The 144,179-nt window shown below is 41.0% G+C and overlaps 7 protein-coding genes and 1 long non-coding RNA gene across 9 annotated transcripts; 2 read left to right on the top strand and 6 right to left on the bottom strand.

Moving 5' to 3' along the window:
• Positions 1 to 94,703: 94,703 nt before the first annotated feature.
• LOC141619514 (serine/threonine-protein phosphatase PP2A catalytic subunit) lies at positions 94,704 to 100,679 on the bottom strand. Its single transcript, XM_074436528.1, has 11 exons — positions 100,262 to 100,679; positions 99,366 to 99,422; positions 98,541 to 98,624; positions 98,281 to 98,352; positions 97,341 to 97,412; positions 96,947 to 96,987; positions 96,130 to 96,196; positions 95,850 to 96,041; positions 95,510 to 95,599; positions 95,307 to 95,414; positions 94,704 to 95,218 (listed from the first exon to the last, which is right to left on the bottom strand). Exons 1-11 carry the CDS (start codon positions 100,355 to 100,357, stop codon positions 95,153 to 95,155), a joined length of 945 nt encoding a protein of 314 aa, XP_074292629.1. The 5' UTR covers positions 100,358 to 100,679; the 3' UTR covers positions 94,704 to 95,152.
• A 2,673-nt stretch (positions 100,680 to 103,352) lies between these two features.
• Positions 103,353 to 104,693, top strand: LOC141619513 (uncharacterized). Its single transcript, XR_012531727.1, has 2 exons — positions 103,353 to 103,812; positions 104,429 to 104,693. It is a non-coding gene; the product is annotated as an uncharacterized LOC141619513 (long non-coding RNA).
• On the bottom strand, positions 104,671 to 108,029 carry LOC141619512 (uncharacterized). Of its 2 annotated transcripts, none has more exons than XR_012531726.1 (2): positions 105,946 to 108,028; positions 104,671 to 105,869 (listed from the first exon to the last, which is right to left on the bottom strand). XR_012531726.1 is itself a non-coding variant. In XM_074436527.1 (2 exons), the coding sequence occupies exons 1-2, from the start codon at positions 107,946 to 107,948 to the stop codon at positions 104,990 to 104,992; spliced, it is 558 nt and encodes a 185-aa protein (XP_074292628.1). In that variant the 5' UTR covers positions 107,949 to 108,029; the 3' UTR covers positions 104,671 to 104,989. The 2 variants fall into 2 exon arrangements, 1 of the variants encoding a protein (XP_074292628.1); XM_074436527.1 differs by having other exon boundaries at positions 104,671 to 105,037; positions 107,439 to 108,029.
• Positions 108,030 to 115,502: 7,473 nt separating this feature from the next.
• On the bottom strand, positions 115,503 to 117,242 carry LOC141619511 (non-specific lipid transfer protein GPI-anchored 14-like). The gene is made up of 3 exons (XM_074436526.1): positions 116,830 to 117,242; positions 115,871 to 115,960; positions 115,503 to 115,731 (listed from the first exon to the last, which is right to left on the bottom strand). Exons 1-3 carry the CDS (start codon positions 117,152 to 117,154, stop codon positions 115,598 to 115,600), a joined length of 549 nt encoding a protein of 182 aa, XP_074292627.1. The 5' UTR covers positions 117,155 to 117,242; the 3' UTR covers positions 115,503 to 115,597.
• A 4,531-nt stretch (positions 117,243 to 121,773) lies between these two features.
• Positions 121,774 to 123,586, top strand: LOC141622681 (uncharacterized). Its single transcript, XM_074438684.1, has 6 exons — positions 121,774 to 122,165; positions 122,281 to 122,313; positions 122,415 to 122,495; positions 122,598 to 122,724; positions 122,827 to 123,031; positions 123,386 to 123,586. Exons 1-6 carry the CDS (start codon positions 121,852 to 121,854, stop codon positions 123,505 to 123,507), a joined length of 882 nt encoding a protein of 293 aa, XP_074294785.1. The 5' UTR covers positions 121,774 to 121,851; the 3' UTR covers positions 123,508 to 123,586.
• A 2,357-nt stretch (positions 123,587 to 125,943) lies between these two features.
• LOC141619509 (non-specific lipid transfer protein GPI-anchored 14-like) lies at positions 125,944 to 127,241 on the bottom strand. The gene is made up of 3 exons (XM_074436525.1): positions 126,823 to 127,241; positions 126,291 to 126,383; positions 125,944 to 126,145 (listed from the first exon to the last, which is right to left on the bottom strand). The coding sequence occupies exons 1-3, from the start codon at positions 127,145 to 127,147 to the stop codon at positions 126,000 to 126,002; spliced, it is 564 nt and encodes a 187-aa protein (XP_074292626.1). The 5' UTR covers positions 127,148 to 127,241; the 3' UTR covers positions 125,944 to 125,999.
• Positions 127,242 to 131,185: 3,944 nt separating this feature from the next.
• LOC141619507 (non-specific lipid transfer protein GPI-anchored 14-like) lies at positions 131,186 to 132,810 on the bottom strand. The gene is made up of 3 exons (XM_074436524.1): positions 132,441 to 132,810; positions 131,723 to 131,809; positions 131,186 to 131,556 (listed from the first exon to the last, which is right to left on the bottom strand). The coding sequence occupies exons 1-3, from the start codon at positions 132,766 to 132,768 to the stop codon at positions 131,420 to 131,422; spliced, it is 552 nt and encodes a 183-aa protein (XP_074292625.1). The 5' UTR covers positions 132,769 to 132,810; the 3' UTR covers positions 131,186 to 131,419.
• Positions 132,811 to 139,534: 6,724 nt separating this feature from the next.
• LOC141619506 (uncharacterized) lies at positions 139,535 to 141,383 on the bottom strand. Its single transcript, XM_074436523.1, has 6 exons — positions 141,246 to 141,383; positions 141,047 to 141,164; positions 140,603 to 140,695; positions 140,184 to 140,267; positions 139,910 to 139,992; positions 139,535 to 139,792 (listed from the first exon to the last, which is right to left on the bottom strand). The coding sequence occupies exons 1-6, from the start codon at positions 141,329 to 141,331 to the stop codon at positions 139,726 to 139,728; spliced, it is 531 nt and encodes a 176-aa protein (XP_074292624.1). The 5' UTR covers positions 141,332 to 141,383; the 3' UTR covers positions 139,535 to 139,725.
• Positions 141,384 to 144,179: the final 2,796 nt, after the last annotated feature.

Here is a 144,179-nt window from a genome sequence, read left to right as displayed (position 1 = left end):
TGATGAAAGGCCTCCCAAGAGGAGACTTAAAAAACGAGCTCATCAAGTGCGGAGGCCTGAACTTAGACTCCGCCAGGAAGATGGCCGACCAAGCCATTAAGGTGGAGGACTACCACAAAACCTGGGTAGGCCCCAGCGAGACCGGGCACTCAGAGAGTAAGAGCCGCCGGGAGGACAACCCGGATGAAAGACGCCGTGACAATAATAGGTCACGGTCTGACAGGTCCGCCAGGAAACAGAACTCGGCGGGCGCCGGAGGGAGTTCGGGACCGTACTACCAAAAGCGGTACAATGATCACACCCCCCTGGTTGTATCTGCTGCCGAGGTCTTCGCCCTGAGCAAGAACGAGGGTCAGAAGTGGGAAAGGCCTCCCAGGCCGAGGGGAGACGTGACACGAGCCAAGATCTTGTGAGTACCATGGCCACACCGGCCGCTTAACTGACAACTGCCGGCATCTGAATAATGCCATTGAAGAGCTGATCCGGAAGAGGAGCCTCGGCAAATATGTTGCCAAAGGCCAAAAGACTGATGCCGGCGGCTCAAATAAGAACTACGTCTTTGAACGGATAGGAGTAATCCATGTTGTCCTCGGGGCAACGAGAACGGTGGGTCCGCTCATGGGCACAAACAGCACCTGAACGAGCTATATCAGGCCATAAACTTTGTGCCCAAAACAGCGATCCCCGCTTCCAACATCCCCGATATGACTATCGGAAAGAAGGACTACGAGGGAGTCATCGCCCCTCACAGCTACCCACTTGTAGTCCACTTGGACATATCCAACCACCTGGTCAAGAGGTGTCTGATTGACACAGGCGCCTACACGAACATCATGTTCAGGGAGTGCTTTCTCAACCTCGGTCTCAAGGTGGAAGACTTGAGCCCCCGCACCAATTCGGCTGTCTTTTTCCGGGGCCGGCTGGTACCCCCAGGGTCAATCGGACATTTGGGGGTGCTTGGTGTGCCACAAACCAGCATTCGCCGAAACTCGGATTATCGTGAAAAATGTGTTAAAGCTCGTTAATTGAGGCTGAAATCGAATATGTTGATTCCTGAAATGAGCTCGGACGCGTGATTGAAAAACAGGGAGACAAAAGAAACAGGGTCCGGTACGACCTTCCGAACGGCTGAAATTGAAGTGTATAATACACGGTTTTTCGGGATTCCGGGTTCCCGGAACAAAATTCTCGAGAAATCACATAGATAGTTACTCGGGTCGATAAAGCGGCCACGCAAAGTTTGAGCACCAACGGAAGACATTTGGGGGTGCCGGTGTGCCACAAACCAAAATTCGCCGAAACTCGGATTATCTTGAAAAATGTGTTAAATCTCGTTATTTAAAAAATTTGAAATCGAACAGTTGATTCCTGAAATCGAACACGTTGATTCCTGAAATGAGCTCGGACACGTGATTCAAAAACAGGAGAAAAAGAAACAGGTCCGTTTACCTTCCGAACGGCTGAAATTGAAGTCTATAATACACGGTTTTTCGGGATTCTGGGGTCCCGGAACAAAATTCTCCGGAAATCACATAGAAAGTTTCTCGGGTCAGATAAAGCGGTCACGCAAAGTTTGAACACCAACGGAAGATATTTGGGGTGCTTGGTGTGCCTGAAACCAAAGATTCATTAAAAACTTGGATTATCGTGAAAAATGTGTTAAAGCTCGTTATTTGAGGCTGAAATCGAACAGGTTGATTCCTGAAATCGAACAGGTTGATTCCTTAAATGAGCTCGGACGCGTGATTGAAAAACAGGGAGAAAAAGAAACAGGCTCCGGTACGACCTTCCGAACGGCTGAAATTGAAGTGTATAATACACGGTTTTTCGGGATTCCGGGGTCCTGGAACAAAATTCCCCGGAAATCACATAGATAGTTACTCGGGTCAGATAAAGCGGCCACGCAATGTTTGAGCAACAACGGAAGACATTTGGGGGTGTCGGTGTGCCACAAACCAGGATTCGCCGAAACTCGGATTATCTTGAAAAATGTGATAAAGCTCGTTATTTAAGGCTGAAATCGAACAGGTTGATTCCTGAAATCGAACACGTTGATTCCTGAAATGAGCTCGGCCACGTGATTCAAAAACAGGGAGAAAAAGAAACAGGGTCCGGTACGACCTTCCGAACGGCTGAAATTGAAGTGTATAATACACGGTTTTTCGGGATTCTGGAGTCCCGGAACAAAATTCTCCGGAAATCACATAGAAAGTTTCTCGGGTCAGATAAAGCGGTCACGCAAAGTTTGAACACCAACGGAAGACATTTGGGGGTGCCGGTGTGACACAAACCAGCATTCGCCGAAACTCGGATTATCGTGAAAATTGTGTTAAAACTCGTTATTTGAGGCTGAAATCGAACAGGTTGATTCCTGAAATCGAACAGGTTGATTCCTTAAATGAGCTCGGACGCGTGATTGAAAAACAGGGAGAAAAGAAACAGGTCCTCACGACCTTCCGAACGGCTGAAATTGAAGTGTATAATACACGGTTTTTCGGGATTCCGGGGTCCCGGAACAAAATTCTCCGGAAATCACATAGAAAGTTCCGCGGGTCAAATAAAGCGGTCACGTAAAGTTTGAGCACCAACGGAAGTCATTTGGGGGTGCCGGTGTGCCTGAAAACCAAAGATTCGCCAAAACTCGGATTATCGTGAAAAATGTTTTAAAGCTCGTTATTTGAGGCTGAAATCGTACAGGTTGATTCCTGAAATTGAATAGGTTGATTCCTGAAATTCGCTCGGGCGCGTAATTGAAAACCAGGGGGAAAAAGAAATTGGGTCCCGTACGACCTTCCGAACAGCTGAAATTGAAGTGTATTATACACGGTTTTTCGGGATTCCGGGGTTCCGGAACAAAATTCTCCGGAAATCACATAGAAATTTTCTCGGTTCAGATAAATCGGCCACGCAAAGTTTGAGCACCAACGGAAGATATTTGGGGGTGCCGGTGTGCCACAAACCAGCATTCGCCGAAATTCGGATTATCGTGAAAAATGTGTTAAAGCTCAATATTTGAGGCTGAAATCGAATATGTTGATTACTGAAATGAGCCCGGACGCGTGATTGAAAAACAGAGAGAAAAAGAAACAGGGTCCGGTACAACCTTCCGAACGGCTGAAATTGAAGTGTATATACACGGTTTTTCGGGATTCCGGGGTCCCGGAACAAAATTCTCCGGAAATCACATAGATAGTTACTCGGGTCAGATTAAGCGGCCACGCAAAGTTTGAGCACCAACGGAAGACATTTGGGGGTGCCGGTGTGCCTGAAACCAAAGATTCGCAAAACTCGGATTATCGTGAAAAATGTGTTAAAGCTCGTTATTTGAGGCTGAAATCGAATATGTTGATTCCTGAAATGAGCTCGGACGCGTGATTGAAAAACAGAGAGAAAAAGAAACAGGGTCCTCGACCTTCCGAACGGCTGAAATTGAAGTGTATAATACACGGTTTTTCGGGATTTCGGGGTCCCGGAACAAAATTCTCCGGAAATCACATAGATAGTTACTCGGGTCAGATAAAGCGGCCACGCAAAGTTTGAGCACCAACGGAAGACATTTGGGGGTGTCGGTGTGCCACAAACCAGCATTCGACGAAACTCGGATTATCGTGAAAAATGTGTTAAAGCTCGTTATTTGAGGCTGAAATCGAACAGGTTGATTCCTTAAATGAGCTCGCACGCGTGATTGAAAAACAGGGAGAAAAAAAAACAAGGTCCGGTACGACCTTCCGAACGGCTGAAATTGAAGTGTATAATACACGGTTTTTCGGGATTCCGGAGTCCCGGAACTAAATTCTCCGGAAATCACATAGAAAGTTCCCCGGGTCAGATAAAGCGGTCACGCAAAGTTTGAGCACCAACGGAAGTCATTTGGGGGTGCCGGTGTGCCACAAACCAGCATTCGCCGAAACTCGGATTATCGTGAAAAATGTTTTAAAGCTCGTTATTTGAGGCTGAAATCGAACAGGTTGATTCCTAAAATTGAATAGGTTGATTCCTGAAATTCGCTCGGGCGCGTAATTGAAAACCAGGGGGAAAAATAAACGGGGGTCCCGTACGACCTTCCGAGCAATTTGAAATTGAAGTGTATTATACATGGTTTTTCGGGATTCCGGGATCCCGGAACAAAATTCTCCGGAAATCACATAGAAATTTTCTCGGGTCAGATAAATCGGCCACGCAAAGTTTGAGCACCAACGGAAGATATTTGGGGGTACCGGTGTGCCACAAACCAGCATTCGCCGAAACTCGGATTATCTTGAAAAATGTGTTAAATCTCGTTATTTGAGGCTGAAATCGAACAGGTTGATTCCTAAAATTGAATAGGTTGATTCCTGAAATTCGCTCGGGCGCGTAATTGAAAACCGGGGGAAAAAGAAACGGGGTCCGTTTACCTTCCGAATGTGAAATTGAATTGTATAATACACGGTTTTTCGGGATTTCGGGGTCCGGAACAAAATTCTCCGGAAATCACATAGAAATTTTCTCGGGTCAGATAAGTCGGCCACGCAAAGTTTGAGCACCAACGGAAGATATTTGGGGTGCGGTGTGCGAAACCGAAGATTCGCCGAAACTCGGATTATCTTGAAAAATGTGTTAAAGCTCGTTATTTAAAAAATGAAATCGAACACGTTGATTCCTGAAATGAGCTCGGACACGTGATTGAAAAACGAGGAGAAAAAGAAACAGGTCCTATTCGACCTTCCGAACGGCCGAAATTGAAGTGTATAATACACGGTTTTTCGGGATTTCGGGGTCCCGAACAAAATTCTCCGGAAATCACATAGATAGTTACTCGGGTCGAGATAAAGCGGCCACGCAAAGTTTGAGCACCAACGGAAGACATTTGGGGGTGTCGGTGTGCCACAAACCAAAGATTCGACGAAACTCGGATTATCGTGAAAAATGTGTTAAAGCTCGTTATTTGAGGCTAAAATCGAACAGGTTGATTCCTGAAATGAGCTCGGACGCGTGATTGAAAAACAGGGAGAAAAAAAAAACAAGGTCCTGTACGACCTTCCGAAATCTGAAATTGAAGTGTATAATACACGGTTTTTCGCGGGATTCGGAGTCCGGAACTAAATTCTCCGGAAATCACATAGAAAGTTCCCCGGGTCAGATAAAGCGGTCACGCAAAGTTTGAGCACCAACGGAAGTCATTTGGGGGTGCCGGTGTGCCACAAACCAAAGATTCGCGAAACTCGGATTATCGTGAAAAATGTTTTAAAGCTCGTTATTTGAGGTCAAATCGAACAGTTGATTCCTAAAATTGAATAGGTTGATTCCTGAAATTCGCTCGGGCGCGTAATTGAAAACCAGGGGGAAAAATAAACAGGGTCCCGTACGACCTTCCGAACAGCTGAAATTGAAGTGTATTATACATGGTTTTTCGGGATTACGGGATCCCGGAACAAAATTCTCCGGAAATCACATAGAAATTTTCTCGGGTCAGATAAATCGGCCACGCAAAGTTTGAGCACCAACGGAAGATATTTGGGGGTACCGGTGTGCCACAAACCAGCATTCGCCGAAACTCGGATTATCTTGAAAAATGTGTTAAATCTCGTTATTTGAGGTTTGAAATCGAACAGTTGATTCCTAAAATTGAATAGGTTGATTCCTGAAATTCGCTCGGGCGCGTAATTGAAAACCGGGGGAAAAAGAAACAGGGTCCCGTCGACCTTCCGAACAAATTTGAAATTGAATTGTATTATACACGGTTTTTCGGGATTCTGGGGTCCCGGAACAAAATTCTCCGGAAATCACATAGAAATTTTCTCGGGTCAGATAAGTCGGCCACGCAAAGTTTGAGCACCAACGGAAGATATTTGGGGGTGCCGGTGTGCCACAAACCAGCATTCGCCGAAACTCGGATTATCTTGAAAAATGTGTTAAAGCTCGTTATTTAAGGCTGAAATCGAACACGTTGATTCCTGAAATGAGCTCGGACACGTGATTGAAAAACAGGGAGAAAAAGAAACAGGTCCTCCGCGACCTTCCGAACGGCTGAAATTGAAGTGTATAATACACGGTTTTTCGGGATTTCGGGGTCCCGGAACAAAATTCTCCGGAAATCACATAGATAGTTACTCGGGTCAGATAAAGCGGCCACGCAAAGTTTGAGCACCAACGGAAGACATTTGGGGGTGTCGGTGTGCCACAAACCAGCATTCGACGAAACTCGGATTATCGTGAAAAATGTGTTAAAGCTCGTTATTTGAGGCTGAAATCGAACAGGTTGATTCCTTAAATGAGCTCGCACGCGTGATTGAAAAACAGGGAGAAAAAAAAACAAGGTCCGGTACGACCTTCCGAACGGCTGAAATTGAAGTGTATAATACACGGTTTTTCGGGATTCCGAGTCCGGAACTAAATTTTCCGAAATCACATAGAAAGTTCCCGGGTCGATATAAGCGGTCACGCAAAGTTTGAGCACCAACGGAAGTCATTTGGGGGTGCCGGTGTGCCACAAACCAAAGATTCGCAAAACTCGGATTATCGTGAAAAATGTTTTAAAGCTCGTTATTTGAGGCTGAAATCGAACAGGTTGATTCCTAAAATTGAATAGGTTGATTCCTGAAATTCGCTCGGGCGCGTAATTGAAAACCAGGGGGAAAAATAAACAGGGTCCCGTTTACCTTCCGAGCAATGAAATTGAAGTGTATTATACATGGTTTTTCGGGATTCCGGATCCGGAAAAAAATTCTCCGAAATCACATAGAAATTTTCTCGGGTCGGATAAATCGGCCACGCAAAGTTTGAGCACCAACGGAAGATATTTGGGGTACCGGTGTGCCACAAACCAAAGATTCGCCGAAACTCGGATTATCTTGAAAAATGTGTTAAATCTCGTTATTTGAGGAAATCGAAATCAATGGTTGATTCCTAAAATTGAATAGGTTGATTCCTGAAATTCGCTCGGGCGCGTAATTGAAAACCAGGGGGAAAAAGAAACAGGGTCCCGTACGACCTTCCGAACAGCTGAAATTGAATTGTATTATACACGGTTTTTCGGGATTTCGGGGTCCCGGAACAAAATTCTCCGGAAATCACATAGAAATTTTCTCGGGTCAGATAAGTCGGCCACGCAAAGTTTGAGCACCAACGGAAGATATTTGGGGGTGCCGGTGTGCCACAAACCAGCATTCGCCGAAACTCGGATTATCTTGAAAAATGTGTTAAAGCTCGTTATTTAAGGCTGAAATCGAACACGTTGATTCCTGAAATGAGCTCGGACACGTGATTGAAAAACAGGGAGAAAAAGAAACAGGGTCCGGTACGACCTTCCGAACGGCTGAAATTGAAGTGTATAATACACGGTTTTTCGGGATTTCGGGGTCCCGGAACAAAATTCTCCGGAAATCACATAGATAGTTACTCGGGTCAGATAAAGCGGCCACGCAAAGTTTGAGCACCAACGGAAGACATTTGGGGGTGTCGGTGTGCCACAAACCAGCATTCGACGAAACTCGGATTATCGTGAAAAATGTGTTAAAGCTCGTTATTTGAGGCTGAAATCGAACAGGTTGATTCCTTAAATGAGCTCGCACGCGTGATTGAAAAACAGGGAGAAAAAAAAACAAGGTCCGGTCGACCTTCCGAACGCAGTTGAAATTGAAGTGTATAATACACGGTTTTTAGATTCCGGAGTCCGGAACTAAATTCTCCGGAAATCACATAGAAAGTTCCCGGGTCGAGATAAAGCGGTCACGCAAAGTTTGAGCACCAACGGAAGTCATTTGGGGGTGCCGGTGTGCCACAAACCAAAGATTCGCGAAACTCGGATTATCGTGAAAAATGTTTTAAAGCTCGTTATTTGAGGTTTGAAATCGAACAGTTGATTCCTAAAATTGAATAGGTTGATTCTGAAATTCGCTCGGCGCGTAATTGAAAACCGGGGGAAAAATAAACGGGGTCCCGTCACGACCTTCCGAACAAATTTGAAATTGAAGTGTATTATACATGGTTTTTCGGGATTCGGGATCCCTAACAAAATTCTCCGGAAATCACATAGAAATTTTCTCGGTCGGATAAATCGGCCACGCAAAGTTTGAGCACCAACGGAAGATATTTGGGGGTACCGGTGTGCCACAAACCAAAGATTCGCCAAAACTCGGATTATCGTGAAAAATGTGTTAAATCTCGTTATTTGAGGTTGAAATCGAACAGGTTGATTCCTAAAATTGAATAGGTTGATTCCTGAAATTCGCTCGGGCGCGTAATTGAAAACCAGGGGGAAAAAGAAACAGGGTCCGTCGACCTTCCGAGCAAATTGAAATTGAATTGTATTATACACGGTTTTTCGGGATTCTGGGGTCCCGGAACAAAATTCTCCGGAAATCACATAGAAATTTTCTCGGGTCAGATAAGTCGGCCACGCAAAGTTTGAGCACCAACGGAAGATATTTGGGGGTGCTTGGTGTGCCTAAACCAAAGATTCGCCGAAACTCGGATTATCTTGAAAAATGTGTTAAAGCTCGTTATTTAAAAATTTGAAATCGAACACGTTGATTCCTGAAATGAGCTCGGACACGTGATTGAAAAACAGGGAGAAAAAGAAACAGGTCCTGTACGACCTTCCGAACGGTTTGAAATTGAAGTGTATAATACACGTTTTTCGGTGATACGGGCCCCGAACAAAATTCTCCGGAAATCACATAGAAAGTTTCTCGGGTCAGATAAAGCGGTCACGCAAAGTTTGAACACCAACGGAAGACATTTGGGGTGCCGGTGTGCCACAAACCAATCGCAAAAACTCGGATTATCGTGAAAAATGTGTTAAAGCTCGTTATTTGAGCTGAAATCGAACAGGTTGATTCCTTAAATGAGCTAGGACGCGTGATTGAAAAACAAGGAGAAAAAGAAACAGGGTCCGGCACGACCTTCCGAACAAATTTGAAATTGAAGTGTATAATACACGGTTTTTCGGGATTCCGGTCCCGGAACAAAATTCTCCGAAATCACATAGAAAGTTCCCGGGTCGAGATAAAGCGGTCACGCAAAGTTTGAGCACCAACGGAAGTCATTTGGGGGTGCCGGTGTGCCACAAACCAACATTCGCCGAAACTCGGATTATCGTGAAAAATGTTTTAAAGCTCGTTATTTGAGGTTTGAAATCGAACAGTTGATTCCAAAATTGAATAGGTTGATTCCAAAAATTCGATCGGGCGCGTGATTGAAAACTAGGGGAAAAAAGAAACAGGTCCCGTACGACCTTCCGAACGAGTGAAATTAAAGTGTATTATACACGGTTTTTCGGGATTCCGGAACAAAATTCTCCGGAAATCAAATAGAAAGTTTCTCGGTTCAGATAAAGCGGCCACGCAAAGTTTGAGCACCAACGGAAGACATTTGGGGTGCCGGTGTGCCTGAAACCAAAGATTCGCCGAAACTCGGATTATCGTGAAAAATGTGTTAAAGCTCGTTATTTGAGGTGAAATCGAACAGGTTGATTCCTGAAATGAGCTCGGACGCGTGATTGAAAAACAGGAAAAAAAAGAAACAGGTCCTAGACCTTCCGAATGGTCAAATTGAAGTGTATAATACACGGTTTTTTCGGATTCGGTCCCTAACAAAATTCTCCGGAAATCACATAGAAAGTTACTCGGGTCAGATAAAGCGGCCACGCAAAGTTTGAGCACCAACGGAAGACATTTGGGGTGCGGTGTGCCCTGAAACCAAAGATTCGCCGAAACTAGGATTATCTTGAAAAATGTTTTTAAGCTCGTTATTTAAGGCTGAAATCGAACAGGTTGATTCCTGAAATCGAACAGGTTGATTCCTGAAATGAGCTCGGACACGTGATTGAAAAATAGGGAGAAAAAGAAACAGGGTCCTGTCGACCTTCCGAACAGGCATGAAAATTGAAGTGTATAATTCACGGTTTTCGGGATTAAGGGGTCCGGAACAAAATTCTCCGGAAATCACATAGAAAGTTTCTCGGGTCAGATAAAACGGCCACACAAAGTTTGAACACTAACGGAAGACATTTGGGGGTGCCGGTGTGCCATAAACCAAAGATTCGCCAAACTCGGGTTATCGTGAAAAATGTGTTAAAGCTCGTTATTTGAGGCTGAAATCGAACAGGTTGATTCATGAAATCGAACAGGTTGATTCCTTAAATGAGCTCGGACGCGTGATTGAAAAACAAGGAGAAAAAGAAACAGGGTCCGATTTACCTTCCGAACAGTTTGAAATTGAAGTGTATAATACACGGTTTTTCGGGATTCCCGAACAAAATTCTCCGAAAATCACATAGAAAGTTCCTCGGGTCGATAAAGCGGCCACGCAAAGTTTGAGCACCAACGGAAGACATTTGGGCGTGCCGGTGTGCCACAAACCAAGATTCGCCGAAACTCGGATTATCGTGAAAAATGTGTTAAAGCTCGTTATTTGAGGTTTGAAATCGAAATCGAGCAGTCGATTCCTGAAATTGAATAGGTTGATTCTTAAATTCGCTCGGGCGCGTGATTGAAAACCATGGGGAAAAAAAACGGGGACCCGTTTACCTTCCGAACGGCTAAAATTGAAGTTTATTATACACGGTTTTGGATTAAGGGTCCCTAACAAAATTCTCCGGAAATCACATAGAAAGTCTCTCGGTTCAGATAAAGCGGGCACGCAAAGTTTGAGCACCAACGGAAGACATTTGGGGGTGCCGGTGTGCCACAAACCAAAGATTTGCAAAACTCGGATTATCGTGAAAAATGTGTTAAAGCTCGTTATTTAATGTCAATCGAACAGGTTGATTCCTGAAATCGAATAGGTTGACTCCTGAAATGAGCTCGGACGCGTGATTGAAAAACAGGAGAAAAAGAAACAGTGCAGTACGACCTTCCGAACTACCGAAATTGAAGTGTAATACACGTTTTTTCGGGATTCCGGGTCCCGGAACAAAATTTCTTCGGAAATCACATAGAAAGTTCCTCGGGTCAGATAAAGCGGCCACGCAAAATTTGAGCACCAATGTAAGACATTTGGGGATGCCGGTGTACCACAAACCAGCATTCGCCGGAATTCGGATTATCGTGAAAAATTTGTTAAAGCTTGTTATTTGAGGCTGAAATTGAACAGGTTGATTCCTGAAATTGAACAGGTTGATTCCTAAAATGAGCTCGGACGCGTGATTCAAAAACAGGGAGAAAAAAAAGGGTCCGGTACGACCTTCCGAACGGTGAAATTGAAGTGTATAAATACACGGTTTTTCGGGATTCCGGTCCCGAACAAAATTCTCAAAATCACATATAAAGATCCCCAGTCGGATAAAGCGGCCACGCAAAGTTTGAGCACCAACGGAAGACATTTGGGGGTGCCGGTGTGCCTGAAACCAAAGATTCGCAAAAACTCCTGGATTATCGTGAAAAATGTGTTAAAACTCGTAATTTGAGGTTTGAAATCGAACAGTTGATTCCTAAAATCGAACAGGTTGATTCCTGAAATGAGCTCGGACGCGTGATTGAAAAACAGGAGAAAAAGAAACAGGTCCTGATCGACCTTCCGAACGCAGTGAAATTGAAGTGTATAATACACGGTTTTTGGTTAAAGTCCCGAACAAAATTCTCCGGAAATTACATAGAAAGTTCCTCGGGTCAGATAAAGCGGCCACGCAAAGTTTGAGCACCAACGGAAGACATTTGGGGGTGCCGGTGTGCCAAAAACCAGCATTCGCCGAAACCCGGATTATCGTGAAAATGTGTTAAAGCTCGTCATTTGAGGCTGAAATCGAACAGGTTCATTCCTGAAATCGAATACTTGATTCCTGAAATGAGCTCGAACGCGTGATTGAAAAACAGGGAGAAAAAGAAACAGGGTCCGTTACGACCTTCCGAACGACTAAAATTGAAGTGTATAATACTCGGTTTTTTGGGATTCCGAGGTCCCTAACAAAATTCTCCGAAATCACATATAAAGTTCCCGGGTCGAGATAAAGCGGCCACGCAAAGTTTGAGCACCAACGGAAGACATTTGGGGGTGCCGGTGTGCCACAAACCAAAGATTCACAAAACTCGGATTATCGTGAAAAATGTGTTAAAGCTCGTTATTTGAGGTTGAAATCGAACAGGTCGATTCCTGAAATTGAATAGGTTGATTCTTAAATTCGCTCGGCGCGTGATTGAAAACCATGGGGAAAAAAACAGGGACCCGTTTACCTTCCGAACGGAAAAATTGAAGTTTATTATACACGGTTTTTCGGGATTAGGGGTCCGAACAAAATTCTCCGGAAATCACATAGAAAGTTTCTCGGTTCAAATAAAGCGGGCACGCAAAGTTTGAGCACCAACGGAAGACATTTGGGGGTGCCGGTGTGCCACAAACCAGCATTCGCCGAAACTCGGATTATCTTGAAAAATGTTTTTAAGCTCGTTATTTAAGGCTGAAATCGAACAGGTTGATTCCTGAAATCGAACAGGTTGATTCCTGAAATGAGCTCGGACACGTGATTGAAAATAGGGAGAAAAAGAAACAGGTCCTGTTTACCTTCCGAACAGTGAAATTGAAGTGTATAATTCACGGTTTTCGGGATTAGGGGTCCCTAACAAAATTCTCCTAAATCACATAGAAAGTTTCTCGGGTCGATATAAAACGGCCACACAAAGTTTGAACACTAACGGAAGACATTTGGGGGTGCCGGTGTGCCATAAACCGAAGATTCGCCAAACTCGGGTTATCGTGAAAAATGTGTTAAAGCTCGTTATTTGAGGCTGAAATCGAACAGGTTGATTCCTGAAATCGAACAGGTTGATTCCTTAAATGAGCTCGGACGCGTGATTGAAAAACAAGGAGAAAAAGAAACAGGTCCTGTCGACCTTCCGAACGGTAAAAATTGAAGTGTATAATACACGGTTTTTCGATTTCGGGGTCCCGAACAAAATTCTCCGAAAATCACATAGAAAGTTCCTCGGGTCGATAAAGCGGCCACGCAAAGTTTGAGCACCAACGGAAGACATTTGGGCGTGCCGTGTGCCACAAACCAAAGATTCGCCAAACTCGGATTATCGTGAAAAATGTGTTAAAGCTCGTTATTTGAGGCTGAAATCGAACAGGTCGATTCCTGAAATTGAATAGGTTGATTCTTAAATTCGCTCGGGCGCGTGATTGAAAACCATGGGGAAAAAAAGGGGACCCGTTTACCTTCCGAACGGCTAAAATTGAAGTTTATTATACACGGTTTCGGGATTCGGGGTCCCGGAACAAAATTCTCCGGAAATCACATAGAAAGTCTCTCGGTTCAGATAAAGCGGGCACGCAAAGTTTGAGCACCAACGGAAGACATTTGGGGGTGCCGGTGTGCCAAAAAAAGATTTGCCAAAACTCGGATTATCGTGAAAAATGTGTTAAAGCTCGTTATTTAATGCTGAAATCGAACAGGTTGATTCCTGAAATCGAATAGGTTGACTCCTGAAATGAGCTCGGACGCGTGATTGAAAAACAGGGAGAAAAAGAAACAGTGCAGTACGACCTTCCGAACTACAAATTGAAGTGTAATACACGGTTTTTCGGGATTACGGGTCCCGGAACAAAATTTCTTCGGAAATCACATAGAAAGTTCCTCGGGTCAGATAAAGCGGCCACGCAAAATTTGAGCACCAATGGAAGACATTTGGGGATGCCGGTGTACCACAAACCAGCATTCGCCGGAATTCGGATTATCGTGAAAAATTTGTTAAAGCTTGTTATTTGAGGCTGAAATTGAACAGGTTGATTCCTGAAATTGAACAGGTTGATTCCTAAAATGAGCTCGGACGCGTGATTCAAAAACAGGGAGAAAAAAAAGGGTCCGGTACGACCTTCCGAACGGTCGAATTGAAGTGTATAAATACACGGTTTTTTTCGGATTCCGGTCCCGGAACAAAATTCTCAAAATCACATATAAAGATCCCCAGGTCAGATAAAGCGGCCATGCAAAGTTTGAGCACCAACGGAAGACATTTGGGGGTGCCGGTGTGCCACAAACCAGCATTCGCCGAAACTCGGATTATCGTGAAAAATGTGTTAAAACTCGTAATTTGAGGCTGAAATCGAACAGGTTGATTCCTAAAATCGAACAGGTTGATTACTGAAATGAGCTCGGACGCGTGATTGAAAAACAGGAGAAAAAGAAACGGGCCGATTTACCTTCCGAACGGCTGAAATTGAAGTGTATAATACACGGTTTTTTCGGGATTCCGGTCCTTAACAAAATTCTCGGAAATTACATAGAAAGTTCCTCGGGTCGATAAAGCGGCCACGCAAAGTTTGAGCACCAACGGAAGACATTTGGGGGTGCCGGTGTGCCAAAAACCAGCATTCGCGAAACCCTGATTATCGTGAAAATGTGTTAAAGCTCGTCATTTGAGGTCAAATCGAACAGTTCATTCCTGAAATCGAATACTTGATTCCTGAAATGAGCTCGAACGCGTGATTGAAAAACAGGGAGAAAAAGAAACAGGGTCCGTTACGACCTTCCGAACGACTAAAATTGAAGTGTATAATACTCGGTTTTTCGGGATTCCGAGGTCCCGAACAAAATTCTCCGTAAAATCACATAGAAAGTTCCCGGGTCAGATAAAGCGGCCACGCAAAGTTTGAGCACCAACGGAAGACATTTGGGGGTGCCGGTGTGCCTGAAACCAGATTCGTTCGCCGAACTCGGATTATCGTGAAAAATGTGTTAAAGCTCGTTATTTGAGGCTTTGAAATCGAACAGTCGATTCCTGAAATTGAATAGGTTGATTCTTAAATTCGCTCGGGCGCGTGATTGAAAACCATGGGGGAAAAAACAGGACCCGTACGACCTTCCGAACAGTTGAAATTGAAGTTTATTATACACGGTTTTTCGGGATTCCTGGTCCCTAACAAAATTCTCCGGAAATCACATAGAAAGTTTCTCGGTTCAAATAAAGCGGGCACGCAAAGTTTGAGCACCAACGGAAGACATTTGGGGGTGCCAGCCGGTGCCACAAACCAAAGATTTGCCGAAACTCGGATTATCTTGAAAAATGTTTTTAAGCTCGTTATTTAAGGTTTGAAATCGAACAGGTTGATTCCTGAAATCGAACAGGTTGATTTCTGAAATGAGCTCGGACACGTGATTGAAAAATAGGGAGAAAAAGAAACAGGTCCTCAGACGACCTTCGAACAGTTTGAAATTGAAGTGTATAATTCACGGTTTTTCGGGATTCGGGTCCCTAACAAAATTCTCCGGAAATCACATAGAAAGTTTCTCGGGTCAGATAAAACGGCCACACAAAGTTTGAACACTAACGGAAGACATTTGGGGGTGCCGGTGTGCCATAAAACCAAGATTCGCCAAACTCGGATTATCGTGAAAAATGTGTTAAAGCTCGTTATTTGAGGTCAAATCGAACAGTTGATTCCAAAATCGAACAGGTTGATTCCTTAAATGAGCTCGGACGCGTGATTGAAAAACAAGGAGAAAAAGAAACAGGTCCCATCGACCTTCCGAGCGGCCGAATTGAAGTGTATAATACACGGTTTTGGGATTCCGGTCCCGAACAAAATTCTCAGAAATCACATAGAAAGTTCCCCGGTCGAGATAAAGCGGCCACGCAAAGTTTGAGCACCAACGGAAGACATTTGGACGTGCTTGGTGTGCCACAAACCAAGATTCGCCGAAACTCGGATTATCGTGAAAAATGTGTTAAAGCTCGTTATTTGAGGCTGAAATCGAACAGGTCGATTCCTGAAATTGAATAGGTTGATTCTTAAATTCGCTCGGGCGCGTGATTGAAAACCATGGGGAAAAAAAAGCAGGGACCCGTCGACCTTCCGAACGGCTAAAATTGAAGTTTATTATACACGGTTTTGGATTCCGGGTCCCGGAACAAAATTCTTCCGAAATCACATAGAAAGTTTCTCGGTTCAGATAAAGCGGCCACGCAAAGTTTGAGCACCAACGGAAGACATTTGGGGTGCTGGTGTGCCACAAACCAAAGATTTGCCAAACTTCGGATTATCGTGAAAAATGTGTTAAAGCTCGTTATTTAATCTTTGAAATCGAACAGGTTGATTCCTGAAATCGAATAGGTTGACTCCTGAAATGAGCTCGGACGCGTGATTGAAAAACAGGGAGAAAAAGAAACAGTGCAGTACGACCTTCCGAACAAATTGAAAATTGAAGTGTAATACACGGTTTTTTTCCGATTCCGGTCCCGAACAAAATTTCTTCGAAATCACATAGAAAGTTCCTCGGGTCAGATAAAGCGGCCACGCAAAGTTTGAGCGCCAATGGAAGACATTTGGGGATGCCGTACCACAAACCAAAGATTCAGGAATTCGGATTATCGTGAAAAATTTGTTAAAGCTTGTTATTTGAGGTGAAATTGAACAGTTGATTCCTGAAATTGAACAGGTTGATTCCTAAAATGAGCTCGGACGCGTGATTCAAAAACAGGAGAAAAAAAAAAGGGTCCGTCGACCTTCCGAACAGTAAATTGAAGTGTATAAATACACGGTTTTTTTCGGATTCCGGGTCCCTTAACAAAATTCTCCGAAATCACATATAAAGATCCCCAGTGTCGATAAAGCGGCCACGCAAAGTTTGAGCACCAACGGAAGACATTTGGGGTGCGGTGTGCCACAAACCAAAGATTCGCCGAAACTCGGATTATCGTGAAAAATGTTTTAAAACTCGTAATTTGAGGTTTGAAATCGAACAGGTTGATTCCTAAAATCGAACAGGTTGATTACTGAAATGAGCTCGGACGCGTGATTGAAAAACAGGAGAAAAAGAAACAGGGCCGTGCGACCTTCCGAACGGCTGAAATTGAAGTGTATAATACACGGTTTTTCGGGATTCCGGGGTCCCGGAACAAAATTCTCCGGAAATTACATAGAAAGTTCCTCGGGTCAGATAAAGCGGCCACGCAAAGTTTGAGCACCAACGGAAGACATTTGGGGGTGCTTGGTGTGCCAAAAAAAACCAAAGATTCGCCAAAACCCGATTATCGTGAAAATGTGTTAAAGTTCGTCATTTGAGGTGAAATCGAACAGTTCATTCCCGAAATCGAATACTTGATTCTGAAATGAGCTCGAACGCGTGATTGAAAAACAGGGAGAAAAAGAAACAGGGTCCGTTACGACCTTCCGAACGACTAAAATTGAAGTGTATAATACTCGGTTTTGGGATTCCGAGGTCCCTAACAAAATTCTCCGAAATCACATAAAAGTTCCCGGGTCGAGATAAAGCGGCCACGCAAAGTTTGAGCACCAACGGAAGACATTTGGGGTGCCGGTGTGCCACAAACCAGCATTCGCCAAACTCGGATTATCGTGAAAAATGTGTTAAAGCTCGTTATTTGAGGAAATCGAACAGTCGATTCTGAAATTGAATAGGTTGATTCTTAAATTCGCTCAAGGCGCGTGATTGAAAACCATGGGGGAAAAAAAACAGGGGACCCGTTTACCTTCCGAGCGCTGAAATTGAAGTTTATTATACACGGTTTTTCGATTCCGGTCCCTAACAAAATTCTCCGAAATCACATAGAAAGTTCCTCGGGTCAGATAAAGCGGCCACGCAAAGTTTGAGCACCAACGGAAGACATTTGGGGGTGCGGTGTGCCACAAACCAAAGATTTGCAAACTTCGGATTATCGTGAAAAATGTGTTAAAGCTCGTTATTTAATCTTGAAATCGAACAAAGTTGATTCCTGAAATCGAATAGGTTGACTCCTGAAATGAGCTCGGACGCGTGATTGAAAAACAGGAGAAAAATAAACAGTGCAGCACGACCTTCCGAACTACAAATTGAAGTGTATAATACACGGTTTTCGGGATTCCGGGGTCCTTTAACAAAATTTCTTCGAAATCACATAGAAAGTTCCTCGGGTCAGATAAAGCAGCCACGCAAAGTTTGAGCACCAACGGAAGACATTTGGGGGTGCTTGGGTGTACCACAAACCAAAGATTCGCCAATTCGGATTATCGTGAAAAATGTGTTAAAGCTTGTTATTTGAGGCTCAAATCGAACAGGTTGATTCCTGAAATTGAACAGGTTGATTCCTGAAATGAGCTCGGACGCGTGATTGAAAAACAGGAGAAAAAAGGGTCCGCACGACCTTCCGAACGGGGTGAAATTGAAGTGTATAAATACACGGTTTTTCGGATTCCGGTCCCGAAACAAAATTCTCCGTAAATCACATATAAAGATCCCCAGGTCGATAAAGCGGCCACGCAAAGTTTGAGCACCAACGGAAGACATTTGGGGTGACGGTGTGCCACAAACCAAAGATTCGGCGAAACTTCGGATTATCGTGAAAAATGTGTTAAAACTCGTAATTTGAGGTTTGAAATCGAACAGGTTGATTCCTAAAATCGAACAGGTTGATTACCGAAATGAGCTCGGACGCGTGATTGAAAAACAGGGAGAAAAAGAAACAGGGGCCGTGCGACCTTTCCGAACAATTTGAAATTGAAGTGTAATACACGGTTTTTCGATTAAAGTCCCGAACAAAATTCTCCGGAGATTACATAGAAAGTTCCTCGGGTCAGATAAAGCGGCCACGCAAAGTTTGAGCACCAACGGAAGACATTTGGGGTGCGGTGTGCCTACAAACCAAGATTCGCCAAACCCTGGATTATCGTGAAAATGTGTTAAAGCTCGTCATTTGAGGTCGAAATCGAACAAAGTTGATTCTGAAATCGAATACTTGATTCCTGAAATGAGCTCGAACGCGTGATTGAAAAACAGGAGAAAAAGAAACAGGGTCCCGTTTACCTTCCGAACGACTAAAATTGAAGTGTATAATACTCGGTTTTTCGGGATTCCGAGGTCCCGGAACAAAATTTTTCGGAATCACATAGAAAGTTCCTCGGGTCAGATAAAACGTCCACGCAAAGTTTGAGCACCAACGGAAGACATTTGGGGGTGCGGTGTGCCACAATCCGGATTCGCGAAACTCGGATTATCGTGACAAATGTGTTAAAGCTTGTTATTTGAGGTCAAATCGAACAGTTGAATCCTGAAATCGAACAGGTTGATTCCTTAAATGAGCTAGGACGCGTGATTGAAAAACAGGAGAAAAAGAAACAGGTCCGTCGACCTTTCGAACGGTGAAATTGAAGTGTATAATACACGGTTTTTGGGATTAAAGGTCCCTAACAAAATTCTCCGTAAATTACATAGAAAGTTCCTCAGGTCAGATAAAGCGGCCACGCAAAGTTTGAGCACCAACGGAAGACATTTGGGGGTGCGGTGTGCCACAAACCAAAGATTCGCCAAACCCGGATTATCGTGAAAATGTGTTAAAGCTCGTCATTTGAGGCCGAAATCGAACAGGTTGATTCCTGAAATCGAATACTTGATTCCTGAAATGAGCTCGAACGCGTGATTGAAAAACAGGAGAAAAAAGAAACGATCCTAGACGACCTTCCGAACGACTAAAATTGAAGTGTATAATACTCGGTTTTTTCGGGATTCCGAGGTCCCGAACAAAATTCTCCAAAGCACATAGAAAGTTCCCGGGTCAGATAAAGCGGCCACGCAAAGTTTGAGCACCAACGGAAGACATTTGGGGGTGCGGTGTGCCACAAACCAAAGATTCACCGAAACTCGGATTATCGTGAAAAATGTGTTAAAGCTCGTTATTTGAGGCTGAAATCGAACAGGTCGATTCCTGAAATTGAATAGGTTGATTCTTAAATTCGCTCGGGCGCGTGATTGAAAACCATGGGGGAAAAAAAACGAGGGACCCGTCATTTAACTTCCGAACTACAAATTGAAGTTTATTATACACGGTTTTTCTGGATTCCGGGTCCCGGAACAAAATTCTCCGGAAATCACATAGAAAGTTTCTCGGTTCAGATAAAGCGGGCACGCAAAGGTTGAGCACCAACGGAAGACATTTGGGGGTGCGGTGTGCCAAAACCAAAGATTTGCCAAACTCGGATTATCGTGAAAAATGTGTTAAAGCTCGTTATTTAATCTTTGAAATCGAACAGGTTGATTCCTGAAATCGAATAGGTTGACTCAAAATGAGCTCGGACGCGTGATTGAAAAACAGGGAGAAAAATAAACGAGTGGTCCGTACGACCTTCCGAACGGCTTGAAATTGAAGTGTATAATACACTTTTTGGGATTCCGTCCCGAATAAAATTTCTTCTAAATCACATAGAAAGTTCCTCGGGTCTGATAAAGCAGCCACGCAAAGTTTGAGCACCAACGGAAGACATTTGGGGGTGCTTGGTGTACCTGAAAACCAAAGATTCACGGAATTCGGATTATCGTGAAAAATATGTTAAAGCTCGTTATTTGAGGTGAAATCGAACAAGTTGATTCCTGAAATTGAACAGGTTGATTCCTGAAATGAGCTCGGACACGTGATTGAAAAACAGGAGAAAAAAAGGGTCCTACGACCTTCCGAACGGCTGAAATTGAAGTGTATAAATACACGGTTTTTCGGATTCCGGTCCCAAACAAAATTCTCCGAAATCACATATAAAGATCCCAGTCGATAAAGCGGCCACGCAAAGTTTGAGCACCAACGGAAGACATTTGGGGGTGACGGTGTGCCACAAACCAAAGATTCGCCAAACTTCGGATTATCGTGAAAAATGTGTTAAAACTCGTAATTTGAGGTTTGAAATCGAATGTGTTGATTCCTAAAATCGAACAGGTTGATTACCGAAATGAGCTCGGACGCGCGTGATTGAAAAAACAGGAGAAAAAGAAACAGGGCCCGATTTACCTTCCGAACGGCTGAAATTGAAGTGTAATACACGGTTTTGGGATTTCGGGTCCCGAACAAAATTCTCCTGAGATTACATAGAAAGTTCCTCGGGTCGAGAAAGCGGCCACGCAAAGTTTGAGCAGAACGGAAGACATTTGGGGGTGCGGTGTGCCACAAACCAAGATTCGCCGAAACCCGGATTATCGTGAAAATGTGTTAAAGCTCGTCATTCGAGGTCAAATCGAACAGGTTGATTCCTGAAATCGAATACTTGATTCCTGAAATGAGCTCGAACGCGTGATTGAAAAAAGGGAGAAAAAGAAACAGGTCCTGACGACCTTCCGAACGACTAAAATTGAAGTGTATAATACTCGGTTTTTCGGGATTAGAGGTCCCTAACAAAATTTTTCGAATCACATGGAAAGTTCCTCGGTCAGATAAAACGTCCACGCAAAGTTTGAGTACCAACGGAAGACATTTTGGGGTGCCGGTGTGCCACAATCCGGCATTCGCCGAAACTCGGATTATCGTGAAAAATGTGTTAAAGCTTGTTATTTGAGGTCAAAATCGAATGGGTTGATTCCTGAAATCGAACAGGTTGATTCCTTAAATGAGCTAGGACGCGTGATTGAAAAACAGGAGAAAAAGAAACAGGTCGATGACGACCTTTGAACGGGTGAAATTGAAGTGTATAATACACGGTTTTTCGGGATTCCGGGGTCCCGAACAAAATTCTCCGGAAATTACATAGAAAGTTCCTCGGGTCAGATAAAGCGGCCACGCAAAGTTTGAGCACCAACGGAAGACATTTGGGGGTGCGGTGTGCCTACAAACCAAAGATTCGCGAAACCCGGATTATCGTGAAAATGTGTTAAAGCTCGTCATTTGAGGTCAAATCGAACAGGTTGATTCCTGAAATCGAATACTTGATTCCTGAAATGAGCTCGAACGCGTGATTGAAAAACAGGAGAAAAAGAAACAGGGTCCGTTACGACCTTCCGAACGACTAAAATTGAAGTGTATAATACTCGGTTTTGGGATTAGAGGTCCCTAACAAAATTCTCAAAAGCACATAGAAAGTTCCCCGGGTCGGATAAAGCGGCCACGCAAAGTTTGAGCACCAACGGAAGACATTTGGGGTGCCTGTGTGCCACAAACCAGCATTCGCCAAACTCGGATTATCGTGAAAAATGTGTTAAAGCTCGTTATTTGAGGTTTGAAATCGAGCAGTCGATTCCTGAAATTGAATAGGTTGATTATTAAATTATCGGCGCGTGATTGAAAACCATGGGGGAAAAAAAACGGGGACCCGTTTAACTTCCGAACAATTTGAAATTGAAGTTTATTATACACGGTTTTTTCGGGATTAGGGTCCCGAACAAAATTCTCCGGAAATCACATAGAAAGTTTCTCGGTTCAGATAAAGCGGGCACGCAAAGTTTGAGCACCAACGGAAGACATTTGGGGTGTGGTGTGCCTGAAACCAAAGATTTGCCGAAACTTCGGATTATCGTGAAAAATGTGTTAAAGCTCGTTATTTAATCTTGAAATCGAACATGTTGATTCATGAAATCGAATAGGTTGATTCCTGAAATAAGCTCGGACGCGTGATTGAAAAACAGGAGAAAAATAAACAGTGGTCTGCACGACCTTCCGAACGGTGAAATTGAAGTGTATAATACACGGTTTTTCTGGGATTCCGGTCCCGAATAAAATTTCTTCGAAATCACATAGAAAGTTCCTCGGTCAGATAAAGCAGCCACGCAAAGTTTGAGCACCAACGGAAGACATTTGGGGTGCCGGTGTACCAAACCAACATTCGCGGAATTGGATTATCGTGAAAAATGTGTTAAAGCTTGTTATTTGAGGGTGAAATCGAACAGGTTGATTCCTGAAATTGAACAGGTTGATTCCTGAAATGAGCTCGGACGCGTGATTGAAAAAAACAGGGAGAAAAAAAGGGTCCGCATTGCGACCTTCCGAACGGTTTGAAATTGAAGTGTATAAATACACGGTTTTCGGGATTCCGGTCCCGAAACAAAATTCTCAAATCACATATAAAGATCCCCAGTGTCGATAAAGCGGCCACGCAAAGTTTGAGCACCAACGGAAGACATTTGAGGGTGCCGGTGTGCCACAAACCGGCATTCGCCGAAATTCGGATTATCGTGAAAAATGTGTTAAAACTCGTAATTTGAGGTCAAATCGAACAGGTTGATTCCTAAAATCGAACAGGTTGATTACTGAAATGAGCTCGGACGCGTGATTGAAAAACAGGAGAAAAAGAAACAGGGCCCGATGCGACCTTCCGAACAATGAAATTGAAGTGTAATACGGTTTTGGGATTTGGTCCCGAACAAAATTCTCCGGAGATTACATAGAAAGTTCCTCGGGTCAGATAAAGCGGCCACGCAAAGCTTGAGCAAGAACGGAAGACATTTGGGGGTGCCGGTGTGCCTGAGCCAAAGATTCGCCGAAACCCGGATTATCGTGAAAATGTGTTAAAGCTCGTCATTTGAGGCTGAAATCGAACAGGTTGATTCCTGAAATCGAATACTTGATTCTGAAATGAGCTCGAACGCGTGATTGAAAAAAAAAAACAGGAGAAAAAGAAACAGGGTCCTGACCTTCCGAACGACTAAAATTGAAGTGTATAATACTCGGTTTTTCGGGATTCCGAGGTCCGGAACAAAATTTCTTCGAAATCACATAGAAAGTTCCTCCGGTCAGATAAAGCAGCCACGCAAAGTTTGAGCACCAACGGAAGACATTTGGGGGTGCCGGTGTACAAACCAAAGATTCATTAATTCGGATTATCGTGAAAAATGTGTTAAAGCTTGTTATTTGAGGCTCAAATCGAACAGGTTGATTCCTGAAATTGAACAGGTTGATTCTGAAATGAGCTCGGACGCGTGATTGAAAAACAGGAGAAAAAAGGGTCCGATGCGACCTTCCGAACAATTTGAAATTGAAGTGTATAAATACACGGTTTTCGGGATTAAAGGGTCCCGAAACAAAATTCTCCGAAATCACATATAAAGATCCCCGGGTCGATAAAGCGGCCACGCAAAGTTTGAGCACCAACGGAAGACATTTGAGGGTGACGGTGTGCCACAAACAAGCATTCGCGAAACTCGGATTATCGTGAAAAATGTGTTAAAACTCGTAATTTGAGGTCAAAATCGAACAGTTGATTCCTAAAATCGAACAGGTTGATTACCAAATGAGCTCGGACGCGTGATTGAAAAACAGGAAAAAGAAACAGGGCCCGATTTACCTTCCGCAACGGTGAAATTGAAGTGTAATACACGGTTTTTCGGGATTCCGAGGTCCCTAACAAAATTTTTCGAATCAAATAGAAAGTTCCTCGGGTCGATAAAACGCGTCCACGCAAAGTTTGAGCACCAACGGAAGACATTTGGGGTGCGGTGTGCCACAATCCAAAGATTCGCCAAACTCGGATTATCGTGAAAAATGTGTTAAAGCTCGTTATTTGAGGTCAAATCGAATGTGTCGATTCCTGAAATTGAATAGGTTGATTATTAAATTCGCTCAAGGCGCGTGATTGAAAACCATGGGGAAAAAAAACAGGGACCTGCATTTAACTTCCGAACGGTGAAATTGAAGTTTATTATACACGGTTTTTCGGGATTAAAGTCCCGAACAAAATTCTCCGGAAATCACATAGAAAGTTTCTCGGTTCAGATAAAGCGGGCACGCAAAGTTTGAGCACCAACGGAAGACATTTGGGGTGCCGGTGTGCCTAAACCAAAGATTTGCCAAACTCGGATTATCGTGAAAAATGTGTTAAAGCTCGTTATTTAATGTTTGAAATCGAACATGTTGATTCCTGAAATCGAATAGGTTGACTCCTGAAATGAGCTCGGACGCGTGATTGAAAAACAGGAGAAAAATAAACAGTGCCGTACGACCTTCCGAACGAGTGAAATTGAAGTGTATAATACACGGTTTTTCGGGATTCCGGGTCCCTTAATAAAATTTCTTCGAAATCACATAGAAAGTTCCTCGGGTGAGATAAAGCAGCCACGCAAAGTTTGAGCACCAACGGAAGACATTTGGGGGTGCGGTGTACCACAAACCAAAGATTCGCCGAAATTCGGATTATCGTGAAAAATGTGTTAAAACTCGTAATTTGAGGTCGAAATCGAACAAAGTTGATTGATTCCTAAATCGAACAGGTTGATTTCTGAAATGAGCTCGGACGCGTGATGGAAAAACAGGGAAAAAGAAACAGGGCCGTTTACCTTCCGAACGGCAAATTGAAGTGTATAATACACGGTTTTTCTGGGATTCCGGTCCCTGAACAAAATTCTCCGGAAATTACATAGAAAGTTCCTCGGGTCGATAAAGCGTACGCAAAGTTTGAGCACCAACGGAAGACATTTGGGGTGCTTGGTGTGTACCTGAAACCAAAGATTCGCGAAACCCTGGATTATCGTGAAAATGTGTTAAAGCTCGTCATTTGAGGCTGAAATCGAACAGGTTGATTCCTGAAATCGAATACTTGATTCCTGAAATGAGCTCTAACGCGTGATTGAAAAACAGGAGAAAAAGAAACAGGTCCTATGACGACCTTCCGACGACTAAAATTGAAGTGTATAATACTCGGTTTTTCGGATTCCGAGGTCCCGTAACAAAATTTTTCGAATCACATAGAAAGTTCCTCGGGTCGAGATAAAACGCGTCCACGCAAAGTTTGAGCACCAACGGAAGACATTTGGGGGTGCTTAGGTGTGCCAATCCGGATTCGCCAAACTTCGGATTATTGTGAAAAATGTGTTAAAGCTTGTTATTTGAGGTCAAATCGAACAAAGTTGATTCCCGAAATCGAATGTTGATTCCTTAAATGAGCTAGGGCCGCGTGATTGAAAAACAGGAGAAAAAGAAACAGGGTCCGATACGACCTTCCGAACGGGTCAAATTGAAGTGTATAATACACGGTTTTGGGTTCCTGGGTCCGAACAAAATTCTCCGGAAATCACATAGAAAGTTCCCGGTCGATAAAGCGGTCACGCAAAGTTTGAGCACAAACGTAAGTCATTTGGGGGTGCCGTGTGCCCGACAAACCAAAGATTCGCCAAACTCGTATTATCGTGAAAAATGTTTTAAATCTCGTTATTTGAGGTCAAATCGAAAGTTGATTCCTGAAATTGAATAGGTTGATTCTGAAATTAACTTCGGTAGCGTAATTGAAAACCAGGGGGAAAAATAAACAGGTCCCGTCATTTACCTTCCGAACGATGAAATTGAAGTGTATTATACACTGTTTTGAGATTCCGGTCCCGGAACAAAATTCTCCTAAATCACATAGAAAATATCTCCGGTCAGATAAATTGGCCACGCAAAGTTTGAGCACCAACGGAAGATATTTGGGGGTGTCGGTGTGCCACAAACCAAAGATTCGCGAAACTCGGATTATCGTGAAAAATGTGTTAAAGCTCGTTATTTGAGGTGAAATCGAATATGTTGATTCCGAAATGAGCTCGGACGCGTGATTGAAAAACAGAGAGAAAAAGAAACGGTCCGGTCGACCTTTCGAACAGTGAAAATTGAAGTGTATAATACACGGTTTTTCTGGATTAAGGTCCCGAACAAAATTCTCCGGAAATCACATAGAAAGTTACTCGGGTCGGATAAAGCGGCCACGCAAAGTTTGAGCACCAACGAAAGACATTTGGGGGTGCGGTGTGCCAAAACCGGCGATTCGCCGAAACTCGGATTATCGTGAAAAATGTGTTAAAGCTCGTTATTTGAGGTCGAAATCGAATATGTTGATTCCTCAAATGAGCTCGACGCGTGATTGAAAAACAGAGAAAAAAAAAGAAACAGGGTCCTGATGCGACCTTCCGAACGGCTCAAATTGAAGTGTATAATACACGGTTTTTTCGGGATTCCGGTCCCTAACAAAATTTTCCGGAAATCACATAGATAGTTACTCGGGTCAGATAAAGCGGCCATGCAAAGTTTGAGCACCAACGGAAGACATTTGGGGGTGCGGTGTGCCACAAACCAGCATTCGCCTAAACTCGGATTATCTTGAAAAATGTGTTAAAGCTCGTTATTTAAAAATTTGAAATCGAACAGGTTGATTCCTGAAATCAAACACGTTGATTCCTGAAATGAGCTCGGACACGTGATTCAAAAACAGGGAGAAAAAGAAACAGGTCCTAGATGCGACCTTCCGAACTACCAAATTGAAGTGTATAATACACGGTTTTTGGATTAAAGGGGTCCCTGAACAAAATTCTCCGTAAATCACATAGAAAGTTTCTCGGGTCAGATAAAGCGGTCACGCAAAGTTTGAACACCAACGGAAGACATTTGGGGTGCGGTGTGACACAAACCAAAGATTCGCCAAACTTCGGATTATCGTGAAAAATGTGTTAAAGCTCGTTATTTGAGGCTGAAAATCGAACAGGTTGATTCCTGAAATCGAACAGGTTGATTCCTTAAATGAGCTCGGACGCATGATTGAAAAAAATGTGAGGAGAAAAACAAACAGGGTCCGTGCGACCTTCCGAACGTTGAAATTGAAGTGTATAATACACGGTTTTGATTCGGTCCCTGAACAAAATTCTTCTAAATCACGTAGAATGTTCCCCGGTCGAGATAAAGCGGCCACGCAAAGTTTGAGCACCAACGGAAGTCATTTGGGGTGCCCGGTGTGCCAAAACCAAAGATTCAAACTCGGATTATCGTGAAAAATGTTTTAAAGCTCGTTAATTGAGGCTGAAATCGAACAGTTGATTCCTGAAATTGAATAGGTTGATTCTGAAATTCGCTCGGCGCGTAATTGAAAACCAGGGGGAAAAGAAACAGGGTCCCGTCATTTACCTTCCGAATTTGAAATTGAATTGTATTATACATGGTTTTTCGGGATTTCGGGGTTCCGGATCAAAATTCTCCGGAAATCACATAGAAATTTTCTCGGTCGAGATAAATCGCCACGCAAAGTTTGAGCACCAACGGAAGATATTTGGGGGTGCCGGTGTGCCACAAACTAGCATTCGTCGAACTCGGATTATCGTGAAAAATGTGTTAAAGCTCGTTATTTGAGGCTGAAATCGAATATGTTGATTCCTGAAATGAGCTCGGACGCGTGATTGAAAAACAGAGAGAAAAAGAAATAGGGTCCTCGACCTTCCGAACGGTACCGAAATTGAAGTGTATAATACACGGTTTTTGGGATTCCGGGGTCCCGGAACAAAATTCTCCGGAAATCACATAGATAGTTACTTGGGTTAGATAAAGCGGCCACGCAAAGTTCGAAACCAACGGAAGACATTTGGGGTGCGGTGTGCCTGAAAACCAAAGATTCGCCAAACTCAAATTATCTTGAAAAATGTGTTAAAACTCGTTATTTAAGGTCGAAATCGAACAAAGGATTTGATTCTCAAATCGAACACGTTGATTCTGAAATGAGCTCGGACACGTGATTCAAAAACAGGAGAAAAAGAAACAGGGTCCTGCGACGACCTTCCGAACGGCAAAAATTGAAGTGTATAATACACGGTTTTTCGGGATTCTGGGGTCCCGGAACAAAATTTTCTGGAAATCACATAGAAAGTTTCTCGGGTAAGATAAAGCCGTCACGCAAAGTTTGAACACCAACGGAAGACATTTGGGGTGCGGTGTGACACAAACCAAAGATTCGCAAAACTCGGATTATCGTGAAAAATGTGTTAAGCTCGTTATTTGAGGTCAAATCGAACAGTTGATTCCTGAAATCAAACAAAGGTTGATTCCTCAAATGAGCTCGGACGCGTGATTGAAAAACAGGAGAAAAACAAACAGGGTCCTAAGACGACCTTCCGAACTAGTGAAATTGAAGTGTATAATACACGGTTTTTCGGGATTCGGAGTCCCGGAACAAAATTCTCCGGAAATCACGTAGAAAGTTCCCGGGTCGAGATAAAGCGGTCACGCAAAGTTTGAGCACCAACGGAAGTCATTTGGGTGCCGGTGTGCCTGACCAAGCATTCGCCGATATTCGGATTATCGTGAAAAATGTTTTAAAGCTCGTTATTTGAGGCTGAAATCGAACCGGTTGATTCCTGAAATTGAATAGGTTGATTCTCAAATTCGCTCGGCGCGTAATTGAAAACCAGGGGGAAAAAGAAACAGGGTCCCGTCGACCTTCCGATCAAAAAATTGAATTGTATTATACACGGTTTTTCGGGATTTGGTCACGGAACAAATTCTCCTAAATCACATAGAAATTTTCTCGGGTCAGATAAATCGGCCACGCAAAGTTTGAGCACAAACGGAAGATATTTGGGGGTGCTTGGTGTGCCACAAACTAGCATTCGCGAAACTCCTGATTATCGTGAAAAATGTGTTAAAGCTCGTTATTTGAGGCTGAAATCGAATATGTTGATTCCTGAAATGAGCTCGGACGCGTGATTGAAAAACAGAGAGAAAAAGAAACATAGTCCTTACAACCTTCCGAATAATTTGAAATTGAAGTATATAATACACGGTTTTGGGATTCCGGGTCCCGAACAAAATTCTCCGGAAATCACATAGATAGTTACTCGGGTCAGATAAAGCGGCCACGCAAAGTTTGAGCACCAACGGAAGATATTTGGAGGTGCTTAGGTGTGCCACAAACCAAAGATTCGCCAAACTCGGATTATCGTGTAAAATGTGTTAAAGATCGTTATTTGAGGCTGAAATCGAATATGTTGATTCCTGAAATGAGCTCGGACGCGTGATTGAAAAAGCAGAGAGAAAAAAGAAATGTGGTCCGGAACGACCTTCCGAACGAAAATTGAATTGTATTATACATGGTTTTTCGGGATTTCGGTTCCTGATCAAAATTCTCCTAAATCACATAGAAATTTTCTCGGGTCGGATAAATCGCCACGCAAAGTTTGAGCACCAACGGAAGACATTTGGGGTGCCGGTGTGCCACAAACTAGCATTCGCCGAAACTCGGATTATCGTGAAAATGTGTTAAATCTCGTTATTTGAGGCTGAAATCGAACAGGTTGATTCCTCAAATCGAACAGGTTGATTCCTTAAATGAGCTCGACGCGTGATTGAAAAACAGGAGAAAAAGAAACAAGGTCTGTACGACCTTCCGAACGGTGAAATTGAAGTGTATAATACACGGTTTTTCGGATGCCGAGTCCCGAACAAAATTCTCCTAAATCACATAGAAATTTCCCGGTCGAGATAAAGCGGCCACGCAAAGTTTGAGCACCAACGGAAGTCATTTGGGGTGCCGGTGCCTGAACTAGCATTCGCGAAACTCGGATTATCGTGAAAAATGTTTTAAAGCTCGTTATTTGAGGCTGAAATCGAACAAGTTGATTCCTAAAATTGAATAGGTTGATTCCTGAAATTCGCTCAACCAGGGGGAAAAGAAGCGGTCCGTCGACCTTCCGAACAACAAATTGAAGTGTATTATACATGGTTTTTCGGATTCCGGATCCCGGAACAAAATTCTCCGGAAATCACATAGAAATTTTCTCGGTCGATAAATCGGCCACGCAAAGTTTGAGCACCAACGGAAGATATTTGGGGGTACCTGTGCCCAAACCAAAGATTCGCGAAACTTCGGATTATCGTGAAAATGTGTTAAAGCTCGTTATTTGAGGCTGAAATCGAACAGGTTGATTCCTTAAATGAGCTAGGGCGCGTGATTGAAAAACAGAGAGAAAAAGAAACGAGGTCCTAGATTTACCTTCCGAGCAATTTGAAATTGAAGTGTATAATACACGTTTTTCGGATTCCGGTCCCGAACAAAATTCTCAGAAATCACATAGAAAGTTCCCCGGTCGAGATAAAGCGGTCACGCATAGTTTGAGCACCAACGGAAGTCATTTGGGGGTGCTTGGGTGTACCAAACCAAAGATTCGCAAACTCGGATTATCTTGAAAAATGTGTTAAAGCTCGTTATTTAAGGCAAAATCGAACAGTTGATTCACGAAATCGAACACGTTGATTCCTGAAATGAGCTCGGACACGTGATTGAAAACAGGAGAAAAAGAAACAGGTCCTATGCGACCTTCCGAACTACAAATTGAAGTGTATTATACATGGTTTTTCTAGGATTCAGGGATCCCGGAACAAAATTCTCCGGAAATCACATAGAAATTTTCTCGGGTAAGATAAATCGGCCACGCAAAGTTTGAGCACCAACGGAAGATATTTGGGGGTACCGGTGTGCCAAAACCAAAGATTCAAAACTCGGATTATCGTGAAAAATGTGTTAAAGCTCGTTATTTGAGGTGAAATCGAACATGTTGATTCCTGAAATGAGCTCGACGCGTGATTGAAAAACAGAGAAAAAAAAAAAACAGGTCATTGACCTTCCGAACGGCAAATTGAAGTGTATATAATACACGGTTTTTCGGGATTCAGGGTCCCTGAACAAAATTCTCCGGAAATCACATAGAAAGTTTCTCGGGTCGGATAAAGCGGTCACGCAAAGTTTAAACACCAACGGAAGACATTTGGGGGTGCTTGCGGTGTGCCACAAAACAAAGAATCGCCGAAACTGGATTATCGTGAAAAATGTGTTAAAGCTCGTTATTTGAGGCTCAAATCGAACAGGTTGATTCCTTAAATGAGCTAGGGGCGCGTGATTGAAAAACAGGAGAAAAAGAAACAGGGTCCGATCGACCTTCCGAGCAAATGAAATTGAAGTGTATAATACACGGTTTTTCGGGATTCCGGTCCCGAATACAATTCTCCTAAATCACATAGAAAGTTCCCAGGTCGATAAAGCGGTCACGCATAGTTTGAGCACCAACGGAAGTCATTTGGGGTGCCGGTGTGCCTGAAACCAAAGATTCGCCAAACTCAGATTATCGTGAAAAATGTTTTAAAGCTCGTTAGTTGAGGCTGAAATCGAACAGGTTGATTCCTGAAATTGAATAGGTTGATTCCTGAAATTGATCGGGCGCGTGATTGAAAACTAGGGGGAAAAAGAAATGGGTCCCGTCGACCTTCCGAACGGGTGAAATTAAAGTGTATTATACACGGTTTTTCGGGATTCGGGGTCCCTAACAAAATTCAAATAGAAAGTTTCTCGGGTCAGATAAAGCGGCCACGCAAAGTTTGAGCACCAACGGAAGACATTTGGGGGTGCGGTGTGCCAAAACCAAGATTCGCAAACTGGATTATCGTGAAAAATGTGTTAAAGCTCGTTATTTGAGGCTGAAATCGAAAAGGTTGAATCCTGAAATGAGCTCGGACGCGTGATTGAAAAACAGAGAAAAAAAAACAGCGGTCCGCGACCTTCCGAACGGCAAATTGAAGTCTATAATACACGGTTTTTCGGGATTCGGGTCCCGAAACAAAATTCTCGGAAATCATATAGAAAGTTACTCGGGTCGATAAAGCGGCCACACAAAGTTTGAGCACCAACGGAAGACATTTGGGGTGCCGGTGTACCTAAAAACCAAAGATTCGCCAAACTAGATTATCTTGAAAAATGTTTTAAAGCTCGTTATTTAAGGCTGAAATCGAACAGGTTGATTCCTTAAATCGAACAGGTTGATTCCTGAAATGAGCTCGGACACGTGATTGAAAAACAGGGAGAAAAAGAAACAGGGTCGATGCGACCTTCTAACGGGCTGAAATTGAAGTGTATAATACGGTTTTTGGGATTCGGTCCCGGAACAAAATTCTTCGGAAATCACATAGAAAGTTTCTCGGGTCAGATAAAACGGCCACGCAAAGTTTGAACACCAACGGAAGACATTTGGGGGTGCCGGTGTGCCATAACCAGCATTCGCCGAAACTCGGGTTATCGTGAAAAATGTGTTAAAGCTCGTTATTTGAGGCTGAAATCGAACAGGTTGATTCCTGAAATCGAACAGTTGATTCCTGAAATGAGCTCGACGCGTGATTGAAAAACAAGGAGAAAAAGAAATAGGTCCTGTCGACCTTCCGAACGGGCTGAAATTGAAGTGTATAATACACGGTTTTTCGGGATTCCGGAACAAAATTCTCCAGAAATCAGATAGAAAGTTCCCCGGGTCAGATAAAGCGGCCACGCAAAGTTTGAGCACCAACGGAAGACATTTGGGGGTGCGGTGTGCCAAACCAAAGATTCGTCGAAACTTGGATTATCGTGAAAAATGTGTTAAATCTCGTTATTTGAGGTGAAATCGAACAGTCGATTCTGAAATTGAATAGGTTGATTCTTAAATTCGCTCGGGCGCGTGATTGAAAACCATGGGGAAAAAAATGGGTCCCGTCGACCTTCCAACGGCCAAATTGAAGTTTATTATACACGGTTTTTCGAGATTCCGGGTCCCGGAACAAAATTCTCCGAAATCACATAGAAAGTTTCTCGGTTCGAGATAAAGCGGCCACGCAAAGTTTGAGCACCAACGGAAGACATTTGGGGTGCGGTGTGCCAAAACCAAAGATTTGCCGAAACTCGGATTATCGTGAAAAATGTGTTAAAGCTCGTTATTTAATGCTTTGAAATCGAATGTTTGATTCCTGAAATCGAATAGGTTGACTCTGAAATGAGCTCGGACGCGTGATTAAAAAACAGGAGAAAAAGAAACAGTGCTGTACGACCTTCCGAACGGCCGAATTGAAGTGTATAATACACGGTTTTTCGGGATTCTGGGTCCCAGAACAAAATTCTCCGGAAATCACATAGAAATTTTCTCGGTCGAGATAAGCGGTCACGCAAAGTTTGAACACCAACGGAAGACATTTAGGGTGCCGGTGTGCCAAACCAAAGAATCGCCAAACTCGGATTATCGTGAAAAATGTGTTAAAGCTCGTTATTTGAGGCTGAAATCGAACAGGTTGATTCCTTAAATGAGCTAGGACGCGTGATTGAAAAACAGGAGAAAAAGAAACAGGGTCCGCACGTCGACCTTACGAACGGTAAAATTGAAGTGTATAATACACGGTTTTTCGGGATTCCGGTCCCGGAACAAAATTCTCCGGAAATCACATAGAAAGTTCCCGGGTCGATAAAGCGGTCACGCAAAGTTTGAGCACCAACGGAAGACATTTGGGGTGCGGTGTGCCACAAACCAGCATTCGCCGAAACTCGGATTATCGTGAAAAATGTTTTAAAGCTCGTTAGTTGAGGCTGAAATCGAACAGGTTGATTCCTGAAATTGAATAGGTTGATTCACGAAATTCGATCGGCGCGTGATTGAAAACTAGGGGGAAAAAGAAACAGGGTCCCGTACGACCTTCCGAACGGGTGAAATTAAAGTGTATTATACACGGTTTTTTTCGGGATTCGGTCCCGAACAAAATTCTCCGGAAATCAAATAGAAAGTTTCTCGGGTCGAGATAAAGCGGCCACGCAAAGTTTGAGCACCAACGGAAGACATTTGGGGGTGCGGTGTACCTGTGCCGGCATTCGCCGAAACTCGGATTATCGTGAAAAATGTGTTAAAGCTCGTTATTTGAGGCTGAAATCGAACAGGTTGATTCTGAAATGAGCTCGGACGCGTGATTGAAAAACAGAGAAAAAAGAAACAGGTCCGTTTACCTTCCGAACGGCTGAAATTGAAGTCTATAATACACGGTTTTTCGGGATTCCGGGGTCCAGGAACAAAATTCTCCGGAAATCACATAGAAACTTTCTCGGGTCGGATAAAGCGGTCACGCAAAGTTTAAACACCAACGGAAGACATTTGGGGGTGCCGTGTGCCACAAAACAAAGAATCGCCGAAACTCGGATTATCGTGAAAAATATGTTAAAGCTCGTTATTTGAGGCTGAAATCGAACAGGTTGATTCCTTAAATGAGCTAGGACGCGTGATTGAAAAACAGGGAGAAAAAGAAACAGGGTCCGGTACGACCTTCCGAACGGCTGAAATTGAAGTGTATAATACACGGTTTTTCGGATTAAAGTCCCGAACAAAATTCTCCGGAAATCACATAGAAAGTTCCCGGTCGAGATAAAGCGGTCACGCATAGTTTGAGCACCAACGGAAGTCATTTGGGGTGCGGTGTGCCACAAACCAAAGATTCGCAAACTTCGGATTATCGTGAAAAATGTTTTAAAGCTCGTTAGTTGAGGCCGAAATCGAACAAACGGTTGATTCCTGAAATTGAATAGGTTGATTCCTGAAATTCGATCGGGCGCGTGATTGAAAACTAGGGGGAAAAAGAAACAGGGGTCCCGTCACGACCTTCCGAACGGTGAAATTAAAGTGTATTATACACGGTTTTTGGATTCCGGTCCCGGAACAAAATTCTCCGAAATCAAATAGAAAGTTTCTCGGGTCGATAAAGCGGCCACGCAAAGTTTGAGCACCAACGGAAGACATTTGGGGGTGCGGTGTACCACAAACCGGCATTCGCCGAAACTTCGGATTATCGTAAAAATGTGTTAAAGCTCGTTATTTGAGGTTGAAATCGAACAGGTTGATTCCTGAAATGAGCTCGGACGCGTGATTGAAAAACAGAGAAAAAAAAGAAACAGGTCCTATTTACGACCTTCCGAACGAGTTTGAAATTGAAGTCTATAATACACGGTTTTTCGGGATTCCGGGGTCCAGGAACAAAATTCTCCGGAAATCACATAGAAACTTTCTCGGGTCGGATAAAGCGGTCTCGCAAAGTTTAAACACCAACGGAAGACATTTGGGGGTGCCGGTGTGCCACAAAACAGCAATCGCCGAAACTCGGATTATCGTGAAAAATATGTTAAAGCTCGTTATTTGAGGCTGAAATCGAACAGGTTGATTCCTAAAATGAGCTAGGACGCGTGATTGAAAAACAAGGAGAAAAAGAAATAGGGTCCGGTACGACCTTCCGAACGGCTGAAATTGAAGTGTATAATACACGGTTTTTCGGGATTCCGGGGTCCCGGAACAAAATTCTCCGGAAATCACATAGAAAGTTCCCCGGGTCAGATAAAGCGGCCACGCAAAGTTTGAGCACCAACGGAAGACATTTGGGGGTGCGGTGTGCCACAAACCAAAGATTCGTCGAAACTCTGGATTATCGTGAAAAATGTGTTAAATCTCGTTATTTGAGGCTTTGAAATCGAGCAGTCGATTCCTGAAATTGAATAGGTTGATTCTTAAATTCGCTCGGGCGCGTGATTGAAAACCATGGGGAAAAAAAACAGTCCGTCGACCTTCCGAACGGTGAAATTAAAGTTTATTATACACGGTTTTTCGGGATTACGGGGTCCGGAACAAAATTCTCCGGAAATCACATAGAAAGTTTCTCGGTTCAAGTAAAGCGGGCACGCAAAGTTTGAGCACCAACGGAAGACATTTGGGGTGCCGGTGTGCCAAAACCAAAGATTTGCTTAAACTCGGATTATCGTGAAAAATGTGTTAAAGCTCGTTATTTAATCTTCAAAATCGAACAGTTGATTCTGAAATCGAATAGGTTGACTCCTGAAATGAGCTCGGACAAGTGATTAAAAAACAGGAGAAAAAGCAGTGCAGTACGACCTTCCGAACGGCCGAAATTGAAGTGTATAATACACGGTTTTTCGGGATTACGAGGTCCCGGAACAAAATTCTCCGGAAATCACATAGAAATTTTCTCGGGTCAGATAAAGCGGTCACGCAAAGTTTGAACACCAACGGAAGACATTTAGGGGTGCCGGTGTGCCACAAACCAAAGAATCGCAAAACTCGGATTATCGTGAAAAATGTGTTAAAGCTCGTTATTTGAGGCTGAAATCAAACAGGTTGATTCCTTAAATGAGCTAGGCACGTGATTGAAAAACAGAGAAAAAAGAAACAGGTCCTGTCGACCTTCCGAACGGAAATTGAAGTCTATAATACACGGTTTTCGGGATTAGGGGTCCAGGAACAAAATTCTCCGGAAATCACATAGAAACTTTCTCGGGTCAGATAAAGCTGTCACGCAAAGTTTAAACACCAACGGAAGACATTTGGGGGTGCTTGGGTGTGCCAAAAAAAAGAATCGCTAAACTCGGATTATCGTGAAAAATATGTTAAAGCTCGTTATTTGAGGCTGAAATCGAACAGGTTGATTCCTTAAATGAGCTAGGACGCGTGATTGAAAAACAGGAGAAAAAGAAACAGGTCCTACATTTACCTTCCAAACGGCTGAAATTGAAGTGTATAATACACGGTTTTTCGGGATTCGGTCCCGGAATAAAATTCTCCGGAAATCACATAGAAAGTTCCCGGTCGATAAAGCGGTCACGCATAGTTTGAGCACCAACGGAAGTCATTTGGGGGTGCTTGGGTGTGCCTACAAACCAAAGATTCGCCTAAACTCGGATTATCGTGAAAAATGTTTTAAAGCTCGTTAGTTGAGGCTGAAATCGAACAGGTTGATTCCTGAAATTGAATAGGTTGATTCTGAAATTGATCGGGCGTGATTGAAAACTAGGGGGAAAAAGAAACAGGGTCCCGTACGACCTTCCGAACGGGTGAAATTAAAGTGTATTATACACGGTTTTTCGGATTCCGGTCCCGGAAAAAATTCCAAATAGAAAGTTTCTCGGGTCGAATAAGCGGCCACGCAAAGTTTGAGCACCAACGGAAGACATTTGGGGTCTGCCGGTGTGCCAAAAACCGCGATTCGCCAAACTTCGGATTATCGTGAAAAATGTGTTAAAGCTCGTTATTTGAGGCTGAAATCGAAAAGGTTGATTCCTGAAATGAGCTCGGACGCGTGATTGAAAAAGCGAGAAAAAAAAAAGAAACAGGTCCTATGCGACCTTCCGAACGGTTGAAATTGAAGTCTATAATACACGGTTTTTCGGGATTAGGGTCCCGAAACAAAATTCTCCGAAATCATATAGAAAGTTACTCGGGTCGAGATAAAGCGGCCACGCAAAGTTTGAGCACCAACGGAAGACATTTGGGGGTGCTTGGTGTGCCAAACCAAAGATTCGCCAGAAACTAGGATTATCTTGAAAAATGTTTTAAAGCTCGTTATTTAAGGTCAAATCGAACAAAGTTGATTCCTTAAATCGAACAGGTTGATTCCTGAAATGAGCTCGGACACGTGATTGAAAAACAGGAGAAAAAGAAACAGGTCCGACCTTACCTTCTCCAACAGTGAATTGAAGTGTATAATACACGGTTTTTCGGATTCGGGTCCCGGAACAAAATTCTCGAGAAATCACATAGAAATTTTCTCGGTCGATAAAACGGCCACGCAAAGTTTGAACACCAACGGAAGACATTTGGGGTGCCGGTGTGCCATAAAACCAAAGATTCAAAACTCGGGTTATCGTGAAAAATGTGTTAAAGCTCGTTATTTGAGGCTGAAATCGAATAGGTTGATTTCCGAAATCGAACAGGTTGATTCCTTAAATGAGCTCGGACGCGTGATTGAAAAACAAGGAGAAAAAGAAATAGGTCCTATTTACGACCTTCCGAACGGGTGAAATTGAAGTGTATAATACACGGTTTTTCGGGATTCCGGTCCCGAACAAAATTCTCGAAATCACATAGAAAGTTCCCGGTCGAGATAAAGCGGCCACGCAAAGTTTGAGCACCAACGGAAGACATTTGGGGTGCGGTGTGCCACAAACCAAAGATTCGTCAAACTCGGATTATCGTGAAAAATGTGTTAAATCTCGTTATTTGAGGCTGAAATCGAACAGGTCGATTCCTGAAATTGAATAGGTTGATTCTTAAATTAGCTCGGGCGCGTGATTGAAAACCATGGGGAAAAAACAGGGTCCCGTCGACCTTTCGAACGGTTTGAAATTGAAGTTTATTATACACGGTTTTGGGATTAGGGGTCCGGAACAAAATTCTCCGGAAATCACATAGAAAGTTTCTCGGTTCAAGTAAAGCGGGCACGCAAAGTTTGAGCACCAACGGAAGACATTTGGGGGTGCGGTGTGCCTGAAACCAAAGATTTGCCGAAACTCGGATTATCGTGAAAAATGTGTTAAAGCTCGTTATTTAATCTTTGAAATCGAATGAGTTGATTCCTGAAATCGAATAGGTTGACTCCTGAAATGAGCTCGGACGCGTGATTAAAAAACAGGAGAAAAAGAAACGAGTGCAGTACGACCTTCCGAGCAATTTGAAATTGAAGTGTATAATACACGGTTTTTAGGGATTCGAGGTCCCTAACAAAATTCTCCGGAAATCACATAGAAATTTTCTCGGGTCAGATAAAGCGGTCACGCAAAGTTTGAACACCAACGGAAGACATTTAGGGGTGCCGGTGTGCCACAAACCGGCAATCGCAAAACTCGGATTATCGTGAAAAATGTGTTAAAGCTCGTTATTTGAGGGCGAAATCGAACAGGTTGATTCCTTAAATGAGCTAGGACGCGTGATTGAAAAACAGGGAGAAAAAGAAACAGGTCCGGTACGACCTTCCGAACGGTGAAATTGAAGTGTATAATACACGGTTTTTGGGATTAGGGTCCCGAACAAAATTCTCCGGAAATCACATAGAAAGTTCCCGGGTCAGATAAAGCGGTCACGCATAGTTTGAGCACCAACGGAAGTCATTTGGGGTGCGGTGTGCCACAAACCAAAGAATCGCCTAAACTTCGGATTATCGTGAAAAATGTTTTAAAGCTCGTTAGTTGAGGTGAAATCGAACGGTTGATTCCTGAAATTGAATAGGTTGATTCCTGAAATTCGATCGGGCGCGTGATTGAAAACTAGGGGAAAAAGAAACGGGTCCCGTCGACCTTCCGAACGGGTGAAATTAAAGTGTATTATACACGGTTTTTAGGATTCGGTCCCGAACAAAATTCTCCGGAAATCAAATAGAAAGTTTCTCGGGTCAGATAAAGCGGCCACGCAAAGTTTGAGCACCAACGGAAGACATTTGGGGTGCGGTGTACCTGAAAACGGCATTCGCCGAAACTTCGGATTATCGTGAAAAATGTGTTAAAGCTCGTTATTTGAGGCTGAATCGAACAGGTTGATTCCTGAAATGAGCTCGGACGCGTGATTGAAAAACAGAGAAAAAAAAAAATGGTCCTCACGACCTTCCGAACGCTAAAATTGAAGTCTATAATACACGGTTTTGGGATTCGGTCCCTAACAAAATTCTCGGAAATCATATAGAAAGTTACTCGGGTCAGATAAAGCGGCCACGCAAAGTTTGAGCACCAACGGAAGACATTTGGGGTGCGGTGTGCCACAAACCGGCGATTCGCAAAACTAGGATTATCTTGAAAAATGTTTTAAAGCTCGTTATTTAAGGAAAATCGAACAGTTGATTCCTTAAATCGAACAAGTTGATTCCTGAAATGAGCTCGGACACGTGATTTAAAAACAGGAGAAAAAGAAAGCAGTCCGATCGACCTTACGAGCTAATTGAAATTGAAGTGTATAATACACGGTTTTTCGGGATTCCGGGGTCCCGGAACAAAATTCTCCGGAAATCACATAGAAATTTTCTCGGGTCAGATAAAACGGCCACGCAAAGTTTGAACACCAACGGAAGACATTTGGGGGTGCCGGTGTGCCATAAACAAGCATTCGCCGAAACTCGGGTTATCGTGAAAAATGTGTTAAAGCTCGTTATTTGAGGCTGAAATCGAACAGGTTGATTCCTGAAATCGAACAGGTTGATTCCTTAAATGAGCTCGGACGCGTGATTGAAAAACAAGGAGAAAAAGAAACAGGGTCCGGTACGACCTTCCGAACGGCTGAAATTGAAGTGTATAATACACGTTTTTCGGGATTCCGGGATCCCGAACAAAATTCTCCAAAATCACATAAAAGTTCCTCGGGTTAGATAAAGCGGCCACGCAAAGTTTGAGCACCAACGGAAGACATTTGGGGTGCCGGTGTGCCACAAACCAAAGATTCGTCGAAACTCGGATTATCGTGAAAAATGTGTTAAAGCTCGTTATTTGAGGCTGAAATCGAACAGGTCGATTCCTGAAATTGAATAGGTTGATTCTTAAATTCGCTCGGGCGCGTGATTGAAAACCATGGGGAAAAAAAACGGGGTCCGTTTACCTTCCGAACGGTTTGAAATTGAAGTTTATTATACACGGTTTTTCGGGATTTTAGGGTCCCGAACAAAATTCTCCGGAAATCACATAGAAAGTTTCTCGGTTCAGATAAAGCGGGCACGCAAAGTTTGAGCACCAACGGAAGACATTTGGGGTGCCGTGTGCCACAAACCAAGATTTGCAGAAACTCGGATTATCGTGAAAAATGTGTTAAAGCTCGTTATTTAATCTTTGAAATCGAACGGAGTTGATTCCTGAAATCGAACAGGTTGATTCCTGAAATGAGCTCGGACGCGTGATTGAAAAACAGGAGAAAAAGAAACAGTGGTCCGTACGACCTTCCGAACAGTAAAAATTGAAGTGTATAATACACGGTTTTTGGGATTCCGGTCCCTTTGATAAAATTTCTTCGAAATCACATAGAAAGTTCCTCGGGTCAGATAAAGCGGCCACGCAAAGTTTGAGCACCAACGGAAGGCATTTGGGGGTGCCGTGTACCACAAACCAAAGATTCGCTAGGAATTCGGATTATCGTGAAAAATGTGTTAAAGCTTGTTATTTGAAGTTTGAAATCGAACAGTTGATTCCTGAAATTGAACAGGTTGATTCTGAAATGAACTCGGACGCGTGATTGAAAAACAGGAGAAAAAAATAGGGTCCAAAGATTTACCTTCCGAACGGTTGAAATTGAAGTGTATAAATACACGGTTTCGGGATTCCGGTCCCGGAACAAAATTCTCCGAAATCACATATAAAGATCCCCAAGTCGATAAAGCGGCCACGCAAAGTTTGAGCACCAACGGAAGACATTTGGGGTGCGGTGTACCAAAACCAAAGATTCGCAGAAACTCGGATTATCGTGAAAAATGTGTTAAAACTCGTAATTTAAGGCTGAAATCGAACAGGTTGATTACTGAAACGAGCTCGGACGCGTGATTGAAAAACAGGGAGAAAAAGAAACAGGGCCCGGTACGACCTTCCGAACGGCTGAAATTGAAGTGTATAATACACGGTTTTCGAGATTCCGGTCTGGAACAAAATTCTCCGGAAATTACATAGAAATTTCCTCGGGTCAGATAAAGCGGCCACGCAAAGTTTGAGCACCAACGGAAGACATTTGGGGTGTCGGTGTGCCTGAACCAAAGATTCGCAAAACCGGATTATCGTGAAAATGTGTTAAAGCTCGTCATTTGAGAGGCGAAATCGAACAGGTTGATTCTGAAATAGAATACTTGATTCACGAAATGAGCTCGAACGCGTGATTGAAAAACGAGGAGAAAAAAACAGGGGTCGGTCGACTTTCCGAACGACTAAAATTGAAGTGTATAATACTCGGTTTTTCGGGATTAGAGTCCGGAACAAAATTTTCGGAATCACATAGAAAGTTCCTCGGGTCAGATAAAACGGCCACGCAAAGTTTGAGCACCAACGGAAGACATTTGGGGTGCGGTGTGCCACAATCCGGCATTCAGCAAACTTCGGATTATCGTGAAAAATGTGTTAAAGCTTGTTATTTGAGGTTTGAAATCGAAAAAGGTTGATTCTGAAATGAGCTCGGACGCGATTGAAAAACAGGGAGAAAAAGAAACGAGTCCCATCGACCTTCCAAACGGTTTGAAATTAAAGTGTATAAATACACGGTTTTTCGGGATTCCGGTCCCGAACAAAATTTTCCGAAAGCACATAGAAAGTTCCCGGTCGGATAAAGTGGCCACGCAAAGTTTGAGCACCAACGGAAGACATTTGGGGGTGCTTGGTGTGCCTAAAACCGGCATTCGCCGAAACTCGAGTTATCGTGAAAAATGTGTTAAAACTCGTAATTTGAGGCTGAAATCCAACAGGTTGATTCCTAAAATGAGCTCGGACGCGTGATTGAAAAATAGGAGAAAAAGAAACAGGGTCCGGTCGACCTTCCGAACAATTTGAAATTGAAGTGTATAATACGGTTTTTCGAGATTAAAGGTCCCGAAACAAAACTCTCCGGAAATCACATAGAAAGTTCCTCGGGTCCGATAAAGCGGCCACGCAAAGTTTGAGCACAAACGGAAGACATTTGGGGGTGCTTAGGTGTACCACAAACCAAAGATTCGTTTAATAACTCGGATTATCGTGAAAAATGTGTTAAAGCTTTTTATTTGAGGCTGAAATCGAACAGGTTGATTCCTGAAATTGAACAGGTTGATTCTGAAATGAGCTCGGACGCGTGATTGAAAAACAGGAGAAAAAAAAATAGGGTGCAGTGCGACCTTCCGAACGGCTGAAATTGAAGTGTAATACACGGTTTTTCGGGATTCCGAGGTCTCGGAACAAAATTCTCCGGAAATCACATAGAAAGTTGCTAGGGTCAGATAAAGCGGCCACGCAAAGTTTGAGCACCAACGGAAGAAATTTGGGGTGCCGGTGTGCAACAAACCAAAGATTCGCGAAACTCAAATTATCGTGAAAAATGTGTTAAAGCTCGTTATTTGAGGCGAAATCGAACAGGTTGATTCACGAAATGAGCTCGGATCGTGATTGAAAAACAGTGAGAAAAAGAAACAGGTCCGATGCGACCTTCGAACGGCCGAAATTGAAGTGTATAATACACGGTTTTTCGATTTCGGTCCGGAACAAAATTCTCCGGAATCAATAGAAACTTCCTCGGGTCGAGATAAAGCGGCCACGCAAAGTTTGAGCACCAACGGAAGACATTTGGGGGCTGGTGTACCACAAACCAAAGATTCGCCGGAACTCGGATTATCGTGAAAAATGTGTTAAAGCTTGTTATTTGAGGGTGAAATCGAACATGTTGATTCCTGAAATTGAACAGGTTGATTCTGAAATGAGCTCGGACGCGTGATTGAAAAACATGGAGAAAAAAAAAAAATAGGGTCCTAGTTTGACCTTCCCGAACAGGCCGAATTGAAGTGTATACACGGTTTTTCGGGATTCAGGAGTCTCGGAACAAAATTCTCCGGAAATCACATAGAAAGTTGCTAGGTCGATATAAGCGGCCACGCAAAGTTTGAGCACCAACGGAAGACATTTGGGGTGCGGTGTGAAACAAACCAAAGATTCATCAACTCAAATTATCGTGAAAAATGTGTTAAAGCTCGTTATTTGAGCGAAAATCGAAACAGTTGATTCCTGAAATGAGCTCGGATGCGTGATTGAAAAACAGTGAGAAAAAGAAACAGGGCCCATTTAACTTCCGAGCTGGTGAAAGTGAAGTGTATAATACACGGTTTTTCGGGATTTCGGTCCGGAACAAAATTCTCCGGAAATCACATAAAACTTCCTCGGGTCGATAAAGCGGCCCACGCAAAGTTTGAGCACCAACGGAAGACATTTGGGGGTGCGTGTACCACAAACCAAGATTCACCGGAACTCGGATTATCGTGAAAAATGTGTTAAAGCTTGTTATTTGAGGCTGAAATCGAAAAGGTTGATTCCTGAAATGAGCTCGGACGCGTGATTGAAAAACAGGAGAAAAAGAAACAGGTCCGGTACGACCTTCCGAACGGTTGAAATTAAAGTGTATAAATACACGGTTTTTCGGGATTCCATGGTCTCGGAACAAAATTCTCCGGAAATCACATAGAAAGTTGCTAGGTCGGATAAAGCGGCCACGCAAAGTTTGAGCACCAACGGAAGACATTTAGGTGCGGTGTGCCAAAACCAAAGATTCGCAAACTCGGATTATCGTGAAAAATGTGTTAAAACTCGTAATTTGAGGTGAAATCGAACAGTTGATTCCTAAAATCGAACAGTTGATTCCTGAAATGAGCTCGGACGCGTGATTGAAAAACAGGAGAAAAAAAAAATAGGGTCCGTTACGACCTTCCAAACAACTAAAATTGAAGTGTATAATACACGGTTTTTCGGGATTTCGGGGTCCCGGAACAAAATTCTCCGAAATCACATAGAAACTTCCTCGGGTCCGATAAAGCGGCCACGCAAAGTTTGAGCACCAACGGAAAACATTTGGGGTGCCGGTGTACCAAAACCAAAGATTCGCCGAACTCGGATTATCGTGAAAAATGTGTTAAAACTTGTTATTTGAGGTCAAATCGAATGGGTTGATTCACGAAATGAGCTCGGACGCGTGATTGAAAAACAGGAGAAAAAAACAGTGGTCCCGACGACCTTCCGAACAATTTAAATTAAAGTGTATAAATACACGGTTTTTCGAGATTCCGGTCTCGGAACAAAATTCTCCTAAATCACATAGAAAGTTGCTAGGGTCGATAAAGCGTACGCAAAGTTTGAGCACCAACGGAAGACATTTGGGGTGCCGGTGTGCCACAAACCAAAGATTCGCAAAACTTCGGATTATCGTGAAAAATGTGTTAAAACTCGTAATTTGAGGCTTAAATCGAACAGTTGATTCCTAAAATCGAACAGGTTGATTCCTGAAATGAGCTCGGACGCGTGATTGAAAAACGAGGAGAAAAAAAAATAGGGTCCGCACGACCTTCCGAACGGTTGAAATTGAAGTGTATAAATACACGGTTTTTCGGGATTCCGGTCCCGAACAAAATTCTCCGAAATCACATAGAAAGATCCCCGGTCGAGATAAAGCGGCCACGCAAAGTTTGAGCACCAACGGAAGACATTTGGGGGTGCGGTGTGCCCAAACCAAAGATTCGCCGAAACTCGGATTATCGTGAAAAATGTGTTAAAACTCGTAATTTGAGGCTGAAATCGAAACGGGTTGATTCCTGAAATTGAACAGGTTGATTCTGAAATGAGCTCGGACGCGTGATTGAAAAACAGGAGAAAAAAAAATAGGTGCAATGCGACCTTCCGAACGGCTTAAATTGAAGTGTAATACACGGTTTTTCGGGATTCAAGGGTCTCGGAACAAAATTCTCCGGAAATCACATAGAAAGTTGCTAGGGTCGATAAAGCGGCCACGCAAAGTTTGAGCACCAACGGAAGAATATTGGGGGTGCCGGTGTGCAACAAACCAGCATTCGCCGAAACTCAAATTATCGTTAAAAATGTGTTAAAGCTCGTTATTTGAGGCAGAAATCGAACAGGTTGATTCCTGAAATGAGCTCGGATGCGTGATTGAAAAACAGTGAGAAAAAGAAACAGGGTCCGGTACGACCTTCTGAACGGCTGAAATTGAAGTGTATAATACACGGTTTTGGGATTTCGGTCCGGAACAAAATTCTCCGGAAATCACATAGAAACTTCCTCGGGTCAGATAAAGCGGCCACGCAAAGTTTGAGCACCAACGGAAGACATTTGGAGGTGCCAGTGTACCACAAACCAGCATTCGCCGGAACTCGGATTATCGTGAAAAATGTGTTAAAGCTTGTTATTTGAGGCTGAAATCGAACAGGTTGATTCCTGAAATTGAACAGGTTGATTCTGAAATGACCTCGGACGCGTGATTGAAAAACAAAGGAGAAAAAAAATAGGTCCTATGCGACCTTCCGAACGGCCAAAATTGAAGTGTATAATACACGGTTTTTCGGGATTCCGGAGTCTCGTAACAAAATTCTCCGGAAATCACATAGAAAGTTGCTAGGTCGATAAAGCGGCCACGCAAAGTTTGAGCACCAACGGAAGACATTTGGGGTGCGGTGTGTGCAACAAACCAAAGATTCGCCGAAACTCAAATTATCGTGAAAAATGTGTTAAAGCTCGTTATTTGAGGCGAAATCGAACAGTTGATTCCTGAAATGAGCTCGGATCGTGATTGAAAAACAAGTGAGAAAAAGAAACAGGGCCGATGCGAACTTCCGAACGGCTGAAATTGAAGTGTATAATATACGGTTTTTCGGGATTCCGGGGTCCCGGAACAAAATTCTCCGGAAATCACATAGAAACTTCCTCGGGTCAGATAAAGCGGCCACGCAAAGTTTGAGCACCAACGGAAGACATTTGGGGGTGCTTGGTGTACCAAACCAAAGATTCGCGAACTCGGATTATCGTGAAAAATGTGTTAAAGCTCGTTATTTGAGGCTGAAATCGAACAGGTTGATTCCTGAAATGAGCTCGGACGCGTGATTGAAAAACAAGGAGAAAAAGAAACAAGGTCCGGTACGACCTTCCGAACGGCTGAAATTGAAGTGTATAAATACACGGTTTTTCGGGATTCCGGGTCTCGGAACAAAATTCTCCGGAAATCACATAGAAAGTTGCTAGGGTCGATAAAGCGGCCACGCAAAGTTTGAGCACCAACGGAAGACATTTGGGGGTGCCGGTGTGCCCACAAACCAAAGATTCGCCGAAACTCGGATTATCGTGAAAAATGTGTTAAAACTCGTAATTTGAGGTTGAAATCGAACAGGTTGATTCCTAAAATCGAACAAGTTGATTCCTGAAATGAGCTCGGACGCGTGATTGAAAAACGAGGAGAAAAAAAAATAGGGTCCGTGACGACCTTCCGAACTACCGAAATTGAAGTGTATAATACACGGTTTTTCGGGATTTCGGGGTCCCCGAACAAAATTCTCCGGAAATCACATAGAAACTTCCTCGGGTGAGATAAAGCGGCGACGCAAAGTTTGAGCACCAACGGAAGACATTTGGGGTGCTTGGTTTACCACAAACCAAAGATTCGCACGAACTCGGATTATCGTGAAAAATGTGTTAAAACTTGTTATTTGAGGCTTTGAAATCGAAAGGTTGATTCTGAAATGAGCTCGGACGCGTGATTGAAAAAAAGGGAGAAAAAGAAACAGGTCCGATGCGACCTTCCGAACAGGGTCGAAATTAAAGTGTATAAATACACGGTTTTTCGGGATTCCGAGGTCTCGGAACAAAATTCTCCGGAAATCACATAGAAAGTTCCTAGGGTCGGATAAAGCGGCCACGCAAAGTTTGAGCACCAACGGAAGACATTTGGGGTGCCAGGTGTGCCACAAACCAAAGATTCGCCAAACTCGGATTATCGTGAAAAATGTGTTAAAACTCGTAATTTGAGGCTGAAATCGAACAGGTTGATTCCTAAAATCGAACAAGTTGATTCCTGAAATGAGCTCGGACGCGTGATTGAAAAACGGGGAGAAAAAAAAAAATAGGGTCCGATCGACCTTCCGAACGGCAGTGAAATTGAAGTGTATAAATACACGGTTTTTCGGGATTCCGGTCGCGGAACAAAATTCTCCGAAATCACATAGAAAGATCCCCAGTGTCGATAAAGCGGCCACGCAAAGTTTGAGCACCAACGGAAGACATTTGGGGGTGCGGTGTGCGAAAACCAAGATTCGCCGAAACTCGGATTATCGTGAAAAATGTGTTAAAACTCGTAATTTGAGGTCAATCGAACGGTTGATTCCTAAAATCGAACAGGTTGATTCCTGAAATGAGCTCGGACGCGTGATTGAAAAACAGGAGAAAAAGAAACAGGTCCTACGACCTTCCGAACGGGCCGAAATTGAAGTGTATAATACACGATTTTTCTGGGATTCCGAGGTCCCTAACAAAATTCTCCTAAATCACATAGAAAGTTCCTTGGGTGAGATAAGCGACCACGCAAAGTTTGAGCACCAACGGAAGACATTTGGGGTGCGGTGTACCCTGAAACAAGCATTCGCAAAACTCGGATTATCGTGAAAAATGTGTTAAAGCTCGTCATTTGAGGTCAAATCGAACAAAGTTGATTCACGAAATGAGCTCGGATGCGTGATTGAAAAACAAGTGAGAAAAAGAAACAGGTCCTGCGACCTTACGAACAGTTGAAATTGAAGTGTATAATACACGGTTTTTCGGGATTTCGGGGTCCCGAACAAAATTCTCCGGAAATCACATAGAAACTTCCTCGGGTCGGATAAAGCGGCCACGCAAAGTTTGAGCACCAACGGAAGACATTTGGGGTGCTTGGTGTACCACAAACCAAAGATTCGCGGAACTCAAATTATCGTGAAAAATGTGTTAAAGCTCGTTATTTGAGGCAGAAATCGAACAGGTTGATTCCTGAAATGAGCTCGGATGCGTGATTGAAAAACAGTGAGAAAAAGAAACAGGGCCCGGTACGAACTTCCGAACGGCTGAAATTGAAGTGTATAATACACGGTTTTGCGGGATTTCGGGGTCCCGGAACAAAATTCTCCGGAAATCACATAGAAACTTCCTTAGGTCAGATAAAGCGGCCACGCAAAGTTTGAGCACCAACGGAAGACATTTGGGGGTGCCGGTGTACCACAAACCAGCATTCGCCGGAACTCGGATTATCGTGAAAAATGTGTTAAAGCTTGTTATTTGAGGCTGAAATCGAACAGGTTGATTCCTGAAATGAGCTTGGACGCGTGATTGAAAAACAGGGAGAAATAGAAACAGGTCCGATCGACCTTCCGAACGGTGAAATTAAAGTGTATAAATACACGGTTTTTGGGATTCCGGGGTCTCGGAACAAAATTCTCCGGAAATCACATAGAAAGTTGCTAGGGTCGATAAAGCGCCCACGCAAAGTTTGAGCACCAACGGAAGACATTTGGGGGTGCCGGTGTGCCCAAACCAAAGATTCGCCGAAACTCGGATTATCGTGAAAAATGTGTTAAAACTCGTAATTTGAGGCTGAAATCGAACAGGTTGATTCCTAAAATCGAACAGGTTGATTCCTGAAATGAGCTCGGACGCGTGATTGAAAAACAGGAGAAAAAAAAATAGGGTCCTGCGACCTTCCAGAACGGAAATTGAAGTGTATAATACACGGTTTTTCGGGATTTCGGGGTCCCGGAACAAAATTCTCCGGAAATCACATAGAAACTTCCTCGGGTCAGATAAAGCGGCGACGCAAAGTTTGAGCACCAACGGAAGACATTTGGGGGTGCCGGTGTACCACAAACCAACATTCATTTAACTCGGATTATCGTGAAAAATGTGTTAAAACTTGTTATTTGAGGTTTGAAATCGAACAGGTTATTCCTGAAATGAGCTCGGACGCGTGATTGAAAAACAGGAGAAAAAAAAATAGGGTCCGTCGACCTTCCGAACAGTGAAAATTGAAGTGTATAAATACACGGTTTTTCGGGATCCGGTCCCGAACAAAATTCTCCGAAATCACATAGAAAGATCCCCAGGTCGAGATAAGCGGCCACGCAAAGTTTGAGCACCAACGGAAGACATTTGGGGGTGCGGTGTGTGCCTGAAACCGAAGATTCGCCGAAACTCGGATTATCGTGAAAAATGTGTTAAAACTTCGTAATTTGAGGTCAAATCGAACAAAGTTGATTCCTAAAATCGAACAGGTTGATTCTTGAAATGAGCTCGAACGCGTGATTGAAAAACAGGAGAAAAAGAAACAGGTCCTGCATTTACCTTCCGAACGGTGAAATTGAAGTGTATAATACACGGTTTTTCGGGATTCCGGGGTCCCGGAACAAAATTCTCCGGAAATCACATAGAAAGTTCCTTGGGTCAGATAAAGCGACCACGCAAAGTTTGAGCACCAACGGAAGACATTTGGGGGTGCCGGTGTGCCACAAACAAGCATTCGCCGAAACTCGGATTATCGTGAAAAATGTGTTAAAGCTCGTCATTTGAGGCTGAAATCGAACAGGTTGATTCCTGAAATCAAATAGTTGATTCCTGAAATGAGCTCGAACGCGTGATTGAAAAACAGGAGAAAAAGAAACAGGGTCCTAAATTTCACGACCTTCCGAACGGCTAAAATTGAAGTGTACAATACACGGTTTTGGGATTCCGAGGTCCCTGAACAAAATTTTTCAAATCACATAGAAAGTTCTTGGTCGATAAAACGCCACGCAAAGTTTGAGCACCAACGGAAGACATTTGGGGGTGCCGGTGTGCCACAAACCAGCATTCGCCGAAATTCGGATTATCGTGAAAAATGTGTTAAAACTCGTAATTTGAGGTTTGAAATCGAACAGTTGATTCCTGAAATGAGCTCGGACGCGTGATTGAAAAACAGGAGAAAAAGAAACGGGGTCCGTCGACCTTCCGAACGACTGAAATTGAAGTGTATAATACACGGTTTTTCGGGATTCCGGGTCTCGGAACAAAATTCTCCGGAAATCACATAGAAAGTTGCTAGGGTCAGATAAAGCGGCCACGCAAAGTTTGAGCACCAACGGAAGACATTTGGGGAGCGGTGTGCAACAAACCAAAGATTCGCGAAACTCAAATTATCGTGAAAAATGTGTTAAAGCTCGTTATTTGAGGCGAAATCGAACAGGTTGATTCTGAAATGAGCTCGGATGCGTGATTGAAAAACAAGTGAGAAAAAGAAACAGGGCGATCGACCTTCCGAACGGCTGAAATTGAAGTGTATAATACACGGTTTTTCGGGATTTCGGGGTCCCGGAACAAAATTCTCCGGAAATCACATAGAAACTTACTCGGGTCAGATAAAGCGGCCATGCAAAGTTTGAGCACCAACGGAAGACATTTGGGGGTGCCGATGTGCCACAAACCAGGATTCGCCGAAACTCAAATTATCGTGAAAAATGTGTTAAAGCTCGTTATTTGAGGCTGAAATCGAACAGGTTGATTCCTGAAATGAGCTCGGACGCGTGATTGAAAAACAGGGAGAAAAAGAAAGCAGATGCGATGCGACCTTCCGAACGGCTGAAATTGAAGCGTATAATACACGGTTTTTCGGGATTCCGGGGTCCCGGAACAAAATTCTCCGGAAATCACATAGAAAGTTCCTTTGGTCAGATAAAGTGGTCATGCAAAGTTTGAGCACCAACGGAAGATATTTGGGGGTGCCGGTGTGCCACAAACCAGCATTCGCCGAAATTCGGATTATCGTGAAAAATGTGTTAAAACTCGTTATTTGAGGCTGAAATCAAAGAGGTTGATTCCTAAAATCGAACAGGTTGATTCCTGAAATGAGCTCGGACGCGTGATTGAAAAACATGGAGAAAAAGAAACAGGGTCCGGTACGACCTTCCGAACGGCTGAAATTGAAGTGTATAATACACGGTTTTTGAAATCGGTCCCGGAAAAAATTCTTCGAAATCACATAGAAAGTTCCTCGGGTCAGATAAAGCGGCCACGCAAAGTTTGAGCACCAACGGAAGACATTTGGGGTGCGGTGTGCCAAAACCAAGCATTCGTCGAAACTCGGATTATCGTGAAAAATGTGTTAAAGCTCGTCATTTGAGGCTGAAATCGAACAGGTTGATTCCTGAAATCGAATAGTTGATTCCTTAAATGAGCTCGAACGCGTGATTGAAAAACATGGAGAAAAAGAAACAGGGTCCGGTACGACCTTCCGAGCGACTAAAATTGAAGTGTATAATACACGGTTTTTCGGGATTCCGGGGTCTCGGAACAAAATTCTCCGGAAATCACATAGAAAGTTGCTAGGGTCAGATAAAGCGGCCACGCAAAGTTTGAGCACCAACGGAAGACATTTTGGGGTGCCGATGTGCCACAAAACCAAAGATTCACCAAACTCGAGTTATCGTGAAAAATGTGTTAAAGCTCGTTATTTGAGGTTGAAATCAAATAAGTTGATTCTGAAATGAGCTCGGACGCGTGATTGAAAAACAGGGTGAAAAAGAAACAAGGTCCGTGCGACCTTCCGAACGGGCTGAAATTGAAGTGTATAATAGACGGTTTTTGGGATTAAAGGTCCGGAACAAAATTGTCCTAAATCACATAGAAAGTTCCTGCAGTCGATAAAGCGGCCATGCAAAGTTTGAGTACCAACGGAAAACATTTGGGGGTGTCGATGCGCACAAACCAGGATTCGCCGAAACTCGGATTATTGTGAAAAATGTGTTAAAGCTCGTTATTTGAGCACGAAATCGAACAGTTGATTCCGAAATCGAACAGGTTGATTTCTGAAATGAGCTCGGACGCGTGATTGAAAAACAGGGAGAAAAAGAAACAGAGTCCTGTACGACCTTTCGAACGGCTGAAATTGAAGAGGTTGATTCCTAAAATTGAACAGGTTGATTCCTGAAATGAGCTCGGACGCGTGATTGAAAAACAGGGAGAAAAAGAAACGGGTCCGTCATCGACCTTCCGAACGCTGAAAATTGAAGTGTATAATACACGGTTTTTCGGGATTCCGGAACAAAATTCTCCGGAAATCACATAGAAAGTTCCTCGGGTTAGATAAAGCGGCCACGCAAAGTTGGAGCACCAACGGAAGACATTTGGGGGTGCCGGTGTGCCACAAACCAGCAATCGCCGAAAGTCGGATTATCGTGAAAAAAGTTTTAAAGTTCGTTATTTGAGTCTGAAATCGAACAGGTTGATTCCTGAAATGAGCTCGGACGCGTGATTGAAAAAACGGGGAGAAAAAGAAACAAGGTCCGATCACGACCTTCCGAGCGGCAAATTGATGTGTATAATACACGGTTTTTCGGGATTAGAGGTCCGGAACAAAATTTTCGAATCACATAGAAAGTTCCTCGGGTCAGATAAAGCGGCCACGCAATGTTTGAGCACCAACGGAAGACATTTGGGGGTACCGGTATGTCACAAACCAACATTCGCCGAAACTCGGATTATCGTGAAAAATGTGTTAAAGCTTGTTATTTGAAATTTGAAATCGAAGAGGTTGATTCCTAAAATTGAACAGGTTGATTCTGAAATGAGCTCGGACTCGTGATTGAAAAACAGGAGAAAAAGAAACAGGGGCACAGTCGACCTTCCGAACGGCTGAAATTGAAGTGTATAATACACGGTTTTTCGGGATTAGGGTCCCTAACAAAATTCTCCGGAAATCACATAGAAACTTTTTCGGTCGATAAAGCGGCCACGCAAAGTTTGAGCACCAACGGAAGACATTTGGGGGCGGTGTGCAACAAACCGAAAGATTCGCCAAACTCAAATTATCGTGAAAAATGTGTTAAAGCTCGTTATTTGAGGTTGAAATCAAATAAGTTGATTCCTGAAATGAGCTCGGACGCGTGATTGAAAAACAGGGTGAAAAAGAAACAAGGTCCGGTCACGACCTTCCGAACGCAGTGAAATTGAAGTGTATAATAGACGGTTTTTCGGGATTAAAGTCCCTAACAAAATTGTCCTAAATCACATAGAAAGTTCCTGCAGTCGATAAAGCGGCCATGCAAAATTTGAGTACCAACGGAAAACATTTGGGGGTGCCGGTCACCCTAAACCAGGATTCGCCGAAACTCGGATTATTGTGAAAAATGTGTTAAAGCTCGTTATTTGAGCCTGAAATCGAACAGGTTGATTCCTGAAATCGAACAGGTTGATTCCTGAAATAAGCTCGGACGCGTGATTGAAAAACAGGGAGAAAAAGAAACAGAGTCCGGTACGACCTTTCGAACGGCTGAAATTGAAGAGGTTGATTCCTAAAATTGAACAGGTTGATTCCTGAAATGAGCTCGGACGCGTGATTGAAAAACGGGGAAAAAAAACGGGTCCCATTTACCTTCCGAACGGCTGAAATTGAAGTGTATAATACACGGTTTTTCGGGATTCCGGGGTCCCGGAACAAAATTCTTCTCCGGAAATCACATAGAAAGTTCCTCGGGTTAGATAAAGCGGCCACGCAAAGTTGGAGCACCAACGGAAGACATTTGGGGGTGCCGGTGTGCCACAAACCAGCAATCGCCGAAAGTCGGATTATCGTGAAAAAAGTTTTAAAGTTCGTTATTTGAGTCTGAAATCGAACAGGTTGATTCCTGAAATGAGCTCGGACGCGTGATTGAAAAACAAAGAGAAAAAGAAACAAGGTCCGGTACGACCTTCCGAACGGCTGAAATTGAAGTGTATAATACACGGTTTTTCGGGATTCCGGTCCCTGAACAAAATTATCCTAAATCACATAGAAACTTTCTCGGGTCAGATAAAGCGGCCACGCAAAGTTTGAGCACCAACGGAAGACATTTGGGGGGCCGGTGTGCAACAAACCAGCATTCGCCGAAACTCAAATTATCGTGAAAAATGTGTTAAAGCTCGTTATTTGAGGCAGAAATCGAACATGTTGATTTCTGAAATGAGCTCGGACGCGTGATTGAAAAACAGGGAGAAAAAGAAACAGGGTCCGGTACGTCCTTCCGAACGGCTGAAATTGAAGTGTAATACACGGTTTTTCGGGATTCCGGGGTCCGGGAACAAAATTTTCGGGAAATCACATAGAAAGTTCTTCGGGTCGGATAAAGCGACCACGCAAAGTTTGAGCACCAACGGAAGACATTTGGGGTGCCGGTGTGCCTAAAACCAAAGATTCACCGAAACTCGGATTATCGTGAAAAATGTGTTAAAACTCGTTATTTGACGTTGAAATCGAATAGGTTGATTCCTGAAATGAGCTCGGACGCGTGATTGAAAAACAGGGAAAAAAATAAACAAGGTCCTCGACCTTCCGAACGGCTGAAATTGAAGTGTATAATACACGGTTTTGGGATTCCGGTCCCCGAACAAAATTCTCCGGAAATCACATAGAAAGTTCCTCGGGTTAGATAAAGCGGCCACGCAAAGTTTGAGCACCAACGGAAGACATTTGTGGGTGGCGGTGTGCCACAAACCAGCATTCGCCGAAAGTCGGATTATCGTGAAAAAAGTTTTAAAGCTCGTTATTTGAGTCTGAAATCGAACAGGTTGATTCCTGAAATGAGCTCGGACGCGTGATTGAACAATAGGGAGAAAAATAAACAGGGTCCGGTACGACCTTCCGAACGGCTGAAATTGAAGTGTATAATACACGGTTTTTCGGGATTCCGGGTCCCTAGACAAAATTCTCCGAAATCACATAGAAAGTTCCTCTGTCGATAAAGCGGCCATGCAAAGTTTGAGCACTAACGAAAAACATTTGGGGTGCCGGTCTGCCACAAACTAGCATTCGCTAAACTCGGATTATTGTGAAAAATGTGTTAAAGCTCGTTATTTGAGGCTGAAATCGAACAGTTGATTCCTGAAATCGAACAGGTTGATTCCTGAAATGAGCTCGGACGCGTGATTGAAAAAAAACAGGAGAAGAAGAAACAGTCCGTGACGACCTTCCGAACGGATGAAATTGAAGCGTATAATACACGGTTTTTCGGGATTCCGGGGTCCCGGAACAAAATTCTCTGGAAATCACATAGAAAGTTCCTCTGGTCAGATAAAGTGGCCATGCAAAGTTTGAGCACCAACGGAAGACATTTGGGGGTGCCGGTGTGCCACAAACCACCATTCGCCGAAACTCGGATTATCGTGAAAAATGTGTTAAAACTCGTTATTTGAGGCTGAAATCGAAGAGGTTGATTCCTAAAATTGAATAGGTTGATTCCTGAAATGAGCTCGGACGCGTGATTGAAAAACAGGGAGAAAAAGAAACAGGGTCCTGATTTACCTTCCGAACATTTGAAATTGAAGTGTATAATACACGGTTTTTCGGGATTCCGGGGTCCCTGAACAAAATTCTCCGGAAATCACATAAAAAGTTCTTCGGGTCAGATAAAGCGGCCACGCAAAATTTGAGCACCAACGGAAGACATTTGGGGGTGCCGGTGTGCCACAAACCAGCATTCGCCGAAACTCGGATATAGTGAAAAATGTGTTAAAGCTCGTTATTTGAGACTAAAATTGAACAGGTTGATTCCTGAAATTGACCAGGTTGATTCCTGACATGAGCTCGGACGCTTGATTGAAAAACAGGGAGAAAAAGAAACAGGGTCCGGTACGACCTTCCGAACGGATGAAATTGAAGTGTATAATACACGGTTTTTCGGGATTTCGGGGTCCCGGAAAAAAATTCTCCGGAAATCACATAGAAAGTTCCTCGGGTTAGATAAAGCGGCCACGCAAAGTTTGAGCACTAACGGAAGACATTTGTGGGTGCCGGTGTGCCACAAACCAGCATTCGCCGAAAGTCGGATTATCGTGAAAAATGTTTTAAAGCTCGTTATTTGAGTCTGAAATCGAGCAGGTTGATTCCTGAAATGAGCTCGGACGCGTGATTGAACAATAGGGAGAAAAAGAAACAGGGCCCGATTTACCTTCCGAACGGCTAAAATTGAAGTGTATAATACACGGTTTTGGGATTCGGGTCCGGAACAAAATTCTCCTGGAAATCACATAGAAACTTTTTCGGTCGAGATAAAGCGGCCACGCAAAGTTTGAGCACCAACGGAAGACATTTGGGGGCGGTGTGCAACAAACCAAAGATTCACGAAACTCAAATTATCGTGAAAAATGTGTTAAAGCTCGTTATTTGAGGTTGAAATCAAATAAGTTGATTCCTGAAATGAGCTCGGACGCGTGATTGAAAAACAGGGTGAAAAAGAAACAAGGTCCGGTACGACCTTCCGAACGGCTGAAATTGAAGTGTATAATAGACGGTTTTTCGGGATTCTCGGTCCCTAACAAAATTGTCCTAAATCACATGAAAGTTCCTCTCAGTCGATAAAGCGGCCATGCAAAGTTTGAGTACCAACGGAAAACATTTGGGGGTGCCGGTCTGCCACAAACCAGGATTCGCCGAAACTCGGATTATTGTGAAAAATGTGTTAAAGCTCGTTATTTGAGCCTGAAATCGAACAGGTTGATTCCTGAAATCGAACAGGTTGATTCCTGAAATAAGCTCGGACGCGTGATTGAAAAACAGGGAGAAAAAGAAACAGAGTCCGGTACGACCTTTCGAACGGCTGAAATTGAAGAGGTTGATTCCTAAAATTGAACAGGTTGATTCCTGAAATGAGCTCGGACGCGTGATTGAAAAACAGGGAGAAAAAGAAACAGGGTCCGGTACGACCTTCCGAACGGCTGAAATTGAAGTGTATAATACACGGTTTTTCGGGATTCCGGGGTCCCGGAACAAAATTCTTCTCCGGAAATCACATAGAAAGTTCCTCGGGTTAGATAAAGCGGCCACGCAAAGTTGGAGCACCAACGGAAGACATTTGGGGGTGCCGGTGTGCCACAAACCAGCAATCGCCGAAAGTCGGATTATCGTGAAAAAAGTTTTAAAGTTCGTTATTTGAGTCTGAAATCGAACAGGTTGATTCCTGAAATGAGCTCGGACGCGTGATTGAAAAACAAAGAGAAAAAGAAACAAGGTCCGGTACGACCTTCCGAACGGCTGAAATTGAAGTGTATAATACACGGTTTTTCGGGATTCCGGGGTCCCGGAACAAAATTATCCGGAAATCACATAGAAACTTTCTCGGGTCAGATAAAGCGGCCACGCAAAGTTTGAGCACCAACGGAAGACATTTGGGGGGCCGGTGTGCAACAAACCAGCATTCGCCGAAACTCAAATTATCGTGAAAAATGTGTTAAAGCTCGTTATTTGAGGCAGAAATCGAACATGTTGATTTCTGAAATGAGCTCGGACGCGTGATTGAAAAACAGGAGAAAAAAGCGGTCCGTCGTCCTTCCGAACGGCTGAAATTGAAGTGTAATACACGGTTTTTAGGATTAAAGTCCGGAACAAAATTTTCGGGAAATCACATAGAAAGTTCTTCGGGTCAGATAAAGCAGCCACGCAAAGTTTGAGCACCAACGGAAGACATTTGGGGGTGCCGGTGTGCCACAAACCAGCATTCACTGAAACTCAGATTATCGTGAAAAATGTGTTAAAACTCGTTATTTGACGTTGAAATCGAATAGGTTGATTCCTGAAATGAGCTCGGACGCGTGATTGAAAAACAGGGAAAAAAATAAACAAGGTCCGGTACGACCTTCCGAACGGCTGAAATTGAAGTGTATAATACACGGTTTTTCGGGATTCCGGGGTCCCGGAACAAAATTCTCCGGAAATCACATAGAAAGTTCCTCGGGTTAGATAAAGCGGCCACGCAAAGTTTGAGCACCAACGGAAGACATTTGTGGGTGGCGGTGTGCCACAAACCAGCATTCGCCGAAAGTCGGATTATCGTGAAAAAAGTTTTAAAGCTCGTTATTTGAGTCTGAAATCGAACAGGTTGATTCCTGAAATGAGCTCGGACGCGTGATTGAACAATAGGGAGAAAAATAAACAGGGTCCGGTACGACCTTCCGAACGGCTGAAATTGAAGTGTATAATACACGGTTTTTCGGGATTCCGGGGTCCCTAGACAAAATTCTCCGGAAATCACATAGAAAGTTCCTCTGGTCAGATAAAGCGGCCATGCAAAGTTTGAGCACTAACGAAAAACATTTGGGGGTGCCGGTCTGCCACAAACTAGCATTCGCCGAAACTCGGATTATTGTGAAAAATGTGTTAAAGCTCGTTATTTGAGGCTGAAATCGAACAGGTTGATTCCTGAAATCGAACAGGTTGATTCCTGAAATGAGCTCGGACGCGTGATTGAAAAACAGGGAGAAGAAGAAACAGTCCTGTCGACCTTCCGAACGGATGAAATTGAAGCGTATAATACACGGTTTTTCCGGGATTAAGTCCCGGAACAAAATTCTCTGGAAATCACATAGAAAGTTCCTCTGGTCAGATAAAGTGGCCATGCAAAGTTTGAGCACCAACGGAAGACATTTGGGGGTGCCGGTGTGCCACAAACCAGCATTCGCCGAAACTCGGATTATCGTGAAAAATGTGTTAAAACTCGTTATTTGAGGCTGAAATCGAAGAGGTTGATTCCTAAAATTGAATAGGTTGATTCCTGAAATGAGCTCGGACGCGTGATTGAAAAACAGGAGAAAAAAAAGAAACAGGTCCTGACGACCTTCCGCAACTACGAATTGAAGTGTATAATACACGGTTTTTCGGGATTCCGGGGTCCCTGAACAAAATTCTCCGGAAATCACATAAAAAGTTCTTCGGGTCAGATAAAGCGGCCACGCAAAATTTGAGCACCAACGGAAGACATTTGGGGGTGCCGGTGTGCCACAAACCAGCATTCGCCGAAACTCGGATATAGTGAAAAATGTGTTAAAGCTCGTTATTTGAGACTAAAATTGAACAGGTTGATTCCTGAAATTGACCAGGTTGATTCCTGACATGAGCTCGGACGCTTGATTGAAAAACAGGGAGAAAAAGAAACAGGGTCCGGTACGACCTTCCGAACGGATGAAATTGAAGTGTATAATACACGGTTTTTCGGGATTTCGGGGTCCCGGAAAAAAATTCTCCGGAAATCATATAGAAAGTTCCTCGGGTTAGATAAAGCGGCCACGCAAAGTTTGAGCACTAACGGAAGACATTTGTGGGTGCCGGTGTGCCACAAACCAGCATTCGCCGAAAGTCGGATTATCGTGAAAAATGTTTTAAAGCTCGTTATTTGAGTCTGAAATCGAGCAGGTTGATTCCTGAAATGAGCATGGACGCGTGATTGAACAATAGGGAGAAAAAGAAACAGGGTCCGGTACGAGCTTCCGAACACTTGAAATTGAAGTGTATAAATACACGATTTTTCAGGATTCCGGGGTCCTGGAACAAAATTTTCCAGAAATTACATAGAAAGTTCCTCGGGTCAGATAAAGCGGCCACGCAATGTTTGAGCACCAACGGAAGAAATTTGGGGGTGCCGGTATGTCACAAACCAGCATTCGCCGAAACTCGGATTATCGTGAAAAATGTGTTAAAGCTCGTTATTTGATGCTGAAATAGAACAGGTTGAGTCCTGAAATCGAATAGGTTGATTTCTGAAATGAGCTCGGACGCGTGATTGAAAAACAAGTAGAAAAAGAAACAGGGTCCGGTACGACCTTCCGAACGGCTGAAATTGAAGTGTATAATACACGGTTTTTCGGGATTCCGGTGTCCCGGAACAAAATTTTCCGGAAATCACATAGAAAGTTCCTTGGGTCTGATAAAGCGGCCACGCAAAGTTTGAGCTTTAACGGAAGACATTTGGGGGTGCCGGTGTGCCACAAACCAACATTTGCCGAAACTCGGATTATCGTGAAAAATGTGTTAAAGCTCGTTATTTAATCTTTGAAATCGATCGGTTGATTCCTGAAATCGAACAGGTTGATTCCTGAAATGAGCTCGGACGCGTGATTGAAAAACAGGAGAAAAAGAAACAGGGTCCGTTTACCTTCCGAACGGTGAAATTGAAGTGTATAATACACGGTTTTTCGGGATTCGGGTCCCGGAACAAAAATCTCGGAAATCACATAGAAAGTTCTTCGGTCAGATAAAGCGGCCACGCAAAGTTTGAGCACCAACGGAAGACATTTGGGGGTGCCGGTGTACCACAAACCAAAGATTCGCGAAACTCGGATTATCGTGAAAAATGTGTTAAAGCTCGTTATTTGATGTTGAAATCGAACAGGTTGATTCCTGAAATCGAATAGGTTGATTCCTGAAATGAGCTCGGACGCGTGATTGAAAAACAAGTAGAAAAAGAAACAGGGACCGTCGACTTTCCGAACGATCAAATTGAAGTGTATAATACACGGTTTTTCGGGATTCTCGGTCCCGAACAAAATTTTCCGGAAATCACATAGAAAGTTCCTTGGGTCAGATAAAGCGGCCACGTAAAGTTTGAGCTTTAACGGAAGACATTTGGGGTGCCGGTGTGCCACAAACCAACATTTGCAAACTCCTGGATTATAGTGAAAAATGTGTTAAAGCTCGTTATTTAATGCTGAAATCGAACAGGTTGATTTCTGAAATCGAATTGGTTGACTCCTGAAATGAGCTCGGTCGCGTGATTGAAAAACAGGGAGAAAAAGAAAGAGGGTTCGATGCGACCTTCCGAACGGCCGAAATTGAAGTGTATAATACACGGTTTTTTCTGGATTCCGGTCCCTAACAAAAATCTCCGAAATCACATAGAAAGTTCTTCGGGTCAGATAAAGCGGCCACGCAAAGTTTGAGCACCAACGGAAGACATTTGGGGGTGCCGGTGTGCCACAAACCAGCATTCGCCGAAACTCGGATTATCGTGAAAAATGTGTTAAAGCTCGTTATTTGATGCTGAAATCGAACAGGTTGATTTCTGAAATCGAATAGGTTGATTCCTAAAATGAGTTCGGACGCGTGATTGAAAAACAAGGAGAAAAAGAAACAGGGTCCGGTACGACCTTCCGAACGACTGAAATTGAAGTATATAATACACGGTTTTTCGGGATTCCGGGGTCCCGGAACAAAATTTTAGGGAAATCACATAGAAAGTTCCTTGGGTCAGATAAAGCGGCCAAGGAAAGTTTAAGCAAAAACGGAAGACATTTGGGGGTGCCGGTGTGCCACAAACCAACATTTGCCGAAACTCGGATTATCGTGAAAAATGTGTTAAAGCTCGTTATTTGATGCTGAAATCGAACAGGTTGATTCCTGAAATCGAATAGGTTGATTCCTGAAATGAGCTCGGACGCGTGATTGAAAAACAAGTAGAAAAAGAAACAGGGACCGGTACGACTTTCCGAACGATCAAAATTGAAGTGTATAATACACGGTTTTTCGGGATTCCGGTCCCTAAACAAAATTTTCCTAAATCACATAGAAAGTTCCTTGGGTCAGATAAAGCGGCCACGTAAAGTTTGAGCTTTAACGGAAGATATTTGGGGGTGCCGGTGTGCCACAAACCAACATTTGCCGAAACTCGGATTATAGTGAAAAATGTGTTAAAGCTCGTTATTTAATCTTTGAAATCGAACAGGTTGATTTCTGAAATCGAATTTGTTGACTCCTGAAATGAGCTCGGTCGCGTGATTGAAAAACAGGAGAAAAAGAAACGGGGTTGATCGACCTTCCGAACGGTGAAATTGAAGTGTATAATACACGGTTTTGGATTCCAAAGTCCCGAACAAAATCTCCGGAAATCACATAGAAAGTTCTTGGTCGAGATAAAGCGGCCACGCAAAGTTTGAGCACCAACGGAAGACATTTGGGGGTGCCGGTGTACCACAAACCAAGATTCGCCGAAACTCGGATTATCGTGAAAAATGTGTTAAAGCTCGTTATTTGATGTTTGAAATCGAACGGTTGATTTCTGAAATCGAATAGGTTGATTCCTGAAATGAGTTCGGACGCGTGATTGAAAAACAAGGAGAAAAAGAAACAGGTCCGTCTGACGACCTTCCGAACGATCAAATTGAAGTATATAATACACGGTTTTTCGGGATTCCTCGGTCCCTAACAAAATTTTAGGGAAATCACATAGAAAGTTCCTTGGGTCAGATAAAGCGGCCACGCAAAGTTTAAGCTTTAACGGAAGACATTTAGGGGTGCCGGTGTGCCACAAACCAACATTTGCCGAAACTCGGATTTATCGTGAAAAATGTGTTAAAGCTCGTTATTTAATCTTTGAAAATCGAACAGGTTGATTCCTGAAATCGAATAGGTTGACTCTGAAATGAGCTCGGACGCGTGATTGGAAAACAGGAGAAAAAGATACGAGGGTCCTGCGACCTTCCGAACGGCCGAAATTGAAGTGTATAATACACGGTTTTTCGGGATTCGGTCCGGAACAAAATTCTCCGGAAATCACATAGACAGTTCCTCGGGTCAGATAAAGCGGCCACGGAAAGTTTGAGCTTTAACGGAAGACATTTGGGGTGCGGTGTGCCACAAACCAACATTTGCCGAAACTCGGATTATCGTGAAAAATGTGTTAAAGCTCGTTATTTAATCTTTGAAATCGAACAGGTTGATTCCTGAAATCGAATTGGTTGACTCTGAAATGAGCTCGGTCGCGTGATTGAAAAACAGGAGAAAAAAGAAACAGGTCCGATGCGACCTTCCGAACGACTGAAATTGAAGTGTATAATACACGGTTTTTGGGATTCCTGGTCCAGGAACAAAAATCTCCGGAAATCACATAGAAAGTTCTTCGGTCGAGATAAAGCGGCCACGCAAAGTTTGAGCACCAACGGAAGACATTTAGGGGTGCCGGTGTACCACAAACCAAAGATTCGCCAAACTCGGATTATCGTGAAAAATGTGTTAAAGCTCGTTATTTGATCTTTGAAATCGAACAGGTTGATTTCTGAAATCGAATAGGTTGATTCCTGATATGAGTTCGGACGCGTGATTGAAAAACAAGGAGAAAAAGAAACAGGGTCCGGTACGACCTTCCGAACGACTGAAATTGAAGTATATAATACACGGTTTTTCGGGATTCCGGGGTCCCGGAACAAAATTTTAGGGAAATCACATAGAAAGTTCCTTGGGTCAGATAAAGCGGCCACGCAAAGTTTAAGCTTTAACGGAAGACATTTGGGGGTGCCGGTGTGCCACAAACCAACATTTGCCGAAACTCGGATTATCGTGAAAAATGTGTTAAAGCTCGTTATTTAATGCTGAAATCGAACAGGTTGATTCCTGAAATCGAATAGGTTGACTCCTGAAATGAGCTCGGACGCGTGATTGGAAAACAGGGAGAAAAAGAAACAGGGTCCGATTTACCTTCCGAACGGGGTGAAATTGAAGTGTATAATACACGGTTTTTCGGGATTCCGGAACAAAATTCTCCGGAAATCACATAGACAGTTCCTCGGGTCAGATAAAGCGGCCACGGAAAGTTTGAGCACCAACGGAAGACATTTTTGGGTGCTGGTGTACCACAAACCAGCATTCGCCGGAACTCGGATTATCGTGAAAAATGTGTTAAAGCTTGTTATTTGAGGCTGAAATCGAACAGGTTGATTTCTGAAATTGAACAGGTTGATTCCTGAAATGAGCTCGGACGCGTGATTGAAAAACAGGGAGAAAAAAAAATAGGGTCCGTCACGACCTTCCGAACGGTCAAATTGAAGTGTATAAAAATACACGGTTTTTCTGAATCAGGTCCCTAACAATATTCTCCAGAAATCACATAGAAAGTTCCCTAGGTCAGATAAAGCGGCCACGCAAAGTTTGAGCACCAACGGAAGACAATTGGGGGTGCGGTGTGCCACAAACCAAAGATTCATTTGAAACTCGGATTATCGTGAAAAATGTGTTAAAACTCGTAATTTGAGGCTGAAATCGAACAGGTTGATTCCTAAAATCGAACAGGTTGATTCCTGAAATGAGCTCGGACGCGTGATTGAAAAACCGGGAGAAAAAGAAACAGGGTCCGGTACGACCTTCCGAACGGCTGAAATTGAAGTGTATAATACACGGTTTTTCGGGATTCCGGGGTCCCGGAACAAAATTTTCCGGAAATCACATAGAAAGTTCCTCGGGTCAGATAAAGCGGCCACGCAAAGTTTGAGCACCAACGGAAGACATTTGGGGGTGCCGGTGTGCCACAAACCAGCATTCGCCGAAACACGGATTATCGTGAAAAATGTGTTAAAGCTCGTCATTTGAGGCTGAAATCGAACAGGTTGATTCTTGAAATCGAATAGTTGATTGTTGAAATGAGCTCGAACGCGTGATTGAAAAATAGGGAGAAAAAGAAACAGGGTCCGGTACGACCTTCCGAACGACTAAAATTGAAGTGTATAATACACGGTTTTTCGGGTTTCCGAGGTCCCGGAACAAATTTTTTCGGAATCACATAAAAAGTTCCTCGGGTCAGATAAAGCGGACACGCAAAGTTTGAGCACCAACGGAAGACATTTGGGGGTGCCGATGTGCCACAAACCAGCATTCACCGAAACTCGAATTATCGTGAAAAATGTGTTAAAGCTCGTTATTTGAGGTTGAAATCGAATAGGTTGATTCCTGAAATGAGCTCGGACGCGTGATTGAAAAACAGGGAGAAAAAGAAACAGGGTCCGGTACGACCTTCCGAACGGCTGAAATTGAAGTGTATAATACACGGTTTTCGGGATTCCGGAACAAAATTCTCCGGAAATCACATAGAAAGTTCCTCATGTCAGATAAAGCGGTCATGCAAAGTTTGAGCACCAACGGAAAACATTTAGGGGTGCCGGTCTGCCACAAACCAGGATTCGCCGAAACTCGGATTATTGTGAAAAATGTGTTAAAGCTCGTTATTTGAGGCTGAAATCGAACAGGTTGATTCCTAAAATCGAACAGGTTGATTCCTGAAATGAGCTCGGACGCGTGATTGAAAAACAGGGAGAAAAAGAAACAGTCCTAATTTGACCTTCCGAACACTTTGAAATTGAAGCGTATAATACACGGTTTTTCGGGATTCCGGGGTCCCGGAACAAAATTCAAAAGAAATCACATAGAAAGTTCCTCGGGTCAGATAAAGCGACCACGCAATGTTTGAGCAGCAACGGAAGACATTTGGGGGTGCCGGTATGTCACAAACCAACATTCGCCGAAACTCGGATTATCGTGAAAAATGTGTTAAAGCTTGTTATTTGAGGCTGAAATCGAACAGGTTGATTCCCGAAATGAGCTCGGATGCGTGATTGAAAAACAAGTGAGAAAAGAAGCGGGGCCGGTTTACCTTCCGAACGGCTGAAATTGAAGTGTATAATACACGGTTTTCGGGACTTCGGTCCCGGAACAAAATTCTCCTAAATCACATAGAAACTTTCTCGGTCGAGATAAAGCGGCCACGCAAAGTTTGAGCACCAACGGAAGACATTTGGGAGGCCGGTGTGCAACAAACCAAAGATTCGCCGAAACTCGAATTATCGTGAAAAATGTGTTAAAGCTCGTTATTTGATTCCTGAAATCGAACAAAGTTGATTCCTGAAATGAGCTCGGACGCGTGATTGAAAAACAGGAGAAAAAGAAACAGGTCCGCACGACCTTCCGAACGGGCCGAAATAGAAGTGTAATACACGGTTTTTCGGGATTCCGGGGTCCGGAACAAAATTCTTCGGAAATCACATAGAAAGTTCCTCGGGTCAGATAAAGCGACCACGCAAAGTTTGAGCACCAACGGAAGACATTTGGGGTGCCGGTGTGCCAAACCAATTCACCAAACTCGTTATCGTGAAAAATGTGTTAAAGCTCGTTATTTGACGTTGAAATCGAATAGGTTGATTCCTGAAATGAGCTCGACGCGTGATTGAAAAACAGGAAAAAAAGAAACAGGTCCTGTTTACCTTCCGAACGGTCAAATAGAAGTGTAATACACGGTTTTTCGGGATTCCGGTCCCTAACAAAATTCTCTGGAAATTACATAGAAAGTTCCTCGGGTCAGATAAAGCGGCCATGCAAAGTTTAAGCACCAACGAAAAACATTTGGGGGTGCCGTGCCCCAAAACCAGGATTCGCCGAAAACTTGGATTATCGTGAAAAATGTGTTAAAGCTCGTTATTTGAGCTGAAATCGAACAGGTTGATTTCTGAAATCGAACAGGTTGATTCTGAAATGAGCTCGGACGCGTGATTGAAAAAAAACAGAGAGAAAAAGAAACATGAGTCCTAAGTCGACCTTCCGAATCGATGAAATTGAAGCGTATCATATACGGTTTTTCGGGATTCCGGAACAAAATTCTCTGGAAATCACATAGAAAGTTTTTCGGTCGGATAAAGTGGCCATGCAAAGTTTGAGCACCAACGGAAGACATTTGGGGGTGCCGGTGTGCCACAAACCACCATTCGCCGAAACTCGGATTATCGTGAAAAATGTGTTAAAACTCGTTATTTGAGGTCAAATCGAAGAGATTGATTCCTAAAATCGAGCGGTTGATTCCCGAAATGAGCTCGGACGCGTGATTGAAAAACAGGAGAAAAAGAAACTGGTCCTGTTTACCTTCCGAACGGCGGAAATTGAAGTGTATAATACACGGTTTTTCGGGATTCCGGAGTCCCCGAACAAAATTCTCCGAAATCACATAGAAAGTTCTTCCTATCGAGATAAGCGGCCACGCAAAATTTGAGCACCAATGGAAGACATTTGGGGGTGCCGGTGTGCCATAAACCAGCATTCGCCGAAACTCGGATATAGTGAAAAATGTGTTAAAGCTCGTTATTTGAGGCTGAAATCGAACAGGTTGATTACTGAAATTGACCAGGTTGATTCCTGACATGAGCTCGGACACTTGATTGAAAAACAGGGAGAAAAAGAAACAGGGTCCGGTACGACCTTCCGAACGGCTGAAATTGAAGTGTATAATACACGGTTTTTCGGGATTCCGGGGTCCCGGAACAAAATTCTCCAGAAATCACATAGAAAGTTCCTCGGGTTAGATAAAGCGGTCACGCAAAGTTTGAGCACCAACGGAAGACATTTGTGGGTGCCGGTGTGCCTGACAAACCAAAGATTCGCCAAAGCCTCGGATTATCGTGAAAAAAGTTTTAAAGCTCGTTATTTGAGTCTGAAATCGAACAGGTTGATTCCTGAAATGAGCTCGGACGCGTGATTGAACAATAGGGAGAAAAAGAAACGAGGTCCGGTACGATTTTCCGAACGGCTGAAATTGAAGTGTATAAATACACGGTTTTTCAGGATTCCGGGGTCCTGGAACAAAATTTTCCAGAAATTACATAGAAAGTTCCTCGGGTCAGATAAAGCGGCCACGCAATGTTTGAGCACCAACGGAAGACATTTGGGGGTGCCGGTATGTCACAAACCAGCATTCGCCGAAACTCGGATTATCGTGAAAAATGTGTTAAAGCTCGTTATTTGATGCTGAAATCGAACAGGTTGAGTCCTGAAATCGAATAGGTTGATTCCTGAAATGAGCTCGGACGCGTGATTGAAAAACAAGGAGAAAAAGAAACAGGGTCCTAGATTTACCTTCCGAACGTGAAATTGAAGTGTATAATACACGGTTTTTCGGGATTCCGGGGTCCCGGAACAAAATTTTCCGGAAATCACATAGAAAGTTCCTTGGGTCAGTTAAAGCGGCCACGCAAAGTTTGAGCTTTAACGGAAGACATTTGGGGGTGCCGGTGTGCCACAAACCAACATTTGCCGAAACTCGGATTATCGTGAAAAATGTGTTAAAGCTCGTTATTTAATGCTGAAATCGAACAGGTTGATTCCTGAAATCGAATTAGTTGACTCCTGAAATGAGCTCAGACGCGTGATTGAAAAACAGGGAGAAAAAGAAACAGGGTCTGGTACGACCTTCCGAACGGCTGAAATTGAAGTGTATAATACACCGGTTTTTCGGGATTCCGGGGTCCCGGAACAAAATTCTCCGGAAATCACATAGAAATTTCTTCGGGTCAGATAAAGCGGCCACGCAAAGTTTGAGCACCAATTGAAGACATTTGGGGGTGCCGGTGTGCCATAAACCAACATTTGTCGAAAGTCGGATTATCGTGAAAAATGTGTTAAAGCTCGTTATTTAATGCTGAAATCGAACAGGTTGATTTCTGAAATCGAATAGGTTGACTTCTGAAATGAGCTCGGACGCGTGATTGAAAAACAGGGAGAAAAAGAAACAGGGTCCGGTACGACCTTCCGAACGGCTGAAATTGAAGTGTATAATACACGGTTTTTCGGGATTCCGGAATAAAATTTTCCGGAAATCACATTGAAAGTTCCTCGGGTCAGATAAAGTGGCCACGCAAAATTTGAGCACCAACGGAAGACATTTGGGGGTGCCGGTGTGCCACAAACCAGCATTCGCCGAAACTCGGATATAGTGAAAAATGTGTTAAAGCTCGTTATTTGAGACTAAAATTGAACAGGTTGATTCCTGAAATTGACCAGGTTGATTCCTGACATGAGCTCGGACGCTTGATTGAAAAACAGGGAGAAAAAGAAACAGGGTCCGGTACGACCTTCCGAACGGCTGAAATTGAAGTGTATAATACACGGTTTTTCGGGATTCCGGGGTCCCGGAACAAAATTCTCCGGAAATCACATAGAAAGTTCCTCGGGTTAGATAAAGCGGCCACGCAAAGTTTGAGCACTAACGGAAGACATTTGTGGGTGCCGGTGTGCCACAAACCAGCATTCGCCGAAAATCGGATTATCGTGAAAAAAGTGTTAAAGCTTGTTATTTGAGGCTGAAATTGAACAGGTTGATTCCTGAAATTGAACAGGTTGATTCCTGAAATGAGCTCGGACGCGTGATTGAAAAACAGGGAGAAAAAAAAATAGGGTCCGGTACGACCTTCCGAACGGCTGAAATTGAAGTATATAAAAATACACGGTTTTTCGGGATTCCGGGGTCCCGGAACAATATTCTCCAGAAATCACATAGAAAGTTCCCCAGGTCAGATAAAGCGGCCACGCAAAGTTTGAGCACCAACGGAAGACATTTGGGGGTGCCGGTGTGCCACAAACCAGCATTCGCCGAAACTCGGATTATCGTGAAAAATGTGTTAAAACTCGTAATTTGAGGTCAAATCGAACAGTTGATTCCTAAAATCGAACAGGTTGATTCCTGAAATGAGCTCGGACGCGTGATTGAAAAACAGGAGAAAAAGAAACAGGTCCGGTCGACCTTCCGAACTACAAATTGAAGTGTATAATACTCGGTTTTTCGGGATTCCGGAATAAAATTCTCCGGAAATCACATAGAAAGTTCCTCGGGTCGGATAAAGCGGCCACGCAAAGTTTGAGCACCAACGGAAGACATTTGGGGGTGCTTGGTGTGCCAAACCAAAGAATCGCCGAAACTCGGATTATCGTGAAAAATGTGTTAAAGCTCGTCATTTGAGGCTGAAATCGAATAGTTGATTCTTGAAATGAGCTCGAACGCGTGATTGAAAAACAGGGAGAAAAAGAAACAGGGTCCGGTACGACCTTCCGAACGACTAAAATTGAAGTGTATAATACACGGTTTTTCAGGATTCCGAGGTCCCGGAACAAAATTTTTCGGAATCACATAGAAAGTTCCTCGGGTCAGATAAAGCGGACACGCAAAGTTTGAGCACCAACGGAAGACATTTGGGGGTGCCGATGTGCCACAAACCAGCATTCACCGAAACTCAGATTATCGTGAAAAATGTGTTAAAGCTCGTTATTTGAGGTTGAAATCGAATAGGTTGATTCCTGAAATGAGCTCGGACGCGTGATTGAAAAACAGGGTGAAAAAGAAACAAGGTCCGGTACGACCTTCCGAACGGCTGAAATTGAAGTGTATAATACACGGTTTTTCGGGAATCCGGGGTCCCGGAACAAAATTCTCCGGAAATCACATAGAAAGTTCCTCATGTCAGATAAAGCGGCCATGCAAGGTTTGAGCACCAACGGAAAACATTTGGGGGTGCCGGTCTGCCACAAACCAGGATTCGCCGAAACTCGGATTATTCTGAAAAATGTGTTAAAGCTCGTTATTTGAGGCTGAAATCGAACAGGTTGATTCCTGAAATCGAACAGGTTGATTCCTGAAATGAGCTCGGACGCGTGATTGAAAAACAGAGAGAAAAAGAAACAGAGTCCGGTACGACCGTCCGAACGGATGAAATTGAAGCGTATCATATACGGTTTTTCGGGATTCCGGGGTCCCGGAACAAAATTCTCTGGAAATCACATAGAAAGTTCCTCGGTCAGATAAAGTGGCCATGCAAAGTTTGAGCACCAACGGAAGACATTTGGGGGTGCCGGTGTGCCACAAACCACCATTCGCCGAAACTCGGATTATCGTGAAAAATGTGTTAAAACTCGTTATTTGAGGCTGAAATCGAAGAGATTGATTCCTAAAATCGAGCAGGTTGATTCCTGAAATGAGCTCGGACGCGTGATTGAAAAACAGGGAGAAAAAGAAACTGGGTCCGGTACGACCTTCCGAACGGCGGAAATTGAAGTGTATAATACACGGTTTTTCGGGATTCCGGAGTCCCTGAAAAAAATTCTCCGGAAATCACATAGAAAGTTCTTCGGGTCAGATAAAGCGGCCACGCAAAATTTAAGCACCAACGGAAGACATTTGGGGGTGCCGGTGTGCCATAAACCAGCATTCGCCGAAACTCGGATATCGTGAAAAATGTGTTAAAGCTCGTTATTTGAGGTGAAATCGAACAGTTGATTCCTGAAATTGACCAGGTTGATTCCCGACATGAGCTCGGACACTTGATTGAAAAACAGGAGAAAAAGAAACAGGTCCTAGTGCGACCTTCCGAACGGCTGAAATTGAAGTGTATAATACACGGTTTTTCGGGATTCCGGGGTCCCGGAACAAAATTCTCCAGAAATCACATAGAAAGTTCCTCGGGTTAGATAAAGCGGTCACGCAAAGTTTGAGCACCAACGGAAGACATTTGTGGGTGCTTGGTGTGTACCTGAAAACCGACATTCGCCGAAAGTCGGATTATCGTGAAAAAAGTTTTAAAGCTCGTTATTTGAGTCTGAAATCGAACAGGTTGATTCCTGAAATGAGCTCGGACGCGTGATTGAACAATAGGGAGAAAAAGAAACAGGGTCCGGTACGAGCTTCCGAACGGCTGAAATTGAAGTGTATAAATACACGGTTTTTTGAGAGATTCCGGTCCTGGAACAAAATTTTCCAGAAATACATAGAAAGTTCCTCGGGTCCGATAAAGCGGCCACGCAATGTTTGAGCACCAACGGAAGACATTTGGGGGTGCCGGTATGTCACAAACCAGCATTCGCCGAAACTCGGATTATCGTGAAAAATGTGTTAAAGCTCGTTATTTGATGCTGAAATCGAACAGGTTGATTCCTGAAATCGAATAGGTTGATTCCTAAAATGAGCTCGGATGCGTGATTGAAAAACAAGGAGAAAAAGAAACAGGGTCCGGTACGACCTTCCGAACGACTGAAATTGAAGTATATAATACACTGTTTTTCGGGATTCCGGGGTCCCGGTACAAAATTTTCCGGAAATCACATAGAAAGTTCCTTGGGTCAGATAAAGCGGCCACGCAAAGTTTGAGCTTTAACGGAAGACATTTGGGGGTGCCGGTGTGCCATAAACCAACATTTGCCGAAAGTCGGATTATCGTGAAAAATGTGTTAAAGCTCGTTATTTAATGCTGAAATCGAACAGGTTGATTCCTGAAATCGAATAGGTTGACTCCTGAAATGAGCTCGGACGCGTGATTGAAAAACAGAGAGAAAAAGAAATAGGGTCCGGTACGACCTTCCGAACGGCTGAAATTGAAGTGTATAATACACGGTTTTTCGGGATTCCGGGGTCCCGGAACAAAATTCTCCGGAAATCACATTGAAAGTTCCTCGGGTCAGATAAAGCGGCCACGGAAAGTTTGAGCACCAACGGAAGACATTTGGGGGTGCCGGTGTACCACAAACCAGCATTCGCCGGAACTCGGATTATCGTGAAAAATGTGTTAAAGCTCGTCATATGAGGCTGAAATCGAATAGTTGATTCTTGAAATGAGCTCGAACGCGTGATTGAAAAATAGGGAGAAAAATAAACAAGGTCCGGTACGACCTTCCGAACGACTAAAATTGAAGTGTATAATACACGGTTTTTCAGGATTCCGAGGTTCCGGAACAAAATTTTTCGGAATCACATAGAAAGTTCCTCGGGTCAGATAAAGCGGACACGTAAAGTTTGAGCACCAACGGAAGACATTTAGGGGTGCCGATGTGCCACAAACCAGCATTCACCGAAACTCAGATTATCGTGAAAAATGTGTTAAAGCTCGTTATTTGAGGTTGAAATCGAATAGGTTGATTCCAGAAATGAGCTCGGACGCGTGATTGAAAAACAGGGAGAAAAAGAAACAGAGTCCGGTACGACCTTCCGAACGGCTGAAATCTAAGCGTATAATACACGGTTTTTCGGGATTCCGGGGTCCCGGAACAAAATTCTCCGGAAATCACATAGAAAGTTCCTTTGGTCAGATAAAGTGGCCATGCAAAGTTTGAGCACCAACGGAAGATATTTGGGGGTGCCGGTGTGCCACAAACCAGCATTCGCCGAAATTCGGATTATCGTGAAAAATGTGTTAAAACTCGTTATTTGAGGCTGAAATCGAAGAGGTTGATTCCTAAAATCGAACAGGTTGATTCCTGAAATGAGCTCGGACGCGTGATTGAAAAACAGGGAGAAAAAGAAACAGGTCCTAGTTTACCTTCCGAACGATGAAATTGAAGTGTATAATACACGGTTTTTTGGGATTCCGGGGTCCCGGAACAAAATTCTCCGGAAATCACATAGAAAGTTCCTCAAGTTAGATAAAGCGGCCACGCAAAGTTGGAGCACCAAAGGAAGACATTTGGGGGTGCCGGTGTGCCACAAACCAGCATTCGCCGAAAGTCGGATTATCGTGAAAATAGTTTTAAAGCTCGTTATTTGAGGCTGAAAACGAACAGGTTGATTCCTGAAATAAGCTCGGACGCGTGATTGAAAAACAGGGAGAAAAAGAAACAAGGTCCGGTACGACCTTCCGAGCGGCTGAAATTGATGTGTATAATACATGCTTTTTCGGGATTCCGAGGTCCCGGAACAAAATTTTTCGGAATCACATAGAAAGTTCCTCGGATCAGATAAAACGGCCACGCAAAGTTTGAGCACCAACGGAAGACATTTGGGGGTGCCGGTGTGCAACAAACCAGCATTCGCCGAAACTCGGATTATCGTGAAAAATGTGTTATAGCTTGTTATTTGAGGCTGAAATCGAACAGGTTGATTCCTGAAATTGAACAGGTTGATTCCTGAAATGAGCTCGGACGCGTGATTGAAAAACAGGGAGAAAAAGAAACAGGGTCCGGTACGACCTTCCGAACGGCGGAAATTGAAGTGTATAAATACACGGTTTTTCGGGATTCCGGGGTCCCGGAACAAAATTCAAAAGAAATCACATAGAAAGTTCCTTGGGGCAGATAAAGCGGCCACGCAATGTTTTAGCACCAACGGAAGACATTTGGGGGTGCCGGTATGTCACAAACCAACATTCGCCGAAACTCGGATTATCGTGAAAAATGTGTTAAAGCTTGTTATTTGAGGCTGAAATCGAACGGGTTGATTCCTGAAATGAGCTCGGATGCGTGATTGAAAAACAGTGAGAAAAAGAAACAGGGCCCGGTACGACCTTCCGAACGGCTGAAATTGAAGTGTATAATACATGGTTTTTCGGGATTCTGGGGTTCCGGAACAAAATTCTCCGGAAATCACATAGAAAGTTTCTCGGGTCAGATAAAACGGCCACGCAAAGTTTGAACACCAACGGAAGACATTTGGGGGTGCCGGTGTGCCGTAAACCAGCATTCGCCGAAACTCGGATTATCGTGAAAAATGTGTTAAAGCTCGTTATTTGAGGCAGAAATCGAACAGGTTGATTCCTGAAATGAGCTCGGACGCGTGATTGAAAAACAGGGAGAAAAAGAAACAGGGTCCGGTATGACCTTCCGAACGGCTGAAATTGAAGTGTAATACACGGTTTTTCGGGATTCCGGGGTCCGGGAACAAAATTTTCGGGAAATCGCATAGAAAGTTCTTCGGGTCAGATAAAGCAGCCACACAAAGTTTGAGCACCAACGGAAGACATTTTGGGGTGCCGGTGTGTCACAAACCAGCATTCACTGAAACTCAGATTATCGTGAAAAATGTGTTAAAGCTCGTTATTTGACGTTGAAATCGAAGAGGTTGATTCCTAAAATGAGCTCGGACGCGTGATAGAAAAACAGGGAAAAAAAGAAACAAGGTCCAGTACGACCTTCCGAACGGCTGAAATTGAAGTGTATAATACACGGTTTTTCGGGATTCCGGGGTCCCGGAACAAAATTCTCCGGAAATCACATAGAAAGTTTCTCTGGTCAGATAAAGCGGCCATGCAAAGTTTGAGTACCAACGGAAAACATTTGGGGGTGCCGGTCTGCCACAAACCAGGATTCGCCGAAATTCGGATTATCGTGAAAAATGTGTTAAAACTCGTTATTTGAGGCTGAAATCGAAGAGGTTGATTCCTAAAATCGAACAGGTTGATTCCTGAAATGAGCTCGGACGCGTGATTGAAAAACAGGGAGAAAAAGAAACAGGGTCCGGTACGACCTTCCGAACGGCTGAAATTGAAGTGTATAATACACGGTTTTTCGGGATTCCGGGGTCCCGGAACAAAATTCTCCGGAAATCACATAGAAAGTTCGTCAAGTTAGATAAAGCGGCCACGCAAAATTGGAGCACCAAATGAAGACATTTGGGGGTGCCGGTGTGCCATAAACCAGCATTCGCCGAAACTCGGATTATCGTGAAAAATGTGTTAAAGCTCGTTATTTGAGGCAGAAATCGAACAGGTTGATTCCTGAAATGAGCTCGGACGCGTGATTGAAAAACAGGGAGAAAAAGAAACAGGGTCCGGTACGACCTTCCGAACGGCTGAAATTGAAGTGTAATACACGGTTTTTCGGGATTCCGGGGTCCCGGAACAAAATTCTCTGGAAATCACATTGAAAGTTCCTCGGGTCAGATAAAGCGGCCACGGAAAGTTTGAGCACCAACGGAAGACATTTGGGGGTGCCGGTGTGCCACAAACCACCATTCGCCGAAACTCGGATTATCGTGAAAAATGTGTTAAAACTCGTTATTTGAGGCTGAAATAGAAGAGGTTGATTCCTAAAATCGAACAGGTTGATTTTTGAAATGAGCTCGGACGCGTGATTGAAAAACAGGGAGAAAAAGAAACTGGGTCCGGTACGACCTTCCGAACGGCGGAAATTGAAGTGTATAATACACGGTTTTTCGCGATTCTGGAGTCCCTGAACAAAATTCTCCGGAAATCACATAGAAAGTTCTTCGGGTCAGATAAAGCGGCCACACAAAATTTGAGCACCAACGGAAGACATTTGGGGGTGCCGGTGTGCCACAAACCAGCATTCGCCGAAACTCGGATATCGTGAAAAATGTGCTAAAGCTCGTTATTTGAGGGTGAAATCGAACAGGTTGATTTCTGAAATTGACCAGGTTGATTCCTGACATGAGCTCGGACACTTGATTGAAAAACAGGGAGAAAAAGAAACAGGGTCCGGTACGACCTTCCGAACGGCTGAAATTGAAGTGTATAATACACGGTTTTTCGGGATTCCGGGGTCCCGGAACAAAATTTTCCTGAAATCACATAGAAAGTTCCTTGGGTCAGATAAAGCGGCCACGCAAAGTTTGAGCTTTAACGGAAGAAATTTGGAGGAGCCGGTGTGCCACAAACCAACATTTGCCGAAACTCGGATTATCGTGAAAAATGTGTTAAAGCTCGTTATTTGATGCTGAAATCGAACAGTTTGATTCCTGAAATCGAATAGGTTGACTCCTGAAATGAGCTCGGACGCGTGATTGAAAAAGAGGGAGAAAAAGAAACAGGGTCCGGTACGACCTTCCGAACGGCTGAAATTGAAGTGTATAAATACACGGTTTTTCGGGATTCCGGGGTCCCGGAATAAAATTCTCCGGAAATCACATAGAAAGTTACTCGGGTCAGATAAAGCGGCCACGCAATGTTTGAGCACCAACGGAAGACATTTGGGGGTGCCGGTATGTCACAAACCAACATTCGCCGAAACTCGGATTATCGTGAAAAATGTGTTAAAGCTTGTTATTTGAGGCTGTAATCGAACAGGTTGATTCCTGAAATTGAACAGGTTGATTCCTGAAATGAGCTCGGACGCGTGATTGAAAAACAGGGAGAAAAAGAAACAGGGTCCGATACGACCTTCCGAACGGCTGAAATTGAAGTGTATAATACACGGTTTTTCGGGATTCCGGGGTCCCGGAACAAAATTCTCCAGAAATCTCATAGAAAGTTCCTCGACTCAGATAAAGCGGCCACGCAATGTTTGAGCACCAACGGAAGACATTTGGGGGTGCCGGTATGTCACAAACCAGCATTCGCTGAAACTCGGATTATCGTGAAAAATGTGTTAAAGCTCGTTATTTGATGCTGAAATCGAAGAGGTTGATTACTGAAATCGAATAGGTTGACTCCTGAAATGAGCTCGGACGCGTGATTGAAAAACAAGGACAAAAAGAAACAGGTCCGGTACGACCTTCCGAACGGCGGAAATTGAAGTGTATAAATACACGGTTTTTCGGGATTCTGGGGTCCCGGAACAAAATTCTCCAGAAATCACATAGAAAGTTCCTCGGGTCAGATAAAGCGGCCACGCAATGTTTGAGCACCAAGGGAAGACATTTGGGGTGCCGGTATGTCACAAACCAACATTCGCCGAAACTCGGATTATCATGAAAATTGTGTTAAAACTCGTTATTTGAGACTGAAATCGAACAGGTTGATTCCTGAAATGAGCTCGGACGTGTGATTGATAAACAAGGAGAAAAAGAAACAGGGTCCGGTACGGCCTTCCGAACGGCTGAAATTGAAGCGTATAATACACGGTTTTTCGGGATTCCGGAAGAAAATTCTCCGAAAATCACATAGAAAGATCCTCGGGTCAAATAAAGCGGCCACACAAAGTTTGAGCACCAACGAAAGACATTTGGGGGTGTCGGTGTGCCACAAACCAGCATTCGCCGAAACTCAGATTATCGTGAAAAATCTGTTCAAGCTAGTTATTTGAGGCTGAAATCGTACAGGTTGATTCCTGAAATGAGCTCGGACGCGTGATTGAAAAACAGGGAGAAAAAGAAACAAGGTCCGATACGACCTTCCGAACGGCTGAAATTGAAGTGTATAATACACGGTTTTTCGGTATTCCGAGGTCCCGGAACAAAATTTTTCTGAATCACATAGAAAGTTCCTCAGATCAGTTAAAACAGCCACGCAAAGTTTGAGCACCAACGGAGGACATTTGGGGGTGCCGGTGTGCCACAAACCAGCATTCGCCGAAACTCGGATTATCGTGAAAAATGTGTTAAAGCTTGTTATTTGAGGCGGAAATCGAACAGGTTGATTCCTGAAATAGAACAGGTTGATTCCTGAAATGAGCTCGGACTCGTGATTGAAAAACAGGGAGAAAAAGAAACAGGGTCCGGTACGACCTTTCGAACGGCGGAAATTGAAGTGTATAAATACACGGTTTTTCGGGATTCCGGGGTCCCGGAACAAAATTCTCCAGAAATCACATAGAAAGTTCTTCGGGTCAGATAAAGCGGCCACGCAATGTTTGAGCACCAACGGAAGACATTTGGGGGTGCCGGTATGTCACAAACCAACATTCGCCGAAACTCGGATTATCGTGAAAAATGTGTTAAAGCTTGTTATTTGAGGCTGAAATCGAACAGGTTGTTTCCTGAAATTGAACAGGTTGATTCCTGAAATGAGCTCGGACGCGTGATTGAACAATAGGGAGAAAAAGAAACAGGGTCTGGTACGACCTTCCGAACGGCTGAAATTGAAGTGTATAAATACACGGTTTTTCGGGATTCCGGGGTCCCGTAACAAAATTCTCCGGAAATCACATAGAAAGTTGCTCGGGTCAGATAAAGCGGCCTCGCAAAGTTTGAGCACCAACGGATGACATTTGGGGGTGTCGGTGTGCCACAAACCAGCATTCGCCGAAACTTAAATTTTCGTGAAAAATGTGTTAAAGCTCGTTATTTGAGGCTGAAATCGAACAGGTTGATTCCTGAAATGAGTTCGGACGCGTGATTGAAAAACAGGGAGAAAAAGAAACAGGGTCCGGTACGACCTTCCGAACGGCTGAAATTGAAATGTATAAAACACGGTTTTTCGGGATTCCGGGGTCTTGGAACAAAATTCTCCGAAAATAACATAGAAAGTTGCTAGGGTCAGATAAAGCGGCCACGCAAAGTTTGAGCACCAACGGAAGACATTTGGGGGTGCCGGTGTGCCACAAACCAGCATTCGCCGAAACTCGGATTATCGTGAAAAATGTGTTAAAGCTCGTTATTTGTAGCTGAAATCGAACAGGTTGATTCCTGAAATGAGATCGGACGCGTGATTGAAAAACAGGGAGAATAAGAAACTGGGTTCGGTACGACATTCCGAACGGCTTAAATTGAAGTGTATAATACACTGTTTTTCGGGATTCCGGAACAAAACTCTTCGGAAATTACATAGAAAGTTCCTCGCGTCAGATAAAGCGGCCACGCAAAGTTTGAGCACCAACGGAAGACATTTGGGGGTGCCGATGTGCCACAAACCAGCATTCGCCGAAACTCGAATTATCGTGAAAATTGTGTTAAAACTCGTTATTTGAGGCTGAAATCGAACAGGTTGATTCCTGAAATCGAACAGGTTTATTCCTGAAATGAGCTCGGACGCGTGATTGAAAAACAGGGTGAAAAAGAAACAGGGTCCGGTACGACCTTCCGAACGGCTAAAATTGAAGTGTATAAATACACAGTTTTTCGGGATTCCGGGGTCCCTGAACAAAATTCTCCAGAAATCACATAGAAAGTTCATCGGGTCAGATAAAGCGGCCACGCAATGTTTGAGCACCAACGGAAGACATTTGGGGGTGCCGGTATGTCCCAAACCAGCATTCGCCGAAACTCGGATTATCGTGAAAAATGTGTTAAAGCTCGTTATTTGATGCTGAAATCGAACAGGTTGATTCCTGAAATCGAATAGGTTGACTCCTGAAATGAGCTCGGATGCGTGATTGAAAAACAGGGAGAAAAAGAAACAGGTCCGGTACGACCTTCCGAACGACTGAAATTGAAGTGTATAATACACGGTTTTTCGGGATTTCGGGGTCCCGGAACAAAATTCTCCGGAAATCACATAGAAAGTTCCTCGGGTCAGATAAAGCGGCCACGCAAAGTTTGAGCACCAAGGGAAGACATTTGGGGGTGCCGGTCTGCCACAAACCAGCATTCGCCGAAACTCGAATTATCGTGAAAATTGTGTTAAAACTCGTTATTTGAGGCTGAAATCGAACAGGTTGATTCCTGACATCGAACAGGTTGATTCCTGAAATGAGCTCGGACGTGTGATTGAAAAACAGGGAGAAAAAGATACAGGGTCCGGTACGGCCTTCCGAACGGCTAAAATTGAAGCGTATAATACACGGTTTTTCGGGATTCCGGAACAAAATTCTCCGAAAATCACATAGAAAGATCCTCGGGTCAGATAAAGCGGCCACGCAAAGTTTGAGCACCAACGGAAGACATTTGGGAGTGCCGGTGTGCCACAAATCAGCATTCGCCGAAACTCGGATTATCGTGAAAATGTGTTCAAGCTCGTTATTTGAGGCTGAAATCGAACAGGTTGATTCCTGAAATGAGCTCGGACGCGTGATTGAAAAACAGGAAGAAAAAGAAACAGGGTCCGGTACGACCTTCCGAACGGCTTAAATTGAAGTGTATAATACACTGTTTTTCGGGATTCCGGAACAAAACTCTTCGGAAATTACATAGAAAGTTCCTCGGGTCAGATAAAGCGGCCACACAAAGTTTGAGCACCAACGGAAGAAATTTGGGGGTGCCGGTGTGCCACAAACCAGCATTCCCCGAAACTCGGATTATCGTGAAAAATGTGTTTAAGCTCGTTATTTGAAGCTAAAATCGAACAGGTTGATTCCTGAAATCGAACAAGTTTATTCTTAAAATGAGCTCGGATGCGTGATTGAAAAACAGGGAGAAAAAGAATCAAGGACTGGTACGACCTTCCGAACGACTGAAATTGAAGTGTATAATACATGGTTTTCGGGATTCCGGGGTCCCGGAACAAAATTCTCTGGAAATCACATAGAAAGTTCCCTGGGTCAGATAAAGCGGCCACGCAAAGTTTGAGCACCAAGGGAAGACATTTGGGGGTGCCGGTCTGCCAAAAACCAGCATTCGCCGAAACTCGGATTATCGTGAAAAATGTGTTTAAGCTCGTTATTTGAAGCTGAAATCGAACAGGTTGATTCCTGAAATCGAACAAGTTTATTCTTAAAATGAGCTCGGATGCGTGATTGAAAAACAGGGAGAAAAAGAATCAAGGTCTGGTACGACCTTCCGAACGGCTGAAATTGAAGTGTATAATACACAGTTTTCGGAATTCCGGGGTCCCGGAACAAAATTCTCCGGAAATCACATAGAAAGTTTCCTGGGTCAGATAAAGCGGCCACGCAAAGTTTGAGCACCAAGGGAAGACATTTGGGGGTGCTGGTCTGCCACAAACCAGCATTCGCCGAAACTCGAATTATCGTGAAAATTGTGTTAAAACTCGTTATTTGAGGCTGAAATCGAACAGGTTGATTCCTGAAATCGAATAGGTTTATTCCTGAAATAAGCTCGGACGCGTGATTGAAAAACAGGGAGAAAAAGAAACAGGGTCCGGTACGACCTTCCGAACGGCTGAAATTGAAGTGTATAAATACACGGTTTTTCGGGATTCCAGAGTCCCGGAACAAAATTCTCCATAAATCACATAGGAAGTTTCCTCGGGTCAGATAAAGCGGCCACGCAATGTTTGAGCACCAACGGAAGACATTTGGGGGTGCCGGTATGTCACAAACCAGCATTCGCCGAAACTCGGATTATCGTGAAAAATGTGTTAAAGCTCGTTATTTGATGCTGAAATCGAACAGTTTGATTCCTGAAATCGAATAGGTTGACTCCTGAAATGAGCTCGGACGCGTGATTGAAAAACAGGGAGAAAAAGAAACATGTCCGGTACGACCTTCCTAACGGCTGAAATTGAAGTGTATAATACACGGTTTTTCGGGATTCCGGGGTCCCGGAACAAAATTCTCTGGAAATCACATAGAAAGTTCCGTGGGTCAGATAAAGCGGCCACGCAAAGTTTGAGCACCAAGGGAAGACATTTGGGGGTGCCGGTCTGCCACAAACCAGCATTCGCCGAAACTCGAATTATCGTGAAAATTGTGTTAAAACTCGTTATTTGAGGCTGAAATCGAACAGGTTGATTCCTGAAATCGAACAGGTTGATTCCTGAAATGAGCTCGGACGTGTGATTGAAATTGTGTTAAAACTCGTTATTTGAGGCTGAAATCGAACAGGTTGATTCCTGAAATCGAACAGGTTGATTCCTGAAATCGAACAGGTTTATTCCTGAAATGAGGTCGGACGCGTGATTGAAAAACAGGGAGAAAAAGAAACAGGTTCCGGTACGAACTTCCGAACGGCGGAAATTGAAGTGTATAAATACACGGTTTTTCGGGATTCCGGGGGTCCCGGAACAAAATTCTCCATAAATCACATAGAAAGTTCCTCGGGTCAGATAAAGCGGCCACGCAATGTTTGAGCACCAACGGAAGACATTTGGGGGTGCCGGTATGTCACAAACCAGCATTCGCCGAAACTCGGATTATCGTGAAAAATGTCTTAAAGCTCGATATTTGACGCTGAAATCGAACAGGTTGATTCCTGAAATCGAATAGGTTGACTTCTGAAATGAGCTCGGACGCGTGATTGAAAAACAAGGAGAAAAAGAAACAGTCCTAGTCGACCTTCCGAACGGCCAAATTGAAGTGTATAATACACGGTTTTCCGGGGTCCCGGAACAAAATTCTCCGGAAATCACATAGAAAGTTCCTCGGGTCAGATAAAGCGGCCACGCAAAGTTTGAGCACCAAGGGAAGACATTTGGGGGTGCCGGTCACCAAAACCAAAGATTCGCCGATACTCGAATTATCGTGAAAAATGTGTTAAAGCTCGTTATTTGAGGCTGAAATCGAACAGGTTGATTCCTGAAATGAGTTTGGACGCGCGATTGAAAAACAGGGAGAAAAAGAAACAGGGTCCGGTACGACCTTCCGAACGGCTGAAATTGAAGTGTATAATACACGGTTTTTCGGGATTCCGGGGTCTTGGAACAAAATTCTCCGAAAATCACATAGAAAGTTGCTAGGGTCAGATAAAGCGGCCACGCAAAGTTTGAGCACCAACGGAAGACATTTGGGGGTGCCGGTGTGCCACAAACCAGCATTCGCCGAAACTCGGATTATCGTGAAAAATGGGTTAAAGCTCGTTATTTGAGGCTGAAATCGAACAGGTTGATTCCTGAAATGAGCTCGGACGCGTGATTGAAAAACAGGGAGAAAAAGAAACAGGGTCCGGTACGACCTTCCGAACGGCTTAAATTGAAGTGTATAATACACTGTTTTTCGGGATTCCGGAACAAAACTCTTCGGAAATTACATAGAAAGTTCCTCGGGTCAGTTAAAGCGGCCACGCAAAGTTTGAGCACCAACGGAAGACATTTGGGGGTGCCGGTGTGCCACAAACCAGCATTCGCCGAAACTCGGATTATCGTGAAAAATGTGTTTAAGCTCGTTATTTGAGGCTGAATTCGAACAGGTTGATTCCTGAAATCAAACAAGTTGATTCCTAAAATGAGCTCGGATGCGTGATTGAAAAACAGGGACAAAAAGAATCAGGGTCCGTTACGACCTTCCGAACGGCTGAAATTGAAGTGTATAATACACGGTTTTTCGGGATTCCGGAACAAAATTCTCCGGAAATCACATAGAAAGTCCTCGGGTCAGATAAAGCGGCCACATAAAGTTTGAGCACCAACGGAAGACATTTGGGGGTGTCGGTGTGCCACAAACCAGCATTCGCCGAAACTCGGATTATCGTGAAAAATGTGTTAAAGCTCGTTATTTGAGGCTGAAATCGAACAGGTTGATTCCTGAAATGAGTTTGGACGCGTGATTAAAAAACAGGGAGAAAAAGAAACAGGGTCCGGTACGACCTTCCGAACGGCTGAAATTGAAGTGTATAATACACGGTTTTTCGGGATTCCGGGGTCTTGGAACAAAATTCTCCGAAAATCACATAGAAAGTTGCTAGGGTCAGATAAAGCGGCCACGCAAAGTTTGAGCACCAACGGAAGACATTTGGGGGTGCCGGTGTGCCACAAACCAGCATTCGCCGAAACTCGGATTATCGTGAAAAATTGGTTAAAGCTCGTTATTTGAGGCTGAAATCGAACAGGTTGATTCCTGAAATGAGCTCGGACGCGTGATTGAAAAACAGGGAGAAAAAGAAACAGGGTCCGGTACACCCTTCCGAACGGCTTAAATTGAAGTGTATAATACACTGTTTTTCGGGATTCCGGAACAAAACTCTTCGGAAATTACATAGAAAGTTCCTCGGGTCAGATAAAGCGGCCACGCAATGTTTGAGCACCAACGGAAGACATTTGGGGGTGCCGGTATGTCACAAACCAGCATTCGCCGAAACTCGGATTATCGTGAAAAATGTGTTAAAGCTCGATATTTGACACTGAAATCGAACAGGTTGATTCCTGAAATCGAATAGGTTGACTCCTGAAATGAGCTCGGACGCGTGATTGAAAAACAGGGAGAAAAAGAAACAGTCCGTCGACCTTCCGAACGGCTGAAATTGAAGTGTATAATACACGGTTTTCCTGGATTCCGGTCCCTAACAAAATTCTCCGGAAATCACATAGAAAGTTCCTCGGGTCGGATAAAGCGGCCACGCAAAGTTTGAGCACCAAGGGAAGACATTTGGGGGTGCCGGTCACACAAAACCAAAGATTCGCCGATACTCGAATTGTCGTGAAAAATGTGTTAAAGCTCGTTATTTGAGGCTGAAATCGAACAGGTTGATTCCTGAAATGAGTTTGGACGCGTGATTGAAAAACAGGGAGAAAAAGAAACAGGGTCCGGTACGACCTTCCGAACGGCTGAAATTGAAGTGTATAATACACGGTTTTTCGGGATTCCGGGGTCTTGGAACAAAATTCTCCGAAAATCACATAGAAAGTTGCTAGGGTCAGATAAAGCGGCCACGCAAAGTTTGAGCACCAACGGAAGACATTTGGGGGTGCTGGTGTGCCACAAAACAGCATTCGCCGAAACTCGGATTATCGTGAAAAATGGGTTAAAGCTCGTTATTTGAGGCTGAAATCGAAAAGGTTGATTCCTGAAATGAGCTCGGACGCGTGATTTAAAAACAGGGAGAAAAGAAACAGGGTCCGGTACGACCTTCCGAACGGCTTAAATTGAAGTGTATAATACACTGTTTTTCGGGATTCCGGAACAAAACTCTTCGGAAATTACAAAGAAAGTTCCTTGGGTCAGATAAAGCGGCCACGCAAAGTTTGAGCACCAACGGAAGACATTTGGGGGTGCCGGTGTGCCACAAACCAGCATTCGCCGAAACTCGGATTATCGTGAAAAATGTGTTTAAGCTCGTTATTTGAGGCTGAATTCTAACAGGTTGATTCCTGAAATCAAACAAGTTGATTCCTAAAATGAGTTCGGATGCGTGATTGAAAAACAGGGACAAAAAGAATCAGGGTCCGGTACGACCTTGCGAACGGCTGAAATTGAAGTGTATAATACACGGTTTTTCGGGATTCCGGAACAAAATTCTCCGGAAATCACATAGAAAGTCCTCGGGTCAGATAAAGCGGCCACATAAAGATTGAGCACCAACGGAAGACATTTGGGGATGCCGGTGTGCCACAAACCAGCATTCGCCGAAACTCGGATTATCGTGAAAAATGTGTTAAAGCTCGTTATTTGAGGCTGAAATCGTACAGGTTGATTCTTGAAATGCGCTTGGACGCGTGATTAAAAAACAGGGAGAAAAAAAACAGAGTCCGGTACGACCTTCCGAACGGCTGAAATTGAAGTTTATAATACACAGTTTTTCGGGATTCCGGAACAAAATTCTCCGGAAATCACATAGAAAGTTCCTCGGGTCAGATAAAGCGGCCACGCAAAGTTTGAGCACCAACGGATGACATTTGGGGGTGCCGGTGTGCCACAAACCAGTATTCGCCGAAACTCGGATTATCGTGAAAAATGTGTTAAAACTCGTTATTTGAGGCTGAAATCGAACAGGTTGATTAAAAAACAGGGAGAAAAAAAAAACAGGGTCCGGTACGACCTTCCGAACGACTGAAATTGAAGTGTATATAATACACGGTTTTTCGGGATTCCGGGGTCCCGGAACAAAATCCTCCGGAAATCACATAGAAAGTTCCTCGGGTCAGATAAAACGGCCACGAAAAGTTTGAGCACCAACGGAAGACATTTGGGGGTGCCGGTGTGCCACAAACCAGCATTCGCCGAAACTCGGATTATCGTGAAAAATGTGTTAAAACTCGTTATTTGAGACTGATATCGAACTGGTTGATTCCGGAAATGAGCTCGCACACGTGATTGAAAAACAGGGAGAAAAAAAAACAGGGTCCGGTACGACCTTCCGAACGGCTGAAATTGAAGTGTATAATACACGGTTTTTCGGGATTCCGGGGTTCCGGAACAAAATTCTCCGGAAATCACATAGAAAGTTTCTCGGGTTAGATAAAGCGACCACGCAAAGTTTGAGCACCAACGGAAGAAATTTGTTGGTGCCGGTGTGACATAAATCAGCATTCGTCGAAACTCGGATTATCGTGAAAAATGTGTTAAAGCTCGTTATTTGAGGCTGAAATCGAACAGGTTGATTCATGAAATGAGCTCGGACGCGTGATTGAAAAACAGGGAGAAAAAGAAACAGGGTCCGGTACGACCTTCCAAACGGCTTAAATTGAAGTGTATAAATACACGGTTTTTCGGGATTCCGGAGTCCCGGAACAAAATTCTCCATAAATCACATAGAAAGTTCCTCGGGTCAGATAAAGCGGCCACGCAATGTTTGAGCACCAACAGAAGACATTTGGGGGTGCCGGTATGTCACAAACCAGCATTCGCCGAAACTCGGATTATCGTGAAAAATGTGTTAAAGCTCGTTATTTGATGCTGAAATCGAACAGGTTGATTCCTGAAATCGAATAGGTTGACTCCTGAAATGAGCTCGGACGCGTGATTGAAAAACAGGGAGAAAAAGAAACATGTCCGGTACGACCTTCCGAACGGCTGAAATTGAAGTGTATAATACACGGTTTTTCGGGATTCCGGGGTCCCGGAACAAAATTCTCTGGAAATCACGTAGAAAGTTCCTTGGGTCAGATAATGCGGCCACGCAAAGTTTGAGCACCAAGGGAAGACATTTGGGGGTGCCGGTCTCACAAACCAAAGATTCGCCAAACTCGAATTAACGTGAAAATTGTGTTAAAACTCATTATTTGAGGCTGAAATCGAACAGGTTGATTCCTGAAATCGAACAGGTTGATTCCTGAAATGAGATCGGACGTGTGATTGAAATTGTGTTAAAACTCGTTATTTGAGGCTGAAATCGAACAGGTTGATTCCTGAAATCGAACAGGTTGATTCCTGAAATCGAACAGGTTTATTCCTGAAATGAGCTCGGACGCGTGATTGAAAAACAGGGAGAAAAAAAAAACAGGGTCCGGTACGACCTTCCGAACGGCGGAAATTGAAGTGTATAAATACACGGTTTTTCGGGATTCCGGGGTCCCGGAACAAAATTCTCCATAAATCACATAGAAAGTTCCTCGGGTCAGATAAAGCGGCCACGCAATGTTTGAGCATCAACGGAAGACATTTGGGGGTGCCGGTATGTCACAAACCAGCATTCGCCGAAACTCGAATTATCGTGAAAAATGTGTTAAAGCTCGTTATTTGACGCTGAAATCGAACAGGTTGATTCCTGAAATCGAATAGGTTGACTCCTGAAATGAGCTCGGACGCGTGATTGAAAAACAGGGAGAAAAAGAAACAGGTCCGGTACGACCTTCCGAACGGCTGAAATTGAAGTGTATAATACACGGTTTTTCGGGATTCCGGAACAAAATTCTCCGGAAATCACATAGAAAGTCCTCGGGTCAGATAAAGCGGCCACATAAAGTTTGAGCACCAACGGAAGATATTTGTGGGTGCCGGTGTGCCATAAACAAGCATTCGCCGAAACTCGGATTATCGTGAAAAATGTGTTAAAGCTCGTTATTTGATGCTGAAATCGAACAGGTTGATTCCTGAAACGAGCTCGGACGCGTGATTGAAAAACAGGGAGAAAAAGAAACAGGGTCCGGTACGACCTTCCGAACGGCTTAAATTGAAGTGTATAATACACTGTTTTTCGGGATTCCGGAACAAAACTCTTCGGAAATTACATAGAAAGTTCCTCGGGTCAGATAAAGCGGCCACGCAAAGTTTGAGCACCAACGGAAGACATTTGGGGGTGTCGGTGTGCCACAAACCAGCATTCGCCGAAACTCGAATTATCGTGAAAATTGTATTAAAACTCGTTATTTGAGGTTGAAATCGAACAGGTTGATTCCTGAAATCGAACAGGTTGATTCCTGAAATGAGCTCGGACGTGTGATTGAAATTGTGTTAAAACTCGTTATTTGAGGCTGAAATCGAACAGGTTGATTCCTGAAATCGAACACGTTGATTCCTGAAATCGAACAGGTTTATTCCTGAAATGAGCTCGGACGCGTGATTGAAAAACAGGGAGAAAAAGAAACAGGGACAGGTACGACCTTCCGAACGGCGGAAATTGAAGTGTATAAATACACGGTTTTTCGGGATTCCGGGGTCCCGGAACAAAATTCTCCATAAATCACATAGAAAGTTCCTCGGGTCAGATAAAGCGGCCACGCAATGTTTGAGCACCAACGGAAGACATTTGGGGGTGCCGGTATGTCACAAACCAGCATTCGCCGAAACTCGGATTATCGTGAAAAATGTGTTAAAGCTCGTTATTTGACGCTGAAATCGAACAGGTTGATTCCTGAAATCGAATAGGTTGACTCCTGAAATGAGCTCGGACGCGTGATTGAAAAACAGGGAGAAAAAGAAACATGTCCGGTACGACCTTCCGAACGGCTGAAATTGAAGTGTATAATACACGGTTTTTCGGGATTCCGGGGTCCCGAACAAAATTCTCTGGAAATCACATAGAAAGTTCCTTGGGTCAGATAATGCGGCCACGCAAAGTTTGAGCACCAAGGGAAGACATTTGGGGGTGCCGGTGTGCCACAAACCAGCATTCGCCGAAACTCGGATAATCGTGAAAAATGGGTTAAACCTCGTTATTTGAGGCTGAAATCGAACAGGTTGATTCCTGAAATGAGCTCGGACGCGTGATTGAAAAACAGGGAGAAAAAGAAACAGGGTCCGGTACGACTTTCCGAACGGCTTAAATTGAAGTGTATAATACACTGTTTTTCGGGATTCCGAAACAAAATTCTCCGGAAATCACATAGAAAATTGCTCGGGTCAGATAAAGCGGCAACGCAAAGTTTGAGCACCAACGGAAGACATTTGGGGGTGCCGGTGTGCCACAAACCAGCATTCGCCGAAACTCGGATTATCGTGAAAAATGTGTTAAAGCTCGTTATTTGAGGCTGAAATCGAACAGGTTGATTCCTGAAATGCGCTTGGACGCGTGATTAAAAAACAGGGAGAAAAAAAACAGAGTCCGGTACGACCTTCCGAACGGCTGAAATTGAAGTTTATAATACACAGTTTTTCGGGATTCCGGAACAAAATTCTCCGGAAATCACATAGAAAGTTCCTCGGGTCAGATAAAGCGGCCACGTAAAGTTTGAGCACCAACGGATGACATTTGGGGGTGCCGGTGTGCCACAAACCAGTATTCGCCGAAACTCGGATTATCTTGAAAAATGTGTTAAAGCTCGTTATTTGAGGCTGAAATCGAACAGGTTGATTAAAAAACAGGGAGAAAAAAAAAACAGGGTCCGGTACGACCTTCCGAACGACTGAAATTGAAGTGTATATAATACACGGTTTTTTGAATCGGTCCCGAACAAAATCCTCCGGAAATCACATAGAAAGTTCCTCGGGTCAGATAAAACGGCCACGCAAAGTTTGAGCACCAACGGAAGACATTTGGGGGTGCCGGTGTGCCACAAACCAGCATTCGCCGAAACTCGGATTATCGTGAAAAATGTGTTAAAACTCGTTATTTGAGACTGATATCGAACTGGTTGATTCCGGAGATGAGCTCGGACACGTGATTGAAAAACAGGGAGAAAAAAAAAACAGGGTCCGGTACGACCTTCCGAACGGCTGAAATTGAAGTGTATAATACACGGTTTTTCGGGATCCCGGGGTCCCGGAACAAAATTCTCCGGAAATCACATAGAAAGTTTATCGGGTTAGATAAAGCGGTCACGCAAAGTTTGAGCACCAACGGAAGAAATTTGTTGGTGCCGGTGTGACATAAATCAGCATTCGCCGAAACTCGGATTATCGTGAAAAATGTGTTAAAGCTCGTTATTTGAGGCTGAAATCGAACAAGTTGATTCCTGAAATGAGCTCGGACGCGTGATTGAAAAACAGGGAGAAAAAAAACAGGGTCTGGTACGACCTTCCGAACGGCTGAAATTTAAGTGTATAATAACGGTTTTTCGTGATTACGTGGTCCCGGAACAAAATTTTCCGGAAATCACATAGAAAGTTTCTCGGGTCAGATAAAGCGGCCACGCAAAATTTGAGCACCAACGGAAGACATTTGGGGGTGCCGGTGTGTCACAAACCAGCATTCGCCGAAACTCGGATTATCGTGAAAAATGTGTTAAAGCTCGTTATTTGAGGCAGAAATCGAACAGATTGATTCCTGAAATGAGCTCGGACGCGTGATTAAAAAACGAGGAGAAAAAGAAATAGGGTCCGATCGACGACCTTCCGAGCAGTGAAATTGAAGTGTATAATATACGGTTTTTGGGGATTCCGGGGTCCCGGAACAAAATTCTCCGGAAATCACATTGAAAGTTTCTCGGGTCAGATAAAGCTGCAACGCAAAGTTTGAGCACCAACGGAAGACATTTGGGGGGCGCCGGTGTGCCACAAACCAGCATTTGCCGAAACTCGGATTATCGTGAAAAATGTGTTAAAGCTCGTTATTTGAGGTCAATTGAAATCGAACGATTGATTCTGAAATCGAAAAGGTTGATTCCTGAAATGAGCTCGGACACGTGATTGAAAAACAGGGAGAAAAAAAAACAGGGTCCGATACGACCTTCCGAACGGCTGAAATTGAAGTGTATAATACACGGTTTTTCGGGATTTCGGGGTCCCGGAACAAAATTCTCCGGAAATTACATAGAAAGTTCCTCGGGTCAGATAAAGCGGCCACGCAAAGTTTGAGCACCAACGGAAGACATTTGGGGGTGCCGGTGTGCCACAAACCAGCATTCGCCGGAACTCGGATTATCGTTAAAAATGTGTTAAAACTCGTTATTTCTGGAGTTAACGTATTCCATTTGGGGGTGCCGGTGAGCCGTTCAGGAGGTCGTACCGGACCCAGTTTCTTTTTCTCTCGGTTTTTCAATTACGCGTCCGAGTTCATTTCTGGAGTTAACGTATTCCATTCAGCCTCAAATGACTAGCATTAATGCATTTTTCACGGTTATCCGAGATCGACGAATGCTGGTTTATGGCATACCGGCACCCCCAAATGTCTTTCGTTGCTACTAAAATTTTGCGTGGTCGCTTTATCTGACCTGAGAACTTTCTATGTGATTTTCGGAAAATTCTGTTCCGGGACCCTGGAATCCCCAAAAACCGTGTATTATACATTTCTATTTGAGCCGTTAGGGAGGTCGTACCGGACCCAGTTTCTTTTTCTCCCGGTTTTTCAATCATGCGTACGAGGTCATTTCAGGAGTTAACCTATTCGATTGACCCTCAAATAATGAGCATTAATTCATTTTTCACGATTATCCGATGTTCGACGAATGCTAATTTATGGCATACCGGCACCCCCAAATGTTTTCCGTTGCTACTCAAATTTTGCGTGGCCGCTTTATCTGACCCGAGAACTTTCTATGTGATTTCCGGAAAATTCTGTTCCGGGACCCTGGAATCCCCAAAAACCGTGTATTATACATTTCTATTTGAGCCGTTAGGGAGGTCGTACCGGACCCAGTTTCTTTTTCTCCCGGTTTTTCAATCATGCGTACGAGGTCATTTCAGGAGTTAACCTATTCGATTAACCCTCAAATAATGAGAATTAAATGAGCATTAATTCATTTTTCACAATTATCCGATGTTCGACGAATGCTAATTTATGGCATACCGGCACCCCCAAATGTTTTCCGTTGCTACTCAAATTTTGCGTGGCCGCTTTATCTGACCCGAGGAACTTTCTATGTGATTTCCGGAAAAACTTGTTCCGGGACCCTGGAATCCCGAAAAACCGTGTATTATCACTTCAATTTGAGCCGTTTGGGTGGTAGTACCGGACCTACTTTCTTTTTTCTCCGGGTTTTTCAATCACGCGTCCGAGGTCATTTTAGGATTAACCTATTTTATTCAGCGTCAAATAACGAGCATTAAATGAGCATTAATCCATTTGTTCACGATTATCCGAGGTTCGACGAATGCCGGTTTCTGACATACTGGCACCCCCAAATGTCTTTCGTTGCTACTCAAATTTTGCGTTGCCGCTTTATCTGAATCGAGGAACTTTCTATATGAGTTCCGGAGAATTTTGTTCCGGGACCTTGGAATCTCGAAAAACCGTGTATTATACACTTCAATTTGAGTTGTTCGGGAGGTCGTACCGGACCCAGTTTCTTTTTCGCGCTGTTTTTCAATCACGCGTCCGAGGTAATTTCAGGAGTTAACCTATTCGATTCAGCCTCAAATGACGAGCATTAAACGAGCATTAATCCATTTTTCACGATTGTCCGAGGTTCGACGTGTTGGAGTTAGTGTCCTCCACAATAGTGCGTTTACATAATAAATCTCATTAAAAGAATATCATCATATAATTAATTATTTGATTCTCGTCAGTTGATTAACGTAAATCGATAACGGTTGGCTGACTAGAGTTTGACATTATTGTCGTGAGACGGTGGTGATCAACGGACCCCTTTCGGTCACACCTATAGCAACGAACCCCAATTGATAACTAATTAATTGTATGAGATACAATTTATTTAGTCCCTTGATTTATAGACTAAGAAGGTTAGTCGATTATTTTAGAGAGATTTTGAGTTGCGAACTGGAGGCACGACAGTTATTATTTAATTATGCGATAATTGAATAATAAATTATGGGAGACGGGTTTTAGTTAATTAATTGTTAATGCACTAAAATTATACTAATTGATTAATGTGATTAATATTAGTACGTAAATAATATGTGTAGCGGTACACTTATATTTACGGAGTGATTTGGACGAAATTAACTGGAAGCATTTTAACATGAAACGATGTTTAAATAAAATTTACACGTATTTGTGCGACAAATATAAGAAACAAAATGGACCCGTAAATGAGATATTGGACCGTGTAAATGGAGTGTAGTGGATGATTATAAACACAATCATTTCACTTTACTTGTGATACTTCCACAAGTTATCTTATAATTATATTTTACATGTGATGTAAGATTGACAAATATAAGACAATTTCAACACTCCACTACTCACTACTCCACCCGCCACTTCCTCCTATCTACTCCAATTTTGTTGTTCATTTTTGTACACTACTTCACTACTTCATTTTGCATGTGAACAAAAATTGTTTATCTCTCTAAAATTATTATACATCATTTACTAAGAAATTAGTAATCAAAAATATTATTACTAAGAGTGTTAGTAATATTACAAATATTATCAAGGGTTAATTTTACACGTATCTAGTTAATACTTGTAAGATTATTTTGAGTGTTGTTCTTGGGTGCAACTTGAAAGAGACTTTCTTTTTTAAGGTTTTTCAAAGAGGATCATCCATTTGTTTTTAGCTCAAGAACAAACTAGATAGGTGATCTAGTTTGTGCTCATATTACCATAAAAATCTATGTTAGCAAATTGTTTTTCCTTAACTTTCATTTTTATGCTTTTATATTTGCATGCATGTTACATAGATCACTAAAATGATAAATTATGAGATAATTTAATTTTTATTAAAGAGTCTAATATGGATCTATAATCTTTCACGACGAATCCTTGTTTATGGCATACCGGCACCCCCAAATGTCTTCCATTGCTACTCAAATTTTGCGTGGCTGCGTTTTCTGACCCGAGGAACTTTTTATGTGATTTCCGGAGCATTTTGTTCTTGGACCCTGGAATCCCGAAAAACCGTGTATTATACACTTCAATTTGAGCTGTTCGGGAGGTCATACTGGTTCCAGTTTCTTTTTCTCCCGGTTTTTCAATCACGCGTCCGAGGTCATTTCTGGAGTTAACCTATTCGATTCAGCCTCAAATAACGAACATTAAACGAGCATTAATCCATTTTTACGATTATCCGAGGTTCGACGAATGCTGGTTTATGGCATACCGGCACCCCCAAATGTCTTCCGTTGCTACTCAAATTTTGCGTGGCCGCTTTATCTGACCCGAGGAACTTTCTATGTGATTTCCGGAGAATTTATTTCCTGGACCTTGGAATCTCGAAAAACCTTGTATTACACACTTCAATTTGAGCCGTTCGGGATGTCATACCTGACCAAGTTTCTTTTTCTCCCGATTTTTCAATCACGCGTCCGAGGTCATTTCAGGAGTTAACCTATTCGATTCAGCCTCAAATAACGAGCATTAAACGAGCATTAATCCATTTTTCAAGATTATCCGAGGTTCGACGAATGTTGGTTTATGGCATACCGGCACTCCCAAATGTTTTCCGTTGTTGCTCAAATTTTGCGTGGCCGCTTTATCTGACCCGAGGAACTTTCTAAGTGATTTCCGGAGAATTTTGTTCCGGGACCCTGAAATCCCGAAAAACCGTGTATTATAAGAGGCGCTTAAGATCGGAAAATGAGAAAGCAACTTTGTTTATAAGAAACTGTTCTACTGTGTTAGCCTCTCCGATTGTCATTGTCGCTCATTAGGCACCAATAGAAATATACACTAATGCATAACAAATCCCTGACAAATTTACAGCTGAGAGAGGAGCTTAAGACGGGAAAATGAAAAAGCAACTTTGTTTATAAAGGAAAGTATTATAAAACCACTCATTCGAATAGATAGTTAACTACGAAGTGTCTCTACATAGCCCCCACCAGCTTACTTCAACCATCCTAAATAAACAAAAAAAAAATGAACGAAAAAAAAAGAGGCCAAAAAGGACTGACAAAAGGCAAAGAAAAATGATGTTAAAAGATAGCACAATGTTCGGCGGAAATCATTACATATGCTAATTATGCTCCCATAAAGCTTCGCAGCCTCCCGCTGCAAATGTTGTTTGAATTAACGAGCATCCAGTCGAAAGAAGATTGATTGATTATCTGCTTGCCTCACGTGCGATTAGTGTCCAAACGCCACCTTAGAATAACAATAATAATAATAATAAACCTCGCTACACCAGACAGCTCCCCCTCAAATGTAGTACCAGAAACCACCTTGTTCGGCTGCTGAATTTAGAGGAAATAATCGGGAGTCCTTCTGGTCACATCTGGCTCTCCTCTCCTTGGAGCCGGCTCAAACTGCCATTATTTCATACACGGCTTTCTTATACTAACTCCATCTTTTTACAAGGTAAGCAATTGATTACTGTCTAAATTAACAACGTACCTGAATAAATGTGTGGCCTTGGCAATCGTCCACTTCCAGGATGGACGCCATGTTTCCACAACGATAACAATAGTTAGGAGCACTGAAAATAGTCACCACTTTTTGATCCTGTGGAAAGATTATGCCAGTTTACAACATCAGCTAAAATATCGACGGAAAAATGATAAGAAAACAGAGATAACTGATAGAAGTGCGCCACTCACATGAGCCCAGTTGAATCCTTCCATCACCAGCTGGTGAGCTCTAGCAATCAGCTTTAGGCTGTTGCTGTGATTAAACTGCTCTGATATGTCCTGAGAAGAGATCGTAATAGACGGAATAAATAAATAAACGGTAATGATAAATACAGCCTAGCCCTTAGGCTGTATTTAAGAACTAAATTACTTCCCAAAATGGAATTAAATTAGAAATTTATGACACAATTACGCGTAAATTGATGTCATTAATGCTTAATTTAAATCAGACATGTCTAGTAGAATCAAACAAAGCTAATTTCCGAAGGTATAAGCCTATAAGGAAAGCGCTTCATCAGCGCAACAGTACCTGGCCAAAAGTATATCCAGCTCCCCTGGGTGAGATACCCCATCCGCAACGGTCGTCCGGGTCAGACCATAAAAGATCACACATAGGTCCCTCATGAGGAACTTCTTGGACACGATCGAAGTTCCTTATATTATCGAGGGTTTCAATAGAAGGGGACAGACCACCATGCAAGCAGAAGATTTCAGATTCCACCTGTCATTAAAATGCACACGTCAACAACCCAAATAGAAGTACACCGATTGGCAAAAAACAAGACAATTGAAGCAAAAGATATACTGACCAGTGCCGTCAGTGGGAAATAGTCAAATAAATCTGTGAAGACCTTCCAGACATTGGCATTTCCATACCTGTAACAGAAGATATTTGAAATCAAGACCACATCACATTTTCCAACTTTACAAGTTGTCTGGCAATACAATTTTTCGCCAACTACACTCTTGCCTAAGTAACAATCCATGAAGTTATCGCGGAATACTACTCTAAAGCTCTACCAAGCTCATAATATAACAAACAAAATACTCCACAACAATTCAAACATAGTTGAGGTTAATCTACCTAGAGGTACAAAATTACACACACACACTGGATAAAAAATAGTTCAAAAACTATTGGCTGGCAAAGAAAAGTGGAGCTGACAAACAGAAGAGTCAGACATAGACTGCATCAAGTTTGCAAAAAATCCTCAGAAAGGTTGAACTTTCGTTTTTCATTGTTTATGATGCCACTGATGAGAAGCAGAAACGAATAAAAAAGCCCCAACCACAAATAAGATTACGCAACTAAACAATAAAAAAAGGTCCGCATGTTAATAGGTAAGGTAAACCTAACAGGTATCACCATACAGTACGAAATACTTCTCGTATCACCATGCAGAACAGAGTAGTTATAGCTTTCGGTACAGAATGTCACCATATACAGCCACACCCGTAGTATCCTACTTAAACTGGTTAAGGGGGTCCACATGCAGGTAAAACTAAGTCCTAACCTACTGCACAGACAGTGCAGTAAAGAATGGAGTTCCTCTTGGTTTAGCAGATCCTAGACTCAGAAAATTGAGAACATGATATAACTAAAAAAACGAGTATTTAGGTACTCACTTCCGTAGACATTCATCATAGAACCCATAGACTTGAGTGATCTGCAAAAACGCCAAATAACCATGAAATCAGTACAAACTACAAAGTTGCCAAGACCAAGGAAAATAATAATTGTGAGAACAGTCTTAGGGTGTGGTTGGATGGAAGGAAATGGAGGGGAGGGGAAGGAAAGGATCCATTTTCCCCTCTTCCAAGCCTAATAAAAATCCTTCCACCATAGAAAAGATTTGGCGGAAAAACTCCCCCTCGCCTTCCCTTCATCCCCCTCCCTCCCTTTCTCTCCACTTTTGCTATCCAAACACATCCTTAGAGTGATACTATAAGCTCAGAACTCAGAAGGATCTTGCAAATGGAAGTATAGGCACTACAGGGTCTAGAACTTGATAAATTATACCTGACGACTTTCATGGTTTCCCCTAAGAATGGTGATCCTTTGACGATAGCGCACTTTGAGCGCCACCAGCAGCTGATGGAAAAAAAAAATCTTTAAATTAGTAGGTTCCCATTTCTACAAGTCTACAACAATAATTACCATGCAAAATCTTCAACCACGATAGCAACTAAGAATCAAGTTCTACTCCGACCATCCCATTTGTGTGGTGGAATAAAAGGTTAGTAAAAAATAAACCATTAATGTAAGGGTCTAATTGATACTGGACAATTATGCAAGGTCAAACGCCTTAAATTGTAATGGAGAAGAAGGAAAAAAATCTAGGATTAAGGCAACCATTTATATTCCACAAATGCATTCATCAAGCCTTGGTAGAAAAAAAGACTATTTTTAACCATGCAAATGGATAAGCCGAGTCTAAGGCAAAACTGAGTGAAGTAATGGCAATAAACAATACAGCTAAGTGTGGTGGAGATACCCATATGTATCAGAGCTAAAAATCGAAAGCAAAACTTCCAATTGTAACTCTTGGCAGCCAAACAAAAGTACAAAACCCATTCTCCCACCATCTAACTGTACAAGTAATGGTGCTTTCTAATCACTAAAATCTGGAATAAGAGGCTGTCTAATCTGCACCATGACAAAATCAAACATATACGAAGTACCGACTGATTTCAGTGGAGGTCCAGTACAATTTAACCAATTCAAGACCTTCAATGAGGTCAAACTTTAAAGCTCAAAACATGAAAGAACACGTGAGTGACAGAAGTGATCTTGTAAGTGCACACCCGCATAAATACAACTAATCCCAAAAGAGCAAATTAAAAAACTTGATATTATGAACACAATCTATCTAAAGCTCTCATAGCAAGAGTAAAAAAACGCAGAACGACAAAAGTATGTTACGGTAATCAAATAGAAAGGACAAAGATAGTGTACGCACCGTTACAGTTTCAACTGAATAGTATCCACGATCAACATAGTCACCCATGAATAAATAATTGGTATCTGGGCACTACAGGAATAAAACAAGGGCCAAAATAAGCATGATATAAATATATCAGTTGATTAAGAAAATTATTAATATACAATTGCCCTTTGCACATGAAACGACATGTTTGAAAGCAAACTGGCAACTTATCCAACTCAATGTAATTGAGTTTAGCAAATAGACAAAAAAGATGCTTTAAAACGTAGACAGACCTTTCCCCCAATACGGAAAAGCTCAGCGAGATCATGAAACTGTCCATGGATGTCACCACAAATAGTCACAGGACTTTTCACTGGCTGCAGGCGAACACAATACGAAGTGATTAGCATCTTGTAATATCATGGTTTTATCTTTCCATGAAATGTTTTCAAAAAGTAGTAACTGTTTACGGTCCAATGTTATACAGAAGCTGATCTACAAATGCTAAATGCACACCAGCATATGAAAAAAGAACTAAGTTCAGGAGCTGGAGCTGCAATAGAATCCCAAAATGCACCAAATAAGAAATTATGTGCACATATCTACAGAACCGAGCTATGCTGTATTTCTAGTTATTGACCCCACTAGGTGAAAGGAAGAAAAAAATCAATTGAAATTATTGCCATAATCGTAAAGTGCACGTCACTTGCGGAACCCTAAGACCTAAACATCATACAAACCAATTTAAATTTTTAAAGGTTAGGGGTTTAGCTTCCCCAATGCTAAACAGGCTAGTAAGTCGAAAGGTTCTTGCATCCCAAATTTAGACACTAACAATCTATGTTACTCCCTGGGTCGCGTGTCAGGTACTTGGAGTGCCTGCCACGACACGACACGACACAACACTACGACACTTCATTTTAGGGCAAATGTTAAAAACTTTGCAAGAAAAAAAAATCGCATCCGACACTAGACACGGCATCATGTCTGAAAATTGTTGACCAATATCAAACTTATAGCGCAACTCCAGAAAGACTTCCAACTAACCAATATCAACATCAATTCAGCTGTGATGCAATGTGTATAGCAACTACCAAATCATCAGTTAATCAACGCACCTGAACATTGCTCTCCTCCATCAGTATCTCCTTGGCCTTGTCGCATAAACCCCTAACCTACATCACCCAGAACACAATTTCACGATAAGTACACAACAAAGATTGAAACTTGGCCCTCAAAAACACAAGCATTCTTTCAACTACACTGAATTCTACCCCAACAAAGAACCGAATCTGTAGAAGTGGAGGACCAAATCACAAACATCATTAACAACCCTATATAAAGAGCGAGGCGTAAGCTAGAGACGTACATATAACAATAATAGCACCTCCAACGGAGAGCAAGACCAAAAGAATGCGAAATTTAACGAGAACAACGAAACACAAGACGTAACATGCAACGAATTGCAAACAATACAAACAATCTCGTTCTCTTTCACTCAAAAGGCACCACCTTCTTCCCAACATATCTACAACAATCGCTACAAAAAGCATCTTCACCGCAACATCGAACCATATTCAGGCAAATCAACTTTCGAAAACGTTGCCTTACGTTTTTCAGCTAAATAATGAACAATTAAAGACGGCGAACAAATAGTACCCCAAAAAAACATCCGATTCAAACAAAAACGATAAATCTTGAACAAATCTAACAACTTTCCACAAAATTCCAGCTAACTTTACAAGATACAAGCTAAAAAGAACAGATCAAGACGATTTAAACCTAAAATCAAACAAAACCACAAGATTACATCAACATTTTTCACAAAAATCAAACAAATCTCACACATTTTCCAAACAACATCACAAAACATCCAAAAAAACACCGAAACAATCACAAAAAAACTCGATTTCATCAACATTTACCACAAAAATCAAACAAACTCAAACATTTCCGTAACAACGTCAAAATAACCACAAAAAACACCAAAAAATCAGGGAAAAATAAATCTGACCTCCTGTTCAGAAAGAGGTTTGCATTGCATAAGCTGAGCGATCTGTTCATCAAGATTAAGATGCGAGTTAGACGAAGGAACTGGATCGAAACTCATCTTCTCCGCAAATTGAAAATCAGATCTTTAGTATTCTTCGATTCAAAATCGGAAACCCTAGATTTCGCGATTTTCCCCCTTTCGACACCGTCGTTCCGTTTCCGAAAGGAAGAGATAGAGAGAGAAAGGAAAGAAAGAAAAAAAAATGAAAGGGAAAAATATTAAAATAAAAAAATAATAAAGATAATAAAAGTGAGAAAATAAGAGGAAGGGAAATGGAAGAGAGAGAAGGGGAGGAGGAGGAGAGAGGGAGAGAGTAGCGGTGGTGGTGGATTGTACAAGTACCAACAAACGCAATAATATTACTCTGGATTTTGATCTTGATCCGTTCACCACTCCTTTTTTTTTAAATAAAATAATTTGGAAAATATTATTTAATTATTTGTTTATTTGGATCTTAGTAAAAAAAAAATTTATTTTTGATTTTAATTATTTTACTGGAATTGGTAAAATTGAATTGATCTGAATAATTTGATTCGTAATTGATTTTGACTTAAATAAATGACTCGATTTTGAATTTTTTAGCTGAATATGATTATATCGCAATAGTCAATGTCTCTAATGAAAGTATCTTTATATAGTTTGTTAAGAACATGACTTAAACTAGCTTAAACACGAAATGACTTCTTGTATAATAATATGATCCGAATTCGAAATGATTATATTTATACTTTACTTGATTAACATGTTGTTAGGTCCACCTTATCACTACAACGAGTATGAAATAACAAAATAATTTCACTAAATTAAGAAAAAGAAAAATGGATTGTTTGTAGGAAGAAGTTTGAAGTTTGATTAATATATTTTCAAAATTATTGATGATTGCAATTTGAAATCTTTGGTGGGGTGGAGGGTTGTTACGTCCAAAATAGCCTAAATAAAATGTTGATTGTTTGTTTAAAATAATCATTTTACTTAGAATCCGATATGTTTTAATCTATAGTAAATGTTAAAAGAAAATCAAATTTAAACTTTAGTGTTTTTACCTAGAAACAAAATTGAATTGAGATAATATAAAATTTCAAACCATCTTACTTGCGAATTATGATCGTCAAAAGCTCGTAACCTTTCACAGTCCATCACACTTACTCTTTGTCATGGTGCACTTAAAATCAATTATAATATGAATATCTACCCATTTGAGTTAGATTATTTATTGTTACTCTACTAAATCCAAACCCAAAACATGTACTCCATATATAGTTTGTTGGTTTTGCTTGGTCTATATGTTTCCTACCTAACCTAGGAAGTGTTAACTAAAGATGGAAGTGTTGTGAGCGAGCTTTGATTGGTCTTTATATTTTAAGCATTACATATGGTAAATGTTATACTAGTTGGAACTTGGAAGGTCGGTAGATAGAAACAAGGCGTACTCTTAATCCTTAATAATCCTTCATATTCACTATTTTCTTTTCTATTTCTTAAACGCATTATTCAGGTTTTCTTTCCCTTTCTTATTTTGGAAACTTTTATTCTTATTTTATTCATCCCTCTTTCCTATTATCAAATCTCACTCAATTTTTACTATTATTTTATTCATCCATCTCTCCTACCACCAAACCCCACCTAACTCACATTTCCTTATTTAATTCCTAATTATTCATTCATCTCTCCAATTCACAAACTCCACCATCTTCCTTTATTCATTCTTTAATCATTTTCTAAAATCTTTTGCCCACATCAAAGGGGAAGAAAACCCCAAATGGGAGGGAGTATATAGTCCAGCTCAACTACTAGGAGTATATTGTTTTTGCAAAGAGTAATCATAATGCAGAAAGTCTTGCCTATGAGTTCTTACAATCTCTCTTTCACTAGCTCTTTCACTTATTCTGTGTGAAAGGTAATAAGTTTGTAACGGAATAGTGTCGTCACAAATGAGAATTTGTGATAATAATGATACGGCAACATCAGATACTACTGAAACTTGATACCATCGTTCTATATATAACTATATATGAAGTTGCTATTCTAATAGGTTTTAATTATGCATAGTATATGAGAGAATGACATCCAAACTCGCCTACTCGACATCACCAGTGGGCCCATCTAGTTTTCCTTTACTGTGTCAACTGTCGAATAAAGGGACTCGCCGATGATGAGGCCATCTATATAACAAACTAATAATAAGGCGGCATTATATAATAGTTTTTTTTTTTTTTACGGTAAGCAAAAATAGTCATACTCATTCCATCGTAACTCTTGCAATGGAATGAGCAATCCTATTAAACTTTCGATGATAGTGACTAATATAGTAGTCTAGTACCGAAACTCACTACTATCATCTTACATGACCAATTGATCATATATAAAGTCCATTATCTTAATGAAGTTTCTATATTTTGTCCAGAAAATAAAAATAAAGTTTCTATATTATACTAAGAAGGTGATACCAAAACTGGCATACTCTTGCGGAAGCAAAAAAAGTGCGGATCAAATAGTATCCTTGTTGTGGAAGCACTTGCTTTAAAAGAAGGTATTTTAGCAGCTAAATACTTAGGAATCTCGAAGTTAATTGTGGAGGGTGATAACTTATGTGTTATTAACTCGATTCGAGGTACTTGGTAAATTCCGTGGGAAATTTCTAGTATTATCAAGGATGAGAAATTAGACCTTCATTTTTTCGATGAAGTGATAATTAAACATTCCTTTCGTGAAGCCAACAAGGTTGCTGACTTTATGGCTTCAGTTGGACATTCATGTCCAACTCTTTCGAGGTGGTTTGATAGCTGGTGGCTTCAACTTACCTTCTTCATTCGAAAGGATGAGATATGTTGGTCCTACCCTAGAGGATCAACCTAGTTTTCTTACCTAAAAAAAAAAAAAAAAATGGCATACTCTAGATCACCGATGAAACCCATCTAGTTTTCCTTGACGGAGTCAAATTTAAATAACGTGAAACAGGATGTACTTCTATTAAACACCAGAAACAGGCGTACACGACACATGTAGTTCTGCCTGCTCCAACTATTTATATCCCAAAACACACACAATTTATATGCATCATGGCTTCATTATCCAAAACAATTCTCTCTTCTCTACTAATCCTCTTCACAATCACACCCTCCCACGAAACCGCAACCATCCACGAACTCCTACCACAATTCGGGTTACCACCCGGAATCATACCCGACTGCGTAACAAACTGCACATTCAACCCTGAAGACGGAGAATTACAAGTAGAATTAGGTGAACAACCATGTTACGTACAGTTAGATAATTACTTACTGTCATACGACAAGCGAGTTAGCGGGTTTTTAAAAATTGGTTCGATTACTAAGTTAACGGGTCTCAGAATGAAACGATATTTGTTTTGGGTTGATGTTGACGAGATTAAAGTCGATTTGCCTCCTCATGATCTTGTTTATTTTCAAGTTGGTCTTGTTAATCGGAAGCTTGATGTTGAGCTGTTTCAAACTGTTCATTCTTGTTCTTCTAGTAAGAGACTGCTTACCAAGGTTTGTTTCTTCTCCTTTTTTAGTATCATTATAGTATTACGTCTGGGCTGTGACACTAAAGACAAAGATTTTAAAGGCTATCACAATTAGTGGCGGAGCCCGGATTTCCAGTTAGGGAGCGAAAAATTTCAACGGGGTGAACGTGAAATTTCATAAGATAAATTTGAAATTTTTTCGAAAATTTCGCCCCTGCTGTCTTAAAATTCTGGCTCCGCCACGGCCTGCGGTAAGTTTTTCTTAGAACAACAGTATCCGTCTGAAAACGGTTCAAATATGCTCTCACTTGTATGTAGGACAAACTTTTTGTTAGTCCTTAGATATCCTTCTTTTCTCCCATCTTCCATATTTGACTCGTTTTGAGTTTAAAACTGATATTAACGTCTTAAACAAGAATTTGTGATGTAGGAATTAGTGCATTGCTCTTACTTGTATATAAAGGACAAACTTTTTGTTAGTCCGTAAGCGTCATTCTTTACTCACATCTATAATATTGACCTGGTTTAAGTTTAAAATGGATATTGCCGTCTTAAACAAGAAAGAATTTGTGACCTAGGAATTAGTGCATTGCTAGCTAACGTGGGTGATAACTACACTTAACGCCTGTTGTTCTTTACAGTTGCTACCTCAGGTCAACGTGATGCAGCAATTGGTCATGGAATAGGCAAAGCAGACAAGATTCAATAATTAATGTTGTAAAATAAGGTAGTTGGAGACTTGGGAGATTACAGGATTAGTGATGCTACTACAAGCAAAGTGTCATATACTTGTAAGATCGTCTTATAGTGTAAGACTGCCCTTTATCGATTAAACGCTTGTTTACTCATCCCGAGTAATGCTCATGTATATGTACAATCACTCAACAAAGCAATCACTTTTCATAAGTTTTAAAGTGGAAGTAGGGAACATATGGTGATCCCACAGTGTCTTTTGCTGATAGGATTGATAGCATCATTACAGGAGTTTTACACTCAAATAAACGACATACGGAGTACTTAAAACATAATCCGGTTTGTAAACCCTTGGTTTAAAGTTCGAGGGTGACTACATACAATTTTCTTCATAAAAACCTACATATTATGCATTAATACTCCTAATAAGCAGATTGGAGACCAAACTCTCCTGTTAATGTTGAGGCATCGGCCGTCTCAAAATCTGCGTTTAGGAGGATGCATCGTCCCTACTCTGTCAGCAGCATCGGGATGTCATCATTAACACCAGGTGGAAGCTGCAAACGACATTAATCAAAACATTAGTAATTAGTAAATGAACCAAGTAGTCCGTATATAAATGGGATCATGTACGCAAGAATCGGCAACATTTTATGCATTGTAACAGCTAACTCCGTCAATGTACAGGCGCCAAAATCTCTTCAGCTTCCCAATTTTTGGGTGCTACAGACCTTACAGTCGATACTGAACAACCCGACCAACCATTAATGACAGGATAGATACAACGAAAGAAGAGTGGACAAAGCAGCAAGAGCCCATATAGGCTAGCAATATAGCATAGTATGTGACAAAGAATAAGAAAGCGAAACTTCTTCGGCATTTCTAGCAGATTCACAGGCTCACCACACGACATGGGCCATATGCCCATATATAGGCAACAGGCCAACAATGCAACACTCAAATAGATACACCACCTATTTCAAACTAAGACGATTTCATGACCATAATCCAATGTTTGTTTGTCCTTACGAAATTAATACGGAGTTGAAGATTTGGTTTTGAAAAGTCTAATTTTAGATCTAAAGTAAAGTAGATAACCAATAAGAGAGAACGTTATTACTTCATTATTATAAAAAGGTGGAAGAAGCTGAAAGGAGGAAAACTGGCTGAAAAATGAGGAATAATTTTCTTTGCCAATGTTGTGGGGCAACAGAAAGCAACCAAATTCGTTACGGAGTACAATATTGTGGAACTCTCGAAAAACATGGGATTATCATTATAGGCATTCAACTTCGGATTAATAGTATCAGAGCGCCAAACATGTAATCATTGGCATTAATTTGTCCGTTAAGACAGCCAGAACAACAGAAGATAAGAAATCTATTTTAACTAGCTAACCTCACGTAATCTGATCAAAGTTCATCGAAAACAAACTGCATAGTCATACTCAGAAAGTCACATTTACTCGCATATCAATGTTCTTCAGTGGCATGAATGCATGATTCCTTCATGTAACGACACTATCCATATCTAAATTACAATCCTTTTTTCGGATCACAACTGTAATCCTACTTTTGGCAGCACACTTGCATACATTGTCGCTCAATCTAGACTACCAACATAAACTTTCAACAAGATAACCAATTGTACAACCAATACAATTCATTTTCAAAAAATTTCGCTGAAATGACTCCTCCAAGACCAATATCTGTTTCAGAAAAACTTTCCTAAACTGACATTCATGGTCAAACAATGCTACCTATGATCGAAAAAACGCCTTTGAGGGTGTATCAATATTCAAAACAAGCAAATATGGTACAATTTGTGTACCAGAGGTGAGGAGGACCTTAAGAGCTAACCATGCATTCAATCAACATAACTGGATTCCAGCTCAATGGAAAAAGATCCCACGACCGCTTGTAATTACACCCACATTAAAGTCACTAAGCTCATTTGTAAAATTTAAAGTAACTAGGCTACTTTGCAAAGTTGCTAAGCTAAGTTTATAGCTGAACTCAATAACTTTGTAAAGGAGTTGAGGAGCTAACTTCAGAGCTATGTTGGTAACTTTTTGAAAGAGCCAGAAAAAATAAACTTGGTGTAGATGAAATCGGTTGTAGGATCAATTAAACCAAGCACTTACATTCCTTCTACGATGATTCAGTATTCTCGACATAATCACAATAACTGAGCATTTATCACAAAGCCTACTTCCCAAAGATTATACACAAATTCTTGCTCGTGACCAGTGGTGGAGTAAGGGAGGGGCTAGCAGGGGCGGTCGCCCCCGCTGGCGTTTGAAAATTTCGAAATTTTTAGTTAAAATTTTCGAATTTTTTTTAGACCCCCTTATAATATTACTGTTTCGCCCCCGCTGAAAATTTTCGCCCCGCTGACTTACATTCCTGGCTCCGCCACTGCTCGTGACAATCACATGCTTTTGACGACTCACCCGATTTAAATATTGTCAAAAAGGAAAGGAGACCGTGAGACATCAAAAGCTTGTGACTGTCAAAAGCAAGACTCACTGAAGATAATAATCCCCCATCTAAAAGCATCATGGTCAAACTTGGCTACAATTGACTCAAATACCAATAATTTGAGCTATAAATAACACTAGTATAGTCATCAATCTACTAGGGAGTACTGGATAATCTAAATAATATATTCCCTCCGTCTCAATCATTTGTTTACATTTTATTACAATCCTCCTCTCAAAGAAGCACAAGAAGGTAACAAATAACTGGGACATATGGAGTACTCCTTAAGGTCTATGTCCCAAAAACGTAAACAAATGACCGAGACATCCAAATATAGAATGTATAGGGGAAAAGGGATTCGAACCTGGGACCTAACATACATTATTCATTTAACCACTAGACTAAAACATCTCCTTTTTTTTTTACTACATTAAAAACAAATGATCGGAACGGAGAGAGTAATAACGGATAAAATTACCTCAAAATTAAAGTTCCAAGACCGGAGACTCGAACCGGAACCAAAAGTCAACCGATTCTTATCACAAGACCGAACATTCAAGAACTGATCAACACCAAGCTTCTTATTAATAATCCCAACTTGAAAATAAATCGAGTTTGACGGCGGTAAATCAACTCTAATCTCATCAACATCAAGCCAAAGAAACAGTTTCTTGACTTGAATACCTTTTAAATGAGTAATCGACCCGTATTTGAGCTGACCCGTAACCCGTTTCTCGTAATAAACCGTGTAATCGAAGTTAATGTAGCAAGTATCAAGAAGATTAACTTGGAATTCACCTGTTGGTTCGGATAGTGTGTAGGATTCGACACAGTCTGGTAATAACCCGCTTGGTAGACCGTATTTGTTTAGGACTTCGTATACTGTTTGGGTTTGGGTTTGGGTTTGGATACCGGTTTCGGATCGGGTTTGGGTGAGGATGGTTAGGAGGAGGAGGAGGAGGAGAGGAAGGTTTTTGGGTGGTGCCATTTTTTGAGAGTTTGAGTTTGAGTTTGAGTTTGAGTTGTGTGTAATTTGGTGAGTGTGTGGATTTGGGGTTTGGTGTGGGGTTGAATGGTTGATATAGTAGTGGTGGGTGAGGGTAGATTGGTGTTAGAGATGTGGGGTTATTGTGGGATCTGAAAAGGTTGACCCGAGATTTAAAAAATTCGATAATATAATAAAAAATTGTTTTTCTTAAGGCCAATTTCTTTTGATGCGAAATAAGACGAGAATACGTCATCATTTTACATAAAATGTTGTTATTTTCGATAACATGTTACCATTATTGTTCACATCATTTTCAGGGTAAAAAATGACACCTCTAGTCATAACATTTTGTGAATTAATTGGTTACATTTTCTTAAAAAATGACAACATTTTATCCATCTGACAAATAAGACGAAAAGTGTCCGTCTGAAACAAGAATTTGTGATATACGGAGTAATAGTGTAGGTGGCCGGCTTGTGGTATGTGGTAAAATGTCGGACAGATAAGTTTGACTCGAGCTTTGAAAAACGACCGTTTTTTTTTAACAACGATAAACTAAGATTAAAATAAAAGAAAGTTGGTTACAGTACAAATCCCGGGATGCCGAGTACTTTAGAGTTTAGACTACAGGAAAGCTAATTAATTGAACTAACATTATAAGAGTATGAAACGGAAAAAGTAAATATTGTGAAATTAAATGTTTGTATGGGATTTTTTTTTTTTTTGATGAATTAAATTGAATAATTGATTGTGGGTGTTTCTTTTGGTGGGAAGGAAATTTGATTATTCAAGGGTGAAAATGTGGAATTTGTTGTTGGGGTTGATAGAGTAGAATTGTGTGAGGACGGCTTGGACAAAGTTAAACGTGGCAATATGATCTTATTTTGAAAAGTCTAATTTTAGATCTCAAGTAGTCAAGTAGATAACCAATAAGAGAAAATGTTACTATTATTAAATTCTCAAAAATCTTACTCCCTCAAATTCACAATAAACCTCTCATTTCATTTTGGCACAAAAATTAAGGAAACACACTATCCCACCATATAATTAAATTTGGACCACACAAATACACTACCCCACCATATAATTAAATTTGGACCACACAAATACACTACCCCACCATACAATTAAATTTGGACAACACAAACACTTACCAAAAAAGGAAATAGGGAGGTTATTGTGAATAACCGAAAAAAGAAATAGAGAGGTTTATTGTGAATTGGAGGGAGTATTTAATACCGTATTTAACGTGAAATAAATGTTAGGACTATAGATACTAGCTAACATAACTGATAAAGTAATGAAGGTTGATATCCATGATAACATTGTTTCAAACTGTGTCAACATAGTGAGAAAAGTAGATTGTTGTTAATGGTTCAAAATTCGAATAGATCTTATGAATTCGAAATTGTTTAAATTAATTTTTTATTTTGTAGTATTATAGTTTATAAACAATCGTACACGCCACAATATACGTTAAGGATAACAAAAGTTATTGTTGGTAAGACTTTGCTCTAATTGATAAACCAAAACTCTACTGAACAGAGTTCTAACCTCTAACTCGAAACAAATCTCGTATTCCCTCAATTCAAATCCAAATAACACATTTAGTATTTGCAAGTCAAAGTTTCTAATCGTGCATAAATAAGTGTTATGTTTGGATTTAAGTAAAAATAATGTTTTATTTTGTTTAAAAGGAATAACAGGGATAATTTTGATATTCGTACTTCATTAATTAAACTAGCTAATTTCCGTAAATAAAGGAATCAAATAAGACGACTCGGATTTGAAATGACCCTTTCCTATTGGATAAGTGTGACTCGTCCGAAATAGATCTACGTTGCATAATTGATTTTATCTACCGAATTTTACGGGATAATTTAAAATTTAATTTACTAGTTTTAAACCCGTGCAAAATTGCACGGGTATGTATTTGGGCCGGTATTAATGATTTTGGATGATTTTTTCTTTTTTTTTTTTGCATTTCTATTGTAATTATCTAGTTGGTTTAAATCAGCGATCTACATAGTTAATGTTTACACTTGTTTCAAATACGTGTTCAAATGCAATGGTTTAAGAGGAAATAACGTAATATACTATTGTAAATAAAATTTGCATACATAAAAAACTTTACATCCCGAATAAAGAAATATAATTTAATAATCTACTTTAACACAGCTTAGTGTAACATCAGAATATCAAAGTTTATATGATTTATTGGTGAAATTAGTGTGTGCTAGTAAGCCCATATACAATGAAGTACATGGATCGATAAATAATACTTCGTATTTTGTTTTGATGATTAAATATTTTTTATTTTTAACTAACAAATTGAAAGATGCCGTATATATCATAAAATTTCGAATTGTTAAAATAAAATTAATAACTTGTATACAAATAAAATCAAAGTGTAAAGCTTGGGCTATTATCGCTTTGGACTCGTTGTCAGTAAATTTATTGCATATGTATAAATATAGTTTTATCAAATTATTCAGAATGTATAAAATTATTTCATAGTATTATTTTCATTTATTCCGATTTGTAATTCAAACCGCTTATATCCCATTAATTTCATTTATTTGGAATGTATAAAATTATTTCATAGTATTATTTCATAGTATTTGTTCTACGACCGAATTTGTAGGATATTTGTATTGGCGGAATTCTGAAGAAATATACTCATTTGCACACTTACGGGTCCCACCATAACATGAATTTAAAAAAAAAAAGACTGAATTAATGAGGTGGCACGTCCTGGATTGAGTATTGTCTTCTGAATTAATAAAGATAAGATTTTTGATTTAGATGAAGAGACAAATTACGATAAAATTTGGTGTGGTCTACGTGTATCGTTATCATTCAAAGCACAAACGGCCCTATAGGCCTTATAAGAGTCATGGGCTTGGAAATTGTTCTGTGGCCTTGAATCGGTTATGTACTTTTGAGTAGGACTGAGCATCGGTCCAAAAACGGATCGAATTGGACCGAACCGGTTTGGATGAGACCGAAAAAATAAATTTAGTGGACCGAATATCGGACTTATCCCGAATTTTTCGGTCCGATTCGGGTTTTGATCCAAATGGGCTGAAAAGTACAATTTGTATACTTGAGCTTATAGTGAGATTTTAGGGGTTGTTTGGTTACCCAACATAAAACACATGAATTACAATTCATGTGATTTGTAAAATTGGTGGGTTGTTTGTTTACCCCAAATCACATGAATTGAAGTTCCATAGGAACTCTAATTCCTCCATGATGGGGGAAGTTGCTTACCTAGGTCCCCCTAGGTAAGTGGGAATTCCTATGGAATTCACTTCCTACATTCCAACCAAACACTTTTTTTCCATTTCACATGAATTGCAAAATCATGTGAATTGTAACTTCCTTGGAACTTCAATTCCTCTAGCGAACCAAACGACCCCTTAGTGTAAAATATTCGATTCATTTACAAAGTTTTAATAAATAGACGTGAAAACCATATGTTTCGGTTCATTCGATCCGGACCTAAAATAACCGTCTTGGACCGGACCAGACCGAAGTCCGAAACTTCAAAAAATAAGGATCGAGGACCGGACCTAAAAGAATTCGGTCCGGGTTCAGTCCAGACCAAATTGCTTATGTATCACTTGGAGAAAACAGTGAAACATGAGAAACACTCACACCAGGGATAGAGTTAGGGATTAGCACGGGCGCTCACCTCCACTAAAATATGATATTTTCAAAGTTGTTGATGGGGCATATTCTGCACCGCTGACCAAGTCAACACATTGAGCAAGGTCAAAGATATCCACAGCAAGTCAACGACTTATGCGGCTGGCCGTCTGACCCATCTACTGTTAGCCTAGGTCTCGGCTAGACAACCCGCCAAATAGGGACACATACCCGCGTACTCATATCCAAGACCCCTCGGCGGCGTCAACACGGCCCGCCGCCGCCCCGCTATAGGTATCTCGGCCGAGGGGTAGATCAGTCTTTCCACCTGCTAGCCACTTGGCCACTTGGCCACTACGTGACAAAAGGTGAAAGCCTATAAATACTCCTCAACCTTCATTGAGGAAAGGATCCCACAACTAAAACCTAAATACGCTATTCATCTGGTAATATCTCCCTTATCTCTCTACAATACGTATCTAGCCAAGTAACACACTTAACCTTTAAGTTTACCGACTTGAGCGTCGGAGTGAGTACGCTTGGCACACGCCCAAGCCCTCGCCTTCGTTCAACATTGCAGAGAGGCCGAGAGAGACGACAAGCGAGAAGGTTTCAATCAAGACATTATTCTACAAGCCACGGGTGGTAACTAATAATCGCTCTGGAAATTACACCGGAACAATTGGCGCCGTCTCGTGGGGATAGACACTAGAAGTCGGTCACATTCATTCCCAAACAAAAACAACAAATCACGGAAAAACCGCCTATTTATAGGAAAAAGCCCATAAAGAAGGACCAATCGAGCACGGCCCATGGAGAAACGAACAATCGGCGAAAGCGGACACGTGTCGAGCATGCAACCACGGAATGTCAATCGTCGCAACAGCTTAAACGTCAATCAATGCAACAAATGACCAAGCGTCTTGAAGACGCCCATTCACATCTCTTCGACTATTCATCTTCCTCAAACAAATTCCTAGGTATCTAGTCACCGCCGCCACCCGATCAACCAAGCCGGAAGCACGGCGGGGCAATCAAAATCAACCTAAGACTCTCGGCATTGGTCTCGGCCAGCCTCATGTTCTTTTCCACATCGGATGCCCTTTACGCATCCATGTGGAGGGGGATATGGTATACGGTGCGGCCTAACAACAAGAGCCACGCCCGATGCACGAAAGAAGTAGCCGATCTGAAAATTTTCTCAAAACACTTGTGCAGAATATACGCTCAACGTACATCGGAGCCCATACCACGGCATAGACTACGCTGGGGGCAAATTGATGGGGCATATTCTGCACCGCTGACCAAGTCAACACATTGAGCAAGGTCAAAGATATCCACAAAGAAGTCAACGACTTATGCGGCTGGCCGATGCAAAATTACCCGTGGCTGTTAGCTAGGTCTCGGCTAGACAACCCGCCAAATGACACATACCCGCGTACTCATATCCAAGACCCCTCGGCGGCGAGTCAACACGGCCCGCCGGCCGCCATAGGTATCTCGGCCGAGGGGTAGATCGCCTTTCCACCGCTAGCCACTTGGCCACTTGGCCACTACGTGACAAAAGGTGAAAGCCTATAAATACTCCTCAACCTTCATTGAGGAAAGGATCCCACAACTAAAACCTAAATACGCTATTCATCCTGTAATATCTCTCCTTATCTCTCTACAATACGTATCTAGCCAAGTAACACGGCTTAACCTTTAAGTTTACGACTTGAGCGTCGGAGTGAGTACGCTTGCACACACCCCCTCGCCTTCGTTCACATTGCGGGAGAGGCCGAGAGAGATGACAGAAGCAAGAAGGTTTCAACTCAAGACATTATTCTACAAGCCACGGGTGGTAACTAATAACTGCTCTGGAAATTACACCCGGAACAGTTGTAAATTAATATTTTCATACATTTTTCAAAATTACCTTACACTATCATTATCCATTTATCCCCATCTAAAATTTGATCTCGGTAAATTCAATTATTAGCTCCGTGCCTCTATCATTATATATTTATAACTCGCACTGCAATGGGAAAACACAAAATCTCATTGAAGACGGCGATATCCGTCACAAGCTTGTGACGGATACCATTTCCTCTCACAAAATACTCATGAGAGGTGAGTGAGGAAGACACGTAGAGTCTTGCCACCTTGTCTCTCTCCTTTTTGTGAGAGTGCTTTTCAACTATGACGGGATTAGCCCGTCACAAGTAAGACGCTTTGATGTGAAAAACGTATTCCCCACAAAATTCATTTTCGGAATGGTATTATGTCTTGAAATTTATTTGGCCAACGACCAACAACCCTTGTGATATGACTGTTATGACTGTTATGATGAGTAACTAATAATTTGCAGGAATGTACAATTTGTGGTAGATTTTGTGAAATGCGATGGTCACTCTAAATTTTTTGCCAAATCAATAGTAGACAAACCCATGATAGGCTATTTAAGATGAACATAATGGCCACCGAATAAGGACTTGTTCTATTTCACCTAACTCTAACATTGAATTCTATGTACTTAATATAGGTAGTCTCCATCACTCCCATTTTAATAACATTGTCCTTTATTTATCTCATACGGAGTACTAAATATATTGTCCTCTTCTAAACATAGTTTGCAAAAATAAAAATAAGGCCGATTTTTTATAACTTAATTTCAGTGCAGTTCAGTTCATCTCTTCACAAATTAACGTTTAGTGCAATTTCATTCAATTTAGGTGTTGTTTGGCCTAGTTTATGTGAAATAACTTTTACTTTCTAGAATGAGTTTTTTCATAAACTATTTTTTGAAAAAGTTGTGGTTGTTTGGCCTAACTTTTGTAAAAATAGTTTCTTAACAAATTGATGTGTTTGGCCTACTACTGCTTTTTAGTTTTTTTTTTTTTAGTTTCCATAATCCTAAGAGTTTTTGGGAGAAGTAGACGCAGAAGCATCAATTTGGTACTTCTGTTTCTAGTAGCTTTTTATTAACTTCTGATTTTTCAAAAGTACTTTTTTATCTTATAGTGTTTGACCCAACTTCTACTTTTACAATTAGAAAAACATTTAGAAAGCTTGGCCAAACACCCCCTTAATTTAGCTCCTTTTGAGTAAAAAAGAATAGGGTCTAGTCTTTTTTTGGACGGATATTCATTTTTAAATGAAAATTGGTGTCTTTGGTTCTGTTGTTCGCTGATTTTCTTGTAATTGAAAGGTGTATTGGATTCTCTTAGATTAGGAGGAACCAGCAAAATGGTCATTTTGTATTGGTGACTTGTTTTTAATTAGCTTTTATAAGCTGGTTTATAATATTACTCACATTTCCACCTACAAAAATGAAAACTGGCCAAATCTTCTTTTACTTACATGTATATGACAAACATTTTATTAGTCAGTTGACATTTTCTTTTTGTCTCATTATCTATCATACTTGACTCGTTTTGAGTTTGAGATTGGTATTATCATTATAAACAAAAAAATTGTGAAAATAAATAAAGAAGATACCAAATTATCCTTAATAAAAAACATGTTTTCACTCAATTCAAATACTGTTATTTTATCTTAGCTAAAGGGTAACAATAATGTTCTGCTTTCCTTCAAAAACCAATAATGTTCTATTAATTTTTTTTTCTTAAATTCAACTTTTAGTTAAATAAGACAATATAAATATGATGGAGGAAATAGTAATAAAAACCTCCTATTTCTACTCCTTATCGCGTGGCACAAAAGAATTGTCGCTTCACTTAATCCATCCCAGACTCCCGGTTATTTGTTTACCTTTGGTTTTGACATAAATACAAGAAAATTATACCAAATGCGCGTCAATAACTAAATAAAATCTTGACATTAATTAAGCTTCGAATATTGTACTGGTCATGCGTCACAATTTTTTTTTTCCTTAAAAAGAAACATTTTAAGCTTCGAATATGAAATTAAACCAACGGAAAATTACGATTAAATTTCTCAAATAATTTTATTGTTAAAAATTGCAACCGGTACATAATTCAATTAAACAATGCAAGTTAAAAGACAAAATAAAAAGTGAAGCACCAAATCAGAACGCCACAGAACATTTGTAGACTCGACCATGTGTTGCCAATGCTACCGTTAGTCGGCGCCTTGGCGACCGGTGTACTGGTGCTATCCAAAGCCTTAGCTGCAACCGGAAAAGATGGTAATTAGCAAGACGATAACATGCCTAACAAGTTACACGTAGGTATTATAAGGAGGTCAAATATACACAGTCTTAAATAAAAATACCGTGCTTAGCTTAAATCCACAATAATTAGACTTACGAGTTGAAGAGGGAGTCGCGGGAGCAGCACCTTTGCCGAAATCAGTAAAGACCTTAGCCTCCGGAGAATTGGGTGCTAGGTGGAGTAGAGCTGAATCAAATTGAAACTAAGATGAGTATAGTTAAGCTTAAATTAGACCAGTGGCGTAACCAAAGTTGTTAGATTGTGGAGAAAAATTAATATAAATGTCGTTTATTTCTTTTTATTGTTGAGCAGTGGGGCATTACAAAGTATAAAATTTTCAAATCAGACAGATTTAACAATCTAAAACGCCGATTATTCAAAAAATGTTGTCTCAAGACCCCTCTAACATACTCCCTCCATTCAACCCCACTTCGCATGTTTGCTTTTTGCACGGGTATTAAGGAACGGATTAAAAAAACTATAAAAAGTACATAGGGAAAGAGAATAGTAGGGTTAAAAATGTTTAAAATATATAAAGGTGGGGTTTTATGGTGGATTAGTGTGGGGTATAGATGACATTTTTTGTAAATATGGAGTGTGAATACGGATAGAATGATCATTTTCTTGGCCTAAAAAGGAAACATGTAAAGTGGAGTTGAATGGACGAAAAAGGAATACATGTAAAGTGGAGTTGAATGGAGGGAGTAATGAACTCTTTCATGTGATGTGTATATCTCATTTATGCATACAACAGTCTCATACAGAATTCGAAATTTAGCATATAAGAGGAAGGGAAAAAGAGACATATTCAAAGAGTTTTTTTTTTACATGAGGGATCATAAAGTATAAAATTTTCAAATCAGGCAAATTTAACATTAATAAAAAAAAAAAAACGATTATCCAAAAAACTATGGCCTCATGACCACTCTAGTCACTATGTGACTACGCCATTGAATGAGACTAATATGACGTATATATATCTCATTTATGCATACAACAGTCTCATCCAAAACTCGGTATTAAACATACAAGAGGAAGGGAAAAAAGAGGCATACCAGGACAAACAGAAATGTCATGATCAGGGGAATTGCATTTAACAGGAAGACCAAGAGCTAAAGTACCATTGATTTTCAAACCGACACTCGGATCGTCTTTATCCTTAATCAAAATACACAAACATTTCTTGTTAGTCTTAATCACTTGATTAAGACCAGTACAACAATCCATGGTAGGTGCCTTGGCCTGGTTTCCGACGTAAGGAAGACATGTTGCTAAACCTACTAACTGATCTGCACACTCTTTTTTATCCTCATTTATGTCACCATTCGCGATAATTACTAGCATCATCAGCAACACTACTATGCTGCCATATCTAAGCATTTTGTTAGTGTTGTTTTTCTTGGGTGTTATTGATTTAGTACTATTGTGAGCTGTGTGGCTTGTGACTTTATAAGAGGGACTACATGATGATGCAATAATTGTATACCAATTATTAGCCTTTTGGGTAAAAGAACAATTACACCAACACGATATTATGCAGATGTCAATTAGTTTAGTTGATAAAGTCATGACTCATGAACGATGATACTCATGACCTGAGTTGAACCTCCATCAATATTAACATTTTCCGTCAGCATTAACATCGCCCTTGTGACCCTGTTTCCACCAAAAAAACAAAAACACGACACTATGTGAGATAGTTGTAGGCGTATAATAACTTTACACCACACATTCACTCGCCATCATCATTCAATGAAATTCCGTCAATTTTATTTTTCTTTGAATTTAGCAATATCTAAGGAAAACAGTAATCATGGCACTAGTTAAGTACTCAAGGAACGGGGTTGGTAAGGAATTTTTTCGGAAAGTTAAAATCGCTTAGTGTTAAACACAATTAGCATCAAAACGTGTCTTTCTATTTCGTATTTCTGGCATATAAGTAGTACATTAGACTTAGGGTTGTATTTCGTGGCACACGGCCCATTACAGCTATGGACTCGACTCATATAGTCTATTACCCCCCCTCAAGTTGGAGCATACGGATTCAGGATGCCCAACTTGCGAACTAATGACCAAAACTGAGAGACACCCAAGGCTTTAGTAAGAACATCGGCTAATTGAACTGTAGTCGAAACATGAGATGGAGCGATAAGGCCGTCCTTTATGGCATCACGGACAAAATGGCAGTCGATTTCGATATGCTTAGTACGCTCATGGAACACCGGATTCTGAGCAATGTGCAAAGCCGACTTGCTATCACTAAAAATCTCAATGGGAGCAGAATGCGGTATGCCTAAATCCTCCAAGAGGCCTTTAAGCCACTTAACTTCACCAGTAATAGCACGTAGAGCTCGATATTCGGCCTCAGCTGAAGACAATGAGACGGTAGGTTGCCGTTTGGTCTTCCACGCAATAGGAGAGGAACCGAAAAATACAAACCAGCCAGTTATGGACCGCCGTGACTCAGGGCATCTAGCCCAATCAGAATCACACCAACCCGACAATTTCATGGATGAGTGCGATGATAATAAAATGCCCTGACCTGGGGTACCTTTCAAATAACGGACGGTACGGAGCGCAGCATTCCAATGATCTTCCCGAGGGGCACTCATGAACTGGGACAAAGTATGGACCGTGTAAGAAAGGTCTGGCCGAGTCACAGCCAAATATACCAGCCGACCCACTAACCGTCTGTATGGTTCGGGATTGGAAAGGAACTTGCTCCCGCTTTCCCCAAGGCGATGATGTTGCTCTAAGGGTGTAGGTGCGGGTTTACACCCAAGGAGGCCCACCTCGGTCATAATGTCCAACGTGTATTTACGTTGACATAAGAAAATACCGTCTGCGTTGCGTGCAACCTCTATGCCAAGGAAATACTTTAAATCTCCCAAGTCTTTCATATGAAAACATTTGTGCAGATATGTTTTGAAGGCAGTAAGAGCGGGTAAATCATTCCCGGACACAATCAAATCATCCACATATATGAGCACATTAAGACGAACTGAATCCTTCACATAAGTGAATAACGAATAATCATAATAGCTCTGAGAGAACCCGTACCGTTTCAAGGCCGTACCCAGTTTCGCGAACCAACATCTAGGGGCTTGTTTGAGCCCATACAAGGACTTCTTCAAACGACACACAAGGCCCGGATTTGGAGCAGAAAACTCGGGAGGGAGACGCATAAATACCTCTTCGTCCAAGTCACCGTGAAGAAAGGCGTTATGGACATCCATTTGGTGAAGGTGCCAATTCTTTGCAGCCGCCACAGATAAGAAAGTGCGAACGGTAGTCATTTTTGCAACTGGAGCGAATGTCTCATCGTAGTCTACCCCCTCAGTTTGGTGATTGCCAAAGACAACCAACCGTGCTTTAAATCTTTCAATTGTCGAATCGGACTTGTATTTTATTTTGAACAGCCACTTGGGCCTTCGTTGCTCTGATACCATATTAAATTCAACAACGGGCCTGGACCGCACTATAACGGAGGAGAAAGAGTCCACAACGAAGGCCCAAGAGGGTTCCACTCTAAAACCAATTGGCGATAGAGGGAGTAGCCCCTTGCCTTATAAAGTGGTAATTCTTCTCCTCTTTTTATCAATGTGGGACAACCCTCACATGTGGAACTTTGAATTTCTTCACACTCCCCCGCACATGTGAGGCCCACTTTTCACACAGACTGGACAAATTCATTCAACTGAGCAACTTTGCTCGTCCAGCTGCAAACATGGCCCATGAAAACCCAGGTCTTTAGCCATGGGCTCTGATACCATGTTAAACACAATTAGCATCAAAACGTGTCTTTCTATTTCGTATTTCTGGCATATAAGTAGTACATTAGACTTAGGGTTGTATTTCGTGGCACACGGCCCATTACAGCTATGGACTCGACTCATATAGTCTATTACTTAGGCATCGTGTTTTTGGACTTAAAACTTTTTAAACTTGACACAAACTGAATTTATCAGAGTTAAACTTTTCAAAACTTATCGTAATTGAATTGGAGTTGACTAAAGTTATACTTTTCTAAACTAAACTTATAACAAGAAGTGATTTTAAGTAAAAAAACAACTCATCTACGTTATTATACTTCCTCCAAATCTCTCCGATTATGCCAAAATCATCCCATCTATCAAAATTTTCCTCATAATTTTTTGATAAATAGGACGATTTTAAAAAATCGAATAGAGGGTATCCTCTTTATCTCTCTCACCTTCTGGACATCCGAGTTTAGAAGAAACCGAAATAAATTTAAAATTGACCGAGTAAAAATATTTTCGATCTCTAACACATCCAAATAAAACAAATACTAATGTAGAAAGAATAAGTTTAGTAGAAAGAATCACGTGCTATGTTAATGTAGCTGAAATCTATACATGTGATTGGTCATAGGATTTGTCGAGTTGAGCACAGTTAAAAAAAAATAGATGAAACTTATACGTGAAACATGACAAATGATTTGTCTTCTTAGTAGAAGGAGGTCGTGAAACGTCTTAAATTAAAACCGTCTTAATAAAATCTATTGTTTGCATTAATATTTTTGTATGAATTGTATCATTGCTTTATCAGCGTGGAAAATAGGACTTCGATGCAAGTTTGTACACATAACCTATGAGGCTATGATAGGCATAAATGTATAATATAGATATCCGGGATTAACCAAAAAATATCGTGTTTATCACATTAAACCCGAATATGTTTTTTCATATAACTTAACTCGATCTATTAATTAATTAATATGCCCAATTTAAATAAGCACGGATTATAACTTATGATGGTCAAATAAGCATAAATTATTGTGAGTTTGTGACACAAGCACACGTCCGATTTAAGTTAAATATAAGGTTAAAAAGGGAAAGAGGTGTTAAGAATATTTCCTACAGAGTAATATTGTTTTTCGCTAGTTCGTCTCCATGCCTATTGTGATGCAGACTAAATTGGGACCGTGATTCGTATCATTCTACACCAGTTATCTATTGTGATAATCTAAGAGCTACACATTACTCCGCCAACCCAATATTTCATTCTCGAATGAAGCATTTAGCCTTGGTATTCCATTTTGTTCATGATCTTGTCAACAACTGTCAATTTCGTGTTCAACATATTTCAGGCAATGATCAACTTGCCGACATTCTTACCAAACCGCTTAATCGCCCTCGATTCACCTTGTTACCCTCCAAGACCGGTCTCGCCTTCGGGTCGTCAATCTTACGGGAGCGTGTTAAGAATATTTCCTAATATAGTTCTTTCCATAATTTGTTAATATTTTCGTCTCCTTATTATTTCCTAATTCAAGCTTACCTAGGTTTAGGTAAATTAATTAATTAATTAATTAATTAAATGAAACTCAACAAATCCTAATCTTATATTTATTAATTCAGAAGACAATACTCAATCCAGGATGTGCCACGTCATTAATTCAGCTATTTTTTTGGAAATACATGTTATTGTGGGACCCGTTAGTGTGCAATGTATTTATTTCTGCAGAATTCCGGCTATACAAACATGCGACAAATTTCGTCTTAGAACAAATACTATGAAATAATTTTATACATTCCGAATAAATGAAATTAATGACATATAAGCGGAATGAATTACAAATCGGAATAAATGAAACTAATTACAAATAAATGAATTACATAATTTTTAAAAAAATAATAATAATAGTAATAAAATTACATAATTACGAGAAGGAATTACATTTAATTATGGGATTGAATTACATATAATGCGAATAAATTACATGCATAATTTTTAAAAACTAGATAATACGATATATTTTTTTTAAAAAAATATCCTTTCTTATTTTCTCTTAAACCATTGCATGTGAACACATATTTGTAACAAGTTTAAACATTAATTATGTAGATCGCTGATTTAGACCAGCTAGATAAGTACAATAGAAATGCAAAAAAATAAAAAAAAAATATATCCAAAAACATTAATACCGGCCCAAATACATACCCATGCAATCTTGCACGGGTTTAAAACTAGTTTCTTATTTAACAAACATATAAATAGGGCCATTTTTTTTTTTTTTTTAAAAAAAGAGACAAGTATCTAGGGTTTTGCGTTCGATGAAAGAAACAGGTATGCGGTGGTTGGCGGAAGAGAAGATGAAGATAGAGGAAAAGGAGAGAGAGATGGAAAAAGCACGTATGCAGTGTTTGGCGAAAGAGAAGATGGAGCGGTGGTTGGCGAGGGAGAAGATGGAGCTTTTTGATGATAGTTCTGTTCCATACAAGATATCGTATCCGGGACATTATGATCCGTATCACTTGAGGCCATCCAAGGATCCTAGACTTGGTGAAGCTCAGAAAACCAAGGAAATATACTATCAAATGCATGGTTTCAAATTAGATGATGATGTTGATGTTGATCTTGATCTCGGGTATATATTCTTTCTTTCCTTTTTACTTACTCCCTCTTTTATATTTAATTTAATCTTCGTAATTAAAACCGCTTTATATCATAATTAATTATCTCTGTGTGTCTCCCTGGTTAAGACCTCCTGAAGATGATGATAGAGATTATTTCCCGTAAGTTAGCCGCTCAGCTCGCTCTCAATCTGTCTTTCACATCGTCTTGTCCATCTATTCGTATTATTTCTGATTCTTTTCTCAATTTTCCATCTATTTAGTGACGGTATCATCGAAATTGTTACTCTCCCACCCAATACGCCATTCCCCAATTTGCCCTGCCGTTATACAGAGGCTCAACGGTATCTTCTATTGCTCCTCGCTTCTTTATTTGCGAATTTTATTCCGACTACTTTAATTTCTTTAGTATTATGATTTTTTTGTTGTTTTCATTTTCATTTCAGTAAATCAGCGTACGAGCGAAACTTGAAATTTAAACTCAACGTAGCTGTGAAATATGAGGAACAATACTTGAAGAAACAGGATTGTGATTGTGCAGAGCGGGCTATCAAATACTACAATCAAATGCATGTATGTATCTGGGTTTTATTTTGGAATTTATTAGTTACAATTATTATTTAATTTTTGCCCTACATTCATTGATTGATAATAATATTTGTTTGTTCTTTGCAGGGTACTGATTACGAGATTGTCGAAACCCTTGGCAGCTATCAGCGCATTTATACTGGATTTTGGTTTCATTGCAATTTCAGAGCAAAGTGCTTCAAATCTGATCCCTCCTCGCCGCCTAAGCTCTTCTTTGCAGAGCTTAATAGGGTCGATCATGCTAATCTCATGGTCAAAGTTTGTATGCCTTTGGACGATGGCCTTGTCATTCGTAAGTCATTGAAAATTTCTTGTTTTCTAATGTATATGCATGTTTTTTCATTTTGCCTGTCTTTGATTCTATTTATTTTTCCTATGACTTTTGTTTTCTCCCTTTTTACTCCTCCCCCATCCTCTGACATATCCTAGTTCTTTAGCCAGACACAAAAGGACCATCCATCATCTTTTCCGATATTTGGCTTTGCTAGACTCTAGCTATGCACTCACTAACTTGGTGTCCACTGCATGCCTTGTTTTCTTGTAAATTTTTAGCACTGTTTAATTTCAAGTTTTAGATGTCTTGCGCAAATATATCCACGATCATCGCCGCCAATTCAGTAGAGATTGAAATTGGGTTGTTTTGCAGGTGTTCCTATTGTTCGTGGCTGCGAAATGTGTGACAATCAGCTCTTCCATCCTGTCAATGGATTTCAAGTTGGGAGGAAGCTTGGGAGTTCCTCTTCTCCATGCCACCGGGGTTTTTACTGAGAAAGCAACACACCACCGTGTTTGTTTTCTGAGATGTTTATGTTTCCTGCTTTTGGAAACGAGTTTTTTTTTTTTTTTGTTCTATGGTCTCGACTTTGTTTAGCGAGCGGAATATCTTCAGAGTAATTTCTATGGTGTCGACTTTGTCTAGGTTGGTTTTGTCGATGCCATATTTCATAATCGTTTAGTAGTACCCTGATTAATTTACATTTTAAGAGAAATCAAGAGTGAAATTTAGACGATAATTATGAAATTTATTAAGGAGTAGTGCTGTAGTTCCTAATGGTGTCTTTGGCTATTTTCTATTCAAATGAATAGCTAGCCCTGTTAGTTCCTAATATCCGTGCATCACAATTACAACCATCATAACGATAATGAAATACATATACATAGTATATGAAGTCGGGCTTCGTAATTGAGTGTATGTTTTATCCTAATCAATCCAAACCCGAACAAAATCGTAAAATAGATACGATTTCCCCTTTAATATCTCGAGTCTCATCTATTATTGACACCTTCAAAGTTGTCAATGTGATTTAGAATCGGTTTTAGTTGGTAAGCTCATGGAGTCATGGTTATAATCGGTCTCGAAGTTGTTACTCTCCCATGAAATTGAAGATTATATGCGGTTGGCTAAGATGAAGAAGAGTTGTGATAATTATGATGATGATGATCTTTCTCCTCCTTACAAGGTATCGTATCCGGGACAATATGATCCATATGAATCGAGTCCATTGAAGGATCCTAGACTTGGTAATGCTCAGAAAGCCAAGGAACGATTCTGCAAAAAACATGGTTTTACTGACGATGATGATGACTGCGGGTATTTTTTTTATATGATTCATCTTTGCTATTTTTTTATTTTTATTTTTTAATTGGAATCTTGTTTCTTTCTTTCTGTTATTTACGCTTGGTTTTCGTCGTTTTAAGATCTTCTGAAGATGAAAGCGAAGATGAAAGCACGTAAGTTAGCCGCGAGCTTACTCCTTCTACTGCATTGATCATTTTTTTTAATTGGAATCTTGTTTTTTTCTTTCTTTCTGTTCTTTTATGCTTGGTTATCATCGTCTTTAGACCTTCTGAAGATGAAGATGGATAGGAAACGGTAAGTGATACTGGAAGTGAAGATGAAAGCACGTAGGTTAGCCACCTCTCCTTCAAGGAGCTTACTCATTTCGTCATTTCTCAATTTTCATTCTTTTCTCAATTTTCAACAGCAAAGTCCCTCTGACCACCACAATTATTAAGATCCCAATAACTTTCCATCCCGCGCCCATGTCAGAGGCTAAAGTGTATGTTCTGCTCGCTCCTTGCTTCTTTTCAATTTTATTCTGAATACCGTCTTTTTTCACTTTCCAGTTTCGTTGTCTAATTAATGATTTAATGCCGCCATCCCTCGTCCTGTATTCTGATTTTTGGATGAAACGTTTTCATTTGAATTTTAGGCTTAAGAGTTACAAGCAGACCTGGAAAAAATATTTCCAGAATTCCATTGAAAATGAGGCGAAAAACTTGAAGAAAAGAGATTGTGAATGTGCAGAGACGGCGATAAAATTCTACAACGAAAAACATGTGGGATTACATTTACTTGTTCATTGATTAATTATTATCGGATTTTCTAACATGTGCCTCGTATAGAAGCTTTGTTGAGAATATTTTCTTAATTATGGTAAATGTGAGTTTGTACACCTATTTTTCTTGATTTATTCTCAACAAAGTTTTTCTAATTAACTTATTAACGTGTGCCATGACATGTTAGAAAATCCGATTATTATTGGGAATTGTTTTGTTTTGATTGATAATATTTGTTTAGGAACAGGGTACTGATTACGAGATTGTCGAAACCCTTGGCAGCTATACGCGCTGTTATGTTGGATTTTGGTTTCGTTGCAATTTCAGAGCTCACTGCAAATCTGATGATTCCTCGCCGCCTAAGCTCTTCTTTGCAGAGTTACATCGCAAGCGGCTACCTAATCTTATTGTCAAAAATTGTGTGCCTTTGGACGACCCTCAGAATCGTATGTTATCGATTTTTTAGATTTCTTGCACAAATATTTTGACAATCATTGCTGCCAATGTAGTAGAGATTCAAATTCGTTGTTTTGCAAGTTCTCTTATTGTTCGTGGCTGCAGAATCTGTGGAAATCAGTTATTGCATCCTGTCAACGGATTTGAAGCTGGGAAGATTATTGTGAAGTATTTGGGGGGAGATAGCCTTCTTACACAAGTTAATATGCGATTTGGGGTCGGATTCAAACTATTTAGGGCCAACAATGGGCCAATAGTTTTTGTCTTTGATAATTTTCCATGAAGGGAGGAAGCCGCTGGGAACCTGGCCCATTTAGCGGCTTTATATAAAAACAGGAAAAAAAATAAAGTGATAACGTGGACCTATTGGCCTATTGGCTTATGACTTGTAAATTGTCAACAGAAAACTGCGATTAAATTTCTCATTTAGTTTTTATTGTTAAAAATTCCGACTGATACATAATTCAATTAAACAAGTTAAAAGACAAAATAGAAACTGAAAACCAAAACAGGACGCCATAGAACAATTGTAGACTCGACCATCTGTTGCCATTGCCACTGTTGGTCGGGGCCTTGGCGATTGGTGTACTGGTGCTGTCCGATTCCTTAGCTGCAAGAAAAAAAATTACAATGGAATCAAGAAATTAATCATTTGTACAGACGATAGCATGTCTAACTTAGATAATAATATAAGGAGACCGAATGTAAGTAGTCTTAACAAAATTAGTGCTTAAATCAATAATAAGGAGACTCACGAGTTGAAGAGGGAGTAGCGGGAGCAGCACCGCCTTTGCCGATTTCAGTGAAGACCTTAGCATCCGGGGAATTTGGTGCCAGGTGGAGTAGAGCTGAATCAAGCCGAATTTAAGATGAGTATGATAACAATGAACCCTTTCGTGGAGAGTAAGTGTATTATACACCTGATGTACTCCCACTAATTCTATAGTTTTTGTGCATTATAATAAGGTTCAGAGTTTAGTTAAATTTGAATTTTGACGGAAAAAAAAAATTAAAATCTAACTTATAAACTTTAATAAGTTCAAAAAAAATACACATATGCTCAAAAATAAATAAAGTTTGAGGTAATAAGCTAAAAATAAATACATATATGCTCAAAAAAAAAAAAGTTAGAGGTAATACATTCGATGTATGTTCCTTTTTCTCCTTCTGTGTGACGTATATTATCTTATTTATTAAATGGGTTAACGACTTTTGCTGTATGCATACAACAGTCTTATATAAAACTCGGAATTTAGGATATAAGAGGAAGGGGAAAAAGAGGCATACCAGGGCATACAGAAATATCATGATCAGGGGAATTGCATTTAACAGGAAGACCAAGAGCTAAAGTAGTATTGATTTTCAAACCGAGACTCGGATCATCTTTATCCTTAATCAAAATACATAAACATTTCTTGTTAGTCTTAAGCACTTGATTAAGACCAGTGCAACAATCCATGGTAGGTGCCTTGGCCTGGTTTCCGACGTAAGGAAGACATGTTGCTAAACCTACTAACGGGTCTGCACACTCTTTTTTATCCTCATTTATGTCGCCATTCGCGATAATCACTAGCATCATCAGCAACACTACTACGCTGCCATATCTAAGCATTTTGTAAATACTTGTATCGAGTTATAAAGGAGGAAACTCGAGATAAAAGGGTAGTTTTTCTTAAGCTGATCGGAGTCTCTTGTGACTCGAGTGGCTTGGGAATGTGGCTTTTATAATATAGTGGACTTAGTGGAGATGGGAACAAGAAAGTGAAAGTGCACATTGATGCAATAATGTCTAGGCATGTGTGGTATACCAATTATTAGCCTTTTGGGTAAAAAAAAATATCATTTTGATAAAAAATCCGAGGCTTTTATATCGTGTAAGAGAATTATTTCGAAACTCTATTCAACCAAAAGTCTAAGGTGATGATTAAGACTGATCTAGGGTTTCATATTGAGAAAAAGGAACATACATCGGATGTATATTATTTCAGATTTTACCTGTTTTTGAGCATGTGTATTTTTTCTAAGCGTATTACCTCAAAATTTATTTGTTTTTGAACATATGTGTATTTTTTCTGAGTTTATTAAAGTTTATAATTTTAATTTTAATTTTTTTTTCCGTCAAAACTCAAATTTAACTAAGTTTATATGTAATGCTTTTGAATTTTATTGTAATTTATGAGTTTAATATTTTAGTAAATGAACTCAGAAACTTTATAATAAAACTCATAATTTTTAAAACAAAACTCAATTTTTTTATTATAATACTAATTAGTAGTAAATCGAATGTTTAATCCACTCACTGTTTCATACCTTAGTATTCTGGCTATTCAAATATGCACAAAATCTCATTTGTGACGGCACGTATCCGTCACTTTGGAGTGACGGATACCATTTTCCCTCACAAATGATCCAAATAGAGGAGAGAGGGAAGCACATGGGGGTGCCTCCACCTTGTCCCCTCTATCCGTTTTGTGAGTGGTATTATCCGTCACTTACTCCGACCCGTCTTCAGCAATACTAATTGTCAAATAGGTCACTAATCACAGTTATAACATGCAAACGTGACACTTATATATTAAATCGAAATTTGTACGTCACTCGCGATCATCATTAATGAAATTCTTGCAAAATATTTTTTAGCAATATCTTAAGCATGATTTAATAGGGACCCTCATATCATAATTTCAAAGCAGTAATCATGAGACAAGCTAGCTGTGGCTGTTTTTCTAGCATTCCACTTTCCAGGGATGAGGGTTGGTAAGGGGCTTTTTTGGAAAATGGAATTCGTAATCTCAACAGTACAAATTCTTATTTAGTACGGTTGTAAGAGTCAAAATAGAGCTGATCAAATGGCCCAAGCCCATTGGCCCTATCCGGCCCGGCCCGATTTTCTGAAGGGCTTGGGCCTTTAGTTTTGGCCCAAAAAAGCCCATGGGCCGGCCTAAAAAGGCCCAAAATTTTTTGGGGCCGGGTTTGGGTCAAGCATTTGGCCCAAATTTTGGCCCGGCCCGGCCCATATTTATTAATAATGAATATTTTTTCTAATAAAACTTATTAAAGTAGTGTTAAAGTTATACTCAACTCTTTACAAACTCAAGTATATTTTTTTAGATTTATAAAACAAATTATACATAACATAAATCATATCTAAGAATGCATGATTAAGCATTCTAAAGTGGAGATTTTTGTCATTATTTTATTTTAGAGAGCAATTAATATGCATTTCATCATATTTTGTGCAATTTTATACACTATATATGTTTTAAAAGTTGTAACTGAAGGTATTACGCTAATTATTTCATAGGATAAGTCGTAAATTTTAGGGCCCGAAAAAGCCCATTTAGGCCCAAAAGCCCGCATTAGCCCATAAGGGCCGGGTTTGGGCTTGCTAAATAAGCCCACGTATCTGGGCCGACCCGGCCCGGCCCACACAAATGGGCCGCTTTTGTTAGAAAGGCCCGGCCCAAGCCCGCATTGGCCCGGCCCATGATCACCTCTAAGTCAAAACTCAAAACGGGTCTAAAATAATTCATATACTGATATACTCGTTAGTGATGAGCCTTTTATATTAGACGGTTTCTACTTTCACATGTAAGACAGTCCTTTAACAAAAGAGTGAAACAAGTCTAAAATAATCTATATAATTAGTCTTGCGGAAGACGGGTCGGAGCAAGTGACGGATAATGCCATTCACAAAACAGATAGGGGGGACAAGGTGGGGCACCCCCATGTGCTTATCTTTCTCCTCTATTTGGGTCATTTGTGAGGGAAAATGGTATCCGTCACTCCAAAGTGACGAATTCGTGCCGTCACAAATGAGATTTTGTGTAATCTATATAAGACGATTTTACATGTCAGACCGTCCTTTTATGTAAGAAAACCATCCATTGTTGATATATATTAATAATAAATGAAAAGTATTTTTAATGAAGTGACCGTCTCAAGATGTCTGACCGCTTTACACAATAATTATTGTTAATTCCTCTGCGGCATGCCGGTTGTATATATAAGAGATCAGAACATATTAAAAACAAATCGAGTCTACAATTGTTGTATCTTAGCTTAAGAATGTAAAAACAGAATGTAAGTTCGTCTAAGTAACCCGCGACAGGTAATATACAGATCCATGATTAACCAAATTATCAGCGACATTTTCAGTCGCGACAATTTGCACAATGAACAATTGAACAGTCTCTTCTGAGTGATTCAGCTGTTTCAGACTTTCAGTCGCGACAATTTAGTGAGTCATTTTCGTCTTAAAAGAAATTATCCTAGTTAGGTATTCGACAGACGGCAAAACCACATAGTTCTAGATAACAGTTGGGAACATTCATTTAAGAAGAATATGTGATCTTGTGGCAATCTTATGCTACCAATACAATCATCTATCATCTTCATTACAGGTCATAGCTAGATCATCACATTTAATACTAGTGTTACTTCATTCACCCATGTTTACCCTCTTATAAACAGTAGAAGCAGTGGCGTAGCTAGAAAATTTGATCAACGAGGTCTTAATGTAAATTAATAACCACCCGTAAAATAAAGGGGTTTTATGTAGTCAAAAATCAGTACAATCGTACATATGTCGGCATACAATTCGGTAAATCTGCAAAAACCTATGGGGTTTCAAGACCCCTTTGCTCATAAGGTGGCTACACCACTGAGAAGAAGACATTTGAAGAATCAACCATTTTTATAAAATTTGCAATTTGCAGTAGTAATTGAGGCACTAGGTTAATGTTATTGTTGCTGCTGTATGATCGAAGGCATGGCTAAAGAATGCTTTATGACAGTTTAAAGAATAATTTATGTCAGCCGACCTTTTGTTGCACGAACACAATTGTGAAGAGTCAAGATTGTCCATTCTAAGTACAAGGACATAAGGTGACCCCAACCAATTTTAATTTCCTTTATTTGTCAATAAAGATATGGAAGAGCAAAAATTCCAAATTCGATAGATAAGTTTCATTTAATGAAATAATATAATAAAACTTTTGTTGTGCGATATGATGTCAAATAATTAGCAAGAAAATAGCAAAAGTTGATTAAGTACTTGGACAATGGAGAAATACAAAATTTAAGGGAAATCACCCAAATCAGTGGATTAATAACGTTTAGTATTAAAACTAGGGTAATGTTAAATACAGGGCTGTATTTAAGGAATTTATGGCAAAATTGCAAAAAAAATGATGTAATTAATAACACTATTAAAAATTAATTTCCTATTTTGGCTGTATTTATCATTTCCCTTAAAACTAATAAATTATGAAATAAAGGTTTTTTGTTGGAGACGTGAAGAAGATATAAAGAACAAGACTGCCCGAATTATTAGCACTTGGGATGAATTTAAAGGCGACTTTAAGAAGCAATTCTACCCCGACAATGCCTACGAGGTTGCCTTAAAATAAACAATAAGTCTCCCTTGTGACGGTCACAAATAAGAGACGGTCAAATGTGACCACTTTTTGATAAAATGTAACCACTCATAAACTGTTTATAAAATGTTACCTATGAAAAAATAGTCACATTTTCTCATAAAATGGTCACATTTGACCCGTCTCTTATTTGAGACGAACAGTACCCGTCGCAAATAAGAATTTGCGTAAAATAAAAGGCTTGGAGCTTGGAGCATGCCTAGTCTATTCGGGATTTGTATGCCAAGTAAAATAATATAATTATTTTAAGATAGTTTTCAATCACAATTACAAATTGAATATCACACCTACATAAGCAATTGTTTGTAATTAAGACGTAGGAAATGAGAATTTTTCGACAATTTAAGGTTCGAATATGAAATCGAACCAACTGAAAGTTAATATTTAATTTTTCAGTTGATTTTATTGTTATAAATTGCGACCGATACATAATTCAATTAAGCAAGTTAATAGACGAAATAGAAAGTGAAGCACCAAAGCAGGACGCCATAGAATACTTGTATACTCGACCATTTGTTGCCATTGCTACCGTTGGTCGGGGAATTGACGATTTGTGTACTGGTGGTGCTGTCCGAAACCTTAGCTGCAAGCAAAAAATTACAAAAGAATCGAGACAATGGTCATTTGTAAAGACGATAGCATGTCTAAAATACATAATAAATAAATAAACTAATAATATAAGGATGTCGAATGTAAGCAGTCTTAACAAAAACAATGCTTAAATATAAATCCACATTAAGGAGACTTACGAGTTGAAGGAGTAGCCGGAGCGGCACCTTTGCCGAAATCAGTAAAGACCTTAGCCTCCGGGGAATTGGGTTCCAGGTGAAGTAGATCTGAATCAAGTCGAAACTAAGATGAGTATGATTAAGCTCAATGAGACCCGTGGCGTAGCCAAAATTGTTAAAATGTGAGCTCAAATTAATATTAATGTCTTTTTTTTTTTTTTTTTTTGTTTCGTGGGCCATTATAAAGTTTAAATTTTTTAAATAAGATAGATTTAACAATGTAAAAAACCCGATTATCCTTATATGTGACTATTGTACACACGTACAAATATACAATGAACCCTTTTGTGTGCGACATATATATTTCTTAATTAAAAATAACTCTCTTTTAAAATTCAGTTTTTTAAAATTATTCTCTTATATAATTTTTTCCTAAAATTACTCCCTTAAGATACACTTTTATTAAAAATTGCTTCAAAACACCAATTTAGGTGACTTGTTCCGTATGTTTTTGAACTTATTTTCAAATTTTATACCTTTTAAAGTATAAATTGGAGTTTTGAAGCAATTTTTGATAAAAGTACATTTTAAGGGAGTAATTTTAGAAAAAAATTATATAAGAAAGTAATTTTTAAAAACTAAATTTTTAAAGAAGGTTATTTTTAATTTACTCTTTATGAATACAACAGTCTCATACAATACTTGAAATTTAGGAAGGAAAAAAAAAAAAGAGAAATACCAGCGCATGCAGCAACATCTTTATCAGGGGAATTGCATTTATCAGGAAGGCCAAGAGCTAAAGTACCATTGACATTCAAACCGAGACTCGGATCATCTTTATCCTTAATTAAGATACACAAACATTTCTTATGAGTCTTAAGCAGGTGATTAACACCAGTACAACAATCCGGTGAGGGTGCCTTCCCCTGACCGCCAGTGTAAATAAGACACGTTGATACCGAATCTATTAACGCGTCTGCACACTCTTTTTTATCCTCATTTATGTCACCATTCGCGATATTCACTATTATTATCAGCAACACTACTATGCTGCCATATCTCCTCATTTTAATTTCTAATTACTTTTATCGAGATAAAAGGGTAGTTTTTCTTGAGCTGATCGTGTGTTGGCTTTTATAATAGTGACGGAACACAAGGGAAAGTGCATGTTGATGGAAAGTGTCTTGCCATGTCTGGTATACCTAAAAAATTCATTAAACTTCAAAACCCGAAGCTTTGATAACGTGTAATAGAATTATCCTAACTAGTTAAAAGACTAAGCTGATGGTTGATACTCGATATTTAGAATTTTTTGGTTAATGAGTGTTTATTAGCAAATTAATTAGATAATTAGTGTTCGTTTGAAACTATTTTGGTTCATAGTGCCCACGTGTTTTTGTATGAAGCTGCTAGGATAGTTAGCGGTTTTAATTGCTCTTATTTTTCAAAATATACTGTAAGTATTAGAAAACGTAGAAGGATAAGCCGCTAATGTCCTTACCGATTTTAGCCCTTCATATTTCTTGAACATAGTGCAAGTGCTAGCAAAATATGGATTTTTGGGGGAAGCCGCCTATCTTCTCAGCGGCTTCATGTGTATATATTTTTTTTATTTTTTATTTTTTAATCTACTAGCCTTATGGAATGTTATGAAAATAGTAAAGCCGCTAACTATCTTAGCGGTTTCATATAAAAATATAAAAAAAATACAAATGATGACATGGACACTATGAACCAAAATAGTTTCAAACGAACGCTAATTACCTAATTAAATTATTAATAAACACTCATTAACAAAAAAATTCCGATATTTAACATTAATAGGGACCCTTATATCATAATGAATATTCAGTACATTCTTTGACATTAATTTGTGCTAGATATATGTTAGTTAACTCGATATAACTTATAAATAGTTAGAAAATCTTACTGTTCCGACATTTATCAACATAATTCCCTTTTTCTGCCGAGTATATATAAAAGAGAGTGAAAAAAAAGTTATGATTTCGAGTTTATAAATTTTGCACCATCGCTTTAGGATGAAAAAACAGAAAGTAAGTTCGTCTAGGTAACCCGTGACAAGTAATGTACATATCCGTGATTAACCAAATTATGAGGCACATTTTCAGTCGCGACAATTTGCATAATGAACAGTCGAACAGTCTCTTCTAAATGATTCAGAGCTTTCAGTCGCGACAATCTAGTATGTCATTTTCGCCTTGATAAATAAAATTAGCGCAGTTACGTAATCTATACACCACATAGGACTAATAACTAATAAGAATGAATGCTGAGGGATAAGGAGGAGATCACAGTTGGGAACATTCATTTAAAGAAGAAGTTGTAATCATGTGGCAATCTTGTTCTACCAATATCGGCATCTATCATCTTCATTACAGGTCATAGCTAGATCATCACATTTAATAATAGTATTACTCCATTCACTCAATTTGCGGGAATTATTGAGGCATTGGGGTAATCAGTGTAAGTTATATGTTGAAAGATTGAATCTTATTGCGTAAATAATACAATGATACAATGGTTGCTTATATACTAGTTACAAAGCTTGGGGAAGAGGAAACCTAATACAATATTTCCTAAATACATATGACAGAATATGGAAAACTAAATATTAACAATTTTCTAAATTACAATAGCTAAATAATTCAAAGAATAGTTTCCTACTATGTGATATTCCTAATACGGTCCCGCAAGATGGACGACCCGAAGGCGAGACCAATCTTGGAAACCAAAAACGTGAAACGAGGAGACGGGAGAGCTTTAGTAAGCAGGTCCGCAAGCTGATCACCACCAGAGATATGAGTAACACGAAGAAGACCTTGTTGAACACGTTCACGAACAAAATGAAAGGACATAGCCAGATGCTTCATTCGAGAATGAAACACGGGATTTTGAGAGTAATGAGTAGCACTCAGGTTGTCACAATAGATGACAGGGGTAGGAAAGGAGGGAGCACGAAGCTCAGTGAGTAAGGACTGAAGCCACATGAGTTCAGTAGTAGTGGCAGCCACAGCTCGAAACTCAGCCTCGGTAGAGGAGCAAGCGACTGCTCTCTGCTTTTTGGAGGACCAAGACAAAGCATTGCGACCAAAATAGGTTATATAACCGGTTGTAGAGTGTAAGACATCATGATCGCCACCCCAATCAGCGTCGCTATAAGCATGAAGACAGGGGGGAGATTCCCGAAAGAGCTGAAGACCCACATGAGAGGTGCCATTGAGATAGCGTAAAAGACGTTTTAAAGCAGCCCAATGGAGTTCAGTCAGTTGTTGCAAAAATTGTGCCAAGTGATTGACGGTGTAAGCAATATCCGGCCTAGTGAATGACAGATATTGTAGGCTACCAAGTAACATACGATACACAGTGGTGTCGACGAGAGGCGAACTCCTGTCTTTGTGAAGGTGAGGATGAACTGCTTGAGGTGTGGTAGCCGGTTTGGAGTCTAGGAAATTGTGTTTACTTAACAAATCGTGAATGTATTTTGTTTGAGTAAGGACTAAGCCGGTTTTATTTGGGGTAACCTCGACGCCTAGAAAATAGGACAATAAGCCTAAGTCTTTAAGTGCAAAGCGAGACGCGAGAGTGGTGATAAAGGACGTAACTTGACTTTTGTTGGGACCAGTGACAATAATATCGTCAACATAGACCAGTAGATAAATAGTGCAAGACGGTGTGGTGAGTAAAAAAAGGGAGGGATCGGCCAGTGAAGCACGAAACCCAGTGGATAGCAGGTATTGTTTGAGTGTCGTGTACCAAGCACGAGGTGCTTGTTTTAGACCGTAAATAGCTTTTGTGAGTTTGCATATGTGAGTAGGATGCCGAGAATCAATGAATCCAGCAGGTTGTTCCATGTAAACAATGTTAGTGAGGTCACCTTGTAAAAATGCATTATTAATATCTAACTGACGAAGTTCCCAAGAATTAACTAAAGCAAGAGAAAGCAATGTACGTACCGTTGCAGGTTTAACCACGGGACTAAACGTGTCCGAGTAATCAACACCGGGACGTTGAAGAAACCCCTTCGCGACAAGTCGAGCTTTATATTTTTCGATGGAGTTATCTGGTTTGTATTTGATGCGATATATCCATTTACATCCGATAACATTGTAGGACGGGTCAGGTGGGACAAGAGTCCATGTTTTATTGTTTTGAAGAGCTGTAAATTCAGCGGTCATGGCATCACGCCATTGAGGGTCGATGAGAGCTTGTTTAGTGGTGTTGGGAAGACGGGTAGGCGGAAGCAAGGTGGCCATTTTGGCATATTTGGGGTTAGGTTTGCGGATGTTATTGGTGAGGCGGGTGATAACACGGGGTGGTGGAGGTGGGGGTGGGGGGGGGGGAGGTGGGGTGGACTGTGGAGTCACAGTGGGTATGGGAGTGGAGGTGGGGATGGAACCAGTAACCGAGGAGGGGGTCGAGGGGGTGCTGTCAGACGTGGTAGAGGGAGGGGAGGCAGGGGATGTTGGTGAGGCAGGGGGGGTTGGGGAGGCAGGGTTTGTAGGGGAATTTGGGGGAGTAATAGGATGTGGGAGCTGATGGGCAGAGGGTGAGTGCGGCAAGGGTGGAAGGAGGTGTTCGTGGAACCAGTTGGCGGTGGGGATGGTGGTGGCAGAAGCCGTCGATGGGGCCACAAGGGTAGGGTAAGGAAACTCGTTTTCGACGAATTTCACATGACGAGAAACAAAAATTTTGTTGGTGATTGGGTCAAGACAGTAAAAGGCACTTTGTGTTAGGGAATATCCCACAAAAATGCAAGGCTTGGAGCGGGGTTCTAAATTATGATTAGTGTAAGGTCGGAGCCACGGGTAACAGAGACACCCAAAGCACCGAAGTTTGGAATAGTTTGGAGGTTGACCAAATAATTTGAGGTACGGTGAAGAGTTGTCAAGGGTAGGAGTAGGCATACGGTTTATGAGGTATGTGGCAGTGGCAAAAGCATGAGTCCAATAAGTTGTAGGTAAATGAGCATGAGTAAGAAGAGCTAAACCTGTTTCGACGATGTGACGATGTCTACGTTCAGCATAGCCATTCAACTCAGGTGTGTGTGGTGGAGTGGTTAAGTGGCCAATGCCACGGTCATTGAGTGTATGAGCCATTTTGATGTACTCACCACCATTGTCCGAATAGATTTGTAAAATAGGTCGATTAAAATATTTTTCAACGAGTTTTTGAAAGCGAATAAACACGGTTGTAGCATCGGATTTGAGCTTGAGAGGATAAAGCCATATATACTTAGTGAAGTGATCAACAAAAATGAGATAGTATTTAAAATTATCATAAGACGGTACCGGAGAGGACCAAACATCACTAAACAGTAAATCAAGCGGTGCTTTAGACAATATAGTAGAGGTATTGAATTCTAACTTGTGACTCTTGTGGATAGCACAAGAATTACACGGTTTATTTGTAGTAAGACTAGAATTGTTGAAAAAACGAGAACTTAAATATTGTAAAATCTTGGAGGATGGGTGACCAAGACGGTGATGCCATGCAATATCCGGAGATAGGTGAGTAGTGTAAGCAGCCGGTTTTGGAGGAAGCCATTCATAGACACCACCATTGCCCAAGCCGCTAAGAAGAGTCCGATGCGTTTTGAGATCCTTGACTGAAAAAGCAGTAGAAGAAAATTCAAAATAAGCTTGGTTGTCATGACAAAATTTCGAAACGGAAAGAATGTTACGAGAAATTGATGGAACGCATAAAACATTGTCAAATTTAAGAAATAAAGTAGAAGAGTGGGGAATTGTGAACGAACCAGTGTGAGTGATAGGTAAGGCGGAGCCATCACCTATTAGGAGATCGTCGCCACCATCATAAGGAGAGTGGAGAGCGAGGTTGTCAAGATCGCTAGTAATGTGATGCGTAGCACCACTGTCAAGGAGCCAAGGGCGAGATGGGTCAGCGGGATTGGGATTGGGGTGAGTAGTGGCGGTGTTGGCTTGAGGGTTGGAGTAGTCAGTGCGAGTGAAAAAGGCCGAGGATGGTGGAAAGACAACATTAGGGTAAGCTTTCTTAAACTTAAAACAACTCGAAATCACATGACCGACTGCTCGACAGTACTGGCACTTTCCTTTGAAGGGCACAGGGTTGGGATTTGTAGAGGACGATGCTTGGTTTGGGGTGGAGGTGGGCTTGGTATACGGCTGGGTGTAGGGTCGGTTATTGGCACGGTAGGCGGCATTGGCAGTGGCGGGAAACGGGGCAGGGACGGTTTGATGTTTGATAGTGAGGTCAAAGTTTATGAGTTTTTCATGGAGGTTGTCAAAGGAGATAGGATCATCCCTTGCATTAACGACATCAATTAAGGGTTTGTAGAGTGAGTAGTCTAGGCCACGGATGACATGAGCAGTGATATCTTCCGGGTCGACGGGTTTGCCTAGAGATGCGAGTTTATCAGTGCACGCCTTAATGGAATGCATATAGTCAGTGACAGATTGATTTGCGGTTTTGGTGATAGAGTTTAGACGGTCTTTAACTTGTAAAATATGAGCACGAGACGGTTTGGCATAGGTTTGTGCAAGAGAGGTCCAATGGGCAAAGGAAGTGGGTGCACGCATGACGAGTGCATGAATATTAGACGAAAGGGTTCCTACAATAGCTCCTTTGAGGAGATGGTCTTGTCGTTTCCAAGTAAGATAGGCAGGGTTGGGTTTGGTTTTGTTTTTGTCATCATCAGTAGGTGTAGGAATCGTTTCGGGTGGGCAAGGGTAAGAGCCGTCTAAATATTTAAGAAGATCGTAGCCAAAAAGGAACGAGGTTACCTGATCAGCCCATTGCATATAGGTGAGGGGCGTGAGTTTCTCTACCACTGAGAGGTTGACGAGATAAAGAGGAACAGTGGGTTCGTTTTCATTGACGATGGTGTTGGTTGAGCTCGACATGACGAAGGAACTTCCTGCTTGGTCTCGGGTTGAAGACGTTGGTACACGAATGATCTTCGTGGTTGCGTTATGTGCGTGAGGCAGTTGATATTAGGATCGATGAGAACCTGATACCATGTAAGTTATATGTTGAAAGATTGAATCTTATTGCGTAAATAATACAATGATACAATGGTTGCTTATATACTAGTTACAAAGCTTGGGGAAGAGGAAACCTAATACAATATTTCCTAAATACATATGACAGAATATGGAAAACTAAATATTAACAATTTTCTAAATTACAATAGCTAAATAATTCAAAGAATAGTTTCCTACTATGTGATATTCCTAATAATCAGGTAATGTTGTTTTTGTTGTATGATCAAAGGCATAGCTAAAGGATAATTTATGTCAGCCGACCTTCTTGTTGATAGATGAACCATCGCAGCCAAAACCTTAAGGTTTTGGTTGAGTTGGTTCATCTATCATGGTATCAGAGCCAGAGTAACCGAAGGTCACGGGTTCGAATCCTGGCAACCCCAATAACTCACGAAGTGGAATTTCAGCACATGGTTAACCAGTCTTCAAGCCCAATGGGCATTCGAATGAAGAGGCGTAATAGGAATAAATATAATATTTGGACGTCAACCATCACTTTAAGGTTTTGATTGAGTTGATTCATCTATCACTTGTGAAAACATAGCTAGAACATTGGGCCGAGTGCATTGTCAAGAGTCGAGACCGTCCCTTCTAACTTCTAAGTCTAATAATGCTTAAAGATAAGGTGACCCTAACTCCCCATGCATTTTGCCCTTGTCAATAAAGATAAATACGGAGTAGCACTTTTGTTTCAAACTTGTAAAAGAGCATATACGTATTATTTTTAAAATAAAAATTTGATTCTAACAATTATTGTAAACTGAAAATAAAATATAAATTCAAAGCAAGATTCAAAATTATTCTTAAAATATAAAATAAAAATAAGTCATAAAATTGTAAAAGGAAAGTATTAAGCCATATTACGTAGTGTAGAGGTGAATAAATTGATGATTGTGACTTTGTATATGAAATATTTATACAACATATATAATAATACCACGTTTTTATCATATTTTTATATTAATTTTGGGCGTTATATATTCAATACCGCATCCGCGAAAAAATTGATTCGCCCTTGCTCTTGCTCGGGATAGGTAAAACAGGCCAACTGCAAAAGAAACATAAAAATAAATAAATAAATAAATTAGATAAGATTATAAAAGAAAAAAACAAAAACTTGAATAAGTAATATTTATGAATAGTAATTACACCAAAAACTTCATACTTGTTAGGAATAGGTGGGGTGAACCTTTGAACATGTAACACTCTAGCTTTTGTACTTCCATCTTGCACACTGTTTACGATGAGCTAAATCCAAAAAAAAAAAAACAATTGTCAAACATTGATAAAAAAATTGTCATTTGTGACGGCACTATTATGTGACCTTTCACAAAAAACAAGTGGGAGGGAACTGTAAGCCTGTAAAAAATCACAAACTTGTGATCGTTACAAGCAAGACGATCTGCTCTAACTAACCAACAAACCAAATTTTAACACACCTCAACTTCTAGAGCCTCTCTCCTTTCAGCAGTAATTAAATTTCCTTGCTTATCTTCGACTAATTTGAATAGCACCCCTGCAAACTGTAATAAAATAATAAAATCAACACATGTAATTTGTGGTGACATTAAATAATTAAAAATAAGTGTAGAACGTACGAGTATATAACTGTAAAATGTCGGTTACCAAAAACAATTTGAATTGTATTTAAATCACATCAATCACATTATATTAAGTGTTATAGTGTCACGTATGCTTATACAAACTTGGAAAGTATGTAAAAGTATAGACGTACTCGTATATAAGTATACGCATAGCCAGTTGCAAATACTAGAAAACCAATTATTTATAATTGCATTTTAAATGATGAAGCAAATTTGGAAATTAAAAGTATTAACTCATCATAAAAGATAGTCACCTCAGCTGGTGAATTGATAGAAATCTTATTACATGATGTTATAACATTACCAACGCAAATTCCCGCCATATCCGTGGGAGATCCTTTAATCACCTGAAAATAACGAAATTTAACAAGAGCCTACAATCCATAAAGAGAGAAAAAAAAAAAACGAGTTGTAGCTAAAAAATACCCATCCCACTAAAAAATATACTAAGTGTGTGTTTGGCCTGACTTTTAAAAGTATTTTTGGACCTAAAAACACTTTTTCGCCAAACACATTATTATGTAAGAGCTCAACAAGAATTTCTCAAAAGTCAAAAAACCATCTTTTTACCCATAAAAATAAAAATAAAAGCAGTAATTTGATGTTCTCTTTTTGAAAAACACTTTTAGAAAATTAAGCTTGAAAAAACAAAAACTCATTTTCAACAAGTTAGGTCAAACATCCTCTAATTCTCAAACCTCTTTGACGACAATTCCATCAAAAGATTGGAATTTTCGATAAATGGCTTCCATCTCTTGAATGTCGACTTCATCAATACTTCTTGTTCTGAGGTCAAGCCATGGACGGCTTACATCTCTATAAAACAATTTTACAACATATGTGATATATTAATTCATATACTTGATTTTAAATTACATAAGACGAGTTAAAACTTACCCAGTTTCTATCAAATGTTTCACACATTTTATAAGAATGTTACTCGGCATAAATGGTGTGTAGCCTTTCTTACAAAAAAAATTCATCCCAAGAACAGTTCCCGTCGATCTCTCAATTAAGGCTCCGCCAATACCCCACTGAAATCAAAATGAGACTCGCACGCAATTAAATACAAAATATATAAAAGAAAAAATTTACTCCCCCTTTCCAGTGATATGTTTACACTTCCTTTATTTTCTCCTCACAAAATAAAGGAAGTGTAAACATATCACTCAAAATAAAGGAAGTGTAAATAATTACTGGAACAGAGGGAGTAGGAAGAGAATGACAATATCACCTCAGAAATGTTACTAGTCGATGACATAAGGTCATCAGACTCGAGATGATCTCCTCGATTATTGATTGTACCAGATGAAGCCATGAGTCTACCGTGATAGTGACGACCAACAGCCATCACTAAAGTCCCTGACTTCAGAAAATCGGTAGACAACTGTGCACTAGTAGTGTCATCATCCAGTTCTTGTTGAGCACGGAGAAGTACGATATTGTGATCGACATTTGTGTACACAATGTCAGCATTTACTTTTTTGTTACACAAAATAATAGTAACGACCTACAATTAAAGCAAGTAGAAGCATTTAGACATGAATTTGTAACTCCTATATAAGATGAATATAGGTTCTTTATAAAAATTGCACCAGTTAAAGAAACATAACTTTGTAGCCGTATTAAATCATAAAACGGGTGAAGTATGGTAGATGAAACAAAAGTAAGATGCTAGATATGCACTTTAATCAAACATATACGGATTAACGCACTTTCATGTGTAAGTATGAATTTGGATTAACGCAGATGGTGTTCTTAATGAACAAGTCTACCATTTATTTTTTACTATTTCATAACTTCTACTTTTATTGGAATAATGATAAAAAAAGTTGTTTTAAATTTTAAGATAGGTTTTTTTATAACTACTACCTTTGTATTACCATGTTTTGAGAACTACTACCAAAATAATTTTCGCTTAAAAACTACTAACCAATAAGTTTGAATTTTTTTTAAAACACTACCAAATCTCATCTAAGGTCAATAAAACACAATCTCAGCCATTTATTTTTGAATTTCCATCCTAAGTTGTTAATTTTATCCCTTAAACTAGTTAATTTGATGAAGTTTAAGCAACTTTTTTACCTTAATTACTTTAGATTGGTGAATTAGATGAAACTAATTTAAAGTGATTTTGCCCCAAAATGATTAGCAAACGATAGTATTGGTAATGCTAAAGGGATAAAGTTTACCCCTTAAGATGGAAATTCAAAAATAAATGGTTAAAATTGTGTTTTATTGGGTTTGGATGAGATTTGGTAGTGTTTTTAAAAAAAATCAAACTTACAGGTAGTAGTTTTTAAACGAAAATTATTTTGGTAGTAGTTCTTAAAACCGTGTAGTATAAAGGTAGTAGTTATCAAAAAACCCTTTTAAGAAATCTAGTTATATTAGAATAATTTTTTTTTTAAATAATAAGTTCATATACACACTAGATTGATTGATTAATTTTTAGTTTGGCACATAATCAAACTTAGGAATCCAATTACGAACAAATATCTATTTAGAACAATTCTCATTTATACTTTTTCAGATAAAGGCTCGAAAGTAACATTTCGTGGATTTACAAAATATGAGAAATCATACAAAATATAAGTACGGAAATGAAAGATAACCTTTGGAGTTTTTGAACCGTCTCCGAGGATGTAACCAGAAGTAAGAATTAGTTTTACATTATTATGCTCCACAATAATCCCAGAGCTATGGTATGGTCTAAATCCTGAAAATAACAAGAAGTTTTCTTTTGTTAAATAATTACTTATGTGTAACACATGAGTTCTAAGTAAACTATTTATATACTAGATTAGATTTGAATGAAATAGTTATTACTAACGAACCTAAGCCAAAAGAAGAAACGCCAACCACGGATGACGAAACTGTGGAAGCTATCTTTCTCAATTCTGAGCTTGAGGGGTTATCAGATTCACATGTATAATCATACAAACCATAATATTCAGCAACTGTAAAATAGAAACACAACACCTTCATTAAAGTTCTGCAAATAGTAAATAGACAATAAACGAAAATAGAGGGTGTAGAACGTACGAAAATATGCAGCATTATCTTCACGTGTAGGCATTTCACGGGGTTTAATTTTCTCGACTGCAAATAAATGTTAGAATTAACAAGTGTGAAAAAAAACAAATGAAATAGTTGGAGAAATTAAGCGTTTGCTAAAAAATATATTTTCTAAATCCATAGATCGTAACCTTGTAATTTCAAATACAATAATGGTAGGCCACAATTGTATAATTAGTAACAAGCATGAGTGCATGACCCTAAAATTCCCACAAGTTAATAAATTATGGTGTGAGAGGTGAGACGGTCTCACATTATGGGACGGTTAACTTTTACAAAAAAGGTTATTTATTTATTACTAATAGATGAGTTAGTTTTTTTTTTTTTTTACCATGGAACCGTCTCACAGTTTGAGATCGTCTGACACAATAACTACCGTAAAATTTCATTCGGTTAACTAGCCACTAAGAGCATACACAATAGAGAGAATGGTTTCATCCTCTTATTATTTTTCTCTGTCTTTCTATTTTTTTGACACATATTTCCCTCTTTCATCCACCTCATTTCCCACTATCTACATCATCTTCATTTCCACTACATCTTTTTTCTTCCACAATAGAGATGATCCTCTTATATTACTTTTCTTATTATTATATTTATTTTATTTATATTTAATATTATGGATGACTTTATATTGTTTTAATAATTTACAAATTAATAAAATTAATTTTAAAAAAAGTTTGTGTTGCTAAACTAAATAACATATAAAATTCATAAAATAAAATACATTAAACTCATATACAAAGTAAGATA

Source organism: Silene latifolia, chromosome X, assembly GCF_048544455.1.
Source record: "Silene latifolia isolate original U9 population chromosome X, ASM4854445v1, whole genome shotgun sequence".
Lineage (NCBI taxonomy): Eukaryota > Viridiplantae > Streptophyta > Magnoliopsida > Caryophyllales > Caryophyllaceae > Silene > Silene latifolia.
This window is presented reverse-complemented; position numbering and strand designations above follow the sequence as displayed.

Coding starts and splice junctions, on each gene's coding strand:
- LOC141619511 (XM_074436526.1), bottom strand. CDS start 117,154: ATGCTTAGATATGGCAGCATAGTAGTGTTGCTGATGATGCTAGTAATT. Junction 115,961..116,829: donor TGACATTTCTGTTTGTCCTG/GTATGCCTCTTT, acceptor AATTTGATTCAG/CTCTACTCCACCTAGCACCC. Junction 115,732..115,870: donor CGCGACTCCCTCTTCAACTC/GTAAGTCTAATT, acceptor TTCCGGTTGCAG/CTAAGGCTTTGGATAGCACC.
- LOC141619512 (XM_074436527.1), bottom strand. CDS start 107,948: ATGGCACCACCCAAAAACCTTCCTCTCCTCCTCCTCCTCCTCCTAACC. Junction 105,038..107,438: donor CTTGGAACTTTAATTTTGAG/GTAATTTTATCC, acceptor TGTCGTTTGCAG/CTTCCACCTGGTGTTAATGA.
- LOC141619506 (XM_074436523.1), bottom strand. CDS start 141,331: ATGAATTTTTTTTGTAAGAAAGGCTACACACCATTTATGCCGAGTAAC. Junction 141,165..141,245: donor AAACATTTGATAGAAACTGG/GTAAGTTTTAAC, acceptor ATTGTTTTATAG/AGATGTAAGCCGTCCATGGC. Junction 139,793..139,909: donor ACCCCACCTATTCCTAACAA/GTATGAAGTTTT, acceptor TTTCTTTTGCAG/TTGGCCTGTTTTACCTATCC.
- LOC141622681 (XM_074438684.1), top strand. CDS start 121,852: ATGAAAGAAACAGGTATGCGGTGGTTGGCGGAAGAGAAGATGAAGATA. Junction 122,166..122,280: donor GATGTTGATCTTGATCTCGG/GTATATATTCTT, acceptor TCCCTGGTTAAG/ACCTCCTGAAGATGATGATA. Junction 122,496..122,597: donor CGTTATACAGAGGCTCAACG/GTATCTTCTATT, acceptor TTTTCATTTCAG/TAAATCAGCGTACGAGCGAA.
- LOC141619507 (XM_074436524.1), bottom strand. CDS start 132,768: ATGAGGAGATATGGCAGCATAGTAGTGTTGCTGATAATAATAGTGAAT. Junction 131,810..132,440: donor AGATGTTGCTGCATGCGCTG/GTATTTCTCTTT, acceptor GACTTGATTCAG/ATCTACTTCACCTGGAACCC. Junction 131,557..131,722: donor TCCGGCTACTCCTTCAACTC/GTAAGTCTCCTT, acceptor TTTTGCTTGCAG/CTAAGGTTTCGGACAGCACC.
- LOC141619514 (XM_074436528.1), bottom strand. CDS start 100,357: ATGAGTTTCGATCCAGTTCCTTCGTCTAACTCGCATCTTAATCTTGAT. Junction 99,423..100,261: donor AACCTCTTTCTGAACAGGAG/GTCAGATTTATT, acceptor TGGGTGATGTAG/GTTAGGGGTTTATGCGACAA. Junction 98,353..98,540: donor TTTTCCGTATTGGGGGAAAG/GTCTGTCTACGT, acceptor TTATTCCTGTAG/TGCCCAGATACCAATTATTT.
- LOC141619509 (XM_074436525.1), bottom strand. CDS start 127,147: ATGCTTAGATATGGCAGCGTAGTAGTGTTGCTGATGATGCTAGTGATT. Junction 126,384..126,822: donor TGATATTTCTGTATGCCCTG/GTATGCCTCTTT, acceptor GGCTTGATTCAG/CTCTACTCCACCTGGCACCA. Junction 126,146..126,290: donor CGCTACTCCCTCTTCAACTC/GTGAGTCTCCTT, acceptor TTTTTCTTGCAG/CTAAGGAATCGGACAGCACC.